Source organism: Leopardus geoffroyi, chromosome B2 (genome assembly GCF_018350155.1).
Source record: "Leopardus geoffroyi isolate Oge1 chromosome B2, O.geoffroyi_Oge1_pat1.0, whole genome shotgun sequence".
Lineage (NCBI taxonomy): Eukaryota > Metazoa > Chordata > Mammalia > Carnivora > Felidae > Leopardus > Leopardus geoffroyi.
In genome coordinates this window covers 42344379-42466274 of record NC_059332.1, presented here as the reverse complement: position 1 = coordinate 42466274, position 121896 = coordinate 42344379, and the positions used below count along the sequence as shown (strand labels likewise).

Below are 121896 nucleotides of genomic sequence, written 5' to 3'. Positions count from 1 at the left end.
TGCCATAAATATTTGTGGGACTGAACTGAATTTATATCCTCTCCATATTACATCAACCAAGTGGAGTACAACTCCTTTTTCTGCCAGCATTTGGAAAATTCCTGGGGATGCTTCCAAATAAGTAAAGTTGCCCCTGTTGGGCCTTAAACCTTGTCATTGAACTCTTTCTAAAATGCTTTGGATATTTTCTTGATTTGTTACCAAAATACAGCAAACATACTGTAACCTTTCCTTGATGTCCTGGGTGTATGCGCTGGCTTGTGAGTTTGGCTGCTCTAAGAGTGAGATTTAAAATGGCTTAAACAGGGGCGCCTGGGTGGCTCAGTCGGTTAAGCGTCTGACTTCGGCTCAGGTCATGATCTCGCGGTTCAGAGAGTTGGAGCCCCACATCAGGCTCTGTGCTGACAGTGTGGAGTCTGCTTGGGATTCTGTCTCTCTCCCTCCCTCTCTGCTCCTACCCCGCTCATTCTCTCTCTCTCTCTCTATAAATAAATAGATGAATAAATAAATAGATAAATAAATAAACTTAAAAAAATGGATTAAACGGAAAAGTTGCTTCTCTTGCCTGGAACAACACGGGAATGACTAGCACAGGGCGCCCATGTCGACTCCGTAGGATCAGAGTGAAGCTGTTTTCATCCCTTGCTGTTATCCCTGGGGGTTTCCCTTGCCCCTAAGACTGCATCCCAGCCGGTGGACAGGAAAAGGCAGAGGGCAGAGCTTGTGTGACCAGGCACATCTCACTTCTCCGAGTCCAGGGACCACTCGACCATGCTTAGCGGTAAGAGAGACTCAGCAGCTGCAGTCCGTGGAAAATTTGGGGGTCCTATTACCAAGAGAGAGAAAATGGGAACTTGAACGCTGGGGAGAGCTTACAGCGTCTGCCACAGACGCTGTAACTATCCTGTGCTTTGGTGGTTCCCGCAAGGACCCAGGAACTCTCCCTGGGACTATCCTGTGGATATATCCCAGGAACTATCCTGTGCTTTGGTGGTTCCCGCAAGGACAGCTGAAATGTGCAGGACTGACTCCCAGCAAGGGCCCAGACCGCTCAGGTTTGTGGGTTCTTCTCCTCCATCACCGCGAGGCCATCTCTTGCTGTTAGGAATATGCTCGCTTCTAGCGGCCCCACTTCCTAAAGTGCCCAACGCCGGAAAACCAACTTCCGGAGCTTTTTAGGATGACACATTTTAAACGCACGCAAGAGGGCATGCAAATACACGCTCAGACAGGAAGTCAGGAGAGGTGGTTAACAAGATAGGTTCGGCAACCAGGCGGCCTAGGTTCAAATTCCCTCTCCGTCACGAACTGTCCTGTATATCCTTGAGCAAGTTACTTAACCTCTCTCAGTTTCTTCATCCGTAAAATGGGAATAATAATAGCAATTTATCTCATTGGGTTGGAAGGATTAACTAAGTTACTACATATAAAGCATGTTCCCTGGTACATTGTAGGCACGCAATTTTTCATGTTTATTTACTTTTTAATTAAAAAAAATTTTTTAACATTTATTCCTTTTTTGAGACACAGAGAGACAGTGTGAGTGGGAGAAGGACAGAGAGAGAGGGAGACACAGAATCTGAAGCAGGCTCCAGGCTCTGAGCTGTCAGCACAGAGCCCGATGTGGGGCTCAAACCCACAAGCTGTGATATCACAACCTGAGCTGAAGGTCGGATGCTCAACCGACTAAGCCACCCAGGCGCCCCAGGAAAGCAATTATTATTAATATAAATAAGTTAGATTCCACAGGCTCTGAGTGAGGGTGGGAAAGACCCTCCCTTGAACTGAGTTTTTGAGCTTTATGGCAGGACTTGTCACTGCTCAGGGGACCACTTTCCTCACTCCCACACTCTGGGCTGTGTCCCAGACAGTTAAAGCTGCTAGAAGCCAGAGAAATGGCGTGTCAATGGAGACAGGAATCAATTCGAATTTTGATATGTTTTATCTCACTCGCATCCTGATGCATTTTTAATAGCATCTCAAAGACAACGGAGTAAGCTGATAGCAAATGAAAATTGCATTAATGTTAGGATTCCTAATTCTGTGTTTAGCTTTCCATTCTCCAGACATCCTTACAGACAGAGGCCCCATTTCCAGAAGGGATAATGGAAGTCTGTGTTCTAATCTATTCAGTACTTTTTGCGGAAGGGCTTCTCATCAGAAGTCTCTAGACCAAAGCCAGAGTGACTCTCTCCATTCCTAAAAGCTCAAACGACAAGAAGGGAGCCACAGGGAAATAAGATACCCTTGACAAGTGGGCAGATTTGATTCCCAGGAACCATAAACATCACATAATGTCTGCTTCTGTAGCGTGTGCTCTGAAAGACACTATTTTGCATCCCCCAAACTCCATGAAGGCCAGGGCCTGCCCAAATATCTTTGTGAAAGGAGAAGGATGTGATGACAAACATACCTGTAGAATAAACAAACAAAATTAAAAAAAAAAAAAGTGAAGAGAAATAAAATCAGTGTCAAAATAACAGCAGAGCCACATGCATGACATTTGTTAAGACACAGAGTCGGTCTGTCACGGTGTAGTGCCAGCCTTTGACTGAAATTATGATTAGTTGGGAAATACCAAAGTCTTAAAGTCTTCCATTTTCATGCGTTCCAAGGAACTGGAGAGCACCGTCTCATGTCATTCGACATTCTCTCTTTTTACACTTTATTTATTTAATTTATTCACGTACATAGGTTGCAAAATCGAAAACTATAAAAGGTGGGGTGCCTGGGTGGCTCAGTCACTTAAGCGACCGACTTCAGCCCGGGCCATGATCTCATGGCTTTGGGAGTTCGAGCCCCGCATCAGCTCTCTGCTGTCAGAGCAGAGACAACTTCAGATCCTCGGTCTCCCTCTCTCTCTGCCCCTCCCCCACTAGCATATGTGTGTGTGTATGTGTGTGTGCGCGTGCGCGCGTGTGCTCTCTGTCTCAAAAATAAAAAACAAAACAAAACTATAAAAAGGAAAGACTCGCTCCCACTGCTTCCCCATCCAGTCAGGTCCTACCTCCACTCCATCCCAACAGAAGCTACTCTTACGTCCTGTGTATCCCCTTCCAGAACTGTACAAGCAAATATGTGTGTGTTTTCTCTCCATCCCTTTGTGCACGGTAACAGCATACACTCACTCGGTTCTTTTCACTCTCGGAGCTATTTTCACAGCATTACAGAAAGCACTTCTATACCATTTTTTTAATAATTTTTTTTAACGTGGGGCGCCTGGGTGGCGCAGTCGGTTAAGCGTCTGACTTCGGCCAGGTCACGATCTCGCGGTCCGTGAGTTCAAGCCCCGCGTCGGGCTCTGGGCTGATGGCTCAGAGCCTGGAGCCTGTTTCCGATTCTGTGTCTCCCTCTCTCTCTGCCCCTCCCCCGTTCATGCTCTGTCTCTCTCTGTCCCAAAAATAAATAAACGTTGAAAAAAAAAAATTAAAAAAAAAAAATAATAATAATTTTTTTTAACGTTTATTTATTTTTGAGACAGAGAGAGAGACAGAGCATGAACGGGGGAGGGGCAGAGAGAGAGGGAGACACAGAATCGGAAGCAGGCTCCAGGCTCTGAGCCATCAGCCCAGAGCCCGACGCGGGGCTTGAACTCAGGGACCGCGAGATCGTGACCTGAGCTGAAGTCGGACGCTTAACCGACTGAGCCACCCAGGCGCCCCTATACCATTTTTTTTTTAAGTAAATTTTAACCCCAACATAAGGCTTGAGCTCACAACCCCAGGATCAAGAGCCACATGCTCTACCAACTGAGCTAGCCAGGAGCCTCCAGAATTTCTGTCTTCCAGGTTCTCTCAAGGAAAGAAAACACACTACACAGCACCCCTGGCCTTGGTCAACACTGATAAGAGAATAGATTCTTTTTTTTTTTTAATTAACTCATATTTATTTATTTATTTATGAGAGAGCGCTAGCAGAGAAGAGGGGCAGAGGGAGAAAGGGAGAGAATCTTAAGCAGGCTCTGTGCTCAGCACAGACCCCAACGCAGGGCTCGACCCCAGGGCCGTGGGATCATAACCTGAGCTGAAATCAAGAGTGGGACGTTCCGGGGCGCCTGGGTGGCTCAGTCGGTTAAGCGTCCGACTTCAGCCAGGTCACGATCTCACGGTCCGTGAGTTCGAGTCCCACGTCGGGCTCTGGGCTGATGGCTCAGAGCCTGGAGCCTGTTTCCGATTCTGTGTCTCCCTCTCTCTCTGCCCCTCCCCCGTTCATGCTCTGTCTCTCTCTGTCCCAAAAATAAATAAACGTTAAAAAAAAAAAAAGACTGGGACGTTCCTTTTTGGGGAAGACACGGTCACAGCTACAACGGAGCTTTGGAGGCCCTGCTTCTGCTCCTGACTCACCGCTGTTTGCTCTCACCAAGGACCAAGTTGGTCAGGAAGCCGCACCTGCAGTCATGGGTTTTAAGGACACCGGGAAGATAGCCATGGCGCCAGGGGTGGCGATTCACCGAATTAAAATTACTCTAACCAGCCTCAACATAAAATCTTTGGAGAAGGTATATGCGGACTTGATCAGAGATGTATGGGCAAGTCAAACCCACAGCTGAGCAACAAAGCGGGGCTCATCAACATGCTCTCTGTGTATTGTTTTTTTTTCAACGTTTTTATTTTTTTTTTTTATTTTTGGGACAGAGAGAGACAGAGCATGAACAGGGTAGGGGCAGAGAGAGAGGGGGACACAGAATCAGAAACAGGCTCCAGGCTCTGAGCCATCAGCCCAGAGCCCGACGCGGGGCTCGAACTCACGGACCGGGAGATCGTGACCTGGCTGAAGTCGGACGCTTAACCGACTGCGCCACCCAGGCGCCCCTCTGTGTATTGTTAACATGAAAACCACAATCCCAAAATGGTGTCGCTTAGGTTAAGGCCCCAAGTCAGTAAACCAAGACTCAACTACCTTAACTGCAATTTCAACCCCCCAGAAATGTGACCTTTAACCAGTCAACACAGTAATTTCTGGGGCAGCAGTAGGAAATTCACTGAGAGACCCCTTCTCTTCCCTTTAGAAGGGCAACCTTGCCTAAAACAATGGATTCTTCCTTTATTCTGCTCCCTGTCTACCTTTAAAAACATTTCCTTTTCTGTAGTCCTTTGGAGCTCCCCTCTACTTGCTAGATGAATCAATTCATGAATCAGTTAATCAAGCCGATTAGATCTTTAGAATTTACTCAGTTGAATTTTTGTTATTCAACAACATCTTGGGGCACCTGGGTGGCTCAGTCAGTTGACCGTCCAACTTGGCTCAGGTCATGATCTCACAGTTCATGAGTTCGAGCCCCAGGCTTTACACTGATAGCTGGGAGCCTGTTTGGGATTCTCTGTCTCCCTCTCTCTCTCTCTGCCCCTCCCTACTCATTCTCTCTTTCAAAAATGACTAAACATGGGGTGCCTGAGTGGCTTAGTCAGTTAAGCATCCAACTTCGGCTCAGGTCATGATCTCATGGTTCGTGAGTTCAAACCCCATGTTGGACTCTTTGCTGACATCTTGGAGCCTGGGGCCTGTTTCAGATTCTGTCTCTCTCTCTCTCTCTCTCTCTCTGCCCCTTCCCCCACTCACACTATCTCTCTCTCTCTCTCTCTCTCTTTCTCTCTCTCAAAAATAAATAAACAACCAAAAAAAAAAAGAATAAACATTAAAAAAAAAAAATCTTACCCCTTCTTCCAGCCTGTAATGCCCCCAATTTCGAATCCAAGAGACCACCAAGGAGCCGATAAACGCACGAGGGTTTATTTGCAAGCTCGAGCTTGGGCCCACGTATACCCGACACAGCGGAGCAGGGACTTGGACCCCTAGGTTAAGAGGCATAGCAGTTTTATAGGGGCCGGTGGCCAATGAGATTGTAACACACACAGAAAGTTGCATAGTCATGTCAGTCCACACGCAGGTAGCCAATTGAATTACAATTTACCCTATAGTAACTGTTTGAACTAGCCTATCACTCTGGTCAGAATTGGCGCGCAAGTTTGGAGGGCAAAAGGCGGGGTTTAAGAACTGGCGTGCGGGGGGCGCCTGGGTGGCGCAGTCGGTTAAGCGTCCGACTTCAGCCAGGTCACGATCTCGCGGTCCGGGAGTTCGAGCCCCGCGTCAGGCTCTGGGCTGATGGCTCAGAGCCTGGAGCCTGTTTCCGATTCTGTGTCTCCCTCTCTCTCTGCCCCTCCCCCGTTCATGCTGTGTCTCTCTCTGTCCCCAAAATAAATAAACGTTGAAAAAAAAAAATTTAAAAAAAAAAAAAAAAAGAACTGGCGTGCGGGGCGCCTGGGTGGCGCAGTCGGTTAAGCGTCCGACTTCAGCCAGGTCGCGATCTCGCGGTCCGTGAGTTCGAGCCCCGCGTCAGGCTCTGGGCTGATGGCTCAGAGCCTGGAGTTTGTTTCCGATTCTGTGTCTCCCTCTCTCTCTGACCCTCCCCCGTTCATGCTCTGTCTCTCTCTGTCCCAAAAATAAATAAACGTTGAAAAATAAAATTTTTAAAAAAAAAAAGAACTGGCGTGCAAGTTTGGCAAGCAAAAGGCAGGGTTTACATTCCTTGGCGGTTAGGGGTTCCGTATTCCTATATGAGCCAGTTTCCAATAAGGGTGTGCTCAGCGGCTTGACTAGGGTGGGGGTTATACATGAGATGGTGGGTGTAGCACAAAATGGAGTTAGTCTTGCTCTGCTTGTCCAGGGGGTAGGGGATTTTGTGAAATTCCTTGGGTCCCACAAGCCCCTCACAGTACCCGAGTATCTCAGGCCCACGACTGAAAGGTAGCTTCCCACACAACACAACCTCATCATTCACAACCACACTTAAATGAAGCTACTCAATCTTCAGCTGTTTAACAATATACGTGCTCTTCTGAAGTTAGAAAAAATTTAATGAATACTACTTTTTACTAATCAGTAAGTTATGATGCCCTATTAACACATGGCCTACACGCTTTGTGTCTGTTTCTATGCTGTCTAAAACAAAGATCTCTAAATTCATCCTATTTCTGATGCATTTCACAATATGTTACAAACATCAGAAGACTTTACCCCTAAACAGTTCAGCCTGCATATCATCAACTAGACTCAACATTGGTGTAGTGTAGTTTTGTGTGTGTGTGTGTGTGTGTGTGTGTGTGTGTTTTAATTATACACAGTGAAATGTTTTGACACGAGTCTTGACAAACACCTATGATACCTCCTCGGTTAGCGAAGATCGTGATGTACAATTTTCTATCTGCCAGTCAGGTAAAGTCTGCTTTGTTAGGGGCTGCAGCTGAGATGGCAAGAGAAAATCCCATCAGACTCAACATTACTGACAAGTGGATACTTGATTTTGCTCAAACCAAAGATGCATTGTAGGAATAGAATACACAGAAAAATGCCACTTTCCAAAGCATCAAAAATGGTTCCATGTACCAGCTGGGACCAGGGCAGGTGAGAGGCATGAAAAACTCACAGGATTAAAATCCAAACAGAATTCATAGAGACCATAAACTCTGAAAAGGGTCTGAATTAAATCGTCTGGGTACTCTACTGGCTATCTATCTCTATGATCACCTTTTCTTCTTTCTTAGCACCTCCAGTCCGTCAACCATGGGTTACTTCCTGTACCTCTGACACTTGCTACAGGTGGCATGCAAAGGTGTGGTTAGGAAGTCATGGATGGGGCGCCTGGGTGACTCAGCTAAGTATCTGACTTCAGCCTAGGTCATGATCTCAACATTCCCAAGTTCCAGCCCTGTGTCAGGCTCTGTGCTGACAGTTCAGGCCTGGAGGCTGCCCCAGATTCTGTGTCTCCTTCTGTGTCTCCACTCCTTCCCCATTCACACTCTGTCTCTCTTTCTCAAAAAATAAATAAACTCTTAATAAAAAGGAGGAGGAGGAGAAGAAGTCATGGAAAACACCCATGGGATAATTGGCTTAAGATGCCACACCTAATCCATCGGGTCACGTGAGGAAAAAATCTGTTAACAGAAGAAAATGTAGTGTCTGGAAGGGAGAAGACCAAGGGTCAAAAAAACGTAAGTGTGGGTCTCCAGCCCTGTCCAGGGGAGAGTGTGCTAACTCCAACCAAGGCAAACATTCCAGTTGGATGCAGGCCTGCATCTAACCACCCTGAGTAACGTCAGCCACTAAGCCGCCGTCCCACTAATTCCCCTTGCCATGTTGCTCTGCCCTTTAAGGAGGCTTCTGAAGATATTTGTTGCTCAAGCCCACGGGAGAGAAAATGCAGTGACCATCTGCCCCAAGCGTCTGATCCGCTTGGCAGTTCCAGGTCTCTCACTCCTGGTTTGTTAGTAATCTAGCAGTGGGCTAGCAGGATCTGGGCACACATGAGACCCTCAGATGTTTTAATCTCTGGATTTGCAATTCTGAGAGCCAAACTCTGAGCCCTGGTACTGTCATGCCATTTGGAAATCTTGCACAAGTGGCCGGCTGCGTTTCACGAGCTCACATTGCTATCTTGGCTCTCTCTCCCTTTAAGTGCCAAAGACAACAGGAAAACCAGTAAGCGATATATGTAATCTCTTTACCTAAGGAAATTCAAAGGTGGATTGTAATCACCCTCCTTCTTTCCCACTCTCCATACCTGGTCCCCCTTTTCTTTAATTTTTAATTTTTGTTGAAATCCAAGTTAGTTAATATACAGTGTAATAATGGTCTCAGGAGTAGATTTAGTGATTCATGGCTTACATATGACACCCAGGGCTCATCCCAACAAGTGCCCTCCTGAAGGCCCATCACCCATGTAGCCCATCCCCCCACCCAACACTGATCCAGCAACCTTCAGTTTGTTTTCCGTATTTAAGGTTTTCTTATGGTTTGCCTTCCTGTTTTTACCTTATTTTTCCTTCCCTTCCCCTATGTCCATCTGTTTTGTTTCTTAAATTCCACATAGGAGTGAAATCATATATATGTCTTTCTCTGATGGACTTCTATGCTTAGAATAATACGTTCTAGTTACATCCACATTGTTGCAAATGGTAAGATTTCATTCTTTTTGATTGCCAAGTGCTATTCCATTGTATATATACACCATATCTTCTTTATCCATTCATCAGTCAATGGACATTTGACTCTTTCCATAATTTGGCTATTGTTGATGGTGCTGCTATAAACATTAGGGTGCATGTGCCCCTTCAAATCAGCATTTTTGTATCCTTTGGATAAAAACCTAGTAGTGCAATTGCTGGGTCATAAGCTAGGTCTATTTTTAACTTTTTGAAGAACCTCCATACTTTTCTCCAGAGTGGCTGCACCAGTTTGCATTCCCACCAACAATGAAACAGGGTTCCTCTTTCTCCACATCGCCAACATCTCTTGTTTCCTGAGTTGTTAATTTTAGTCATTCTGACAGGTACGAGGTGGTGTCTCACTGTGGTTTTGATTTGTATTTCCCTGATGATGAGTGATGTTGAGATCTTTTCATGTATCTGTTAGCCATCTGGATGTCTTCTTTGGAAGAATGTTCATGTCTTTTGCCCATTTCTTCACTGGATTATTTGTTTTATGAGTGTTGAGTTTGGTAAGTTCTTTATAGATTTTGGATGCTAACCCTTTATCCAATATGTCATTTGTAAATGTCTTCTCCCATTCTGTCGGTTGCCTTTTAATTTTGCTGATTGTTTCCTTTGCAGTGCAGAAGCTTCTTATCTTGATGAGGTCCCAATAGTTCATTTTTGCTTTTGTTTCCCTTGCCTCCAGAGACATGTCTAGTAAGACATTACTGTGGCCAAGATAAAAGAAGTCGTTGCCTGCTTTCTCCTCTAGGATTTTGATGGTTTTCTGTCTGACATTTAGGTCTTTCATCCATTTGGGTTTATTTTTGCGTATGGTGTAAGAAAGTGGTCCAGGTTCGTTCTTCTGCATGTCGCTGTCCAGTTTTCCCAACACAATTTGCTGAAGAGACTGTCTTTATTCCATTGGATATCCTTTCCTGCTTTGTCGAAGATTAGTTGGCTATATGTTTGTGGGTCATTTCTGGGTTCTCTGTTCTGTTCCACTGATCTATGTGTCTGTTTTTGTGACAGTACCATACTGTCTTATTATTTACAACTTTGCAACACAGCTTGAAGTCTGGCATTGTGATGCCTCCACCTTTGGTTTTCTCCTTCTACATTACTTTGGCTATTCAGGGCCTTTTCTGGTTCCATACAAATTTTAGAATTGTTTGTTCTAGCTCTGTGAAGAATGCTGGTGTTGTTTTGATAGGGATTGACTTGAACGTATAAATTGCTTTGGGTAGTATAGACCTTTTAAAAATATTTGTTCTTCCAATCTATGAGCATGGGATGTTTTTCCATTTCTTTGTGTCTTCTTCAATTTCTTTCATAAGCGTTCTATAGTTTTCAGCGTACAGATATTTTACCTCTTTGGTTAGGTTTATTCCTAGGTATTCTATGGTTTTTTGGTGCAATTGTAAGTGGTATCAATTCCTTGATTTCTCTTTCTGTTGCTTCGTTATTGGTACATAGAAATGCAACTGATTTCTGTATGTTGATTTTATATCCTGTGACTTTGCTGAATTCATGTATCAGTCCTAGCGGTTTTTTGGTGGAGTCTTTCAGGTTTTCCACGTCAAGTATGATGCCATCTGTGAAGAGTGAAAGTTTGACTTCTTCCTTGAAGATTTAGATGCCTTTTATTTCTTTTTGTTATCTGATTGCTGAGGCTAATGGTGGTAAGAGTGGACATCCTTGTGGTGTTCCTGACCATAGGGGGAAGCTCTCAGTTTTTCCGCATTAAGAATGATAATAGGGGCGCCTGGGTGGCGCAGTCGGTTAAGCGTCCGACTTCAGCCAGGTCACGATCTCGCGGTCCGGGAGTTCGAGCCCCGCGTCAGGCTCTGGGCTGATGGCTCAGAGCCTGGAGCCTGTTTCCGATTCTGTGTCTCCCTCTCTCTCTGCCCCTCCCCCGTTCATGCTCTGTCTCTCTCTGTCCCAAAAATAAACGTTGAAAAAAAAAATTAAAAAAAAAAAAAAGAATGATGATAGCTGTGGGTCTTTCATATATGACTTTTATGGTCTTGAGGTATGTTCTTTCTATCGCTATTTTCTTTTTTTTTTTTTTTTTTTTTTTTTTTTTTTTTTCAACGTTTGTTTATTTTTGGGACAGAGAGAGACAGAGCATGAACGGGGGAGGGGCAGAGAGAGAGGGAGACACAGAATCGGAAACAGGCTCCAGGCTCTGAGCCATCAGCCCAGAGCCCGACGCGGGGCTCGAACTCACGGACGGCGAGATCATGACCTGGCTGAAGTCGGACGCTTAACCGACTGCGCCACCCAGGCGCCCCACTATCGCTATTTTCTTAAGGGTTTTTATCAAGAAAGGATGCTGTATTTTGTCAAATGCTTTTCTGCATCTATTAAGAGGGTCATGTGGTTCTTATCCTTTCTTTTATTAATGTGATGTATCATGTTGATTGATTTGCAGATATTGGACCACCCCTGCAGCCCAGGAATAAGTCCCCCTTGATCATGATGAATAATTCTTTAATGTATTGTTGGATTTGATTTGCGAGTATCTTGTTAAGAATTTTTGCGTCCATGTTCATCAGGGAAAATCATACCTGGTCCCTCTGACCCTTTTACTCTTTCCTGTCCCACCCCAGCACAAATGTGCCTCCAGCATCCTAATTCCAGGCCAGTTAGCCCTCCTCAGTTTCCCCCTGAGGCCTCTAAATTGCTGGAGGGGTCCCCTCAGCCTTTCAGGTCCCCATCCGCTAAAGGACTCTCACTCCTTCCCAGCATACCTTGCACAATACAAATAAAAACTTCCCCCCAAAAAAGATTGTGAAAATTTCAAACACAAAGAACAATTGAATGAATTATACAGTAAGCACTCATATACTCACCACTTAGATTCTACAATTGTTAACATTTGTCTGTATTTGCCCTATCCCCTTATCACACATCTATCCCCTCCATCAATGAATCCATTCTATTTTTGGTGCAATTCAGAGTAAGTTGCAAATAGCAGGACACTCCATTCCTCAACACTCTGGCGTGCTTATGATCAACTACACTCTATTTGTTTAGCTCTTTTAAAAAGCACTTTCCACCCTCTTTACTCTTGTTATCAAAAATAGTTCAACTTTTCTTGCATGCTCAGTGTTGTGTTTTTTTTTTTTTTTAATGTTTATTTATTTTTGAGACAGAGACAGAGCATGAACGGGGGAGGGTCAGAGAGAGCGGGAGACCAAGGATCGGAAGCAGGCTCCAGGCTCTGAGCTGTCAGCCCAGAGCCCGACGCGGGGCTCGAACTCACGGACCGCGAGTTCATGACCTGAGCCGAAGTCGGAAGCTCAACCGACTGAGCCACCCAGGCGCCCCAGTGTTGTGTTTTTTAATCATACACTGTGTGCTCACTTCAGTAGCATATGTACTAAAACTAAAACAATACAGAGAATAGCATGGCCTCTGCACAAGGATTACATGCAAATTTGAGAAGTGTTCCCTAGATTTTTTTTTTTTTTTTTTTTTTTTTATTATTACATACTGGGGCACCTGGGTGGCTCAGTCAGTTAAGTGTCCAACTTCGGCTCAGGTCATGATCTCACAGTTCACGAACCCAAGCCCCACATCGGGCTCTGTGCTGACAGCTCAGAGCCTGGAGCCTGCTTTGGATTCTGTGCCTCCCTCTCTCTCTCTCTCTGCCCCTCTCCTGCTCCCACTCTGTCTCTCAAAAAATAAAGAAGTGTTAAAAAAATGTTTTTAAATAAAAATAAAAAATAAATGTTTAAAAAAAAGTAAAAAATAAAACATTTCTATTGTCCCAAAATAAAACTCCATATGCATAAAGTAGTAACTCCGTATTCTCCCCTTTCTCTTCGCCTGGTTGCCTTCAATCTAGCTGGCCGTATGGATTTGCCTACTGTGAACACTCCATATAAACAGAATCATACAATACGTGGCCTTTTGTGCTTGGCTTCTTTCAATTAGCATAATGTTTTCCAGGATAATCCACATGGTAGCATGTATCTGTACTTCCTTTTAAGGCAGTCATATTCCATTGTATGTATATCCCACACTTTGTCTCTCCATTTTTCCACTGATGAGCATTTGCATTGTTTTCACCTTTTGGCTCTTGTGAATAGCGTTGCCTGTCCCATTATTCTTGAGTGTTTGCTCTACAGCAGCAATTAACAAGCATTTTGGTTTCAGGGTCCCTTTACATCCCTAAAAAGTATTGGAGATCCCCAAAGAGTTTTTATGGAAGAGATATAGAAGTATGCAGATTTATGAAATTAAACTGAAAAATGTTTAAAGATTTAAATATTTTTATGTTAACATAACATGTTTTTATGAAAAATATATTTTAAAAAATCAGTGAGAAGAGAGGCATTGTTTTCTGTTTTTGCAAATCTCTTTAATGCCTGGCTTAATAAAAGACAGATGGATACTCATACTGACTTTGACATTCAATCTGTTGTGATAGGCTGTTTGGGTTGGCATATATGAAGAAAATGCAACCTTACTGACATATGTTGTTGGAAAAACGAGGACCTCGCAGGCCTCCTGAATGGTTTTGGGGATTCCCCCAAAGTCTTTCCATCACCCACTTTAAGAACTGCTGCTCTAAGGATTTCAATATATATCCTTAACTATTCAGAGTCCACCTAGACTGAATATTATTCTACTTCATAAAAACTTTACAACCATATAGGTCCACAACCACGCCCCCTCCTTTATGTTATAACCATATGTGTGACATACATACACAACAAAAAGGACAGGAGTAAGGGGCACTTGGGTGGTTCTGTTGGTTAAACGTCTGACTTTGGCTCAGGTCATGATCTTACGGGTTTGTGGGTTCGAGTCCCGTGTCGGGCTCTGTGCTGACAGCTCGGGGCCTGAAGCCTGCTTCAGATTCTGTGTCTCCCTCTCTCTCTCTCTCTCTCTCTCTCTCTCTGCCCCTCCCCCACTTGCGCTCTGTCTCCCTCTCAAAAAGAAATAAACATTAAAAAAAAAAAAAAAAAAAAGGAGGGGCGCCTGGATGGCTCAGTCGGTTGAGCGTCCAACTTCGGCTCAGGTCATGATCTCACAGTTCGTGGGTTTGAGCCCCGCGTCAGGCTCTGTGCTGACAGCTCAGAGCCTGGAGCCTGTTTCGGATTCTGTGTCTCCCTCTCTCTCGGCCCCTCCCCTCTTCACGCTCTGTCTCTGTCTCAAGAATAAATAAACATTAGAAAACATTTAAAAAAAAAAAAAAGGGAAAGGAGCAATAAACAGAATGATACAATTACAAAATTATTTTGCTTTAGACAGATGTTTTTTAAATAAATTGAGGAAAAAAGGTAGCCTTTTATAGAGAATAAATGAAAAAGAGATGATAGAATGTGAATGTCACCATGTTGCACTCTCCAATGAATTAACAGGTAGAGACAGTATGTATATGTGGCTGCTAAGATCATAGAAAGATAACCAGACATCAGCATGGTTAAAGAGCACCCTCTACCATGTAGACTCTCGCCAAAGGGATTCGAACCTGTATCTGATTAAGTTTCTAGATCCAGGTGCTAATTTGATTGAAATAAGAGAGGGCAGAAGAACATGTTGAATGTGAGTTGAACATTGAATATGAAGTCAGCAAAAACAGACTGTGAAAAAGTCCACACACTGTAAGGAAAAGAAGGAAATTAAGAGGGAATCCACAGATAAAAAGACTTAAAATGCATTTTCAGTAAGGTTTTTAGAATACATCTAAAGGGACACCTGGATGGCTCAGTTGGCTAAGCCTACGACTCTTGTTTTCACTTCAGTTCATGGTCTCAGTCATGATCCCATGGTTCCTGAGCTCAAGGGCTCTGCACTGACAGTGCACTGACAAGGGCTTCTGTCTCTCTCCCCCTCCCCCCAGCTCGCTCGCTCTCTCTCTCTGTCTCTCTCTCTGTCTCGATAAAATACATCTAAGGATGTATATTTGGGTGATAAAACTATAAAGACACCCAAAATTGTGATAACTATTAAAGTCAGGGTAGTGGCCAGCTTTGGAAGGAGGAAAATGGCTGGGTAGGTCCAGGTAGAGTGCCTGGGATTGATGCAAAGTTCTATTTTGCAGTCAGGGTGGTGGACACAAAGATGTCTGCCTTCTGATAATAATTAAGCTATTCATTTGGTTTGGTTGACTTTTCTAAGTCTGTGTTTTATTATGTGATTTAGAAAGAAAAAAAAAAAGATTAAAAACAAAACAAACCTCTTACACAGGAGTTGGCCATTTTTTTTCCCAAAGGGCCAGATAGAAAGTATTTCAGATTTTCCTGGCCAAGAGGCAACTCGAGAATATTACGTTCGTACTTATAACCATTTAAAATGGGACAATTAAAAAAAAAAAAATGCCTAAAGACAAACCCAGGCATTGCAACACTGAGGGTCCACTAAATCGCTGAATTCTGGATCCCAGGAGGCTCCCATCCCTGGAGTCCCAGGACCTGCGTCCCCATGCCCTTTCCCGGCTCCCGTGGGCGCCGCCCCCCTCCCATCCCCCCACCGCTGGTCCCCTCAACCTCCGCGTCTCTTAGCAACAGGCAGACGCAGCAGTCACTCTCAGGTGGACGCAGGCTGAAGAGCATGAGAGCGAGCACGCATGCGCAGGGGAGCTCCGGGCTCCACCAAGCTGCTCCGAGAGGAAGGGGAGATCCTAGAAGCACCCAAGCCCTAGGACCCCGCCCCAAGCAAAAGTCTGTGTCCCAACTCTTCCCACAAGTCCTCTCCCACACTCTTGTCGCTCAAAGTATGGTCTGGGAGGCAAGGGGCAGCAACAGCATCACCTAGGAGCCTGCTAGAAAGACAGAATTGCGAGCTTACCCAGACCTACTGAGTCCGTGTCGGCAGGTTTAACAAGATCCCGGTAAATCCCTATGCATATAGACATTTGACTAGCGTTGCTTTCACAATCCAGACAGGGCAAAGCCGTAAACAAATACATCAAACTGGGAATACCTCTTACAGGTTGAACTTTTAACCTTGACACTAAAAGATGGCTTTTATGATGAGGAAGTTCCCAAAGCTGACTTCCCTATGCTCAGTAAGGGTAAAAATTCCCTTGTGTCTCCTCTGACCATCAGTCCAGGACAGAATGCATCACTGACCTCAGGTTCCTGCTCTCAAAGCCAAGGGGGAAATCAGGAGGAACAATTTCCATTCCCAGAGTAAGGGCAGGCATTGCTTCTCATGAACAAGGTGAAAAGAGAACGCTCAAAGAATGGGTGCCTTGGGCCTGCCAAGATAAGTAAGTCAAACAACACAAGGGCAATCCCAAACCCAGGGAAGGCAGCACCCAAACCCAGCTGAACAGCTCCTAGTAAACAGACTCAGTTTACATTTTATTTTTTATTTATTGACTTATTTATTGTTAAACTTGTTAATGTTTATTTATTTTCGAGAGACAGAGCATGAGCCGGGGAAGGGCAGAGAGGGAGGGAGACACAGAATCCAAAGCAGGCTCCAGGCTCTGAGCTGTCAGCACAGAGCCTGACGCGGGGTTCGAACCCACAAGCCATGAGATCATGACTTGAACCAAAGTCATACACTTGATCGACTGAGCCACCCAGGCGCCCCTCAGTTTGCATTTTAAACCCCAAAATGAAATTCTTACAAATACTAAGATGGATGATGAGTACTCCTGAGAGAAGTTCCCAGGTCAGTAACTTCTCAGTCTGGTGAGTTCTCCCCAGATATATCTGTCTTGGGAAACTGCAGACCTTAAGTTTCACTTCCTCATCAGAGGACAGTGGCAAATCAGAACAGACACATCACAATTCTAAAAGAACCACTTTGCTTCACAGGGGGGGAGACAGATTTACCAGAGAATACCACACTTAAACAAAAGAAAATGACCATTTTTTTTTTAATTTTTTTTTTCAACGTTTATTTATTTTTGGGACAGAGAGAGACAGAGCATGAACGGGGGAGGGGCAGAGAGAGAGGGAGACACAGAATCGGAAACAGGCTCCAGGCTCTGAGCCATCAGCCCAGAGCCCGATGCGGGGCTCGAACTCACGGACCACGAGATCGTGACCTGGCTGAAGTCGGATGCTTAACCGACTGCGCCACCCAGGCGCCCCGAAAATGACCATTTTTTAATGGCAAGGACAAAACAGCAAGATAGAGGAAAAACCCTTCCTCCAACAGAAAACAACTCAAATAAAATGCATTTCTAAAAGTCCATGATACATGCTATAACATAGATGAAACTTGTCAACATTATGCTATGTGAAGTTACAAAAGATCATGTATTGTGTGATTCCATTTACATGAAATGTTCAGAATAGGCAAATCTACAGACAGAAAACAGATTAGTAGTTGCCTACCGCTGATGGGGGTGGTTAATAGCTAAAGGGCATGAGGTTTCTTTTGGAGGTGATGAAAATGTTCTGAAAGTAATTATGATTCACAGACGATGATTCCGTGAATGTACTGAAAGCCACCGACTTGTACACTTTAAATGGGTGAACTGTAGGGTATATGAATTATATTTCAATAAAGCTGTTTGAAAAACATAATCCATGGCTCCACACTAGATCCACATTAGTCTAAAAACATGGAGTTCCTACTATAATACAAAAACTTTCTGAGAAAAATCTGAAAGTGAAAGAAAGTTGTTGACGTCAGTACTGGTTAGAGGCCCCAGCTAGATTTCTCTAGCAAAACACTCCCATCCCAGTTTGGGGAAGAATTTCACAGTCTTGTCTCAAGATCATCAATCTCACAGAAATCCCCATCTGGCTTTGGGTTCCTGTTCCAAAAACGCTGGAAAAACCAAAACAGGCAAAACACACTTTCAAAACAACACTTTTAATTTACGTGGGCAAGGGGAGAAACAGAGGATCATGGGATAGATGCTATGCTCTGTCAGAATACAAAGTTGAGAATTCACCATTGCTATGGAAACTCGAGTCCAAAAAGACTACACATTTCCCAAGGAAACCATTTTTCAAAAGTCCCTAAATAACATAACTCATAAAGAATGACCAAAAGAGCCCATGTGGATGGCTGAGGCCTACTAGGTGGCCACACTGATTTCAGCTCTGCTGCTCCGCTTTAACCTTCATGAGTTCTCTTCTTCACCTGTTTAATTTCCCAGGCCAAGAGCAGAGGTTATCATGAGAAGCCCCATGAGGGCCCTGGCTGTACCCACAAGGGCCTGTGTTGGCATCATGGTCACAGCTGTCACCACGGAGAAAAAGACAGAAGCGGGAGGTGGAACAGGTACCTCTCTTACCCTAATGCAAAGCACACAAAACCCTAGGGCTTTGGGAAACTTAGAGAGAGAGAAATCTCTGCAGCTATTGGTCAACAGCTTCATCCTGCCCTGACAACCTGGATTCCCTCTAATCCCCAGGCAAATTAAAAGACCCAATGTTATTTAGCAATTAATAAGGAAGCAGATGCTATTTGCTCCTGTTCCAAGGGGCCTGCTTCAATCCCTAAGAACAAAACAGTCATTTCCAATGCCAAGGGCAAAGGGCATTGGCAAGTGCCTAGAACAGTGCCTGGCACATAGTTGATATTCAATATGTTTATTGAATGCTTCTTGAATGGATGCTGATACTACCTCCCTTGGCACTCTGCCTTCTTCCCTCAGCCTGGAAACACACACACACACACACACACACACACACACACACACACACGTGTGTGCGCGCGCACACACACGATGTTGAATCCAAGCCTGTTCACTGCAACTCCAGTTGTAACCTTGCAAAATTAATTAATAAACGTGACAATTACTACTATGATATAGATTTCTGGAGAGCACGGATTTTTATTAAAGGATTTTGTTGTGACTAATATACCTTAAGAGCCTAAAACAATGCCTGGCACTAGCAGCTTCTAAATGAATATTTGTTTAATGACGAATGAATTAAGGGCCTACTATGTGCCAGGCAGCTGTGCTAGCTAGGTCTACTGCTGACGTCCCCTTCCCAATCACTTCTACCCGAGCGGCAGAGGCTGCCTTGAGTCCTCCTACCGCCAGGGGCCGCTGTACAAAGAGCGCGGCTTCCTTTCCACGCCACCTTCTATCCCCGCGGCGCCCCTTGACCCCGTGAAGTTACTGCCCCGAGTTAAGATGGCGGCGTCGATGGCGGCTGCTGCTCGGCGACTGCGGCGGGCCTTTCGAAGGTCGCCTCTGTGGGGGGGCCTCAGCCGTCGGCCGTTCTCATCCGAGCCCCCTCCAGCCTCGGCCACGGCCGTTCGGGACGCCTTCCTGAGCTTCTTTCGGGACCGCCACGGCCACCGACTGGTGCCGTCCGCCTCCGTGCGGCCCCGCGGCGACCCTAGTTTGCTTTTCGTCAATGCGGGCATGAACCAGGTGGGGGCTGAGCCACCCTGAGCGGGGGCGGAGTTTGTGATTTTTTTCCGGGGAGAAAGGCGCTGCGGGATTGGGCAAAAGAAGGGAGGGGCGGAGCTCTTGGCTTTGGAGGAAAGGGCCGTTTGTTGTTAGGCTAAGTCGTTGGGGGCACAAGTTAGGGCTTGGGGAGGGCCCGACCTCGGAGCTTGGGTTGGGATTTAGTTTTAGGTCCAAGAATGGAGAGTGTGGAGTTCTCTGGGGGCAGACTGGTGGGGGAAGTCTGGCTTCATTTATTCATGCTGTAAATAAAGGTAACTAATTCGTTAAATAAACGTTTGTTGAGCACATTTTATGTGCTAGACTGTATTCTCTAAGCTTTTGACTTTGAGCACCACTTACCCTCTCTAGATTTGTCTTCACCTGTAAAATGAGCAAGGAGGGGGGAATCGGTTAACCGTAGAGACTTTTTTTTTAAGTTTATTTTTATTTTGAGAGAGATAGAGCAAGTGGGGAGGGTCAGAGAGAGAGGGAGACAGAATCCCAAGCAGGCTTGGGGCGCCTGGGTGGCTCAGTCGGTTAAGTGGCCGACTTCGGCTCAGGTCATGATCTCGCAGCCCCGCGTCGGGCTCTGTGCTCACAGCTCAGAGCCTGGAGCCGGCTTCACATTCTGTGTCTCCTTCTCTCTCTGCCCCTTCCCTGCTCATGCTGTGTCTCTCTGTCTCAAAAATAAATAAACATTAAAAAAAAAATTAAAAAAAAAAAAAAGAATCCCAAGCAGGCTCCATGCTGTCAGCACAGAGGCTGATGCAGGGCTTGAACTCACAAACCGTGAGATCATGACCTGAGCTAAAATCAAGAGTCAGAAGCTTAGCCGACTGAGCCACCCAAGCACCCCAAACGTAGAGGCTATTAAATGCTGAGTTTGTGAGGCATGCCCAGTGCCCTGTGGTCTTGGTTTTATACTGAAGTTATTGGGTGTGGTTTAAAGAAGCTGACATGAAGGATGAAGCCATTCAGTGCCCTGTTTCCCGCCACCAACATAGTCCTCCTTTTACGTTGCCTAATTTACTAGCAGAGTATCTCTGTTTCCTGATTTATTTACCTCTTGTCTGCTCCACACACATCAGAGATGGGTGCCTCCAGGCTTCCAGATTGCCCCTTAGCCAAGACCACACCACACTCTCAGGGGCACAGTCAGCCTTCACTCTGAACACCCCACTCCCCACTTCTCCCGTCTACGGAGGGAGTGAGAACTGGGATCTTCGTGTGTTTCCAGTTCAAGCCAATCTTCCTGGGCACCGTGGATCCACGAAGCGAAATGGCAGGCTTCCGACGTGTGGCCAACAGCCAGAAATGTGTGAGGGCTGGAGGACGCCACAACGACCTGGAGGATGTGGGCCGAGACCTTTCCCATCACACCTTCTTTGAGATGCTTGGCAATTGGGCTTTTGGGGGTGAATATTTTAAGGTGAGTCTCCAGGAAGCCCTAGAGTTAGAAAAAAGGTCAGTGGTCAACCAAGAAGGGGCTCAAGAGGAGTCCTGTCTCCACTCCTAAGCCCTGCTTGGACAGGGCTCATACTACACAGGAAGGCAAAGTGCTAGATGAACAAGTATGATGAGACTGTGTCTCACTTCCCTAATTGGATTGTAAGTGTGAGGGCCAGGACTGTGCCTCCTGCCTAATGGCTGGTTGGTAATTGTTGAATGAATAAATGGTCAGACAAATACTAAAATGCAGGAGTTAGAAATCATCCCAGGTTAGGGTGGAAAGACAACTTCATGGAGAGAGTGGGACTTGAAGGAAAGGATCTAAAGGAGGGGTGAAGTTTTCTGGACAGGAAAAAAACTCAAACAGAAATGGTCATGGTTTGTTCTGGAAACAAGGAGGGCAGTGGAATTTTGTGTTAAGCTGAGGGCTGAACTCATGTGGCTTGATTGGTGCTTCAGCGGGGCCCTCTTCTCACCATTTTCCTCCTCCCACCCCATGTGGGTTTCCCCTGCAGGAGGAGGCATGCCGCATGGCCTGGGAACTGCTGACTCAGGTCTACAGGATCCCTGAAGACAGGCTCTGGGTCTCCTACTTTGGTGGTGACCCCAAGGCAGGGCTGGACCCAGACCTGGAGAGCAGGGACATCTGGCTCAGCTTAGGGTAAGTCTGCCTCTGCCCCTTGTGTCCACTTCCAGAGGGCAAGAGGACTGGCAAATGGAGAGTACCAGCATCAGTCATCAGAGTCTTAGCATCTGCTCCCAGAACAGATTGGGGTCAGCCCTGTTTCTCCTCTTGCTGAGCTTGGTGGAGAGGCTCTCATGGCAGAGAGGGTTCTGGCTTCCAGGTTTGTCTGTCTCCCTACCACCCGCCTGGCTTTCTTGTCAGGGTGTGTGCCAGTCATGTGCTTTCCTTTGGACCACAAGAGAACTTCTGGGAAATGGGGAACACTGGCCCCTGTGGGCCCTGCACGGAGATCCACTATGACCTGGCTGGGAGAGGGGGAGCCCCCCAGCTGGTGGAGCTATGGAATCTGGTCTTCATTCAACACAACAGGTAATGGGGTGCTGAAGCAGAAGGAAAATCCCTGGCCAGAAGTGGGCAAGGTGGCATTCAGGAGACTTTGATCCATTTCTTATTAAAAAAAAAAAAAACATCTAAATGGTGTTTACTGTGTGCCAGGTACATTTCTAAACACTTTTCAGGTAATAACTGATTTAACCCTAGTCTTTGCTCGTAACACTTTCAACTAGTCACTGCTGTCCACCGGCTTCTGTTCTCTCATCACTGGATGGCACGGAGCCTGGTGGTCTCTAAGATTTTCTCCCAGCCTTGACATGTCTCTTTCTCAGGGCAAAGCATTCTGTCCCAGAAAGGGGATGTGTGGGTCCAGGCAAGGGCCCAAGCAGGGGTGAGGGTGGAGATCACCCTTTATGACAGTGTACAGGACCCAAGGCCATCACTGTCTGCCTTTGTGGGAGAGGGGTGGATACTGCCTTCTGGTTCCTCCCACTGTCAGCCCCTCCTCGTTCCTCCGCTGCACTTGGGCATCTGCCTCACCCCAGTAATCCCATGTGGGGCCTCACCTTGCACACCTTCCCTGGCCAGAGAGGCAGATGGAAGCCTGCAGCCCCTGCCCCAGCGGCACGTGGACACGGGAATGGGCCTGGAAAGGCTGGTGGCCGTGCTGCAAGGCACGCGCTCCACTTACGACACTGATCTCTTCTCCCCGCTGCTTGACGCCATTCAGCAGGTGAGCCGGCCTCTTCCCTTCCAGAAGCTGGCGCTTTGTTGAGAACTCCGAGTATTCCTGCATGTGGAAACCTTGCCCAGCCAAGGATAGCAGGGTCAGACATGAGGCTGGGATTTGTATTTATTACCTGATATTGCTCCCAAATCCTTGCTTCCTTCGCATCTTCAAAAAATAGGTGTTTAGTGCCTACTTTGTGTGTAGTCCCTTGTGCTTAGTAGAAGAGATTACATTGTAGCCTAAGAGGTAAATAAGTAAGTGTATTAAAGAACAAGATGGCAGATTTGAACCAGATTGCAGATTGTGACCAGATAGTAAACGTGGATGATAGTAACTGTGGTGGGGGTACGGGGGACGGTGGAGAGGAATCTTAGATGAAGTGTTTGGGGAAGGCTCACCAAGGAGGTGATCTCTGAGCTGGAACCTGAGAGAGGAGGAGCCAGCCACAAGAAGCTCATTCCAGGCCGAGGGGATGGCAGGTACCAAGGCCCTGAGGCAGGAAAGGAACACAAAGGTGGCCTAGAGCTAGCCAGAGTAGAATCACCTGGGATGTAGCTGGAGAATGTGTGACTGCGCTTTTGCTGTGTAACAAAGCACCTAATACTTTGTAGTTTAAAATAACAACCATTTATTCAGCATATGAGTCTGTGAGCTAGCCATGGTGGCTGGGCTCTGTTGGGTCAACCTTTTGGTCTTCTATGAGTTCATTCATACACCTGTAGATAGCTGCTAGGCAGCTGTAGTTCAAGGACTGGCTGGCTGGCTGTTTGGGGCAACGGGGGTGACCAGGCTGTGTGTCTGTCAAGCAGCAGGCTAGCTTAGGGTTGTTCCCATCCCAAGGCAGCAAGGTTCCAAGGAGGAGAACAGAAGCACACCAGGTCTCTTGAGGCTTAGGCTCAGGACAGTATCCTTTCCACCTCATTCTGTTGGCCAAAGCAAGTTGCAAGGCTAGCCTAGGTTCAAGGGATAGAGAAATAGATTCTATCCTTGGATGGGAAGCTACTGTGGTCTCGTTGTAAAGTGGCAAGCACACTGAAGAGGGAAGGATTGTGGCCATTTTTGCAAACAATCTACCATAGAAAGGAAGGCAGAAGTCCAACCTTCTGGGCCCTTGAAGTCCAAAGTGGGGCTCTTATTATGCTAAGTGTAGTGAAAAGGGTTCTGCGTGGGGGAGGGGCATGATCTGATTGACACTTTTAAAGGCCCCTCTTGTTGCTGCTGGAAGGATGAGCTGGAGGGAGACCTAGGAGAAGCTAAGAAGCCAATTGGGAGGCTGTTCCCTAGTAAAGAGAGGAGACAGGAGGGCATGGTTGAGGCTGGTAGCTGTGGAAGTGGAGAAAAGTAATTGATTTGAAAGATCTCACAAAGGCAGGACAGGAGCAAAAGTCCCCAGTGACAGACTGGATGAGGAAGGGAAATAAAAACCAAGGCTCGCTCTCTAGTTTTTGACTTGAGCAGTGTGGTGAATGGCAGGACTGTTAATTGAGAAGAGGAAGCTTAGGGAAGAGACAGGTTTAGAGCTGGATGAATCAGCCATCTGCTTTGGAGCACTTACGCATAGGCACAGCTTACACCTCCCTCCCTGCCCCCCATAAAGGCTGGAGAAGTGGGTGTGGGCAGTGGAGTCAGGCCAGTGCAAATCTCAGATCTGCTCCTGATGCGTTATGTGGCCTCGTGCCACTTAGCTCCTCAGAGCCTCAGTTTCCTCTTTAAAGCGAGACTAGTAATACCTCCCAGAGCAGGACGTTTTGGATATTAGGCAACGCTTCGTTCAAGCACCCTCCCCGTTCTGATGGTAGAAATTCAGTAAATGATCACAGCTGTGATTGTTGTGAGTGCTGAATGTGGCCCTGGGAGGGCAGGGACTGACTCCCTTTTATGTTTGAAGCTTCTCCAACCAGGTCATTCCAGATGTGATCAGCTTTAGGGGTGAGGGCAGATGCTCTAGAGATGATGAAGGGCACCCCACCCGGACCACTTCAGGCAGGACCAGCAGCCATGTCTCCTTGTCTCTCACTCTCCAGGGTTGCGGGGTGCCCCCTTACTTGGGTCGGGTAGGAGCAGCAGACGAGGGGCTCACAGACATGGCATACCGCGTTGTGGCTGATCACATCCGCACACTCAGCGTCTGCATCGCCGACGGTGTCTGCCCCGGAATGTCGGGTGCCCCGTGAGTCTGGCAGGGGCTACACAGAGAGGCAGGGGCTGCGAGGGCGGGGGGGTGGGGGGTGTTGCAGGGGAGAGGTGGGTCAGGAGGAGTGGGGGAAGGGAGAGGGCTCTGAGATGAGAGCACCCACTCTGAACCTCGTCCTCCCCACTCTCCATACTGCTGACCAAGGGTTGCAGGCGGTTCTTATCTGGCTTCTGAACCCCTCTAGGTTGGTGCTTCGTCGGATCCTTCGTCGAGCTGTGCGGTTCTCTACAGAGGTGTTGCGGGCACCACCTGGCTTCCTAGGCAGCCTGGTGCCTGTAGTGGTGGAGACCCTGGTGAGGGCAGAACTTATTCTTCTGGGCTTCCCCAGGTGCTCAGGAAGCTTGCCACTGAGCCTAGACGGTGCTCTCCGCCTAGGCTCCCCACCCTAAATGGCCAGCCCCAGGTCTTGTCAGGCTGAGAGAGCCAAAACTGAATCCAAAAAGCAGGGAGCCCTCAGGAGGCCTCCCTGCCCTGGCTTCTGAGCCTCTGAGTTTGGGACCCCCTTCTGTCCGTATTCCCTGTTTGAGTCTGCCATCCATCAGCCAGAGCTGAGCTTCCAAGGCAGGTGTCCTCAGGGAGGTCCAGGGTGGGGAGGTTGCCGTTCACACCTTCTCAGCCCTCTGCCTCCCCCAGGGAGATGCTTATCCAGAACTGCGGAAGCACTCAGCCCAGGTACTGGCTTTGGATGGGGAGAGAGGGGTGGAGAGCGGCTCTCCCTTCCAGGAGGCTCAGCTCCAGTCCCACCCTGCCCCCTGTTCAGATAGTCAACCTGGTGTCAGAGGACGAGGCAGCCTTCCTGGCCTCCCTGCAGCGGGGTCGGCACATCATCGATCAGACCCTGAGGCGCCTGGGGCCTTCTGATTTGTTCCCTGGTGAGTGAGTGGTCTGGCCAAGGTGTGAGGGGCTCACTCAGGTGAACCAAGGCAGGAAGAGGACAGAGCTCTGAGGCAGGCGTGTGCCTAGCATGCAGACCCTCCTCCCCATGTCCCTCTCCCTGCACTGTCTCCAACACCCACATCTCTCTGTGGCGGGACACCACCCTCCTTCTCCCCACTTCCCCTCTGTCCAGCTGGCCCTGCCACCAGTCTCTGCTTTCCAAGGCCGGCTTCATCCCGAGAATGAGCTTCCCTTCTCCTCTGAGATGACAGATGACAAGGGAGTCTCCTGGGCTACCCTCGGCTCTGGCCTTTGAGCCTAAAGCCTGACCCCTCTCCTGGACCTACCGGGTGTAGGAAGAGGACACTTGTGCTTGGTACCCGGTGGCTGTTGTGTGGTTGGAAAAGCCCTGGCCCTTATTTCTCCCTCACTTCTTCCCCTTCAGTCTATCCTGCCCTCCCCTCTGAACACCCTTTGTCTTCCTTCCTCAAAGCTGAAGTGGCCTGGTCCTTATCGCTGTCTGGGAACCTGGGGCTCCCCCTGGACCTGGTAGAGCTGATGCTGGAGGAGAAGGGGGTGCAGCTGGACTCTGCTGGGCTGGCGCGGCTGGCCCAGGAGGAGGCCCAGGTACACGCTGGGGCACCCCTGCCCAGGCTTCTGTTGGGACAGTCCCTTTCCCAGCCCTGAGTTCCTGGGAGAGGAGCTGCAGCTATTGAGGGAAACAGGAGACAGGGTCTGTCCCCTCACCTCAGGCCCCACCCACAGCCTGTAGAGGAGAACTCTAATACAGTGGACTGAACAGAACCAGGAATGGGGAGAGGCCAGCACAGCCTCCTAGAGAGGGGAGCGGTGGGTGAAGGGGGCCTCATCCTGAGACCCTGCATGATGGATGGTTCACCAGCCAGCCCAGGGTCTCTAGCAGCCAGCCAAGCCCCGAGGGCTTATTCCAGAGGGGCTGCAGAGTCCACACAGCTGTGTGGCAGGGGCAGGGCTCTGTGGAGGCTCAGGTCCCACTGCACTGTCCGTGTACCCCTTCCCTATGCATGCGCCCATCCTGCAGCACCGGTCACGGCAGGCCGAGCCAGCTCAGGAGCGGGGACTGCAGCTGAATGTCCACGCACTGGGGGAGCTGCAGCGCCGAGGGGTGCCCCCAACTGACGACAGTCCCAAGTACAACTACTCTCTTCGACCCAGCGGGGGTTATGGTGAGAGGCTGGACTGAGGCTGGTGGCCACAAGCGTCCCTGGCGGTTTCTGGGAGGGACAGAGGGACATCTGTGAGGGCTGCTACCAGCCCTATACATTTCATGGGGGGCGGGGGTGGGGGGGTGGGGAGGGCGGCGAGGGGGTTATAGCCACCAGGGGTCACTGTGGCCCCTGAAAGTGCCCTTCCACCAGCTACATGCCCATTGGCTTCAAGTAAGGTACAGACCAACGGCCCAGGGCCCACACCCCTGCCCAGCACCGATAACCATTCTTCTTCCTGGCAGAGTTTGGCACCTGCGAGGCGCAGGTGCTCCAGCTGTATACAGAGGACGGGACAGCTGTGGCCTCTGTGGGGAAAGGCCAGCGTTGTGGCCTTCTCTTGGACAAAACCAACTTCTACGCTGAACAGGGGGGTCAGGCTTCAGACCGAGGCTACCTGGTGCGGGTGGGACAGGAGGTGAGCCCCCATACACAGACACACACACAAGTTAATTTCTGCAGAAGGCAGACCCGACCTGGGAAGGGAGCCAAGGGGAGGGAAAAGCTACAAGCAGTTGCTCCAGTGCCTTGGCCCCTGCCCTTCCCCAGGATGTACTGTTCCCAGTGCCCCGGGCCCAGGTCTGTGGAGGCTTCATCCTGCACGAGGCTGTGGCCCCTGAGGGCCTGGAGGTTGGGGACCAGGTGCAGCTACATGTAGATGAGGTAAGGCCCCAAGCCCTGATATTTAGAATATCCTGCAGCCTCTTGACTCTCCCTACCCCCCAGGATTCTGGGTGACAAAAGTGTTTCAGGCCTGGCGTCTAGGCTGCATGGAGAAGCACACGGCCACCCACCTGTTGAACTGGGCACTCCGGCAGACCCTGGGCCCCGGCACGGAGCAGCGAGGTTCCCATCTCAACCCCGAGCGGCTGCGCTTCGACGTGGCCACCCAGGTGAGGAAGACAAAGGCTTAAAAAGAGGTAGTTTGGTGGCTTGGGAGGGGAGGGGGGTGGTGGGAGGGGGAGTTTGGCCAGTCCAAGGACCTAGGCTCCCTGTCGCTCAGTCACTGTGAGGCCGTGAGGGACATCTTCATCTCGGCATCCTGCACCAGCGAGGGGTCAGGTTAGACAGCCTCTGAAGCCTCCGGCCACCCAGCTTCCTTGTTCCCGCTGTCACCCAAGACATTCTTGCTCAAGCAGAGCTGCCCTCCCTTCTCTGTCACCCTTCCTTCCTCGCACATCTAGCTCTGTCCTTGTACCTGCGTCTACCCCATCCTGTGTTTCTCTTCCATTAGGCTGACCCTTGTGGTGAGCTCCCTCGGTACAGAACAGCATTTTCTGTTACATCAATTTTTAGTGCCTGATGAGAGGCCTGCAATTCCCAACAGCATTCTAAGGAAAAGAACTGTCTACTCCACAAAGGTTGATTGAGCACCTGCTCGGTGCTAGCCACTGTTTGAGAACCGCAGGAGAGTCAGTGAACACGGACTGCTTCTTACTGCCTTGGTTACAGGCACGCAGCTGACTGCCTGTCGGTCTGTCCATTTCCCCCTACCCCACCAGGCTCCACTGACCCCAGAGCAGCTCCGGGCAGTGGAGGGCACGGTGCAGGAGGCCGTGGGGCAGGATGAGGCCGTGTACATGGAGGAGGTGGCCCTGGCACGCACCGCCCACGTCCCTGGCCTGCGCTCCCTGGATGAGGTGAGTTGGGGAGGCCCCTTGGTGAGACTGCCTGCCCCTCACGGGCTGGTGAACAGACTGGTCCCCTCTCCTCCTCAGGTATACCCAGACCCTGTGCGGGTGGTGTCAGTGGGGGTGCCCGTGGCTGAGGCGCTGGACCTCGCCTCCCAGGCTGCGCTGCAGACCTCTGTGGAGCTGTGCTGTGGGACGTGAGTCACTCCTTTCGGCCTGCCCCAGCCCGGGGCCTGAGATCCTCACCCTTCTTTGGTCTTTGGAGCCACCAGCCCCCGGGTTGGAGCTTAGGTTGCTCCTTTCTGTCCCACCATGCCCCTTGACTTCCTTCTCCCTCCCTCTGCCTACAGGCACCTGCTGCGCACAGGGGCTGTAGGGGACCTGGTCATCGTTGGGGAGCGCCAGCTCTCCAGGGGTACCACCCGCCTGCTGGCCGTCACCGGGGAGCAGGCCCAGCAGGTTGGCATGCCGGCAGGGTCCAGGAGGCCACCGGATTTGGACGGCGGGGGGGGTGGGGGGGTGGGGGGGGGGGGGGGGGGTGAAGGGAGCACACATGGCCGAAACTCTCAGGCCGGGGGATGCCCAGCAGCAGAACCAGTGTTCATACATGTGCGCTGCCAACAGCTGGCATCTGTTGTGATTATTTGGTGCCTTGACTGGGCCTGATTGTTCAGTATTTCTGTCTTGGCCCTGACTAGCAGTGGGTTGAGAGCCCCCCTGTCCTGGGGAGGTGACAGCAAGCCGAGCAGCCCTGAGAATCCCGTTCCCTCCTGGCAGGCCCGAGAGGTGGGCCAGGCTCTGGCCCAGGAGGTAGGAGCCGCGGCAGAACGGCTGAGTCGGGGCAGCCAGGATGTGGTGGAGGCTCAGCGACTATCCAAGGACATGGGACGACTCACTGATGTGAGGGTCACTGCTGCCGCAGAGCTGTTCCCCACTCTCTCCTGGCCCTCTTCCCCATGCCTCGGTCTCTCCCCCAATTCCTCTGGGACTCCTGCTGGCTTAGATATTTGTTGTTTGTCTGCAGGGTGGGATGTGGTGGGTGTGATCTCTTCCCTTGCTCTGCTGGCTCCTGGCTCCGAGACTGGGAGGGGCGCGGCTGATGTACTGTTTGTGGCCTTAGGCTGTGGACACTGCGGTGATGCCCCAGTGGCAGCGGCGGGAGCTGCAGGCCACACTGAAGGTGCTGCAGCGACGTGCCAACACTGCCATCCGGAAGCTAGAAACGGGGCAGGTGAGAGGAGGTTCGGCTGTACCCACGGGGGCAGGTACCCAGCACACTTGGCGAGGGGCAGAGGCACTCCAGCATGCACACGGAGAAGCTTCGCGACCTGGCACGGGGCCTGACGCAGAGGGTGGGGTGCAGCTCCTGTCTCTCCTGCCAGCTGGGTGCCATCACCAGGCCATTTCCCCCACTTCTTTCTCTGCCAAACCGTATCTGTCCTTCAACTCCCAAGTCTGGCTCAGACTCGCCCTCTAGGAAGCTGACTGACTTGATTACGCCTTTCAGCCCCCAGTGCCACTTGACCGTGGATCTGCCTTCCTCCCACCCCCTTTCGTCCATCTGTGCTCCAGCCTTAGTCCTTCACCTTCAGTGGCCTATTTGTAGGGGCCTGGAGCTGTGGTGAAAGGGACGAGGTGAGGGACGAGAGGAAGGACACAGGCCATTTGAGGCAGAGCCCCTGGCACCTCTCCTCCAAGCCAAAGACCTTTGCTGGCGGAGGGGATTTCTGGACGGGGGCTCGGTTCGGAAGTGGGGCCCGGCTGCCTTCCACCCTGATCCCCGTGCCGTCCTTCCTGCCCCGCAGGCTGCACAGAAAACCCAGGAGCTGCTGCGGCGGCATTCAGAGGGGCCCCTGATTGTGGACACAGTCTCCACTGAGTCCCTCTCCGTGAGTGTGGGGGCTGGGGGTGGCCCCAGGGTCTGGGGAGGGGAAGGTCCTGGCTGGGAGGTAGCTGGGAGTCCAGAGAGCTGTGGGCTCACTGTCTGCCCTTCCCTGCCCAGGTGCTGGTGAAGGTGGTGCGGCAGCTGTGTGAGCGGGCGCCTCGCACGTCTGTGCTACTGCTCAGCCCCCAGCCGCTGGGGCACGTGCTGTGTGCCTGTCAGGTGGCCCAGGTGAGGGAAGGAGGAGAGCAGCCCCACCCACCCATCCTGGTCCAGCTCTCCAGTTGCACACCTTTGATTCGTCCAAGGCTGGGTAGAGGTGATCTAGGAGGACACCCCAAGACAGGGACAGGGCCGTCTCCTCCCTAACCACAGCCCCCCACCAGAGAAGGCACCGTGGGGGTCCCTAATTATGACCATCCAGGCCACACATCCCTTGCAAACAAGTAGCAGACATTCAGTAACCTCCACACGCTTTCCCAGCCCCATGCTCTCCTGTCTCCTGACTAATCACTGTGATGCCACTCTCAAGGGGTAGATGGAGTGAGCGCTGGTGGGGAGGGCTGCTCTGCATCACTGCCCCTTCTCTCTTGGTTCCCAGGGTACCACACCAGCCTTCACAGCAGAGGCCTGGGCACTGGCGGTATGCAGCCACATGGGGGGCAAGGCCTGGGGCTCTCAAGTGGTGGCTCAGGGCACCGGAACGACGGCTGACCTGGAAGCTGCCCTCAGGACAGCCCGAGCCTATGCCCTCAACCAGCTCTGAGCCAGGCTCGCCAGGGACTCACATAGACTGGACAGACTGCCGACGGGCCAGTGCCAGGAACCCTTGAAGGAGCCAGCAGAACCTCCCCGGAGGCTGAAGCAAAGGACTAAAGACTGGAGACCAAGCAGCTGAGCCCTAGGGGGCTGCCTTGGGCCAGGCCCCGTGAGGACACGAGGAGTTGGGGTTCTGGAAGGCAGAAGTGGGCCCAGAGACACACCCCCACTGGATGAATGTGAAGCCATGGACTGTCTTGGCTGTGAGTGCTCAACAAGTATTTCACTGCAGCCAGGAAGTTCCAGAAGTTCTTCTGCTTAAAAAAGAACACCTTTCCCCTCCCAGCAACCTGGTAAGGGTGCTCTATCACCCGGCTGATCCCTCACACTGGATCGAACAGTCACCCATCATCCAAATCAGAACCATCCTCCTCACCACGGGTGTTCAACAGGTTTTCCATGCCAGCCTGGGCACCCACAAAGGCCTCGCTGGCCACCAAGATCCAGAACTGTCTTATGAAAGTCATTACAGCAGGGCACACCCTCTCTGGTGTCACTTGTGTCATTAACAGTGACTTCACATTTTAGCAAAGGCCCTGGTGATTTGTTGAGAAAATGCGCAGCAGGCCCTGGTCGGTTGCTGAGAATGTGGTGAGAGCCAAAGGGACAACTTCCTGCACTTGCGGAGCTTCTGTCTAGTAGTGAGATACACGATAAAGAGAAGGAAGAGGATGTAAGGCAGTGATGAGGTCTGCAGAGAAAGCGGGACAGGGATCAGGAGGGTGGGGGTGACTGCTGTTTCCCCCGGAGATGACATCTGAGGGGAGGGTATGAGCCACGAGGGTCTCTGAGGGAAGAGCGCTCCAGGCTGAGGACTTCAGCCAGTTCAGGGGCCCTGAGGGGGAGCTGAGCAGGGACCATGAGCTGGGAGAGTGGCAGGTGATGGGGTCTGTAGAGAGCAGGGGCCAGAGCACCTGAGCTGAAGCTGAGAACCAGCCGCTCAGAGCAGGAGGAAGCCCTGCTTCCCTAACAGAATGAATCCACTCAGGGCTAAGCCAGAGTTCTGCCTCTGTTCCCAAATCTCTGCTGCTGGATAAAGGAAAGGACCTCAGGGGGCCCATCTTCAAGTCAAAGGCTCCCTGGTGACTGAGTTCTAGGGCCATTTAGTTAAAATTATTAGCGCAGAGTGCTGCTTCCTGCATGATCTCTCATTCTAATTGCGGCCCTGGTGAGAGGGCTTGCAAAGGACCGGTTCCTGCCCGGGATTCCCGGATTCCGCTGAGCCCTGACCGCTTTCAGCCCTGCGGAGTGGCAAAGCTTTACCTTCGCATCTCGTAGCCACCCTTCGGCGGTGCTCACTGAAGACCCGGCTGTCTACGCGTGCACATCAGGGTGAGGGAGTCATGGCACGGTTTTATGATGGATTAACTGAGCTTCTAAGATGTTAACTTACCCATGGTAACACACTAGGAATCGCGACACCTGAAAGTCAAAGCTAAGCCACCTCCGTGTGAAACTTCCCACCATCCTGGTTGCCTTTCCCCTCCTGAAGGACAGTTTTTCTTACTAACCAGTCCCCTGAAGTTGGTCATTCATGCCCATCAGAAGCACCACATCCTGTCGCCCAGGGCTGCGGGGGCAGGGAGAGGGGGCGGGGTGGCGATATAAAGTTTAGGACTGCGCGAAGGAGCGCTGTGGAGACCTGGAACCTTACTGTCTGGTGCCTTCCAGTAACCCCTGCTGGCGCCCTTCCACCTCCACATCTTCCAGAAGAGACTGCTGGTGCGTTTCCCGAACTGTCTTTCCACTCGCCACCCCGCGCCCCTATTTTCACACAAAAGGGACCAAGAAGGAACAGCACTACGGTTCAGGAGCCCTGCCCCGGCCCCCACGCCTCATCTTCCCCCCAAGAAAAGCCCACCTATTCCTAAACATGTCCCCCAGATCCACAGAGCACGCCCCACTGCCAGAGCGCGCACTACCCACTGTGCACCGCCGAGACTCGGCGCGCGGGCGGGTGTTCTCGCGCACATGCGCACCAGCCCTCGGACCCGCCCCCTGGCGACGCGGGGCGTCCCTAACGACCGGCGCCGGCCGCGCGGGGGGGCCTGCAGGGAAGCGAGCACCCGGGCACCGAGAGTGGGTGAGGTGAGCCCCAGAAGAGAGGACGCTTAACCCCGGGTCTCCCTTATGGGGCTGAACTCTCAAGCCAACCCCCACTCCCACCCAGCTGAGGTTGGCTTGACTCCGGGCGGGTCTGTACCCGCAGGAAGCTCCCCACCCATTTGAAGCCTGACCCTTGCCCTCTCCGCTACAGTCACGGTCTGCGAGTAAGGGGGTGCGGGGGTGGGGGTGGGGCACCGCGAGAAGGAGGAAGGGGAAAGTGGGGCATCGGGCAGGCGGTGGAGGAGAGCAGTCCTGAGCTCCAGGCCGCAGTCGTCTCCGAAAGGTTGACCCCCATCCCAGCTCCTGCTGATTGCAGTCCCTCCTGCAGGTCCAGAAATTTCGGCACCTCCCTCCCTCCCTCCCACAGCATGGTTGGTTTCCCTTGGTTACCAAGGAGCTACCAGGGCCTCTGCACCCCAGGCAGGTTGGGGGAGGGACTCGCTGGCCTTTGGAGCTAAGCTCCCCTGCTGGGGTGTCTGAGCCCCAGGCAGGAGTGAGGGGTGGGGAGCGAATACTCTGGAGTCCTTTTTAAGACCACAGACCAAGTGGTCAGGAGTTGGGAGGAGGGCCAGGCCCGGGGATGTGAACAGTGTGCTGTCTCACTGGGGCCAACATCAAGCATGCTGGGCTGGGCTCTGTCAGAGAGACTGTTGTCCCTCTTTCGTGGTTTCACAGACTGGGAATTCCCAAGTGGGAATTTGGGAGTGATCAAACAGGGGCACAAAAGACATCAGGGGGAGTAAGACAAAGGGCCCATTCAGGGCCTGAGGATAGGTGCCAGGGGAGGGTTCTCCCTGGGGATCCTAAGGTGAAGGAGAAGCTAGCGGAGAAGGTCGAAGCACGGTGGGGGAGGCGGCTGGAGGGGGCGGGGTGTAGCCCATCAGGCCAAGCCAGCCCAGAGGGTTGTGTCCCTGGGCGTAGAGGTGCTTGGCGCCTCAGTCAAGAGGAAAGTAGGTGAGAACAAGGACCAGGGATGTGATGAGCAGGAAGGGGTGAGAGCTCCCCCCCAGTCTCTTCAACTTTCCCATTTGGGCAACGGGAAGAAGCCTCTGCCCACGGTGATTATATTTAACTGGGGACTTGAGAAGAATGGAGAAGGTCTGAGACCTCTGAGGAGGAAACATGCCCGAGGCTCAGACTCTGAATCCTACCTAGGTCTGTGACAAGGGCCCTTCACGAGCCATGGGGCAGGAGAGCAGAACTCCGCGGGATCTTCTGGGGTCCCCAGAAGGCCTCGTGCTGAAGGCCACAGGCGATGGCCCAGGTCTGTGGAAGGGCCCCGTGTCTGGCAGTGATTTAGGAGGTGAGGGAGCCTGGGCTGTTTAGGCCAGCCTCCAAAGGGTGACCCCGGGCTTCACGCTGGTGACATGACAAGAGATCATGAGCTGGAGAAAGCGGGACGCCCGCTGGAAAAGCGCCGTGAACAACCGAGTCTGGGCGACTTAGGAAGGAACCTAAGTCCTTAGGAAGGACCATTGTTGGTCTGTGCTTTTGTGCCTGGAAGTGACAGACAGCTTTGGACGGAGAGCAGCTCAAACCTTAGCGTCTCCACTTACTAGCTCCGTGACGCTTCGTAGGTTACTTACACTTTCCAAGCCTGTGTCCTCATTTGTGCAAGGAGATAATAGTGTAGTAATAACAATAATAATCCTCAATAGTAAATTTGAAGATTTGCTTTTTACGTTCATTTATTTTGAGAGACAGAGAGAGAGCATGAGCAAGGGAGGGGCAGAGAGAGAGGGAGAGAGAGATAATCGGGGCTGCACTGTCAGCACAGAGCCCGACATGGGGCTCTGTCTCACGAACCGTGAGATCATGACCTGAGCCTAAACCAAAAGTCGAACGTTTAACCAACTGAGCCACCCAGGCGCCCCTAAATTTAAAGACCTAATAAACATATGTAGGCAAGGCATGTAACATCTTCATCACAATATCTAACACATATTTTGAATGCTGGCTCTGGGCCCAGCATGACATGAAATGTCTCACCCACATTAGCTCTAATCTTCTGGATAATCCTAGGAAGTAGATCCCATTAATTACCATCCCCATTTTACAGATAAAGAAATAGGGGGCTTAGTGGGGTGAAATGACTTGCCCAAGGTCTCACAGATGCTAGGGGGCAGAGTGGAGATTGGCCCTAAGGTAACGTAATGCCTGAGTCCTTAGCCAGCTGCTTCCTGCTGGGAGAGCTTTGAGAGGCCCAAACTCAAGAAATCATAGCTGTGTGTAGGCAAGGATATAGTTCCCAGAACATTGACCACCAGGCGCAAGCCATCAAAAATGAGGATAAGCTGGCCAAGCTGGAGCATGTTGTCCCTTTATGTTGCTTGTGCCTGGGCGCATAGAGGGTGGACCCTAACACCTAACCCTCTGATTCTGGCCTGAGTGGGATTTCAGGACCCTGGACCCTGATAGTAAGGACACAGGGTAGGGACGTGGTTGGAAGAGGATTGGCCTTTCTGCAGGGACTGTGGTTCTGTGTTGGGTTAGGGTGATGCTGGCAAAACAGCCCAACAGGCCTGTAAGACAGGTGCCAGGAGATGAAAGGTCACTGGACATGTTCCCACTTTCCCCAGTCGAGCATAAGGTGTGCCTTAGATAGGGACACCAGGTGGTGGCACAAGAGGTGATCACCCCCTCGCCCCAACCTTCTCTCTGGAATGTCAGAAAAGATTCTTGCCCCGGAGAAGGATCAGACTCTTAAACATGCTTCCAGTCTTCAAACTCTGGGATTCTCTGTTTGCCCCGAAGCTTCCCAAGGGGGACAAGGCTCCAGAAAGGAAAGGAAAGTGACTGCCACTTCTGGGGCTGCCCTTCTTGGGCCCTTGGGAGCTGTCAGGATACCCCTGGGCCCCTAGCTAATGGGTGTCTATTCACCCCCCGGGCTTCCAGGAAAGATACCCGCAGCTGCAGACTGGTGACGCCTAGGCCAGACTAAGGTCACCCAGTGAGGTGACCTCAGGTCCCCTGACTTACTCTCCTGTGGGCCCCTCCCCGCCTTCCCCCCACTCAGTGGTGTGCCCTCCTGGCCCACCTTCCTAACTTGGCATTTTGGATCTGAAACTCGTTCACACGGAGATGTGGGGGATTGATAAGTAGGTCAAGTTGCTGATGCCTGGAGAGATGAGAGGTGAGGCTGGAGGCCAGGGGTGGTCAGGATAGGAAGAGGCCCCAGGAGTTAGATGCCGAGCCCTGTGTATAACAAACCTGGGGCCTCTGGCCCTGATTCTCAGACACCCCATCGAACCATTTCATCTCCTGATTTAGGATTTCTTTCCATTTCATTCACCAAATTGTGAGCCGACCCAAATGGTTGGGACCCTTTGGTCACAAAGGGGCAGAAACCGAACTCAGCTTTAGCAAAAGGGACCTGTTAGAAAGGCTGCCAAAGAGGTCTCAGAACCAGAGGAAGTGCGGTTCTGGGAGCCTCGGGGCCTCAGACTGGGGACTGAAGGTACCGGGTGCTCTGTCCACCTCTCATTCCTGCTGGTCTCTCCCGGGCTTCATCCCCTCCTGCAGCAGGCAGGTTTCCACGCGAAGGCGAATAGCCTCCAGCAGCGGGGGATCAGTAGCCTTCAAGGACATGCGTCCTTGGTCTACCTCCGCTGCTCCAACAAATCCCAAGAAGGACTCTGATTGGCTTGCATCAGGTGGCCACCCCTGAGCCAATCACCCTGGCCAATATGGGGCACTCCTATTGGCCAGCATCTCTTCTCAGAAGGGGGTGGGGCAGCTCAGAACACCAGCTACCTCCTGTAGAGCAGACCCACCACGGGCCAGGGATTAGGGAGCAAAAGGAGTTCCAGAACAGTCCCTGCACCTCAAGGAGCTCACAGTCTAGCGTGGGTGTGGGGAGAGGGTGATCAATCAGGCCACTGAAGTGACACCAGCACAAGGTCTGATAGAGGGAGAGGGTACTTGGGGGGTGGGGACCAGAAAGGATGGAAGGCTTCAGAAAGGAAGTGGTAGGGAAACTCAGGCTTGAAAGATTAAGGACGCTCCGTTCCCCAGGCTGAGACAGTGGGAAAGGTGTTCCAGGCAGAGAGAGAACCGCTGGAGCAAAGGCTGGGCAGCGTGAACTAGCCTGCAGAGCTCCAGATGCAAAGCGAGCTTATTTCCAACAACATATCTGGTCACGGAGGGCCTTCTCCACTGAGCTGAGGAAGCCGGGCTGTGGCCAGTGGGCAGTGGGCAGTGGCCAGCGAGTGGCGGTGGCAGCTGTGGGAAGGCTAGTGGTGAGGACCGCGCTGGCTGCCATCCCCAGGTGCTGGGCAGTTACCACCGGGATCCAGGCCGGCAGGGAGGCCCTGAGCTAAAGCAACAGCATTCAGGGAGGGGAGGGCCGCGGGGGTGGGAGGTAGAACTGGAGGGCGCCAACAGTAACCAGACATGGAGGGGCGGCGCCCCTGGCCAGGCAGGGAGCCAGGGGAAGGAGAGGCTTGGGGAAGGCTCTGAGTTCTCTGGGTGCAGACTCAGTTGGAGGGAGGTGAGAGGCAGCTGGTAGGCCTGAGTCTGGAACTCAGAGGAAAGGTAAGAGTTGCAACCATCCATAGGAGCCACGCAGGGTCGCAGGGAGGTGGGTAAGAGTGAGGGGAGTCTGCAATGGAGACCTCGAGAATGATCGGAGAGGCGGGAGGGGAGCCGAGAGAGTGGCGGCCTCACAGTGGGGGAGAAGGGCAGGCAGGGGTCAGGTGTACCGCCTGCCAGGGAGGATCCCTGCTTTCTATCATCTTTTTTTTTTTTTTTTTTTTTTTTAAGTTTGTATCTAAATTCCAATTCGCTAATATAGGATGGTTACCAGAGGGGAGGTGGATGGTTTACACAGGCGATGGGGAGCCAGGCGTGCACTGGCTGTGATGAGCACAGGGTGTGGTATGGAAGTGTCCCATCGCCACAGCGGGTACCTGAAGCTAATATTACACTGTGTTAATTAACCAGAATTGAAACGAAAACTTCTTCGATAAGAAAAGGGGCGCCTGGGTGGCTCAGTGAGTAGAGCATCCGACTCTTATTTTGGCTCAGGTCATGATCCCAGGGTCGTAGGATTGAGCCTCATGCTAAGCATGGAGCTCAAGATTCTCTCTCTCTCTCTCTCTCTCCCTCTGCCCCTCTCCCCTGCTTGTGTACTTCCTCTCTCTAAAAAAAAAAAAAAAAGAAGAAGAGGAAGAAAGAATCCTCTGTGTCTAGTCATCATTTGCTTCCCCCAAATATTTTTGTAATATCTACCTTTTCAAAAATCAATTAAGTGAATACGATCAACTCCTACCTTATTGTATGAGGTTAATGGTTTCAACATTTGCCTTACAAATGACACCAGCCCTGGTGGTTTGGAGGTTTCTAGGAAACATCACAGGACAAAAGGGGGTCTTCTTTTTTTTTTTTTTTTTAATTTTTTTTTTTCAACGTTTATTTTTTTTTTTTTGGGGACAGAGAGAGACAGAGCATGAACGGGGGAGGGGCAGAGAGAGAGGGAGACACAGAATCGGAAGCAGGCTCCAGGCTCTGAGCCATCAGCCCAGAGCCTGACGCGGGGCTCGAACTCCCGGACTGCGAGATCGTGACCTGGCTGAAGTCGGCCGCTTAACTGACTGCGCCACCCAGGCGCCCCAAAAGGGGGTCTTCTTGATACCAGCCCTGTACCTGGGGCACATGGAAGGATGCTTTGCCTCTTCCTTCTGAAGAGGTGGCTCAGGGCGCTGGAACCCACCTTGGGGTGGGTCCTGCAGTGTCACGCCCAGAGGTGGCTGCAGGCTCCAAACAGCAGCAAGAAAGATGAGGACCAGACTCAGGAAGAAATGTCAGGGCCTCAGACAGTGAGGCACCAGGCAGTGAAACCAGCGCCAGCCCAGCCCCAGGTGGGGTTTCCCCACATGTGGCCTCCCAGGAGGAAGGAGAGGGAACAGCCTACCTGGATGGTGAGGCCGGCAGTGTTGTGAGAAATACCTAGAGAGTCGGCTCCGGGGCAACACCGGCCAGAAACCCAGGCTCCCCCTGCCCAGCTGGATCCTGCTTTCTTGGGCCTGACCCGCAGGGTGTCTTGGGATTGCATCTGGGACCAAAGGGAATACGGAATGTTTTAGGCCAGAACTCCGGAGGGAACTTTTGGAGGGAGCCCCAGGAGCCCAGACGTGGAGCTGGAAGGAGCAGGGCTGGCCTGTTGTCTCTTTTCTCCTTGTCTGCCAGGCCCCTCCATCCTTTCCAGCCCCAAACACCACCACTGCCTCTCCCCTGGAGATAGGGAAGGACCTTATCCAAGGATACCGTCTCAGGTCGGCGCTCGAGAGGCAGGGTTCCCCTGTGTCCCCTGCCTAAGACCCTCCCCCTCCATAGTGTCTTCATCCTCCACACGCCAACCCCCCCAAGTACTCTTTTCAAATATTATCTCAGAGGAATCTCCACAACCGCCTGAATAAGGAAAATATCATTATCCTGTTTTACAGATAAGGAAATGGAAACTCAGGTTAAGTATGTTGGCCAAGGTCACACAGCAAGTCACTGGCAAAGCCAGAAATGCAAAGTCATCTGGCACCTCTAAGCAGCATCCCCTCCCAGCCACACCCTCTGAGGGGCTATTAGTCAAATGCACCAGCTGGTTATTCCGCAGATCTGGACACAATCTGTTTGTGAACTTGCATTTGATTTGCATAAGGATTTCACAAATACAAAGATACCTTTCCTATGCTGCCCCTTGCCTCCTTCTCTGTCTCTGTCTCTCTCTGTCTCTCTGTCTTTCTCTCTCTCTCTCTCTCTCTCTCTCTCTCTCTCTCTCTCTCACACACACACACACACACACACACACACACACATACAGCCAGGCTCTTCCTCCTCCTTGAGATGCCTGGTGGACTGGGGAGTACCATCTGGTCCCCTCCATCTGTCAAGGACACCTTTGCTGGTTCAGAGTGTTCCTTCCCACTGGCCACGACACAGTACACCCGAGTCAGGGAGCAAATCTGAAGGGAAACAGCCCGGAGGAGGAGCTAGGTGCGAGCAGCCCCATTTCCGCCTGCAGTCTCAGGGCGAGGCCACCTGCAGCAAGGAGGCAGGAATGGACAAACGCGGAGGAGGGTCCCCAGCCCCAGATCCATCCTCTGTCTTCTGTCTTCAGCCCCAGATTTAGCTGCCTTTTCGCCTCCCACGCCTTCCCCGCTGCCGTCTGGAAAGCCGGGAGGCTGGGAGAACTAGGAAGACTGGATCAGGAGGTTGGGGGTGGGGTGTGGAGCCAGAGTCCTCGCAGAAGAAGCAGGGAAGGTACTGGCACCCTGGACAGAGCACGGGTCTGGTTCCCCCTTCCTTCCTCTCAGCCTACACTATCCAAGACAGTAGCCAGTAGCCACGTGTGGCTCTTGAGCCATCAGATTTTGAAGGCTTAGTATGAAAAACACGTATATAAAATATCTCATTAGTAATTGTCATATCGATTACATATTCAGTGATAATATTTCGGACATATTGGGTTAAACATAAAATTAATTTCACCCATTTCTCTTTTTTTTACAAGTTTATTTATTTTTGAGAGAGAGAGAGAGAACAGAGAGGGGCAGAGTGACAGGGAGAGTGAGAACCCCAAGCAGGCTCTGCACTGCCAGAATGAAGCCTGACTCCAGGCTCGAACTCACGACCGTGAGATCATGACCTGAGCGGAAATCGAGAGTCAGATGCTTAACCGACTGAGCCACCCAGGTGCCGCTCTTTACTTTTTTAACGGGGATGCTAGAAAATTGCAAATAGTGTACGTGACTTGAATTTTGACCTGCGTTATATTTCTATTTGCCAGTACTGTTCCCAACCCCATCCCCCTGATCAGGCAGTTGCTTTTCTGTGAAATACTTAACCCCAGGAGCTGTGGGGGGTTTTTTCAATTTTTTTCTTAACGTTTATTTATTTTTGAGAGACAGAGACAGAGAATGAGCAGGGGAGGAACAGAGAGAAAGGGAGACACAGAATCTGAAGCAGGCTCCAGGCTCTGAGCTGTCAGCACAAAGCCTGACATGGGGCTCGAACCCACGCACCGTGAGATCATGACCTGAGCCGAAGTCAGTTGCTTAACTGACTGAGCCACCCAGGTGCCCCGGAGCTGTTTTGAACTAAACGGTTCTTTATTATACCTTGGTCTTTTGGCAATACACACCCCCACCCCTCACCCTCAGATGGACAGTATAATGTAGGGTTAAGAGTATGAACTTGAGGGGTGCTCGGTTGGCTCCATTGGTAGAACAGGCAACTCTTGATCTTGGGGTTATGAGTTTGAGCCCCACATTGGGTGTAGAGATTACTTAAAATAAAATCTTAGGGGGAAAAAAAGGGTATGAGGGCCCCTGGGTGGCTCAGTCAGTTGAGCATCTGACTTTGGCTCAGGTCATGATTTCATGGTTTGTGAGTTCGAGCCCCACATCAGGCTTGCTGCTATCAGTGCAGAGCCCTCTTCAGATCCTCTGTCTCCCTCTCTCTGCACAACCCACCCCCCTCCCCGGCTTGCACTCTCTCAAAAATAAATTAAAACAAAATTTTTTTAAGTATGAACTTGATAGACTGAGTTGAAATCCACCCTTGTTATTTATAAGCTGTGTGACATGAGGCAAGTCAATGAACCTCTCTGTTTCAGGTTCACAGCAGAAAACACAGGAAAAATATGAATGCCTATCCCCAAAAGGCTTTTGTGAGGATCAAATGAGTTAAGATGCCTAAAGAACTTTTTTAAAAAAGTGTCCAACATATATCAATTGCTTACAATTGTTGTGTAGGTATTATTATCCACAATGAGGGCCTGCTCCTTGCTGCAGACAGGATACTATGCCTCTTTGGATGCATTATTTTATTCACTTCTCCCCCTCCTCTTCCCAGTGACTGTTATCCTCACTTCACAGAGGAGCCACATGAGACTATAAGAGATTCAGTCACTCGCCCAGAGCCACATAGCTAGTCGGCGGGATTTGTGCCTGGTTCTGCTCTACTCCAGAGATGGACCCTTAAGAACCACTCTGTGCTGCCCTCTTGCGAAATGCCCACCGAGGTCCTCCAGAGTTAACACCTCTACCCCTCCCCTCCCTCCAGGTTCCCATGGGCATCGAGGGCCTGCCGGTCTGAGAGCCTCCCCATCACAAGGCCATCACCAAGGGGCCACCTGCGCCCACGCTGCCAATGCAGAGCATGCAGGCAACTCTAGGCACACCGACCTCGTCGGCCCTCAGCCGGTTCTCCACCTCCACCCAGGACAAGTCCTCCACTACAGGTCAGACCTCCAGCACAGGCCCACAGCCCTCAAGGCCCTCCATCATCCCACCCCCTAGCAAGTCCAAGGGCTGGAGTACTGGGGCCAGTGGAGGTCGCATGCGCAGGATCATCGCTGAGGATCCTGAGTGGTCGCTGGCCATCGTGCCCCTCCTCACAGAGCTCTGCATTCAGCACATTGTCGAGAACTTCCAGAGTGAGTCTGTCCCTGCAGTTGGGCGGGGAGGGAAAGGCTCCGAGCGGGGAGGGGTGGGTGGGGACCTCCTGGAGGCGAGGCCTGAGCGGCTGGGGCCTGGGGCAGCCCCTGCCCTCCCACACCATGTCCTCATCCCCCACTCAACACTGCCCTCCCTTCCCAGAGCCAGAGCGACCAGATTCCCACCCGCACTGTGCCCTCTGTGTCTATGCCGTCCCCTCACCTTTCCCACTCTCTCCAGCAAAACCCAGCCCGAACCATATCTACTGAACTCCTCCTCCAGAAAGCCCTCCCTGGTTGACTATCCTCCACACTCTCCTTCCACAGCGTGTATAGGTTCTTAGTTTGTTCTGTACTCGATGCTCTGTAAATGTTCATCCTTTTTAAAGATGAGTTGCCAGCCTCCCCTACTGGATGGGGAGCCTTCCGAGGACAGGGCCGTCATTCTATCTACAGCACCTATCGCCACCTGACCCACATACCATATATTCGCTGGACTCTTTTATTGTCTGCCTCCTCTCCTAAGAGGGAGTGGCTTCCTCTGTTCTGTTCACTCTTGTATCCTCAGCACTTAGAACAGCGTCTGGTGCACAAGACATGCTCAAAAAGTTTTTTGTTTTGAAATGAACGAATCAAATCATTTTGGAGTCTCTGAACTCAGGATTATCTCCTCCGTCAGACTAGGTGATCACTGAGGGCCAGTCCTGAGATTCTGGCTCAGACCAGGGCCTCCCAGAAACCAGATACTAAGGCATCCAGGCTCAGGCAGGGAACACCCCAAAGTCAAGGGCTGTGTCTCCTCCCTCAGACTGGGCATCCCTGATAGTAAAGGCTGTCTCCCTTCTCAGACTGGGGCTCCCCGAGGGCCGGGGAGGGTCTTCCGTTTCTTCAGGGCCCCCAGGTAGGCCCAGCCCCAGGGCACCGTGCAGTGGCGTCCCCCACACGGTGACTCCTGCTTCCCTTCCTGTCCCCAAAGACAACCCTATCCTGAAGCAGCTGCTTCCGGAGCACAAGCAGAAGGTCCTGGACCACTTGTCACCCGACCTGCCGCTGGCCGTGACCGCCAACCTGATCGACGACGAGAGCTACTGGCGCCGCTGCTGCACGCAGCGCTGGCCCGTGTGCCACGTGGCCAAGCACGGCGGCAGCTGGAAGCGCATGTTCTTCGAGCGGCACCTGGAGAACCTGCTAAAGCACTTCATCCCCAGCACCACGGACCCCGCGCTGATCCTCGACCTGCTGCCGCTCTGCAGGAACTATGTGCGCAGGCTCCGTGTGGATCAGTTCCTTCCGCCCATGAAGCTCCCGCCTCGACCCCGGAGCGGGGAACTGTCCGACTCCGGCAGCGAGGCAGAGGTGGAGGAACCCGCCATTGACCACTACCAACTGGGAGACCTGGTGGCCGGCCTGAACCATCTGGAGGAGCTGGACCTGGTGTACGGGGTCAAGGACTGCGGCATGAACTTCGAGTGGAACCTCTTCCTCTTCACCTATCGCGACTGCCACTCCCTGGCGGCCACCATCAAGGCATGCCACACCCTCAAGGTACCTCCGGGCCTTCCCCCACCTCCCATTCTCTGCGCCTCTTGGATTCCCTCTCCTCTCCCCGTGTTCCTCCTCCTCCCCCATCGCCATCCTCCCCCTCCCATTTCCTTCTCATTCGCCGACCAAGTGTCCTTTTATGCACCTGCACCAAGCTGCGTTCTGCGGATGCAGAGATGAGCAAGGCACAGTCCTCCCAGCTCACTGGCCATTTATTCATCCGGGGAACAGCTGCACCCCAGGCCCTGTCCTAGGTGCTAAAGATTCGACAGTGAGCAAAATTATGCATTTGTGCCCTCTGGAGCTAACAGTCTGGTGGGATAAAGGGCTCTAATCAGCAATCACGTAAACATACAATTACAACCAGGAGAGGATCGCTAGGTTTAGCAAATAAAAATACAGGACACCTAGTTAAATTTGAAATTCAAATACACAACGAATAATTTTTTAGTAAAGTAGGTCCCAAAATTCTGGTTGCAAGAGGGAGCCTGCCAAAAAGTCAGAGAAAGAGGGAAAGGGGGACGTGGCCTTGAGTCTCAGAGACAAGGGAGGGGTGTGTGTCAAGAAAAGGGGCAGGCAGCAATGGGGGGCGGGGATGACGATGAGGACCAGATTTAGCAGACTCGGAGGTCACAGAGCTGGAACTGTCAGTGGAGTGCTAGGAACAGGGGCCAGATCGGAGTGACTTACAGAGAGAGTGGGAAGTGAGGAAACCGGATGGCTGTGATCAGCTTTTTCAAGAACTTGGCTGTGAAGGGGGTGAAGGGGAAATTGGTAATAGATGAAAGGTTTGAGTGTTCCTAAAAAGAAACTTGCTTGCATTTAAAACCAATGTGGGGGGGGGGGGCGCGCCTGGGTGGCTCAGTCTGTTGGGCATCCGACTTCAGCTCAGGTCATGATCTCACACTCCGTGAGTTCAAGTCCCACCCACATCGGACTCTGTGCTGACAGCTCAGAGCCTGGAGCCTGCTTCGGATTCTGCGTCTTCCTCTCTCTCTGCCCCTCCCCTGCGCGCTCTCTCTCTCTCTCTCTCAAAAATAATGAATAAACATTTTTAAAAAATTTAAAAACAAAGAATTTCTAAAATAAAATAAAATGAAACCAATGTGGGGGCACCTGGGTGGCTCAATCCGTTAAGTGTCTGACTGTTGATTTCAGCTTAGGTCATGATCTCACCATTTGTGAGATCGAGCCCCGCGTCGGCGTCTGTGCTGAGCGTGGAGCCTAGTGGAGACTCTCTCTCTTTCTCTCTCTCTCTCTCTCTGCCCCTCCCCAACTCGTTCTCTCAAAATAAATAAATAAATAAATAAATAAATAAATAAATAAATAAACAAACAAACAAACAAACAAACAAACAAATAAATCCAATGTAAAGCTCTATCCAATAGCAAGAAAGCAGTTGAGAAAGCCACAGGTTCATTGACCAAGGGAGGTTCCTGAGAAGGCAAGACGAGTGGAGTCGAGGACCGAGTGGGACGGTTGGCTCTGGGCAGAGGAGAGAGTGGATATGGTGGGTAGCAGTGGATTTGTGTTTGGTATTAGGAAAGCGAAGGGTTCCCATTCAATGGCTGGGGAGGCAGGGGGAGACTTACCTGTAGAGTGGCCCCCTGAAGGGTGAGGAGGCTGGAGAAGGTTGACATCATTTTTACAGAGTATGAGAGAGTGTGTTGTCCGGAGAAACAGGGCTGAATTGGCACACGGCACGGAGGGTCGACTGGTGGCTCCAGCGATACGAATCAGTCCTGTCATGTGACATTTCCATCTTGGCAGCTGCTCGGGCACAGGTACGCAGAAACTATAGGCTCTAAGCTGGCTGAGAGGGATGTAGGGAATGCTGAGGACTGAAGGATGGGGAGAGCGTGAAGAGGCCTCAAGGAAGAGAGAGGGGCGGGAGGGACTGGTGAGAAGGGAAGGGTTAGGGCCCCCATCTCCAGTATTCCCAATGCTAGTCCAACCTCTTTCTTTCATCTTTTCCTTCCATTCCCCCATTTCCCGTCTCTCACCCTGGTTCTTACCCTGGCACCTCCTTCCAAGAGTTCCTCTCCTTGCCATGGTAGATCTTAGCCAGCTGAAGCGGGCACGGCGAGGGGCTGGGACATCAAACAGACCTGGATTCAAACCTGCCTCTGGGGCTTGATCACTGCGTGGTTCTGGGCAAATGACGCATCCACCCTAAGCTATCATTTTCTTCTTTTTTTTTTTTTTTTAACTTTTTTTTTAAATGTTTATTTATTTTTGAGAGAGAGAGAGAGAGAGAGAGAGAGTGAGTGAGACACAGTGTGAGTGGGGGAGGGGCCGAGAGAGAGGGAGACACAGAATCCGAAGCAGGCTCAAGACTCCGAGCTGTCGGCACAGAGCCCGACACGGGGCTCGAACTCACGAACCGTGAGATCATGACCTGAGCTGAAGTCGGACGCTTCATCAACGGAGCCACCGAGGCACCCCTTTAGTTTTCTATCTGTAACGTGGAAAGAACTCATGCCACCAGACTGGGATGCTGAGGGTTAGAGGTGATGGTCATGATACGCTCTACCAGCATGCACGGCACATGGTGATTTCTCCATAAATGGTCGGCTTTTTTGCTACTAACTGCCACCCATTCTGCATTGCTCTGCCATGCGGGGAGGCCTGCCCTGCCCAAGAGCCAGTGAGGGGGCCAACATCAGGTGGGCGGAACTTCAGCCCTCCCTGTGGCCCCCTCCTCTACCCACACAAGGTAGGTAAGCAGGCAGGCAGGCAGATTATCCCTAACTGCCAGCGGCTGCGTGCCCTCTACCTGCCCACAGATCTTCAGGCTGACCCGGAGCAAGGTGGATGACGACAAGGCACGCGTCCTCATTCGCAGCCTCCTGGATCACCCGGCCCTCGAAGAGCTGGACCTGTCACACAACCTCGTTGGGGACCGGGGCGCACGTGCCGCGGCCAAGCTGCTGAGCCACAGCCGTTTGCGAGTGCTCAACCTGGCCAACAACCGGGTGCACGCGCTTGGTGCCCAGTCGCTGGCTCACGCCCTAGCACACAACACCAACCTCATTTCCCTCAACCTGCGCCTCAACTGCATTGAGGATGAGGGCGGCCAGGCGCTCGCGCACGCCTTGCAGACCAACAGGTGCCTCACAACACTGCACCTCGGGGGCAATGAGCTGTCTGAGCCCACCGCCACCCTCCTCTCCCAGGTGCTCGCCGTCAACACCACGCTCACCAGCATCAACCTGTCCTGCAACCACATCGGGCTGGTAAGCTGCACCTTCTGGGGCAGGCGGGGCCCAGGAGAGGCCCTGGGGCCTCGGGGGGCTGGGTGTGGCCTCCGACTGCCTCGGGATGCTTCCGGGATAGTTGCTAAAACCACAGACTTTCCTCGGTTCTAATCCCAGCTCTGCCATTCACTGGGCTAAATTACTTCACCTTTTGGGGCCTCCGTGTCCTCATCTGTAAAATCGGGATAATAATTGTATCTACGAAGTGTTATTACTGGGAAGAGTAAATGAGTTATCCTTGTAAAGCAGGTAACATTGCAAAGCCCTGGCTAGGACATCAATATTGCTAGCTGTTACTATTACTCAGGGTTTTATCCTATGCTAGGCACTGATGTCCTTCAGTGTCCTTTTTTTTTTTTTTTTTTTAATTTTCTTTATTTATTTTTGAGAGATGGAGTATGAGTGAGGGAGGGGCAGAGAGAGGGGGAGACACAGAATCCGAAGCAGGCTCCAGGCTCTGAGCTGTCAGCACCAAGCCTGACCCGGGGCTCGAACCCAAAAACCGTGAGATCATGACCTGGGTTGAAGTCGGACACTTAAGCGACTGAGCCACCCAGGCGCCCCTGTTCTGCCTCATTTTCTAAAAATGCGTCCGTAACCCATTAAATTGACTTTGCAACACACTACTGGGTCACAACCATAGAAGTCTTTCACATAAAAGACCTCTACCAAACCTCGCCAGAAAAGCCTTGTTCACACACGGACTGTTTCCAGATGGGGTGCTTTTGGCTACACGTAATAGAAAGCTGAACCAGGAAATGGCTTAAACAAGAGGACTGTTGGGGGCGCCTGGGTGGCTCAGTCAGTTAAGCGTCTGGCTCTTGGTTTCAGCTCAGGTCATGATCTCATGGTTTGTGAGTTCAAGCCCCGCATCAGACTCTGGGCTGACAGTGTGGAGCCTGCTTGGGATACTCTCTCTCTCTCTCTCTCTCTCTCTCTCTCCCTTTCTCTCTCTGCCCCTCCCCTGCTTGCCCTCTCTCTCAAAATAAATAAATAAACTGAAAAACAACAAGAGGAACTTTATGTCCCATAATCAGAAGCCCCAGGGTAGGGGGTTCTGGAGTTGGTAAATTCACTGGCTTAGTGCCATTGTCTGCTCTGCCCATCCTGGCCACATGGCCATGTCCTGTCAGGTGCTTCTCTCATGGTCCCAGGATGGCTGCTGCACCTCACAAAGCATCATGCTCAGAGACAGAAAAAGGGAGAGCACCCCTCTTGTTCCTTTTTCAGAGCGAGAAGAACCTTCCAGAAGCCACTCCCTCCAAACTTCCTCCTCACATGTCATCAGCCAGATCTGTCTCGTATACCCATGGCTGGACCAGAGGAGTGGAATTACCATCATTGCCACAGAGCGATGTTTTTCAAACCATTAGGGTTGAAAAATCAATTTACTATGTCTTGAGCACCATTTTTTTTTACGGAAGAGAATGGAATAGGGTAGGATAACCTAGGACCGAACACAGTAATGTGGTGCACAAATAGGTTAACCATTGTTTTGTGAAACTCTTATCCTAGTCACATCTTTTTGTGTTTTTTTAATTTTTTTTTTTTTTAGTTTATTTATTTATTTTGAGAGAAAGAGAGCACAAGCAGGGGAGGGGCAGCAAGAGGGAGAGACAGAATCCCAAGCAGGCTCAGCACCATCAGCACAGAGCCTGATGCGGGGCTCAAACTCATGCACTGTGAGATCGTGACCTGGGCCGAGATCAAGAGTCGGACGTTTACCCGACTGCATCACCCAGGCACCACTCGTCACATCTTTATAGAGAGTGTGTAGGTGTGTGTGCGTGTGTGTGATCCTGGGTAGTAACATGAAATGACCCTTTCCCTGTACTCCTCTCTCAGGATGGCGGGAAGCAGCTCCTGGAAGGCATGTCAGACAACAGGACCCTCCTGGAGTTTGACTTGCGCCTGTCAGATGTAGCCCAGGAGAGCGAGTACCTCATTGGCCAGGCTCTCTGTGCCAACCGGGAAGCAGCCCGCCAGCGGGCCCCGAATCCCAGCCGCTTCATGTCACCAATCACGGCCAAGGGCCCTGAGAACCCTGCAGGATAAGATGGGGGACAGGGCTGGGGCAGTGGCTGGAGCTGGGTCACTGCCCCAGTCCCATCCTTCATTTCATGCCTCTGTCGTGCCTGCTGTAGAGTGCCACACTGGGCTAGAGGGAGGAGAAAGGGGGAGAGCACGGATATCCTTAGGGTGAGTGATCGAGGGTCATTTGGATAAAGATGTGAGGAAGAGGAGGGGTCTGGGATAGGGGGGGCGAAGGGGTATGAAGTGGGACCCATCCCCTATACCCAGGGAGAGGATATTACCAGACGCCCCGAAATGACCGACTTCTTCCAGGATTAGGGAAGGCAGAGAGGACTCTGAAGGCCTGTGCCAGCCCAGCCTGTCCCATGGAGGTCGCCCATCTCCCCGACCCTTCTCCCGACCATTTTCTTCTCTATTGAACAGATCCTTGACTTCTTGACCTTCAAACATGTCCAAGTGTGCACGCGCACAGTCTCTCTCTCTCTCTCTCTCTCTCTCACACACACACACACACACACATTATATTGTCTCTCTCCCCTGGCTACCACAGAGCTTTGCCTGGCTCTTCCACCCTCACCCCTGCAGATGCCACCTCCCTATTACTCGACCTGCCAAAGTGATCCCATTCTACAGGCCATGCCATCCACTAATACTACCCCCCCACACACACACCTCGGAAGGGGGAAACAGAGGTGACAGGAGGGGCTCAGACTCCCTGCCTCCCCTGCGAGCTTCTGCTGGAGGTGCCACACTGGGGAGGGAAGTCGGTGAGTCATCTGCAACTTTATTATCCACCAGTTTGATTTGTACAATCTTTGCGCTTGGAAATCCACGACAGAAAGGCCACAGTGTGATGCACCCAATTGACAGAGACCCGTCTTCTCCCTAGCCAGGCCCAGCCCACCCCGCAAGCCCTTGTCCCCGCGCACGTATGGAGCCTTCTGGGTGCCCTCCACAAGTCTGCGACACTCCATGGCTGCCCACAGGAGTCATGTCGACCCACGGGGCCACCAGAGAACCTGAGAGAGTCAGGCTGAGCCCCCATCTCCCATCCTCCTCCCGCCGAGGGGCCCAGAGCCTCCAGCCTCGTGGTCTTTCCAAAGGGTGGGCCATGGGCTGCAGCCACAGCCTAGGGGTGCCTGCGCGCTCCAGGGACTCCTTCCACCAAGCAGGCGCCAAGCCGAGCACCACAGGGGGCTTGGGAGTGACTGCACTTGTGTGCCTGTCTGGGCAACCTAGAGTCTGTTTGTGCCTGACACCCTCTGACAGTTCTGGAGTGCACACGTGTAGATGTGAGGGTGTGTGTGAGTGTGAGCGTGTGTGTGTGTGTGTGTGTGTGTGTGTGTGTGTACATAGCCACAGCTGCTAGCAGAGGTTCTAATTAGAGAAACAAGAACATTCAGTGTAAAGTTTAATTTTAGAGATTAATTAATTTTCTGGTTTTCGTTTTCCCTGGCAATCAATAAAGCTACCAAGAAAATAGACCAAAGAATTGGCTTCTCTCTAAGTCTGTGCGTGTGTGGGAGGTGAGGCTGTCTGCGTAAGAAGACCTAGGCAGAAATGGTCAATACAGGCAAAAATAATAATAGTGCCCCCCGCCCCCTCCCCCACTCCCCCCAGCTCAGGCTCTGTCTCAGGAACAGGCCTGAGGGAGAAGGAGCTGAGTTCCTTCCTCCTTGGAGCCGAGAAGTGGCCAGGCTGCCCAAGGGTATGACATCCAGGTGCCAAGGACTGGCGCCTGCGGCCACAGCTCCCACCACCTGTACCTCACAGATGTCTGTTCAGAGCAAAGAGGGGTGCTCCAACCTCCAGGCCCCCGAGGAGCACAGACTCAGGGCCCAGGCAGGTTCAGTGCTGGCAGGCAGGTGGCCCCTGCTGCCCAGGGAAACCTAGTGGACAGCTGTTCCCTCCTGCCCAAGCCTCCCCATCTCCTGCCTCCTCTGTCTTCCCACTCAGCCGTCGCTACAGCAAAGTAAAGCTCAACCCCAGTGGGCCACGGGCCGTGGTGTCCCCACAATCTGTACCTCCCAAGTCCCCCAGGGAGGGGGACAGAGGGAGCCAGAGGAGATGTTGCATAGGTGGAGGCCATGTCCTTGGCAGGTGTAGGCCTGGCTAGGCTGGAGGAAGATGGCAGAGGCTGAAGGAGGGGACGGAGGAGCTCTGACAGCTCGGGCAAAGCGAGGAGCATCAGGGGTGAGTGATGGCGGCCGCCCAAGGGTTATCCTCTCCAGCCTGAAATGTGACCTCAATCCCTGGGCACGAAGTCTGCTGGGAAAACTTTGGCAGGAGAGTTGGGAGGGCAGGGGGTTGTACGCAGACATGCACACAGAAGCACATCAGGGAGGGAGTGGTGGCGGAGAGGAGGTGTCACAGCTTTAGGGGAACAGGACGTGGGGCCAGCGCCCTTGGATGGTGGCAGGATGCCCCTCTGGGCCCCACTGCAGGGCTTCAGCTCATGGGATAGGGGAGGACAGAGGGCTTGGGCAAGATTTAGAGAATTCCTGCCTCTGACCCTGCCACTGGATTTGAGTTCATTTCTCCAGCTGGGGCTTGTGAGAACATCCTCAGTCCTACAGAGGTAATGTGTGGGGACAACCACCCTTTGCACCCCCCCCCAAGTCTGGGGAAGCAAGAGTTGCCCCAGACACCCCTTTCAGTCTCCCTCCACTGCCCTCTCCTCTTTGAATCCCACCTGCTTCGAGAGTTTGTCACCCAGGTCTGTCTCCCACTCTTCCCACCCACACACGTTGGCCAGCTTTAATGAACGCGCCTAGGGGGAGGGTATCCCACCCCCCAACCCCCCTCTCCCTGAAGGGAGAGCCCTCTCAGAACCCAGGTGAGGAGGCTGCTGCTGCCAGGGGGCTGCAGAGTTTAGAGAAAGGACTGAGGTACATGCCCTCCACATTATGCCTCCCTCCTCTCTGGGCAACTGCTCTTTAGGGCCAGAGAGCCGGAGGGGGGCGGGGGGAGTGACGTGTGCAGTGTGAGCACAGTCCCTCCAGGACCCACACTCCAGGGGCCCAGCGAGATAAACAGCAGTGAAGGGAGTGGCAGAAAGGAAACCCCGATGGTTGGGGCCAGCGCCAAGAAGAGGATAGCAACATTTGCACGGTTTTGAGATGGAGCATCGGGGCTGACATCTGGCCCCGGCTTCAGACCCACTGAATTCATTAGCTGGTTGGAAGCCAGCCCCGCTGTTCGCCAAACCACGGCGACCTCAGTAGAGAGAGGCCCTGGTGGGGCCAGGCAGCGATGGAAGGAAAGCCCCAATTTCCCTTCCCCACGCCTCTAAACCTCCCCAGCTGCACAGCGAGGGGCCTAACACTGGAGACGGGCCCCACGCGGTGCCACAGCACGGCCTCCACTAACAGTCAGAAGATCCGTTGAAAGGCTGGACGGGAAATCTCGAGTGTGCGTGTAGGGCGGGGAGGTGTCCCCTTAGGACAGGGACGGGGCTGGAAGAGCTGACCGGGCCGGGATTCTCCGGAGCCCCCCCTCCCCGATCCCCTCCCACCCATCGGTCTCTTTATGTACAGGGAAGGCGGGGGATCCGGACCCCATGGGGTCTGTCCCGCGCACCGTCGCCTCCCCGCTCCCCGCGCCGTGCCCAGCACAGCCTCGGTCACCATCATGACCCCCCTGCTACACGCAAGAAGCTCAGTCCCGCGAGGGGCAGGAGGGAGGGCGACGGGCTGCCCGGGGCCGGAGGTCACAGTGAGGTCTCTACGCAGGAGCCGTGGCGGTGCAGCGGCCGGTGGCTGTGGCCCAGACACCCCTCCTGCCGGTGCACGATGAGGACCGGGAAGTAGAGGGCGTCGTGGTAGGGCGGCGGCGGCCCGGCCTCCTCCTCGTCGTCGTCCTCGTCGTCCCCCATGCTGGCCTGGCTCGACAGCCGCGTCTGCTCGGTGGGGCAGCTCGCCTCGTTGACGCTCCCGCTCCGGCTGCGCCACAGGCAGCTGCGCCGGGAGCCGTAGAGGCGGCCGAGCGAGAAGCGGCTGCCCCCGCAGCCCGCCCCGCCTCCGGGCCCGGGCCCGGCCCGCGGGCTGGCGCAGATGCTGAGCGCGCTTCGCGAGAAGATGGACGAGCTGCTGACGGCGCGCTGGCAGTGCTCGCAGCTGCGCCGGTACGGGGCCACGCCCGCCGCGCCCGGGCCGCCCACCCCGCCGTAGCGGCATGTGGGCGCGTAGCCGCCGCCCGCCGCCCCCGCGCAGCGCGCCCCCAGCGCCGCCAGGTCCATGAGCACCGCCTCCGAGTAGCTGGGCACCAGCTGCTGGTTGGAGCGGATGTGCCACTCGAGCTCCGTGCTGTCCACCGTGTTGACCCGCGGCAGGCGGTGCGTGAGCGGCGGCAGCAGCTCGTCGCTGGGGCTCAGGCCGCCGCCCGCGCTGCTCGCCGAGCCGGGACCCTCCAGGCCGAAGAGCTTCTCCACGTGGTAGTGCGCGTAGGCCGTGCGGTACTCGGCCAGCACGCGCAGCGGCCACGACAGCGTGAGCAGCGCCGCGGCCCAGAAGGCGGACGAGCAGGCGTACCACGGCGGCCGGGCCGGGTCCGGGAAGGCCACCATGAACTCGCGGAAGTCCACGTTCTTGAGGTGCATGCCCTCGCGCGCCTCCATGTAGTCGTCCAGGCCCTCGTTCTCGGCGAAGAAGCGCGCGCGCTGGCACAGGTACGCGTTCTCGGCCTCCACGCTGGCGAAACTGAAGCACTTGGTGAAGCGCAGGCGCGTGGCCGGCGCGCCCTCCAGCCCCACCAGCGCCTTGGACACGTCGCGGACGCCGCAGCGCGCGTAGTCGAACTCGGCCTCCGCCACGTGCGTGTTGACGCGCTCATGGTAGACCTGCGGCGCCGGGGAGGGCGGCGGGAGTCGCCTCTGTCGGCTCATCCTCGTCCGCCCCATCGCCGCTCTTGCTGCCTGCTCAAACCCTAAGCCTGCCCTGCCTTCGAGCCCGCTTGGAGCCGGGTAAGATCTTATCATCTGCTTTATGGAGCAGCGCAGGCCCTCAACGTACTCAACTAGAGAGGAAGACGGGCCGGAGCTCAGACCTGCGGGTGTATTCTAGTTTGACTTAAGCTCTGCTTCGTCACAGGGTCAGGCGCTGGCCACGAACTGCCCCTCGGGCTTGCCTAACCTTTTTGCCGTCTCCCATGTCCCCCGCTGCCCCCTCATGACCCCACATGGCCTGCCCTTCCTGTTTACAGATGTGGTCCCTAACAGCCGGAACCGGCTTTGTCTCGGGGCTCCCTGTTCCCACCTTAGCTGTCACCCAGCCCCCTTCCTGATTCTCACAGGCCCCGGGTTTCTGTTTACCCATCCCAAAACTGAGACGGGGGTCACCCTTATCTGAGAAAACCTCTTCCTCCAGGGCTGGAATAATGCCTAATCCTGGAGGGTCCAGTAAGTGCTAATTGGCCCCCACTCCACCTCTCCACGAGGCCTCCCATGCCTACCTCCACCTTTTTGCCAGCAGACTCCCACCTCTGGGAGCCTTGAACTTGGCAAAGGGCCCCTGGCTTAAATCTAGCACTACCACTAAGAAGCTGCAGACCTTGGGCAAGTCATTGAGTTTAGGATTTCTTCCCTGTGAAAGAGGCCCTGGTAGCAGCCACCTCACTAAATGGGTGAGAGTATGCCGCGGGACAGTGCCTGTGAGGCCATCTCCAACCATTAAGCACTAAGCAGTATAGACCTTGGAGCCAGACTGCCTGGGTTCAGATCCCAGCTCCACCACATACTGTTTGACTTTGGCAAGGTACTAATCTCTCCAAGCCTCACTCTCCTCATCTGTAAAATGCGGATAGTAGTTACCTACCTCACAGGGTTGTTAGGAGGGTTAAATAAATCAATCTGGTATTTGTAATGTATGTAGGGCAGAGCCTTGCTGCTAGTGTTTGCCGTTATTATTATGGTTGCTATTGCAGCTCACTGCTGCCTGTGCTCCTCCCCCTGGGGACAGTCAGTCAGGGTCCCAGCACCCCCCTCCCCTCTGGACTGGCCTGCACTCCCCTCCAGCCCCTCACCTGGGTGGTGGTGTAGGCGTCTCCATTGCGGTATCGGGTGACCTGGCGGGTGCGGCGGACATAGTGGTAGCTGATGGCCTTCCACCAGATACAGGGCGTGGCCTGCTGCATGCGGCCCACACGCTCCCGCACACTGCTCACATCAACACGGTGCTGCAGCTCATGGCGGGCTTGGCAATGCCAACACTCCACCAGGTAGACGGCGTACAGCATGAGCAGGAAGGCCAGGGGGATGTAGACATAGCCGTTGGAGCAGGGGCTGTCGTGGTACATGAGGCTGTTGCCCTGGTAGGCGCTGCTGAAGGTGAGGCGGGTCACCGTGGTTACGTGGCACCAGGCCACGGCCCCCAGACAGCCGTACATGAGCAGCGAGAGCAGCAGGCACTTCCAGTGGGACTCACGGCAGAGGGACTTGGTGAAAGAGGGCTGGATGGGACGCTGCTGCTCAGGTGGGCAGGGGAAGGTCCAAGATGAGCAGGGCGTGAGACAGAGTGGCAGGACCCAGCACAGAGATGGATGGAGGGGTGGAAGCCAGCATCAGAGATGACAGGGACGTGGCAAGAAAAGGTAAGACCAAGATGGGAGCCGAGGACCAAAGATAAAAGCAGAAATGACCCAGAGTGAGCCATGGGGACAGGAAATGAGGACAAAATGCCAATACAGGGAAGTGTAGAGAGAGACACCCCAAAAGGCAGCGAGGGATCACAGCCAGAGATGGAGGGAGGAGGCCCAGGTGGCAGAGAAGACACAGATGGATAGGACGGTACCCAGAAAAACACAGTCCAAAGACAGACATAAAGATGGCAGTGAAACAGAAGGCGTGGTTGGGGAAGACAAGGGAGGACAGATAGGCATCAGGGAAGGCAGGTCCCCAGCCAGGACTCCTTCCAGGTGTTCCAGGAAAGTGGGGAGGGACCCACTGACATCACTTTCCCGCTTGACAGGTGAGGCCCTCGCTTCTTCCAGGTTCTTTGAGTCCTAGGTTCTGGAAGAGCCTGTCCTCTTTGACCCATCCACTTCCCTGTTCCTCACAGACAATTAGTCTCATACCTCCTTTGGGAGGGGGCAGAAAACCCTCAGTTCTGACTCCTTCCCCACATTCTGAACCCTAGGCCCCCTGTGAGTCCCCTTCCTGGACCCTAACATGCTTTTCCTGTTCTCAGATGGGAGGGAGAGGACTGGCATCTCTGAGTAGAAGGCAGTCCAGGAGGAGATATCCAGAAGGGCAGAGGCAAGTGGCTGGGGAAAGGGGATGTGGGACTGGGTGGGGAGTAGGGAGGAAGAGGTTTGCAGCCCAGCCATTTGTCAAAAGAAAATGATTCTTGGGGCTGGCTCTCTGGGGGCCTCTTGAAGCACTTGGCCCACTCTGTCCCATGGTTGCCCCAATGAGTTGTTTACGTGTCTAGACGGAGTGCTCCTGAGGGCAGGGTCTCAGTCTCTGCATCCTGGGTGCCGACCGTGGCACCCAGCACGCCGACCGTGGCACCCAGCACGCAGCAGCCACTTAATAGATGAGAATGGAGTTGGAATTCTGGTGGTGGGCTGTGCTTTCAACTCCTCCTCCCTGCTGTCCAGCTTTAGGAGCCCCTCCCCCCCCACACACACACCCTCCTACTAGATCCTGATTTCCTCCAATTCCCCAGGCCTAACCTGGAGGCTAGCCACGGGAAGGGAGAAGAGGGTGGAAAGGAAGGGCACAGTAACAGGCAGCAGTCCCTGGGCCTGGTGTGAAATGAGAGGAAAGATCTGGAAGTGCAGATAGGTAGGTGGGCTAGGAAATCGCACACAGCGTATCCAAACAAGATTAGGGTACAGGGTACCTTTCTGGGAGCCTTGTCCTTGGGGTGTGTACATATGTGCACCTTTGTGTGTCCACCTGAGTGTATCCCACTGAGAGCACATCTGAAAGGGTCTCTACCTGCAGGTCTGCCCCGTCCCATGTGCTTCTGCTCAAGTGCAGTGTGTATATATGTGTGTGCACGAGTGTGCCTGGGGGGGGGGGGGGGGTAGGGGAGGGGAGCAGTGCTACTGGTACCTTCCTCAGTCTCTTTGTCTCCAGGTTCAGAGGACTGAAGAGTAGGGCTCCAACTAGGGATATGCTTATTTCCAACACTCTGAAGGATTCCTGGACTCAGGGCCTCCCCCCACCCAGGAATGAGGGAGCTGCAGGGACGTTGGGAGAGAGGTGCACTCACTCCCAGTGACCCCGGGGGTAATCGCCTCTGTACACACTTGACCTTCTTAGGACCACAGCTCAGGTACCACCACCATTTCCTCTTCTGCCTCTGTAGCCCCTACAAGTCGCCCTTCCTGGCGTTCAAGATTGCATCCCCTTCGCGAAACAGGAATCCTGCCACCGTCCCCACCCCATTCTGCCCGGGGTCCGCGAGGCTCCGCCCCTAGGCCCCTCCCCCTGCCCGGGACCCCCGAGCCCCGCCCCCGGCGCAGCCCCTTCCCCGCCACCGTGGACAGCTCCGGCCACCGGTGGGGGCATCGGCGCGGGACTGCGGCTGCGGCGGCCGGCTCGGGGTGCGGGGCGCCGGCCGCGCTGCGGCGGAACCGGCGGGGGCCGCGCGCGGCGGGGGATGGGGGACCAGGCTACGGCCGCGCCCGGGGAAGGGGCGCCGCCTGTTCTCACCTCCTCTCGGGCGGGGCCCTCGTCCGCCGCCGCCGCCGCCGCCGCCGCCGTGGGCTCCTCCGGGACCCCGGGGCCGCCACCGCCGCCGCCGCCGCCGGCGCTCTCTCCCGCGGCCGAGCCAGGGGGGGACATGGCGTAGAGGGGGTGCGTCGAGCTCAGGGCTTCCCGGGGGGCTGTCGGGGGCCGAGGGCATCCTGCGCGGGCCCTGGGGAGGGGGCGGGAGGGGGCGGGGCCCTCGCTGCTCCCCACCCCCCGCCGGGGGGAGGGGGCCTGGAAAGGGCACCGGAGGGTAGGGGTCTAGGGGCTGGGGGTGGGGAGGCGGGCTGGGGGGCCGGGCCGGGGGGGCCGGGGCCGGGGGCGGGTGTCACCTTGAGGCCCTCGCGGCGCCGCTCCGCCTCCCGCCCGCTCCCGCCGCCGCCTTTTGTCTGAGCCGAGCTGGAGCCAGCGCGCCCCCCCTCTTCCTCCCAGCGCAGGAGCCCCGCCCCCGGCCCCCCAAACTCCGCCTTCCGCAAGCCTACCTAATAACCACCCCCCCAAAGAGGAGAAGCAACAGGGGCTCCCTGCACCCCTTCCCCACTCGCAGCCCTGCTCACAGCACCCGCTCCTCCCGCCCCATCCTGGGAAGATCTGTGCAGCAACACTTCTCTGTCCCTTCATCGTGGAGGGGGCGCCAGCGGTTCAGCCAACATCCCTCCCCATCCTTGGTTCCCGCAAGTTCCTGGGGCAGAGGGTGGGGAGAGGAAATTGAGCCTTGGAACCCTAGGGAAGATCCTTACTCCCAGTTGGGTGGTAACGGGTTAAGGCAGGAGCCAGCCTTCAGACGCCTGACCCAACTGAACAGAGATGGAATAGGGTAAGAATTGAAGCTAGATATGAGAAAGGACTAACAGAGGGCAGAGGGGAGGACATTGGAACCAGCCTTCCCAAAGCCATTTTCCTTCCTTAGAAGAACAGCCCCAAGGAAGAATGAAGTGTGTACATTACCCTAGGCTGGAGACCAGGAAACCTGAGTTCTAATTTTTAATCCTGGCTCTGCCATTGAGGGGTTGTGTGACCTTGTGCAAGTGCCTTCCGCTCTTCAAGCCACAGTTTCCTCATCTGTGCATCGAAAAAGTTAACTGGACAAGCTCTACGGCTTTGACCTTCTTCTGTGGGTGTAGGAGGCATAATCATACCCCAAGCTGGGCTGTGAGTAACCTACCCTTTCCTGCCATCTACCCACACTCCTCTTCTGTACTGCTTAGGACAGGCAAAAAGAAAACTGACATTCATTCATTAGGTCTCTACTGAGTACCCTGTTCAGATATTAGGTCTCTACTGAGTACTCTGTTCAGAAATGAAACATACAATATTCTACCCTCAAAGAATACAAAGTCTAATTGGGGATGGGGACCAATCATTATGATAAAATAGTATAATGGGGGGGGGGCACCTGGGTGGCTCAGTTGGTTGAGCATCCAACTCTTGATTTCGGCTCAGGTCGTGATCTCATGGTTGGTGAGTTTTCCCCCCACATCAGGTTCTGTGCTGACAGCGTGGAGCCTGCTTGGAATTCTCTCTGCCCCTTCCCTGCTGTCTCAAAATAAATAAATAAACATTTTTTAAAAAAGATTCTCTTTCTTCCTCCCTCTGCTCCTTCCCCGCCCCCACTTCCCCACACTCTCTAAAATAATTTTTTTTTAATCTTAAAAAAAATAGAATAGGGGTGCCTGAGTGGCACAGTCGGTTAAGTGTCTGACTCTGGATTTGGGCTCAGGTCATGATCTCCCTGTTTGTGGGTTCAAGCCCCCCATCAGGTTCTGTGCTGACAGCTCAGAGCCTGCTTGGGATTACCTCTCTCTCTCTCTCTCTCTCTCTCTCTCTCTCTCTCTCTCTGCCTCCCCGCCCTCCACTCACTGTCTCTCAAAAAGAATAAACATCAAAAAAGTAGTATAAAGGCTACGCATATTCAATCTGTGTGTGCACAGTCACTGTGGAATCCTACTGCTTGCCATGTGTTACATTAGAGTCTTTGACATATATATATTAACTGTTCCCCCATTTACCCACAAGAAACCAAGGTAGAGGGAGGGTAACTGACTTATTCAAGGTCACCTGCTGGTACTCACAGAACTAATCCTAGAATCCAGATCTTTCTCATTCCAAAGGCCATGCAGATGTTTGTGAGTAGGAAGTTAGTTTAAGGCAAAGCTTGGGATAATCTGGTCTTTGGGGATAGGGGACAAGCATACTGATCTGCTGGGATGGTCCTGCCCCTCATCTGAGGCAGGTTAGCCACTGCCTCCACCCCCACTCCTGGTCCTGCCTCCATGTTCCTACTCTTCTCTTTCCAGGCAAGGTGAAGGTAGATGGTCGGCTGTCTGCCTCTTGCTTCAGAACTATCCAGCCTGCACGAGCCTCCAGTAGTCAGTGAGTCCTTCCTCCCTACCCAAACAGAGGAAGGGTGTGGTCCTGAAGAGCCCTCTCACTTGGTGGCTCACTCCAGGGTCTCTCACTCATGCTTTGTGGGAAGTCCTGCCTCACATCTAACTCCAACCCCTCATCTTACCTCAGCCCATTCCATTTAGTTCAGTCCTCACTGCAGACAGAGTGCAGAGTTCCTAACCCTGCCCTTTCCCAACCCAGATGGGATCCTCACACTCTCCACTTAGTTGTTATAATCTTCCTCCTGTTCCCCACCCCTACTGCCTTCCCTTCTCCCCTTCAGGGGGCTTTGGAGGAGAGCTAGCCCAACTCCTTTTGGCCAACCCCAGAGCTCCCAAGATAAAAGCCCCCCAACAACTCCCCTTCTCCATTCACACACATAACCCTTCCTTGGAAGCTCGGGGGAAAGAGGGGTGAAGGGAGGGGGTGTGGAAGGAGCCATCTGACCAGCTGGTCACCATGGCAACCGGGCCTGTTTTCTGAAGATGAGCTTGACTGGGGTGGGTGGAGGCTGGGAGTGGGGCACTACAAAGGGAACCAGAAAAAAACGGCAGAGAGAGAAGAGGACTGGAGGGGCTGAGGAAGCAAAGTCAGGGCCCTGACCACGTTGAGGCCTGAGTCAGAGTCCTCATGTCATCTTGCCAAATGAAACTGTATGGTCCCTGTCCCCTTTCCTGAAGTGTCCCCCTAAGGGCTTCCTGTCAAAGTGCAGGCTAGGTGCTGGAAGCAGTGCGTGACTCAATGCTGCCCCCACGTGGCTAGAAAAGGGGCAGCTACACACCTGTTCTGGTTCAGAGCGAGACCCGGGACTGAATTGGGATAGGTTTTTCCTTAAATTCAGCCTCCGTATGAATGAAAGGAGCAGTCACTGCATCTTCCTGAGTTTCTGTGTCCTTGCCGAAGGTTCAGATGCCCCAATTCCTTAGACCTTCATAATAAAAGAAAGAAAGTTTCACTGAAAAATTTTTTCAAAGTTTTGGATTAGGGGCAGGAGAACCGTGCTCTGCCTTTTCTGACTGATTTTTGGCAGGTCAACTCACCCCTCTGGGTTTCAGCTTCCCAACTTTAAGATGGGGATGTGATCGTGCCAGATTTTGAGCCCAAGTCGTCCGGGTCTGGAGTTTATGACTGTATTTTTTGCTCCAGCCTTTGAGGAGGAGAGAGGAACATGTCAGGGGAGGAAGTTGAGAACATCTGAAATCACGCTGACCTCAAGGGAAGGAGATGCCTCAATTTCCTTGGGCTTTCCCCTCATGGCGTCTCACTGCCTCATGCTCAACACATCCTCTCCACTCTGGTCCTCCACGGGGAGGAAGAGCAGTGGGTCATCTCCTCCTGTCTGTCCATCCACTCTCTTCCCTTTACTCACTGTGCCCCCCTCCAAGCACACACACTAGGTACTTCTGTTCTCCCCAGCCCTCTTCCCTTTCCATTTCCAGGTCAGATGAAACCGTCCCTTCCCCTCACCCCACTGTGTAGTTGACCCCACTCCATGGCCCCACAGCACCCTGTGCTCACTCCTGTCTTAGCACAATCAGTCTGTATTGTAATTGTCAGGGAGATTTGTGAAGGCTAGGGCCATGGGACATTTTGGGGTGAGGTGGGGTTAGTGGTTGTTGGTTATTACTGTTACTATTGATACTTGCTTTTGCTTCCAGCAGAAAAACCAATGTCAGGGGCGCCTGGATGGCTCAGTCAGTTAAGCATCTGACTCTTGATTTCAGCTCAGGGCATGATCATTCTCTAAATAAATAAGCTTTAAAAATAAATTAAAAAAAAAAAAAAGAAATACCAGTGTCAGGCATATAGGAGAAGCCCCATACATGTCTGTCAGATAGATGGTTAAAATGCTGTTGCACGGAGGAGGGCAGTAGGAGAGCTGGTTAGTAGCTGTCTACACTCACTCCAGCTTCCTTCCACCAATGCTAGAGATGGAATAGGGAGATGTTCCCTTGGGGATGCTCTAAAGTCACTGCTGCCCTAGGTTTTGGCACTTGGGGTAGGGGATGAATCATGGGGCACTAGTTTGGGGCTCACTGTGTGGGTGGATTATGCCTACAACCTCCCTAGGCCCTTTAGACCCAGGGAAAGCAGGGACAGGGAAGGAGGAAAGATGTGCTGGCATTAGGGCTGTGGCTGTGGTGGGGACCTCAGCAGAGCATGGCCCAGCATGTCTGGGGCCTCCCCATCCTGGCCCCACCAGGAGGAACTAAACTTCCCTGCCTGCTGGGGGTAACCAGATGTTGTAACTACCCGGAGCCAGTGTTTCATCCCTGTGAAGAATGACCACTCTGCTTTTTTAGACAACAAACAAAAAACATGACCACTCTGCCTTTTTTTTTTTTTTTTTTTTTTTTTTTTTTTAGACAAGGTACTGCCTGGGAAAACCTACTTTCAAAAAAGAACAAAAATTAAAAATCCGTCCTCATGCCCAGTTCTATGTGATCTGGAAGTTTGACACAGGAGACCCTCTATCCAGGACCCAAAGGGAAAACTGCTTCTTTACAGACAATAGGTATCTTATCTTTCCCTACCCAAACTCCTGGGCACTGATAGATGAGAAAAACAGAGAAATTGAGAGAAATGGGCAGGAGATAGGAAGCAATGGCTCCCCGTCCCATCACCTACGTGCTTTCCCTGCAAGACGCTCAGCTCAGCCTGTGCAGACGGTTAATAAATATTCCTTTAAAAACAAACGAATGAATGAATGAATGGAAACAATGAATGAAGAAATGGAAGAAGGGAAGGAAGGAAAGAAAATGCATGGAATTAATGAATGAAAAAAAGAAGGACGGGGAGAAATGTGAATGGATGGAAGGATGGATGGGTGAATGAATGAATGAATGGGTGAATTAACGCACGAGTGACTCAGGACCGGGTAACCCCTGACTCGGAGCCAACGCAGAAGGCGGGGTAAGGGGGATTCCGGTGGGCGGGGCCTCGGTCCGGAAGCGTCTGTCGGGGGCGGGGCAGGAGGGGAGGGGCGAGAGAGCGCGTCCGACTGGGCAGTCCAGCTGCTCGGAGTAGCCGCTGCCTTGGAACCCGCCAGCGCTCCGAGCCTCGCCCGCGCTTCTCGCCGACCCCTCGGGCCCCCGCAGCCCGGGAAGAACGCCACTCCGGGCCGGGCGCCAGCTCCGCAAGGCGGACCTGCAACCCGGAAAGGCGGCGCGGCGGAGCCCGGAGCCGGATCCTGCTCGGACCTGGCCCCCGTGGGCCGGCACCGCGGGCATGTCGGAGGCGCGCAAGGGGCCGGACGAGACGGATGAGAGCCAGTACGACTCGGGCATCGAGTCTCTGCGTTCTCTGCGCTCCCTGCCCGAGCCCACCCCGGCCCCGGCCTCCGGACCTTCGGACAGTGGCGGCCCCCAGCCTTGGACCCATCCTCTGGGAACAGCCAAGGAGCCACAGGAGAAGGAAGATACAGATGGGGAGCGAGCTGACTCCACCTATGGCTCCTCGTCGCTCACTGAGTCCCTGCCCTTGTTGGGAGGCACGGAGACCGAGGACCCAGCCCCACGCTCTCCGCTCCCCGCAGCGGGAGCGCTGAGCCCTCAGCAGCTGGAAGCACTCACTTACATCTCGGAGGATGGAGACACGTGAGTCTGGGGTCTAAGCTGAGACAGGGACCCCTTCCAATCGATGCCAACTCTGGGCCTGCCAGGAGCCTCAACAGGCCGGGAACCCACTCTGTGAGGATCCCTCAAGACACCCGCGCTGGAAGGGGCCGTCCCCACTCTTCCAAACTCCAGACTTCACTCTTAGCCCACTTTTTAGCTCTGGTGGGGCCCAGACCAGAGGCCCCAGCATCATTTCTCTGCACTCCCTTTGGGAGGTGGGCAGAGCTGGTAGGGCCCTTACCAGACACCTGGAACCCAGCTAGCGGCTCGGAAAGCTACCAATAACCCACCCCTTGGAAGAGAAAATTCCCCTGACCAGTCCAGATTTTTAGGGTTTTTTTTTTTTCCTTGCTGGGGAAGAGGGTAGGTATCCTTGTTTGCTCAATATCTGGGATTCCCAGCCCCTGACCTCAGAATGCCCCGTCTCGGGGAACAAAAGATGCCAGTTACAGGTTGCCAGGAGGGGTCAGGAAGCTAAGGATGGAGGTGCTGGCAGGGTGCAGAGCTGAGGCTAGCCCTGAGGAAGAGGGGTGAGCCAGGCTGGAGCACTCTTGCCCCATCAGACAGACAGGCGGCTGGCTGCCCAGCTTACTTCCTTCTCTGCTGTGAAAGGGGAAGTGAGGGCTGGAGTCAGCTTTACCGGCACCCTCTACCTCCTGAGCCCTCCAAGTCCCCCTCACTGTCCTGTCTGACCCCTTTACTTTACCCTTCCTGCCCCAGGCCCAGGTGGAGCTTGGTGGGGACTGGGCTGGGGGGGGCAGGCAGTTGAAGTAAGAAGTAGTTTGGGTGGGAGGGACTGGCCAGTTGAGGATTTGTCCCTTAGGAAGAAGAAACACTGTCAAGAGAGGGGGTGGCTGGGATTTGTGGATGAGGAGCAGAGTGGAGTGGGCTGGGGTCCCAGACTGGGGATGCTGGAATGAATGGGGGTGGGGAGGGTAAAGGAGGCAGCAGGTGTCTGTCTTGACCTGCTTTTTGGAGGAGATGGGAGGGTCCTAATCCTGGGTGGCCTTTGACAAAGATAGCGTTTGGACCCAGGGAGTGGGAGAGGAATGACCTCAGGCCTTTTTGTATCCCGCCCAGATCACCAACCCTCAGGCCCAGAATCAAGAATTTGGGGGTTCCATGTGGAATACCTCTGGCTGACCTTTGACCTAGGGAGTGGTGACTTCTGGCACTGCCGTCCTTTGTCAGCCTCTCAGCAGAAGCCTTTACCCGGCTCTAGTTAAAGACAGGTGTCGTGTCTAGACTGTGGGGTTAGGGGCAGTGGAGAAGCGGTGTCAGGACTCCCCAGGAGGTCCTTAGAGAGGAGGGGGCACTGTCTTCCCTCAGAGGTGTCTGGCTTATAGGACTTAATGGAAGTGGGGAGAGGAAGTGGGAGGAGGGGAGACGGGGAGAGAGGGAGGTGGCTGCAGGAATGTGACCTAGAGAACAGGCCCTGGCCGAGGGGATTTCCAGAGCGGTTCCTCCCTCCCTCCCTCAGTCACTCTCTCCTGGGCCTCTCCTGCCGCCCCGCCACTGAGCCTGCCCCCCCTTCTGCCTGAGCAGCCCCCTCCCCAGCCCAGACAGGCCTTTACCCAAACTACCCCCCCAAGGCACTTCATGCCCCAAGGCAGCTGTCATGGCCTAGACCTTCCAGCTCTGGCTTTCATTTTCCCCACCTGATGTGGGGAAACCCCAGGACTGGAACTTCCCCTCCCAACTGCCCCCTCCCACCTGAGCAAGAGATTAAGGCTCTTTGGCCCCCAACAAACACACACTTTCTGCACTGCACAGACCTCCCCTTGGAAGTGTCCTCAGAGTCGAGGGCCTCTGGTCAGGCCCCACCCAGTCTGTGCTGTCTGAAGAGTGACCCTCTTGATCCCCCTGTGAAAGGGCAGCAGGACAGGATGCCGCGCTGTCTCCTCTTCCACGAGCTTCTGTGTTCTCTCCGTTGGAATGTGTACCACTGAGTTGCCCCGAGTGGGGGTGACCCCGCTCCTGCCCTTTCAGTCCTCCCTGTTGGGGTTGGCAGACGTGGGGAGCTCAGCCCCGGAAACCACCTCTGTGCTACCCCGGCAGCTTTCAGTTTGGCTTTGAGCTGCAGCCGGCCCGGTGGGGCCCTGGGGCCAGAGGGGAGTGGGGTGTGGGCAGGCTGAACAGGAAGGACCTTGTCCCATCAGCACCCTGCCCACGCTCCCACTCAGCCAAGGCCCCCCTGAAGGCCAGAGATGGGAACTTGGAACTCCCACCCGCCGGATCCTGGCTTCCCTCACCAACCTTCACTTCCTGGCCCAAACTCTCACTTCCTACACCGACCCTATGTGTGTCTTCTTAGAGATTGATGTGTTCTTCCTTCTAACCCCAGGACCCTAGCTCACTGTCTCTGGCCTGAGCCCTAACACTTAAACCCTGTTCCTGGTCTCCCTCTCCCAGGCTGGTCCACTTGGCGGTGATTCACGAGGCCCCAGCCGTGCTGCTCTGTTGCCTGGCTTTGCTGCCCCAGGAGGTCCTGGACATTCAGAACAACCTTTACCAGGTGGGTGGGGGGAGAGGCTGGGCTATGCCCAGATACCTATATCTGCCCCGACAGCCATTCCCAGCAGCCACACGAGGGTACTTGGGCTGCGCACTCAGGAAACCATATCCCAGACCCTGGGACAGAAGCTGATGCTACACGCAAGTAAGACACGCCTCTGCCCACAAGGTGCTGGAGCCTGGGCTAGGGGACTCCTGTCAACCCCTGATTTCATAGCATGGTGACCAGAGTTGTGACCCCAGCTGCTGTGGGACCCAGCGTCTGTGGGGAGCATTAATACAGGAGGCAGCATCTGCATGGAGCCTTAAAAGAGGAGTATGCCAGGTTGAGACTGCCTGCCTGGTGCCTCTGTCTTTCCTCCCTCCCGCCCGTCCTTGTCACTTGGCCCCCAAGGGCAACAGAGGTCTTCCCTGCCCCCAACTGTCCTTTCTCCAGGGGCTGAGGGGACCTCTAAGAAGAGCAGGGCCCCACTTTCCTCACCCTGCCTCCAGAACTGGGGTGGTAGGCAGTGACAGAGGGAAGGGTTTGGTCGCGTTTCCTTGGAAGACCAGGGCCATAGCCTTTATAAGCTGCCCTCAAAAAAGGTGCTGGCAGCTGGTAATTCCTGTGTCCACCCTAGCACGTCCCCAGAGGTGGGAGCATGCTACAGTAGCCCTGGACCCTTTGTGCCTACAGACAGCACTCCATCTGGCTGTACATCTGGACCAGCCGGGTGCAGTTCGGGCCCTGGTGCTGAAGGGGGCCAGTCGGGTGCTACAGGATAGACACGGTGACACGGCCCTGCATGTGGCCTGCCAGCGCCAGCACTTGGCCTGTGCCCGCTGCCTGCTGGAGGGGCGGCCAGAGCCGGGCCGAGGACCACCTCACTCCCTGGACCTCCAGCTGCAAAACTGGCAAGGTATGGGCAGCCTCAGGGCCTGTGGGATGAGGAGGGGACAAGAGATGGACCCCACTGTCAGGAAAAGGAGGTTCATAGCTTATCTGTCAATGCACCTCCAGTTTTAAGTCAGCAGGTACTCAGTACCTTTTTGCTGAAGGAACGAATGAACGAATGAATGAAAACTTGATTTAGAATTTAATGAGAGCCTACTGTGAGCTAAACAGAGAGCTAAACCTTGGCCTCAAGATATTTAGTTTAACAGAGATTAGACGAACTCGTTAATTCATGCAACAAAAATGTACTGGGGGCCTTCTGTGTGCCAGACATTATTCCAGGAGCTGGAGAGCGATTGAGGCAGACACTAAATATAAGAAGTGAGTTCTCTAGTAGGTTACCAAGCTGTAAGTGCTGTGGGAAAAGTAGAGCAGAGTGAGAACTAGAATGTGAGGGATGGGGCGGGTGTGATTTTTAAAGAGAGTGACCAGGGAAACCCTCAAGGAGCAGCAGCCTTTGAGCAGAGACTTGAAGGAGGTGAGGGATGTCACTTTGAATCAAGTTCTGTAGGCGGGGGTGGGGGTGGGGGGAGTGGTTCCACGCCAGAAAGCGGGTAGCAAGAAGGCTAGGGAAGCACAGGGCAGGACAGGGCCCCCCCCCCCCCCCCCCCGCCACCGGGGCGGGTGGGGGGGAGGGGTGGCTGGGGCCTGAGGATCCTGGAGAGCTCTGAAGAAGGTGGCTTTTGGATGGGGCTTCAAGGCAGGTAGAGTTAGAGATGGCGGGGGGGGGGGGGGGGGGGGGGGGGCGGGCGGGGAGAGGGGGAAGGGGGAGGGGAATGTGTGCTGGGGGAGGGCGCACCTATGTGGGGTGTCACTCAGCAACCTGACCCCTGAAGCATGAAAGTTTCAATAACATGACTCTGAAAAGGTGGAAACTTTGAGTTCCTTTCCCCTCAGACTTTTGAGGGGGTTTTTGGGTTTGTGTTTTAACACTCCTGTGATCAGAGGCATTGAGTGGGCAGTGAGTCCCTTGGGGCTGAGGGGTAGGGAGGTCCCTGAAGAGAGGGAGGGAGAGAGTTGGTGGATGCTGATTAGCAGCCCCCACCCTCACCCCATCCCAGGTCTGGCCTGTCTCCACATCGCCACCCTGCAGAGGAACCGGCCACTCATGGAACTGCTGCTGCAGAACGGAGCTGACATTGACACACAGGTGAGAGGGCCAATCAGGGCCCGGCCCAGGGCCTGCCCCACCGCCTGATCCAGCCCCAAGTCCCCTGCCTAGCCGTCAGCAGTGGTGGCACTCACCTCCTTATCCAGGGCCCAGGCCCAGCACGATTCTTCTCGAGGGCCTTGGCTGACATCCTTCTTCTCCTCCAGGAGGGCACCAGTGGGAAAACAGCCCTGCACCTGGCTGTGGAGACCCAGGAGCGGGGTCTGGTGCAGTTCCTGCTCCAGGCTGGCGCACGGGTAGACGCCCGCATGCTCAACGGGTGCACACCCCTGCACCTTGCGGCAGGTCGGGGCCTCAGCAGCATCTCATCCACTCTGTGCGAGGCAGGTGCCGACTCCCTGCTGCGGAACGTGGAAGACGAGACTCCCCAGGACCTGGCTGAGGATGTAAGAGGCATAGGCTCAGCTCTGCTCTCCAGGACCTCCCGCACCTAGAGCAGAGACAGGCACCATAATGGCTGAAAGGGCCAAAGAGTCAGGATCCCCGGGGGTAATCCACGACTCTGCCACTCACCAACTGTGGGACCTTGGGCAAGCCTCTGCCCCTCTGTTTTTTTAGTTGGTCAAGACCAGGGAGCCCAAACTTGGACTCTAACAGGAGCCCTGCAGCTACAGTGGATCGGTGAGACAGGATAGGTGTAAGGCAAGGTGACGGGGCCTGTGAGAGACCAGAGTCAATGCCCAAGGGTCACTCTGCTCAGCTTCAGCAGATAGTTGCAGAGGAAGAATGTGGGCCCAGTGTTGCCAGGTCTTGGAATTTTTTGAGGAAAGATGGAACCTAGATTTCCTGTAGTGTCTTTCCCATTTTAAAATGTTCAAAGTAAAAAATACTCTGGGGCTCCTGGCTGGCTCAGTCAGTAGAGCATACAACTCTTGATCTCAGGGTTGTGGGTTCAAGCCCCACACTGGGCCTTCAGCTTACTTAAAAAAATATTCAAAATGTTTCCTAAGTACCCCCCGCGCCCCTGCCCCCCACCCCCCACCAAAAAATTAAAAAAAAAAAAAAACAAAACCAGACACATGGGCTAGATCACCTCCAGGGTGGGAGCTCTGATATTCTGATATCTTAGAGAGTCAGGGCTTGCCTAAGGCTTCAGGGCTCTGCCTAGCCCAGAGGGGCTGCTGTGTTGGGGATTAGTGGGAAGATTTGTTCCCCAATGTCCTTGAGTTGTCATTTGGTGGAGGAAAAATGGTCCAATCTGTCTCCCCAGCTCCCTTCCTCCACTGCCGCTTTTTCCCCACGGGCCCTGATTTTGCTTCTCTCCATTCTCTTTCTCAGCCCTTGGCTCTTTTGCCCTTTGATGACCTGAAGATCTCTGGGAAGCCACTGCTGTGTGCCGACTGAAGCCAGGGCAGAGTCTGGGGCCCCGGAGACTCCACCTCTTCACATCCGGAAGCCGGAGCTACAGCTGCTGAAGTCTGGGCCCTGACAATGTGCCCTTCTGGTGTCCTGGGGACTGCTGAGGCCACAGCCTGGGGCCAGTACAGTCCTGAGCGGAGAGGAGGGATCACAAGTGAGAGAAGGCAAGTCTGGAAGGAAGACTTTCCCAGGTGGATGGAGATTCTTGAAGACTCCCAAAGCCCCAGGTATCCTGGGCAAAGCCTGTTTGCCTCCAGAAGATGCCAGGGGCTCTTGTTTCTACCCACGTTGGGTCAGCCTGAAACTGCCAATCAGTAGGAAGACATGGACTCTCCTGAGTGAGGAGAGAAACTGAAATCAGCAAGCAGGACCCTGAGGGGTTCCATCTCACTGCTGTTGAGGACTCTTAAAAACACTGTTGTGTAAAGACTTCACACAGAAGGCCCTGAACTGACCCTCTGGGGAAGGGGAAGTTTCCATAACATGACACTAAAACAGCAGAGACCTTTATAAAGATCCCCCCCCCCCCACAGTTGTTTTGCGCACTTGCATGTCTGCGTGCATTGGGGATTTTTAGATAGGCCTGCCTTGTGACCTTATGGTAGAGACAGAGAGAAGGAAATTGCCACTTGAACGGGGTAGGACTCTGCTAGGTAGGGAGTGCGTGTTGGGGGGGAGGGGGTACCATTCTCAGGCCTCTCTGTCCAGCACAAACCCTTGCCCTGAATGAGAAGACCCCCCCCCCCCCCGGGTGGGAGGCATCACCACTGCCCTGGAGGTGGCCATCTGGAGGACCCTGGAGAGAAAGGCCAGCCTGTAGAGGGTGGCTTTGTGTGTTTTCCCTTTCACTCCACACACGTTTGAAGTCCCTGTGAGGTGAATATGGCCAATATGGATACAGGGGGATAAACCAACGACACAATCTCTGGCCACTTGGATCTTACGGTCTAGTGAGTGAGACAGCCATTAAGATCACAAACGCCCAAATAAATATGTAATTACAAGCTGCAGTGGATTCTGTGAAGGGGGAAAAAAAGAGTGGGAAGGTGAACACGAGTTAGTGGAGGGCCACACTTTGGGCGGTCAGGGGAGGTCTGTGAGGCCTGTCATCTCCACCTGGACACGAGGACGAGTAAGGGATGTGGGGAGAGCGTTCAGGCGAAGGCCTTTGGTGAATTAGAGGAACGGAGAGCAGGCCAGTGGGACTCTGCAGAAGGTGGGTGAGTGGGCGAGGTAGACGGGCCAGGTCATGCCGAGCCTGAAGGTCTTGGGGAGTTGGGACAGAACTGCAGCCCACTGGGGAAAGGAAGGAGGTATCTTCCCGTCAGAAAACGGGGAAGGGGTGGCGCAAGAGGAAGTGCTTGGGACGCACAACGTCAATGTCCCTGTCCCAAGAGGGCAGGGGCACCACTACCTCCCGGGTTGGTTGTGTGGACTTAGGGCGACGACGAAGCGCGGTGCGGGTGTACGGCCTGGGGGCTCCCCGCCCTGGGCGGCCCAGCTCCCGGATACCGGGCCGCGTCTCCCTCCGGGCCGCGCGGGGGCGCTGTGGCCCGCCGGCGGCCCGGGGCGCTGCCTGGTCGCGGCGGGGGGCGGAGGGGCGGCCGCGGGGAGGGAGGCGGGAAGAGCGCGGCACTTCCGCTAGCCGCTCGCTCGCCGGCCGCTCCTGGAGGCGGCAGCGGGAGCGGAGGGAGCGCGCGGCCCGGGGACCGCATTCCCCGGCCCCCCTCCGCCCCACGCGGCCCGGACCATGGACGCCAGGTGGGGGGGCTAGGGGAGCGGCGGGCCCACGTGACCGAGCCCCCGGGCCACGTGACTGCCGCTGCTGGGCACGGAGGGGCCGGGTGGGGTCCCAGCTGCCCGGCTGCAGGCCCGCATAGCGGAGCCCGGGGCCGGCGGGGAGGGGGGGGGGGGGCGCGGCGTGGACTGGACTTGTCCTCCTTGCGAGGGTCCCGGAGTGTCGGGCGGAGGAGTTGGGAACCCTGGCGCTCCGGGATCCTGGAGGGCGGGGTGGGAGGAGGGGGCGCCGCCTGTAGCCCGAACGGCCGGCCAGCGCTGGAGGGAACAGAGGGAACCTGTGTGGCCAGAGGGGCGGGTCCGCCCCCGAGGAGGGAGGGAGCCCCGCCTGGCCCGCGCCGGCCCCCCCCCCCCCCCCCAGGAGAGAGAGAGGCTCTTTGTCCGGGCTGGGCTGCAGCTGAGGGGGGCGGGGAGACTCCGGGCCCTTCTCCAGGGTAGTCCCCTCTGGAGGGCCGAGTGGATGAGGAACGGCACCCTAATCCTTACGTCCGCTGTCCCCGCAGGTGGTGGGCAGTGGTGGTGCTGGCTGCGCTCCCCTCCCTGGGGGCAGGTGGGGAGACCCCCGAAGCCCCTCCAGAGTCATGGACGCAGCTGTGGTTTTTCCGCTTTTTGGTGAATGCTGCTGGCTATGCCAGCTTTATGGTACCTGGCTACCTGCTGGTGCAGTACTTCAAGCGGAAGAACTACCTGGAGACAGGTGTGTGTGCCGAAAGGGTGGGGAAGCGTGCCAGGTCCCTGTTACGAGTGCTGACCAGCAGTCCAGATTGGGATGTGGCTTGGGAAGGGAGGGAGGGATGCCTGCAGGCCTGACAGCAGGGCCGCTGGCTGCTCTGGGCAAGAGGAGGTGCTGGGGAGAATACTGGCTCTTGACCTTGTGCGCCTGTTTTTTTAGGCAGGGGTCTCTGCTTTCCCCTGGTGAAAACTTGTGTGTTTGGCCATGAGCCCAAGGCGTCTGACGAGGTTCCTCTGGCTTCCCGGACCGAGCCGGCAGAGACCACTCCCACTTGGCAGGCCCTGAAGCTGCTCTTCTGTGCCGCGGGGCTCCAGGTAGGTAGGCAGGCTCTGCCTCTCTTCCTGGGTTGGGCCCCAGGACAGGTACGGTGCGGAACCAAAGTTTTCACCCTGCCAGCCCCCGCGGTTTGCTGGCTGTGTGAACATGGCCCCCTCTTCCAGGGGGCGCATAGTACCACCATCTTAGAGGTGGTCGGGATAACCACTGTCTTGTCTTTCCCCCTGCCTCTTGCCCTCTTGTGTGATTTCTCCCGTGTCGGTACTACCCTTCCCGCTGCAGTGATGTCTCATATACTGCTAACCCCCTGATCAAAGTTTGGGGAAGCCACGCAGCCCTCCCCCCACTACTGCATGTGACAGGGAGCGAAGACACGGAGTTCTTGGCACTTTGGAGCGGGCACTACTAGCCCTACACGTGCCGCACAGGTGTCCAGTCTTATTCCCCGAATCCACTGAGGATAGACAGGAGGATACATGGGATGGAGTCTGCTTTAACGTACCCTCCTGTGGGGCAGACAGGGTCTGGGCATGCCTAAAGCCTCTGTCATCGTTTCACACACACTCGAACCTTCCGAGGTGAATCCAGGCTTTGGAGGGGAGAGGAAACTTCTGGTTATTACAGAGGGACCAACATACGTATGCTGTCCTTTGAATCACCTAGACCTTTTCTGAGGAAGAGGGAGGTCGAAATCTTTCGGGCCACCTTCTCCTCCTCTTACCTTCTCGGTCCTCGTTCCTCCCCGCCCCTCCCTCCAGGTGTCCTACCTGACTTGGGGAGTGCTGCAGGAGAGAGTGATGACCCGCAGCTATGGGGCTACTGCCACCTCGCCAGGTGAGCGCTTCACAGACTCCCAGTTCCTGGTGCTGATGAACCGGGTGCTGGCCCTGCTGGTGGCTGGCCTCTGCTGCATCCTCTGTAAGCAGCCCCGGCATGGGGCACCCATGTACCGGTACTCCTTTGCCAGCCTGTCAAACGTGCTCAGCAGCTGGTGTCAGTACGAAGCTCTCAAATTCGTCAGCTTTCCCACCCAGGTGCTGGCCAAGGCCTCTAAGGTGATCCCTGTCATGCTGATGGGAAAGCTGGTGTCTCGGCGCAGCTACGAACACTGGGAATACCTGACGGCCGGCCTCATCTCCATCGGGGTCAGCATGTTCCTGCTGTCCAGCGGACCGGAGCCCCGCAGCTCCCCGGCCACCACCCTGTCCGGCCTCATCCTGCTGGCAGGCTACATCGCCTTTGACAGCTTCACCTCAAACTGGCAGGATGCCCTGTTTGCCTATAAGATGTCTTCGGTGCAGATGATGTTTGGGGTCAATTTCTTCTCCTGCCTCTTCACGGTGGGCTCCCTGCTAGAGCAGGGGGCTCTCCTGGAGGGGACCCGCTTCATGGGGCGACACAGTGAATTTGCTGCGCATGCCCTTCTGCTCTCAGTCTGCTCTGCATGCGGCCAGCTCTTCATCTTCTACACCATCGGGCAGTTCGGGGCCGCCGTCTTCACCATCATCATGACCCTCCGCCAGGCCTTCGCCATCCTCCTCTCCTGCCTCCTCTACGGCCACACAGTCACTGTGGTGGGGGGTCTGGGGGTGGCTGTGGTCTTTGCTGCCCTCCTCCTCAGAGTCTATGCCCGGGGCCGACTAAAGCAACGGGGAAAGAAGGCTGTGCCTGTCGAGTCACCTGTGCAGAAAGTTTGAGGGGCCTGAGAGATGAAGTCCAACAAGAACCTCACCATACCAGTTTTCCTCTCCTACTGTAACTTTTGAGGCCGCTGGCTCAAGGTCAGAATGCAGGCTTTTAGTATCACAAACCAGCTCTGCAGGTTGGGGTTGAGTCCAGGAGTCAGCCTTCCCCTTTGCCTTAAGTCACCCGTCCTACAGTAGGGATTCTTCTGAGCCCCAAGGTGGAGGACCTTCCTCAGTGGGTGGGAGGGGCTTGCTGAGAAGGCAGAAGCACCTTCTAAGGCCCCTCTCAAAATTCCCTGAAGTCTTGCCCTGTGGGCTCTGCCACCAACACACCTGTGCTTGTCCCCTCCCTTGAATGGCCCACCCGTGCAGACTCCCTCCCAGAGACCTATGGAACTTACTCTGGTGAGAAAAGCACAAGTGTTGTAGGCTCCAAGTGCTGCTTTCCCGGGAGTCCCTGAAAGACGGTGCTGTGCTGGGGGAGAAGGACAGGAGGGCCCTACCCAGCACCACCACCCTCTGCTCCTGGATCCCCAGGCTCTGCTCCAAGAGCCCATTGCAGGTTTTGGTACTTTGGAAATGTTAACTTTTTGCTCTAATTTTATTTTATTAAATTAAATTGCTGCAATGGTCTGGAGTCCCGTGTTTTCGTTGACTGAAGTATGTGCTTTAGGAAGGGGACAGAGTATTACATGCTGGTTTGTGGCCACCCTTTAGAGTCAATGTTGGGGGACTTCAGAACTGCTAGATGGTTACAAGTGACTTTAGCTTTCAATGTACCAGAGTAACCGATCACCAGGATGAAAGTACAACTTGGAATAGGAAAGCAAAGGAGACTCAAAAGGCACCAGATCCACTTTACAAGGGAAAGCAGAACTGTATAAAACTGTATTTTCTTTATTTTGCATACTTTAACTTCAGAACAAAATAAACAAAAAACCACAGTACACATCCAAACCCCTCGTCAAATATAGGAAGGGATAGGCCTGAGGCCCTTGTATCCTGCCTCAGACAAAGACAGGAGGGGGAAAAAAAAACAAAACACTAGACATCAGCAGAAGGAACCAGGTGAACTGAGGCCACTCAGGGCTGCTGGGAAGCCATGGGGACACTATACAGAGGGCACAGGTCTGCAGGTAGAAACTAATCTACTTCTTCCATGCGGGACGCATCCTCATCACCCTCAAGGGGAGGGATCTCATCAGGAACAGCAGCACTGGGTTCCTCTGCAGTTACTTCATCTTCGTCAATACCTGTTAGGTAGGAAAGAACGCCACGTGAATGTCAATCTGAATACCATGAAGTCAAATCTGTCCCTCAGAGGCTAGTTTACCCAACTCCTAGCCACACTCTGGTGTAACAAAGATACTCACCCAGGCCTAGCTTGATCATGCGGTAGATTCGGTTGGAGTGGGTCTGGGGATCCTCCAGTGAGAAGCCAGAAGACAGCAGTGCAGTTTCAAACAGGAGCACCACCAGGTCCTTGACAGCCTTGTCATTCTTGTCCGCCTCTGCCTTCTGCCGTAGTGTCTCCACAATGGGGTGGTCAGGATTAATCTCCAGGTGCTTTTTGGCCATCATATAACCCATTGTAGAGTTGTCCCGAAGTGCCTGGGCTTTCATGATCCGCTCCATGTTGGCCGTCCAGCCGTAGGTGCTCGTCACAATGCAGCAGGGTGAAGACACTAGCCTGTTTGAGATGGTCACCTGTGGATAATGACAAAAACTTATGTTTACGTTAAATCTGATTACCATTTCCAAGCTAAGGTGATGGTATGTTAAGTTCTATTCTCAGAAGAAACACTTCGTCGTTCCCAAATATTTATAAAAATACCAACCTTAAACCTGCCTGGTAAAAGCAGTGAAAGGGGAAAGAAGCTCTGCACAAATTAGGCGACCGAAAACTACTAATTGTGTAGCACCACAAGATTCTGAGGCAAACAGCTCTAAAGCATTTACAAACTACATCCTAGTCCCAGAACTGCTTACCTTCTCAACCTTCTTATCCAGTATTTCTTTCATAAGTTTGCAGAGGTTCTCAAACTTGGCCTTGCTCTCTTCCATTTTCTTTTTCTCCTCTTCATCCTCAGGTAGCTCCAGGCCCTCCTTGGTAACGGAGACGAGACTCTTCCCATCAAACTCCTTGAGCTGCTGCACGCAGTACTCATCGATAGGCTCAGTCATATACACTACCTCGAAGCCCCGCTTCCGCACCCGCTCCACAAAAGCGGAGTTGGCAACCTGCTCTTTGCTCTCGCCTGCAGGGTTGAGAGAGACTCAGGGATCAGAATGCCGCCTACCAGTTCCCAGGTATTCCCAAATGTCCTCCCTATTTCCTTATACCCCCATGAGGCTTTGATCAGACCCAGGCTCCAACATACCAGTGATGTAATAGATGGACTTCTGGGTCTCCTTCATGCGAGAGACATACTCCGAAAGAGAAGTCATCTCATCTCCAGACTGGGAGGTGTGATAACGCAGCAGCTCAGAAAGACGGCGACGATTAGTGGAGTCCTCATGGATTCCAAGCTTCAAAGGTGGAAAGAAAACGATCTTACTTGTAAATAATCTGTTACTCTCTAGGTGAATGAAAAAACCCATCCATCTTAATTAAGTAAGCATTTGCTGCTTCCGTACCTTCAGGTTTTTAGAGAATGCCTCATAGAATTTCTTATAGTTCTCCTTGTCTTCTGCCAGTTCAGAGAAGAGCTCAAGGCACTTCTTTACGATGTTTTTGCGAATGACCTTCAAGATTTTGCTCTGCTGGAGCATTTCTCGGGAAATGTTTAGGGGCAAGTCCTCAGAGTCCACCACACCACGGATGAAATCTGCAATCAGGGAGAAAATGGGAATTAACGTAGACAGGGTCATCTAAGTTCAACAGGATCCACTTTTTTTTTTTTTTTCCAAAAAAAAAACAACAAAAAAAAACACCTCCATTTCCTGAGAGCACTATAGGATTTTACCCAACCAACTACATTCGGCCAAAAGGACACTCACTGAGATACTCCGGTATCAACTCATCACAGCTGTCCATGATAAACACACGGCGCACATAGAGCTTAATGTTGTTCTTTTTCTTCTTGTTCTCAAAAAGGTCAAAAGGAGCCCGACGGGGGATGAACAGCAATGCCCTGAATTCCAGCTGACCTTCCACAGAGAAGTGCTGAAAGAAATTCAAAGTAAGCCAGTAGTATATTTCAAGATACACCTTTAAGTCCCAACATCACATCATTCATTGAATTGTCTGGAACAGAGATCTTCCCTAAGCACTGATGACAGAACAGACATCACAGGACCTCTTTTGAAAAAATTAAACTCCTATGCCCCAAACTGATCCACAATGGTACTGCTATGTATAATCCTGGGCTTAATGAGTTAACAGTCCTATCAGGAACCTGCCGCAGAGACAAAGTGATGTCACTGAGATGTCCTTTCTTTACCCTAAAAGGGTCATCAACAAGTGAAAGGACATGGATCCATGGCATTCAGTTCCCACCACCAAACAGTTGGGCAAGTTCCATGGTCTACTACCAGCAACCCCGTTCTGCCTGCTCCTCCTATTCAATCAACATGCAAGGCTTCTCACCTTGACTGCCAAGTGGTCTTCCCAGTCATTCGTAAGGCTCTTGTAAAACTCTCCATATTCCTCCTGGGTGATGTCGTCAGGGTTTCTGGTCCAAATGGGCTTGGTCTTGTTCAGTTCTTCCTGATCAATGTATTTCTCCTTAATCTTCTTTGTTTTCTTCTTCTTGTCCTTCCCACTATCATCCTCCTCATCTGAGCCCACGTCTTCAATCTTGGGCTTCTCCTCATCATCTTTATCTTCCTCTTCTTTCTCACCTTTCTCCTCCTCTGCCTCATCATCACTGATTTCTTTCTCTCGTTCCTTCTCCAGCTGAAAGTACAAAAGACAGTAGTTCCAGACTTCAGAAACCAAAACCGGGGACTTTGGAACTCTCCGAAAGAGCAGGCATACACGTGAGGAGTACCAGTCCATACTCACATAAAGAGTGATGGGATAGCCTATGAACTGTGAGTGCTTCTTCACCACTTCTTTGACACGTCTCTCCTCTAAGTATTCTGTCTGGTCTTCTTTAAGATGGAGGATCACTTTGGTGCCCCGGCCAATGGGCTCACCTAGGAGTTAATCACAGAGTATAAAAAATGAAGCTAAATGCAGACCTGTCATCAACGACTCCACAGGTAACACCCTCAAGATCTCCATTACAGGTTTCCCCAGAATTCTAACCCAGACAACCTAATAGGAAAGCCGTCTTACCATGGTCTGCACGTACAGTGAAGGAGCCCCCAGCAGAAGACTCCCAGGCATACTGCTCATCATCGTTGTGCTTTGTGATAACAACCACTTTCTCTGCCACCAGATAAGCAGAATAAAAGCCAACACCAAATTGTCCAATCATGGAGATGTCTGCACCAGCCTGCCAGAAAATTTTACAAACAAGTTTAAAACAAATCAGCAAACCAAACGTCCACAAAAATGGATGGCGTGCACCTAACTGAAATACCACATACCTGGAGAGCCTCCATGAATGCTTTAGTGCCCGACTTGGCAATGGTCCCCAAATTATTTATGAGATCGGCTTTGGTCATGCCAATGCCTGTGTCCACTAGAGTCAGAGTGCGTTCCTGGGGGTTGGGGATGATGTCAATTTTGAGCTCTTTACCACTGTCCAACTTGGAAGGGTCTGTCAGGCTCTCATACCGAATCTTGTCCAAGGCCTGAAAACACAAATCTCATTTTTACAATTCTGCTTCCTAAAAGCCCAGCTCTTCGTCCAAAAGAAAACTACTTTTTATTCCCAAATAGCATCAATTTTGATTACCCACTCCCAAACTTGGCGTGTAAGAGCCACATACAGTTGGGGCACCTGACTCTTGATTTTGGCTCAGGTCATGATCTCAGTTTGTGGGTTCAAGCCCCGTGTGTTGGGCTCCATGCTGACCGCTCAGAGCCTGCTTGGGATTCTCCCTCTCTCTGCCCCTCCCTCACTCTCAAAATAAAACTTAGAACACAAAAAGAACCATTTACAGTTACAATAGCCCATCTATCCACAAAAACGTTTTTAGAATAGCAGCCCCACAAAATACCAAACCGCCCTTCTCTCTCTTCCGGAGTGCTGAAAACAAAAACCACAAATGAAGCTGCCCACAGCACTCACATCAGAAGCGTTACTGATCAACTCCCGAAGGAAAATTTCCTTGTTGGAATAAAAGGTATTGATGATGAGGGACATGAGTTGGGCAATTTCTGCCTGGAAGGCAAATGTCTCCACCTCCTCCTCTCCATGGTGCACTTCCTCAGGCATCTAAAATGAGAACAATCAAGAATTAGAAAAGAACCAGATGGCTCCACATTTAACACTTCAAGTTCACCCCGGTCACAGCGAAGACTCAAAGAGACTTAGTCCAAGCGGTTTTAATCCAGGTAATGAACATATTCCTCAAAAACCGTAGCGCCTTTTCTTTAAAGACTTCTCTTAGTGGGAATCCAACTTAGAAAGAAAAATAAGAAGCTGCTTCAACACAATACACAAGATCAAGCTTTTTGAAAAGGTATTTTGAAACCAAACTGCTCTTAACTGATCCGTGGGACCCCAAACCTCAGCATCACCTGGTAGGCTGTTCAAAATACAGATACTGGGCCCAACCCAGGAATAGGAATAACAACTCCAGGTAATCCAAACTCAGGTGAAGGAGAAAACCACCTACTACGCTTCCACCACCTTTTTTGTTACAAAATCCAATAGCCCAAGATGAGCGATTTCATGTTAAATGGCCAGTAATCCGGAATTGGCTCTCTTCAATTGAGAATCTCCCACATCAAAAGCTCACGTGGGATTGCTGCCTCACAGGATAGAAGATAACCCGAGAGACCGGTGAATACCCGCCCAAGACGCTAAGACAAAGAACGGATAAAGCACCCCTCAACACGTGTGGCCACAATATAGAACGAAACCAAACACAACTAAGATGGTGGCCGTAGACGACTGGGCAGACCCTCGTCACTGCCGGACATGCGTTGGCCAGGGCCACGCGAGGAGGGGGCGCCACCGCGCAGCCTCCCTTCGCCCCAGCATCCGGGCACCAGGGCGGGGCGCCGGGCTCCAGAAGCTTCCAGAACAATCTCAGCTCTCTGGGAGGGGCGGGGGAGGAAAGGGCCCATGAATCTTCCAGAGCCTGCCCCCTCCTCTCCCCTCCCCCTCACCGGGACTGCAGAAAAGCTCTGGAAAGAAAGAACGGCAGGCCAGAGCCGGCCGTAATCGTTCCTTGCCGAAGAACCTCACATAAAGGGATAGAAAGCCCTGGAAAAATGCGTCCCACAGAAGAGATGGCAAAGCCAGGCCAGCACCAGGCTGTGCTGAGTCACGTCCAGCGCGCACACCCACCACCCTTGGGGACCCTCCGGCGCCCCGTAGCCGCGTCCGGAAGTGGAGGGGCAAACATGGCAGCGTCCCGGGCCGGCGCGGACACCACGTGCAGCTGCCCACTACCCCAAGCCCACTCCGCGGCCCGCCTCCCCCCACGGCTAGTTGCCGTCTGAGGGAAACCCCGCACCAAAGCACGGATGAAAAAACTAGCCCAACTCTCGAGAGCCCTGTCCCATCCACACCCCCCAAAAATTCTGAGTTGACCTATCCCAAGACCGCTCCAACACGACAAAATCTAGGCTTTGAAAAGGAAACGATGGACGAAAGCAACACGTAAGGACAATCCAATCAGAAACACCTGAAAAAAACCAATGACCTTACCTTCAAGGAGAAGAGCTGTAAGCACGACAGACCACGGTGAGCAGGGACTAAGTCCGGCTCAAAATCCGCAACAAGGCTGCGCGGGGGTGACTCAAGAGAGCGGCTGTTCGCCCCCAGTGGCCCTATATACGGCGAAGCACAGACGAGCTGCCCGTCCCCGAATCCCTCCGCCTTAAAGGAGGATGCGGGTCAGCCCGGCACCTGCCGCTGCCCGCCCACCTTGACGTCATGGTCCAAAATAGGGGAGGGGGCGGGGAAGGGCGGAAGCAACCGGTCTCAGTCTCCGCCCTGAGAGCACGCGCAAGTACCGCTTTTCGTGGCCGCATCGCCGCACTGCCAAGGCTCGACCACCGTCCAAGAACTAGAGATTGAGAATGCTCACATGACATAAACGAGGGATCTAGTTGCAAGGATCCCACTGACCTCCCTATAAACCTCTAATACGGGCGCCTCCACACATAAGTGTCCTGGCCAAGAGGAACACCAAAAAACGTGGATAGAAAGGCCAACCACTCCGACCTCGACTCCCAGGTTCGACTTCCTTGCTAGAATCTGCCCTACACATGCCTACAGCCCAATAAGGGAAAAGGGCTTTCCTTAGGGACAGTGCAGAATTCGAGATCTAACTTCACGCAGCCCCGGGAGCCCGGTCCTCCCTCGGGAGGAGAAAGAGCCAGAGCTTTGCAGCGGGGCGTGGCTCCTGGTGGGGGGGAAGGGCGCCGGCTCGGGCTAGCAGTGGGACTCTTTGCCCGCGCCCGGCGGAAGGAGCGACGACGGCGGTACTGCGATTACTTCCAGCAGTTTCCAGACCCGCCTTGGCGGTACCGCCCCCACCCCGCCCCTTTCCTCCAGGCTCCGCCCCGCCCTCTGCGGCCTGGTCCTGTCTCTGCAGCTGCTTGTGTTACCCCCTAGGAATCGGCCGGGGTCCCCGGGGAGCTGGGGGTGGGCTGTCCCAATCCTATTTACCGTCTAAAGCCGCTGGCGGGACCCTATTATCCACCTGCCAGGCCCAGCTAGCTCGGCACTCCCTCGGGAGTGGGATGGAGCAAAAAGGGAGTGATTGACCTTCCCCCAATCCCTTCCCCATCAATCACATAGCACAGGGCTGTTGGGGCGGCTGTGCTGACGCGCCTTCAGCGAGCGGAGACTGGGGACGACTTGGCCACCGGGGGGACCCTCCCCCACTCCTGCAGTCGCCCACGTGTGTAGAACACAGAGACATGCGTCTCCCCAGCGTGAGCATATCGAGCTGTTTTCTCAATCTGGTTTCGTTTTTGGCCCTCTTCGCTCCTGCAGCTGCCAGACCGGAGGAGCAGAGGGTCTCCAGGGACCCCTGCAGGGTGGCAGGGACTCCTGGAGGGCGCTTGAAGACGCTTCCCAGAGAGCAGCCCGTTGAAGGCTGCCAGAAATTGTTCCTCTTCAGATGTGGCGCCAGAGCTCCCAAGCCGTTAGCCTGCCCAGGGAGCTGTGGGACGCCATACTTCGCTTGGCTCTACCCCTTTTGTGTGCCCTTCAGATGGAAAGCTGTCCTTGTCTATCCAAGGCCTCATCTTGGAATCCTGTTGGGCCCACAGCCCCTCCGGAAGAGAATGGCCACTTCCTGCTCTGTGACATTGTAGGTGTCCATCAACTGCTTTCTTGGCCCACTGTGTCCGCCACTGGAATGCTGGGGAGGGGTTCCTCCCCTACCTCACCCCCACCCCCAGCCCCACAGCCCTCCCTCATCAGCCCTGGTGCCCCAGCTTCCTTCCTTTGTATTTTCTTTATGTGTTGAATTCCGAAGAATAAAGGATCCTTGCTTTCCTCATCCTTGCCCCAGGCTTAGCACCACCCCAATTGTATTTTTCCTTGCTCTTCTTTCCTTCCTTGTGGTGTGTGAGAAGCCGGTGGCTGGGAGAAGTTAATGGGTTTGGGAAGGGGTGTGGGTGCTGCTCCCAGAAATGCCCCAGGATTCTCTGTTCCTGATCTAAATCTCAAACCAAGAGCGTCTTCCCTCAATATACCTTCTTTTCCTCTGGGCAGAAGGGCTCTAGCTAATGAAACATCTCCCTAGTTGACAAAAGGCATTCACACCATTTCACCATCCTGTGAAGAGGTAAAAGCGAGTCTCCACATTCTGTGAACTGGGGAAGCAAGGCTTCAATGAGGACAGTGAGCTCAGAGCCTTTGTTGCACTAACCCTTGCTCCCTGCTCCAGGAATGGAGTGGGGATGCTGTCTCCCCTACCAGGACCCAAGTCCAAAGCAGAGCAGAAATCACGTGCTGATCAGTATTAGGACCAGAGACTCCTCGCGGGTCTCCTAATGGGAAGATCTCAAATCTTGCACTAGCACAGAATTTCTGGAAGGCTTCTCTTCTGGAAGCCTTCTCCTACTCACTGACACTAACTTAAGCTCCCACAGGGAGTGCCTGGGGATGCAAAAATGCATAAACAAGACGGAGGTTTCAGTCCACAGGGCGCTGTGGCAGGCACCTCAGCCTGGGGAAGGGGCAGGCTTAGGGCCAAGGCTAGTCAGCGCATGACACAGGTCTATTCCCGGAAGAGGGAAAAGCATGGAAAGGCACAGCCCTGACAGAAGGACCAGAGCCTAGGAGCCCCTGAAGGAGGCAGAAGAGCTAAAAGTAGCCCTGCAGGCAGGGTTCAGGTCACAGAGGGCCACCAATGCCATGTTAAGATGCTCTGACCTTAACTTAGGGTGGAGGAAGCCATGGAGGCTGTCAAAGCTTAAAACCCTCTAGATTCCGGAGTCCTATTCCCAGGAGCACTTGCAATGCCTATTGCTTCCAAGATACCCTTTATTCCTGACCAGGTCTCAAAGACCCAGCCCAACCTTCTGTCGTTGGAGGGTAGCCAGTTGAAGCAAGAGTTGACCAGCTGTAGCCTGCAGCTGGTGGGACTGTTGCTTGCTTTTAGATGGCTTATGGGTGAGAATGGTTTTTACATTTTTTTAATTGTGGAAAAAATCAACAGAAAGATACTGTTTTGGCCTGTGAAAAGTACGTGAAATTCGGATGTGTTCATAAAGTTTTACTGAAACATAGCCACCCTTGTTTGCATGTTGTCTTTGGCTGCATTTATGCCGCAGTGGCAGAGTTGATGGTGTGGCAGAGACCATAGAGCATGCGAAGTCTAAAATATTTACTCTCTTACCTTTTACAGAGAAGACTTACAGACCCCTAATCTAGTTAAAGCGAAGTGGGGTCTTGGAGGATGCACAGAGACTTAGCTGCTGCTCAGAATAGGAATTCTCCCAATTAGGCTGTGCCACTGGCCTTTCAGGGGGATCAGGGAGGCCAGTGAGGGGAGCTAAGAGGCAGTAGATGAATCAAGCAACCAAAGGCATCGGGACATCAGAGGTTGTATAAGAGTGAGGGGTAGCTCTGGATCCTTAACTCCCAGAACAAACTGGCTTCCGGAATTCAGTGGCTGCCAGATGTGTCCTGTCAATTCTGGTTCTTCCCAGTTCCATGACGCTTATAATCTCTGAACTCCGGCGGGGGTGGGGGGGGGGGGGTGGGGAATACCCTAAACTGACATCCTCACAGGCCAATGGACCTGATGTTTAGAGATGTGGGACAATTGAGCCAGTCTGCATGACCAGCCTGGGCCCCACCTCTTTGCCTCAGTTTCCACATCCTGTTGGGACATGAGAAATCTCACAACTTTCACCCACTTGTTTGTTAGTACTATGCTTTTTGTTTGTTTGTTTTTGTTTTTTGTTTTTGATGCAATGGCAATGGAAAATTTCCTTCATTTTGTTTCCTGAAGAGTTTGAAAAGCAATTGACTTTTGTTTATTGGTCCTACAACTTGGTAAACTACCTTATTAATTCTTAATTTGTCTGTTGTTTTTTTTTATTTATTCATTTTGAGAGGGGGGAGGGACAGAGAGAGAGAGAGAGAGAGAGAGAGAGAGAGAACACCAAGCAGGCTCTGCACTGTCAGCACAGAACCCGACATGGGGCTTGAACTCATGATCCGTGAGATCATGACCTGAGCAGAAACCAAGAGCCAGAATCTTAACCGACTGAGCCACCCAGGCGCCCCTGTTTTTTGTTTTTTAAGTACAACCCTATCTATCATCTGAGAACAATGACAGTTTGGAATCTCCCTTTCTAATCCTTGTATCTCTTATTTCTTGTTATACTGCACCAGCTAAAACCTGCAAGACAATGATGAGTGGAAACAGTGATTCTGGGCATCCCTATCTCATTTCTGATCAGGAAAGGAATGCTTTTAATGTTTCACCATTGAGCACAATACTCTTTCTATTCCTAAGTTGTTACAACTTTTAATTGGAACAAGTATCTGAATTATTTTCCTGCATCTATTGAGACTATTGTTTAAAAAAATTCCCTTTGCATGGGGTGCCTGGGTGGCTCAGTTGGTTGGGTGTCTGATTCTTGATCTTAGCTCATGGTCTTGCAGTTTGTGGGTTCAAGACCCACCCTGAGCACACACGCCGGCAGTGTGGATTCTGCTTGGGGTTCCAATCTCTCTGACTCTCCCCTGCTCTCTCTCTCAAAATAAATAAATAAACTTTAAGAAAATTCCCTATGGGGTGGTGCCTGGGTGGCTCAGTCGGTTAAGCGTCTGACTCTTGATATGGGCTCAGGTCATGATCTCACGGGTTTGTGGGACTGAGCCCCGCTCGGGCTCTGTGCTGACAGTATGGAGCCTGCTTGGGATTCTCTCTTCTCCTTCTCTGCCCTTCCCCTTGCTTGCATTCCCTTGCTCTCTCTCAAGATAAATAAACACTTAAACATTTTTTAAAAAATTAAAAATTCCCTGTATTTGCATGTTTAATTAATTAACAGACTCAGTAATATTAAACAGAATTAGTCTATTTATTTAAAATTTTGATGAACTCACCTATAAAATAGCCTGAGTCTATTGTTTTCTGTATGGAAACATTTTTTTTTTTTGTAATGGACAAACTATTTTTTTTTAATGTTTATTTTTGAGAGAAAGAGAAACAGAGTAAGAGCAGGGGTGGGGCAGAGAGAGAGGGAGACACAGAATCTGAGGTGTCAGCACAAAGTCCGAAGTGGGGCTGGAACTCACAAACCACAAGATCATGACCTGAGCTGAAGTCAGACACTTAACCCACTAAGCCACCCTGGTGCCCCTGTATGGAGCCATTTTAACTAAGGACTCAACTTTTTTTTTTAAAGATTTTACTTTATTATTGTTTCTCTAAGATTTCATTTTGATGTAATCCCTGCACCCAATGTGAGGCTGGAACTCACGACCCTGAGATCAAGAGTCATATGCTACATTGACTAAGCCAGTGGCATCCCTCAATTTAAATGATATAGGACTATTCAGGTTTTCTACCTCTCTTTGAGTCAATTTTTCTGGATGTTTCTTGAAAGCTTTATTATGGCATACTCTTTTCTTTGATGATCTTTTCAATCTCTATTCTATCTAAAGTATGTCTTCTTTTTTATCCCTAAAATTGTTTCTCATGTCTTATCCCTTTTTTCTCATGATGAGTTTCACTAGAGATTTGTCTATTTTATTTATATTAATGTTCATATATTTGTTTTCTGCTTCTTCAGTTTCTTTACTTTCTTTCTTAAATTTCCACTAAATTTTTTATTATTTCTTTCTTTGGTTTGGTTTTGTTCTTTTTGTATTAACTTTAATATTTAGCACATTAAATTACAGACTTTCCCCTTTTTTGACATAAGAATTTAAGGCTACAGATTTATCTTCAAGTACCATTTTAGCTATATCCCATGTTTCTGTATATAGTATTTTTATTATAATTCAGTTTTAAGCATTTTCTGACTCCCCTTATGGTATCTTCATTGATCAGCTTAAAAGCATTTAACATACTCTTTTGCATTTGAGATTTCTTTTGAAATGTGGTTAATATGTGTAAAAGTCCCATGTATGCTTGAAAAAAATATATGTTATCTAGTTGTTGGATAAAAGTCTAAATATGTTAAATCTATTAAGTCAAGCCAGTTAATTGTGCTGCTCAAAGCAAACAAACAAACAAACAAAAACACTTGGAGACTCTACAGGACACAGTTTGGAGAAGGCAGAAGTCAAAAGTGGGGAGATCATACAAGGGTAGGGAAAAGGCAAGGTGTTCGCATTTTCCGAGGTAGAATGATGGAATATGGGGGCTGAAGGCACAGGAGGAAGACCACTCTGGATAGAAGGGGGTCAAGAATCTGTTTTAGGCATGGTATGGGGCACCAATGAGAGAATGTCCAGGAGACAGAGGCTGATTGATGGTTGAAGTCATGGGCAAGACCAAAATTTCTCAGGTGAGTGTGGTGAAAAAGGCCAGAAGTTATGATCTAAGCCAGTCTGAAATAGTAAATAGGGCATTTTTGGTAACCTACCCTATTAATACACATATGCATGTGTCTTGCCTCTCTGAGGGCCTAGTATTGGTGACCTGAGGGGTGTGACTGACTCCTGCCTATCTTTGTTAACCCCAAATTGTCTGTAGTCCTCCTGATGCCCACCAGGTGTCCCTTTTTGTCTTGGGTGTTGTTCAGTGTTCCCAGGTCCCTTTGAATAAGAGGGTAAAACTTGGGGTGCCTCGGTGGCTCAGTCGGTTAAGCATCGGTTAATCATCTCAGTTTGTAAGATCGAGCCCCTCGTCCAGCTCCATGCTGACAGTGCAGAGCCTGCTTGGGATTCTCTGCTTCTCTCTCTCTCTCTCTCTCTCTCTGCTACTCCTGGCCTTCCTCTCCCCCGCCCGCTGCTCAAGCGCGCGCGCGCGCGCGCACACACACACACACACACACACACACATTGTCTCTCTCTCTCAAAATAAATTACCATTAAAAAAAATAAAAAGGTGGGGCGCCTGGGTGGCGCAGTCGGTTAGGCGTCCGACTTCAGCCAGGTCACGATCTCGCGGTCCGTGAGTTCGAGCCCCGCATCAGGCTCTGGGCTGATGGCTCAGAGCCTGGAGCCTGTTTCCGATTCTGTGTCTCCCTCTCTCTCTGACCCTCCCCCGTTCATGCTCTGTCTCTCTCTGTCCCAAAAATGAATAAACGTTGAAAAAAAAAATTAAAAAAAAAAAAAAAATGAAAAGGTAAAACTTAACCCTGAATCAAGAGTAGATTTCAGGCCGGGGAAGGTGAGGGGGCGGGGTCCACCACAAACAACCCTGACCTACTTAACTGTTCTGGCTGCCACCTGTCCTGCCCCAGGCACAAGGCACTCTCCAAGAGGCAGTTCTCACCTGACTGGATTTCTGAGCCTGCACCAGGTCAGGGATTGGCAGGGCTGTGGTAGTGCGACTGGGTGATGAAGAACTCATAAACAGGAGAGACTGAGATGAGACACCAGGACTTTGCTGCTTTCACCTGGGGAGGGTTACATGGGAGTTCCAGATCCTAGGAGGCTTGGGATCCTTGGCGATGTGAAGAGAGAACTGTCTGGAAAATTTTTTTGAAGGCAGGGGAGAAAGGTATACCAGGCCTGCATTTTAGTGCCACACTATCACTGGAGGCCTGGCATGTCACCTCCTTCAATGTCTGGAAATTCTTCCGTCTCTCCATTCTGTCTGCATATCTGATACGCGGACAAGAGACAGAGATTTGCGTATACCCAGTGCTTTGGCGGTTTACAAAATATTTTTCCACCCTTTAACCATTTCAGCTTCGGAAACCATTCCAGCGTTTCTGGACTACAATGGGCACAGCAGTAGGCAGAACACGGGGTTATTGGGAGATGGTTAGGTGACTACACATCTAAGACGTGAGCGGAGTAGTGGGTGAAAGCAAGAGTTGTTACGATCTCCGAGTTTAATGGCCCAGAGAGAGGCAATGCCAAGTGTGACTACCTTTGCTTCACAGACGAGCAGCTTCGCGAAGAAAAATGCCTGGCTCAAGGTCACCCGGGCTTACCGGTCAGTGGAGCTGGCCTCAAGATGACCAATCTGGTCTCCCACCCGCCACGGTGCATGTGTGAAGGGCCGCAGGTCCAGGCAGCACGCGGAACGGGTGACATCACCGCGCCCCCCTCCCCCGCCCCTGGGCGGGGCTGAGCTGACTCCCGCTCCTGCGTTCCGCCCCCTGCGTCCGGTCCCGGTCCCGCCCCGGCCCAGCAGTTCTTGGGCCTTGCTAGGCGGGGGCCCATGGGGCGTTTCTCCCTGGGAATACCTAGTGTGGGGGAAAATGAGGTTCGGCTCACAAGGCTCCGGGGGCTGAAGGTGAGGCGAGGAACAGCGAGCCGCTTAGATGGGGGCGGGGAGCGAGCCATACTGAGGCTCGTCCTACTGTTTCTTGGTACCACGTGTCTCCAGGGTCCTCATATCTTGCATCCAGGTTCTCTCACAGACTCCCTAAATCACCTTAGCGAGTCCATACACACACACACACACACACATATATACACACACACACACACACACACACATATATATATATATATATATATATATATATATATATAGGTCACCCCGTCTTAGGAACAAAGATCTGGGCCCCGGGGGATGAGTGATTTGTCCTGGGTCACACAGGACAGGCAGGCCCTCTTTGGCAGGCCCAAGAATTCTAGGCTCTGAATCGGAACCAACCCCACGGAAAGCCACCCCCCGCCCTTTGTGGGGTCCTAGTGACTCATTTAGCATTTGCCCTGCAGTCTGGGGCCAGAATGCCAACCGGCTCATTGACGGAGCACCACGACTGCCAAGGCTATGGAGAGCTCTGGGCGAGCACCTCCTCTCTCAGAGGGGACCAGCGCAGGAAGCCTGGTCATTCGGAGATTAGCTAGAGGAGCCCAGCTAGGACACCTACCATTATGGGTTGGAGAGGGGAGACGTGGGTTGTGTTCACGTGAGGTGTCCATCTCTACACTCACTGCCAACTTGCCCGAGAAACCAGATGGGCCTCACTGCCAGCCTGGCCTCCCTGTGGGACCACAATGGCTGGCTGACTTCCCTCAGGCTGACACTCTTCCTGCATGTCAAGACTCAGGTTTCAGGCAGGGCCTGCTGCCCAGAGAACAGGGCTCTTCGAAGTGATTCTGCATTTCTCTGCTCATATCCATTCTGAATCATAAGCGTAGTTTAACATTCTGATTATTTGTCTTCCCAATAGCTGGAATTTTCCCTTCAACCCCTCACCCATGATACTCCCTCACCACGCTCTTTCCAGATTAACCTCAAAGAATAGATACACAGATATATTCTAGTTTGTCAGCTATACCAGAGGCTTGACTTCTATTTTTTAAGGATCGCCGCCGATTTTACTGGGGTTCTTCGCTTTTCCAGAGTTTAGAGACCCAATTCATCACAGGTTAAATAAAAGGGGAATTTCGATTTTGCAGTGGCAGCTACCCCAGGGTGGCCAGCAGCTAAATACAAACTGATACTTGAGGCAGAAAGGGCAGATGGAAGGAAGATGGTAATAAGCAAGTCCTGGGAGAGCCAGGGACACCTGGCTGATTCTCATGGTCAGCCCTTCCCCATCTCACAGGAAGCAAGTGCTAGAGGGAAAGTGGTGAAGTCTCATAGCAGAGGCCTGCCTCTCGAGGCGGTGGTGCCTTCAGAGCGCCTACTGCGGTCAGGAGCCATCACTGCAGAGGGCTAGGCGAGAGACCTGGGAGTTGTATTTTCTAACCCTCACCTCTCCAGTCTTCAGGTGAGGTCAGGAGAACGGAAACAAGTGAGACTGCAAATTCCTGGCATTTGCATTAGAAAACATGTTTTGAAAAAAATACTCTAGTGATTTGCTTCAACATCAATCTGAGTACAGAAGGAAGGAAAGTGAGATGATCTGAACGTTTTTTTCCTCCTTCAAATCATGGACGGGGTTGAGAGAAAACCACTTCACGCCCATCTCTATCCCATGAGCACAGGCAATGAAGTGAGTGCCACCGCACAGCTGAAGACAGGCATGTGAAGACTGCGTGGCAAGGGACAAGCAGATGCAGTGAAGGAAACAGCTTTTTTTTTTTTTTTTTTTTTTTTTAGGAAACAGCTTTTGAGGACCTCTGGGAGCCAAGGAAAGCACTTGTAGCTTGAAGAGTGAAAACATAAATAGAATGTGACCCTAACTTGAAAAACATGAATTCAATCGCTTCTCAGCCTTTTGGCTAAGATCAAGTGAAAAACACGAATTCTGTCTAGTAGCTGGAGTAAGTAAGGTAAGAGCATGACAGAAGTCAAGTCACAAAAGTTCCCAAAGCTCTGAGGTACAGAAGGGGAAGGAACTGCATGAACTGGCTGTCACTGCTGGCGGCGGTGGAGGACCAGGAAATGCTCAGCATGTTCCAGGGAGAGAGACTCACGTAACATTAAGTCTGGTTTGGGATCATTCTGTGGCCATGCATGGGATGGTCTGAAGGACACCTGGGCTGGAGTCCGGAGAGAGCAGGCAGAAGGTAGTGAAGAGACCCAGGGAAGAAACGCAGGGTTCTTGAGGGGCTGTTGGTGCCAGGGAAGGAGCGCAATAGGCCTCTCAGTCTGGGGTCCAATGGGGCGGTCAAGGACTGAGAGATGGGGTGCCTTGGTGGCTCACTCGGTTGAGTATCCAATTCTTGATTTTGGCTCAGGTCATGATCCCGGGTCATGGGATCAAGTCCCACATCAGGCTCTACGCTGAGCGTGAAGCCTGCTTGGGATTCTTTTTCTCCCTCTCGAATTAAAAAAAAAAAAAAAAAAAAAAGAACTGAGGGAGAAAAGAGGAAGAGTGCAGATTTATTTATTTATTTCAGCCTCTTTGCCAAAGGGCATTGCAAAGATGGGAGAATACTCAGGGAACCCCTGCTTTTGAATCGGATAGGAAAGGAATACCTTGTTTTCCACCAGCCTCAGATACATACTCTGGTTTGGCATGTACCCCTGGAATACATGGACTCTAGCTCTCCCTGTAATGATATACTTAACTATCCTATTAGAACTTCAAAGCTCATCAAATAGTCTTAAAAATGTGCTAAGAGCCCTTAATGAGGCCTGAAGCCTTCAATTAAATTAAACTGAGAAACAGAAGCCCTGACAGAGGTGCCAATTTGTAACTATCTGCCGGTCAGGGATTAGTGAACAGTCTGGACTATAGCCAGGGTCGGTAGGTGTGTGTGTGTGTGTGTGTGTGTCCACAGTAGCCAGAGCTCTGGCCCCACTTCCAGTCCAGAAGAGTAATTTTTAAGAAGGGGGACCCAGTGGTATGGCTCCCTCCACGGAGTGAGTCCCATACCATCCCACCCCTAGGTGAGTTTAAGAAAAGGGGAGGGCCCAGTTTTAATGCAAGGACACATAGGCCCCTTGTTCCCCAAGAAGACTTAGCTTTGATGTCAGGGCAGAGTGCCAGGTAGAGGAGAACCCTTGGGCTGCAGCCTCTTCTTGCCTGGAGGTGTGGGAGGGCAGCCAGGGGAGGGGATGTTAGTCAAGGGAGGAGTGCTGACCAGTTTTGCAGGTTCGTTCCTGAGGCTGGGTGGTGAGGACAGGTGGAAAAGGTGGCAGTGAAGACCAAAAAAAAAAAGGTGAAGCACTGGCTCTGTCCCCAGTCCTATGAAAGAAGGAACTGAGCAGCAAAGATAAATGGCCTTTCTCAGTCTCAGCCGGCAACCTGGACATCCCAGCTCCAGACTTGTCCCTTCTCCGTGGCCCCACCAGGGGGCACTGCAGCCTCTCTGAGGCTAAGAGGACCAACTGTTCCCCCCCGACCTTTGGACCCACGCCCAGCCCAGCGCTGGCAAGGCTCAGCTGGGTCATGCTCATCCCCCAGATTCGGGCTGCCATCCTGCTGCCCTCTCTAGGGCATGAAGCTGTGGCTGGAGGACACAGGGAGCCATGGAGAAAAAAAAAAAGTTTTATTTTATCAGAGAGCCTCTGAAGGCACCTGGTTTCTGTTGAATATAAAAAAAGGCATAAAATGGCAACTGTACAAGGTGCATGATGGGTAACAACAAGGCAGGGGGAGGAGGGGAGGGACACGGAGATGTGAGGGGAGGAGGCACATAGGGAGAAGGGGGATGGAAATGTCAGACTGGACTTTAGAACAGACAGTCCTGCCCCCTAGCCACCCCTGGTATAGGAAGATGAACACACACACACACACACACACACACACACACACACACACATATACTCTGAGCCCAGGAGTCTCTGCTTCCCCTGCTCCAGCAAGGATCAGTCAGAACCAAGGTGGGGGGGGGGGGCAGCCCTTGAGCAGATGCAGAGACTCTAAGGACTGTATCCCTTCCCTTGATTCTGACCCTCAGGCTCACAATGTCCCCACTGTCCATCCACAGAGGTTCCCTCCTCAGGGCCTGGACACCCGGGCCCAGAACAGGCCGTGAGAAAGAAGAAGCTGGCTAACTAGAAGAGAAAACCTCCAAACTCCTGCCCGTCCCTGAAGGAGAAGAAAGGGGGCAGGAGCAGGTGGCCACTGCAGTCCTTCTATCCATCCATGGTCACACAATTGACCGGAACAGGAAGGAGAAGACAGCCCCCAGTGCCAGGCCCAGAGACAGAAAGAAGGCCATGATGGCTCCAGCTGTCTCTGCCTCAGCCGGCTTCACTTTCCTAAAGGCAGGAGGGCAAGGCTTCCTTAGAATGGCCCCTACCCCAGCCCCACCCAGAGCCTCTGGGGTGGGGAGACTTGCCTGAGCACAGAATTCTGCTGCCAAGCATCTTACTTTCCCACCCCCAATGTCTTTTCCCTCTTGGGGGAATGTGTACTGGGGTCTGTCTCCCACCTACCCACGTCTCCACCTAGGTACCCCGGTGTCCCACCGCCCACCACCCACCACTACCCCTTCACCTACGTGCCTTACATGCCCCTCCAGGATCAGGGAGTCTCCTGTTGCCCTCTCTCCCTTCACTGAGCATCCACTGCTGCAGCTCTAGACCCTGCCTGATGCCACCAAGGTCCCCACTCACTTGGGCCCGAAGCACATGCAGAGACTGGCGAGGTAGCCATTGGAGAAGGCGAAGGCAGCCATGAAGATGATGAACCAGGCGTCGTGCTCGAAGACCACAGCCAGGTACCGGCGGGGCTGGACATTGCACAGCAGCAGCAGGGGCACAAACAATATCCGGGCCAGCACCAGGCTTGGCAGCCAGTGGCTGTCCTTCCCAGGCTGCGGAGGAGCAGGTGGTACCTCAGCCGGGGCTGGCCCACAGCCTCCACTGGGGGCCCCTTAGGATCTGGATTGAATCTGGTTACCCTTAGGGCATAGTGATTGGGAGGGAGCATGGTTGAGCCTTCTGGAGTGCTGGCAATGTTCTATATTTGACCTGGGTGGTGATTATTCAGCGATGCATGCAAGTTTACGTGTGTGTGTATTCATTAAGCTGTACGCTTAAGACCTGTACAACTTACTATACATAATGTCTTGGTTTAAAAAAAAAAAGCATGCTCCCCTTACCACCACACTATCTTGGTTCCCTTTCTGCATCTCAGGCTGGACTCTTCCCTCTCACAGGGGCTGGGTGCCACCTTCTACCACTTACCCATGTAAATATAGCTGTGAGGCTCCGGCCCAGCCAGTCGAAGACATTGAAAGTCAAGAAACAAGACACAGGAATGAAGTAGGCTCCTGGAAGAGGAAAAGTAGATTCAGGGATGGTTATTAGGTCCAGAGAGACAGATTTAGCCTCACTGGGGCTCAGTTTCCCCAGCTGCCCAGCTGTAAAACAGAGAAGATGCTTCCAGCCCAGGGAAGGGCAAATGGGCCAAGAAGAACCTAGTTGGGGAGACAACAGCCTAGGATCCCCCACTCCCTCACCCCCAATCCTGCTCCAGCTCCTGTCTGTCCCCATCCTGGGAACCCATGGTGTCCTCACCCCAGGCACCGTTGCCCGCAAGGCTGGATTGGACCTCAGCAGTCACAGCGGGAAACATCCCAATGGTGACCGTGAAGATGAAGCAGACGGAGAGAGCCGGGACTAAGATCTAGAGGAAAGGGACCCAGGCCCGTGTCTTTATGGCGTTGTGCATTCAAAGAACCCAGAATCCCCACCCCCTGACACACACACACACACACACACACACACACACACACACACACAGGAGAATCCAGGAGAGTGGCCAGTATCGGGTGGGAAAGGGAGCGGATGGACAGTGTGCAGGTCGGGAGGGGCAAAAGGAGAGAATGAGGGTAAAGGGCAGAGGGCAGAACACCCATGCCCCACATACGTTTCTGAGGATGGCTCGGATAGAGTGGCCTTGGTTGGTGGACTCAGAGTTGGGGGCTGGAACTCTGGACTCCTCTTTGTTTGCTTTTAGGTCCTCTCCTAGGGGGTGACAGGTTGTGGAAGCGTCAAATTATAGGTAGGACAGGACAAGAGGAGATGACACAAAAGGGGGTGGACACTCCTTACCAGTGCACAGCCATACCCTAACACCTAGCCCAGACCTCCTGTAAATCCCACAGCATGGGTCCAGCGGTCCTGACCTCTCCCAGGAGACTCAGGTCATGTTACAAGAAACTGAAACCGCTTCCCATTGCTCTCAGACATTCAAGGTCATCCGGAATCTCCACCCCCCCCCCCCACTTTATTTTTCCCAGTTTTTATTTCCCGTTGTTTTCCTCATCCCAGCCCTGGTGACATCTGGCCTCTGGCTTGTCACTGCCAGCAAATACAGTATACTCATTCTTGCCCTCTGTGCCCATGCTGCTCCCTCCAGGGCAGGCCACCCTCCACCCCAGCTTCTGTGGGCTATTCTGACCTTTACTAATGAGATCCAACTTGGTCTCCTGCTCTCCAGGCCCTTCAAGCTTGAGCTGCTGGTAGTAGCGGTAGAATTCCTACCAAGAGAGGGAGACAGTGGAGGTGGATTCAGTGGTGGAAGCTCCAGAATTCCTGCCTCGCCCAGGTCTGGGTCTCAGAACACCATTGGTCTGAAGCCCTGGACCCCCCACCCCAGACCCCAAATCTGGCTTTCTCCATTCGCTTACCAGTCGGGGCAGGCCTAGGTAACAGATGATGGCCAAAACGATAACCCCACAGGCTGTGATAAAATAGCCAAAGGCACTTTCTGACAGCTCCGAGCCACCTGGGTGGAGGGTGTGCAGAAATCAAAGACCAGCCCCACCCCTGTCCCTTTCCCCCAGCAACTAGGCCAACGGGCAGATAGTAGGAAGACTTACTGGCGATGGCGCAGATCATGGCCACCGAGGCGAAGAAGCCTGCCAGGCCCTGGCCACTCATGATGGGGGCAGTGTAGCTGGTGGGCAGGAGGCCAGCCAGACCAAACAGGCTGCCCTGCAGGATGGCACCGAATGCTGGGGGCACAAGGTGGGCATCAGCAGGGGAGGGGAGAGCAAGGTGGGACTTGCTTCCGCTGGAGGTGGCTGGGGCCCCGTAGGAACACAGGTCCCAGTGAGTCTTAACACCAAATGACCCTCTCTGCCCCTACTCCCAGCCCTGGTCCATGTCAGCTCTGGCCTCTTGAATCATTGACTACCCACGGCATCCATTTCCTCCAGCGGGAGGAATGGGCTCCTTCCTGGCTGACTGTGCTTCTGAAAGAAGGGTGGGGGGATCCAGGAAGATCTCTGCCCTAGGCCTGCTCCCAGCCCTGCTTACAGTTAATGAGCATGATCTTGATCATGGTGATGACGAAGAAGGGCACGGCATCCAGATGCACCTTTACCAGGACAGCAGTGATCAAGAACACCAACAGAATGGCTATCAGGCTGCCCAGGATCCGAACAGACTGGGGGATCCTAGGCCGAGGCAGCAGAGGGCCAAGAGGTGAGGCCGCGGGCTCAGCACAGGGAGAACAAGAGGCAGCAGGGGGTGGAGGGGGCTGGTCAGGCCAGGGGCCTGGACACTCACCTCTGATGCAGGAAAGAGTTAAGGCAGGTGAAAAACAGCAAGGGCAACATGGCACATAAGGTCATGACATTGTTGAAGAGGGCACTGAGATAATTCCGCTCTGGGGAGGGTACTGTGGGGGTGGCTGAGGGCTGGAAGTGCTTGCTGTTTTCAGCAGTGACCAAGGACATATTCTGGGTCTCGTCCAGGCGGTTTGTGAAATACTGTGTGGGTTGCAGAGAGAAGTGGTGAGACTTCTCTCCCGGGGCCCCCAAGAACAGATCCATGCCCTACATGCCCAGTGGACATGTCCCCCTGGAGCCCAGTCTCCCCAGTCTCACCCTAGTGGCTGTCATGAAAAAATTCCACGGGAGCAGCGTCCCCAGACCCAGCATGAAGAAGATAAGCCAGACGGCTTTGTACCTGAGGACAGGAGAGGAAAGAGGGGCCTAGTGACCCACTATTCCACCCTCCTTCGCAGGTCAAACTTAAGAGCTCCTCCCTCCCCAACGTTCAGTCTCTCCAACTGTCCCAGGGCGCAGGCATCTGTGCCCATGTGCACAAGTCCACCTATGGGTTTACATAGAAGGGGAAGTGTCCAAGGGTAGGGAAAAGGGCACAGATATGTCCACAGGGAGAGTAGGGTCAGGGACACAGGACTGAAAGGCATGGCCAACAGGACCTTGGTTCTCAGCCCCGAAGACTCGGGGGACCCTGCAGGCTTGGGAAACAGTGTGACCCACACATCCGGAGGTGGTTTTGGAAATCTTGCTGAAGGCTGGGGGTAGGCGGGTGAGGGAGAAAGCAAACAGCAAGTGTCTCCCACCCCCACTGGGCAGGCTGGAAGTGATTATGCTGTCTGGGTAGGGACTGTGTGGTTCCCCAAAGAGGATTCTGAGGTCAAGAAACTCCCAGACCATTCTGGAACTAGTGGGACAGGAGGGCGGGGTGACTTGGGGTGGCTGGGAAGCAAGGGAGCTGTTTTTTCCCTGGCCCAGACAAAACCAGCTTTGTAGGTCACACCACATAGGGTAGGCCAGGAGGTATCAGGCCACTGGACGTCATCTGGGCCCCAAATAGTAAATAAGTGCCGCCCTAGCTTCGGCCAGGGCATTGCCCCAAGCCCTACACTTCAGGGCCTGTCTGGGATGGCCAGCCTTCCCCAGGGAGCCCCGAACCCTCCTACTGTGGTTTCCAGATGTGTCTGTCATATCTTCCCCACAGCTAACGCCCGCTTTCTTCACAGAGATGGCAGGGACAAAGTCCAAGGCAGGGAAGAAACAGGTCCAGTTAGAGTACAGGGCCCGGCCTCACACAGGAAAGGCCTGGGTGAGTGCCCCAAGTGGGGAGGTCTGAGCCACTGCAAATGCAGCCTCCCTCCGCCCCCACTCCCTTTTATCCTCCGGACCTTGAAAAACACAGCTAAAAGGCTCGACTCAGAGGTCCCGAATGAAGGGAGAAGCTCCCAGACATGGTTGTGCAGAATTCATGGTCAGAGTGGGGCTGGGGGAGGGTGCCAATACATGGAGATGGGAGAGGGGTTCACAGAACTGCTACCAATGGTGAGACTCTGATAGGACAGGCAGCCTGGAAATGGAGGAGACAGGGACGGAACCAACCTGGGGCCTGTACTTACTATGTCTCCTTAAATTCCCTTCCATTCAAATAAACCCTACCTCAATTTTACAGGTGGGAACAGTCCCAGAGAGATTAAGCTAAGTACCTGAGGTCCCACAGCCAGAAGTGGCCTACTTCTGTGGCCTCTGGCACACGAGGGAGACCGGATTGGCAGCGGAGCGGGGATGAGGTTGGGGGGCCTGGGCTGAAGGAGTTTTGGACCACAGGCATGGCTTCATCGACTCTCTTGGGTCCTAGACTCCTTGGAGGGCTTAAACCGGGCTACAGCCTCTCCCCCCCGCAAATACGTATGCATGATCACCATTGTGGGTCTAACTGAAAGGAGCCTATAGGCTCCAGAGGCGGGGAAATGAGAGGAAGGTCAGTTCAAGGACCAGGGTGGGCCAGGGTCATCTGAGGCAGGGCCAGGCCCGAGGGAGAGGGCAGTTCTGCCAGATGTGCTCCGGAACTAGGGGTGCCGCCAATGACTTCCCCAGAGTGATGGGAGGAGGAGCTGGAAGCTGCTGGCTGGCTGGAGAGCAACAGTGGAAACACTGAGAGGCCAGGGAGGGGCTGCCGCCCACCCATCCTGGCCCTCCCCACAGGCCCCCCGGCTAAGACATGCATGGTCCCCACCCCTCGCGCAGGCCTGACTCATAGCTACTTTGCTGGAAGACCAGGCAGCAGTGGAAACCCCAAATTCCAAAGGACACCACACCCAGCCCCCTGGAGACCCATTTCCATTCCCCTGGATCCCCTGGCCCAGGTCCCCCAGTACCTGTCCTGAGGCTCGTGACCGGTTGTCATGGTGACGGTGTTCTCAGTTTTGCCTGGCCGATAGCTCCCTCCTCCTGGCGTCTGCTGGGGGCAGAAGCAGTGTGAGGCCACGTCTTGGCCCTGCTTCCCCATAGGCCTCTTTAGACTCTTGTGGGGTAGGCGGCAGGCAGGGTTCACAGAGCAGGCAAGCCGGAGAGTCCACAAGGACCCCCTCCTGGCCCTGCCCCTGAGGACTGCTCAATCTGACCCCTCTGACCAGCCCTGTCAGGCCCCCTGCCTGCTCAGGCTCTACCTGGCTCCCAGCCTGGCCACCGCTATTTTTATCCAGCAGCTGAAGCAGTTTGTAAGCTGGGAAACGGGAGAGTGGCGAGCAGGAGAGGAGGAGGAGGAAGTATGAGGGAGAGGGAGGGAAAGACTGGCAAAGAAGGCAAGGAAGAGGATGAGAGCAGTCAGGGACAACGACAACAGACAACAAACGATAATGGAAGGAGCGACAGGAGGAGGGAAGCAGGAGTCAAAGCAAAGAGGGCGAGGGGAGGGAAGGGGAGGAGGGAGGGCACAAAACAAACAGATACGCAGCAGCAGCAGCAAGAGCCACAGGGAAGAGGACAGAAGCCAGGCCAGAGACGCCTCCCCCGCACCAGGCCCCTCTCTGCAGGTCTGACCTTCACACCCTCTGGGGGAGCCCCTGCGCTCATAGCAGGAGTGGGCTCTGGAGGGCCTGCGCCCTGCTGGAGGCACCCCAGACTCCAGCCTCTCTGCTGGCAGCCCTTGAACCTTCCTTTCCAGTCACTGCCCAGGGGCTTCCTAGTTCCTGGCCAGTTTTCTAGGAAAATACTTCACCATGCATGTGGGGACACAGCCCTTCCCACAACCACCCTGGCCCCTCCCCGATGCGTCCTGTCCCCAGGGTTACCCCATCCCCCCTCGGTTCCTCTTTGACTCACTCCCAGGTCCCTATCCTCTTCCCCTTTCAGAGAGCAAACTTGAAAGGAAGACTGGGGGAGCAGGGACACAAGCCCGACTGACCACATTGTCCCAAAGCTCCTAGCCCACCCCCTCACGATCCCCCTCCCGCTTCCCGCTCGTACAGGGCAGGCGCCCTGGCACCAGATCAGACAGCTTTCCCTTTGGATGGCAAGGAAAGCCAGGCAGGCGTGTGCTGGCACATCCCCCACGTGCAGGCCCAGCTCTGGAGCCAGGTCTGCTGTTTGGAGTGAGGACCTGGGCCTGGGCTAGGGCGAGCACTCACCGGATGCCCAGACTTGCCAGCAGAAGGGTCAGAGCAGAGGGGGCCTGGGCAGTCCCTGGGAAGTGGTCCTAGCTCAGGCTCTGGCGGCAGGCCTTGTCCATGGGCGCCCCCTGGGTAAGGGTCCAAAGTGAAGAAAGTGGCACAGGGCATATGGGGAGAGAACCTCCCAGGCCTTGCTGTGGGAGTTCTGGTACCCTGGGCCCCATTCTGAGAAGCCTCTCACACACACACACAAAACCAGGAGATAAAAACTGCTCCTGTAGCTAGCTTGGGAGATAAGAAACCCAGCAGTCTAAGAGGGGAGCTGGGGGGGGGGGGGTGGGGAGAAATCCCAGGTACAGCCAGTTCCCAGCCTGAGACAGATACCGACAAACAGTTACTTCCAGGGACCCTGAAATCTTCAACCAGCTTTTCTATCCCTCCTGTTACTGCTCTCAACCCCTCCGTGGGTGAACTCCAGACTCTCCCAAGGCCTTCCTTAGCGCCCCAGCGCACCCCTGTGTTGTAGAACAGGGACAGGAGGAGCAGACCCACACACCTCCCAGATGGGAGGCAGAGGTCTTTTATTCATTTTCTCAACAAATATTTACTGAGGACCTCTGCATGCTCTCCAGGCACTGTTCTAGGCACTGGGGACAGAGCGGTGAACAACACTGTTCATGTTTCCAAGAGGGATGGGGGCAAGAGGGCTCCACCCTGGAGGGTGGGGAGAGAAGGCTCAGGACTCAGATTTTCTATTAGGTAGCAAGGAGGGGAACCCCCAGCTTCACACCTCAGCACACCCCATGCTCCACCCCCCCCACCCCCACAGGGAAGATTCCTGGCAGTAAAGAACTGGGAGATGGGGTGGAGAGAATAGAGTATCTCCCCTTTCTTAGTAAAATCTGCCTTAGGCTCAGAGAAGTATTCATTTCTGTCCTCTCCCCCCCAGCTGTGCTCCCATCCTGCCCACATCGTAACAGTCAGCTGGCCAGCCCAGGTGTTTTGTTCTTGCCTGCCTTTGCCCAGCAGCAACCAGGGATTTGACACCAGCTCAGCATCTGGTGTCCCTCCAGCCACGCCCTGGCCTGCCGGGATGGAGTTCTGAAAGCAGTCACCGAACTGAGCACGTCCCCTCCTTTTATACCTATTTCCGCCCCCCTCCAGACCCCCAGCGCCTCTCATGCACCCCAGCTTCCAGACACATCTTTGCAGTAGCATCATATTCTCTACTCCCATGGAGTTGCATATGGGGCCAGCCACCTGCCCTCACAACCACCCCTAAGCTAGCACTAATCTCTCTCCATTGAACAGATGGGGGAGGCTGAGGTTCAGAGCGGTTGAGTCACTTGCCTAAGGTCACAGAGCTAGTGAACAGGTGAGCTGGAATTCAAAGTCAATGTGCAGCTCATCCTAGCCTCCTTCTGGGGCCGGGAGGTAGGTATAAAAGCTGCTTCTCAGCTAGCCCTTTAAATTGGGACATGCGGGGAGGGGGGGTGGGTAGGTGCGGGCGGCATCTCCAGCCTGACAGGAGCCTCAGGTGTAAGGCAACCCCCCTCCAATTACACACACATCCTGGCACCGAGAGCTCAACAGGCAGAAGGACAAGTGGGAGGTTACCGCGAGGAGTGGGCAAAGGGGCCGCCCCAAGAAGGCTGAAGGGCAAGGCTGGGACCAGCCCTCACCCAGGCTGCTCTCCCCCCCCCGCGGACGGAAACCCGCGGTGTGTGTCCCTGTCCTTTCTAAGATAAGAAAGGGTCCTCTCAGGGAGTAAATAAGGACGTGCCCAGGAAGGGGAGGCCAGGAACATGAATTCGGCCAATAAAAGGCAGAGGTTAAAGAGACAGCTCCTTCACCTCCAAGGCACGCGCCCTGCCCTCATCCCCATTCCCACCCCCACCCCTCCCAACACAGTTACCGGCGCGGCTCCTCTCCTGTACCAACTAGACTGATCGAGATTACCCATCTACTCGCCCGCCCCTTGCGGAGGTCAGTTCGGCGACAGCCGGTTTCAGGCCCAGGAACCAGGCCGCCCACGCTCCGCTCGGGTCGCGATCTCCTCAGAGTCCCTGCGCGCCCTGGCCCTTGCGCGCCACGTGCAGCGCGGCTCCGCACGCTCCACGCCGGGGAAGCGGGGCCCCCACCCGGCGTCCCCTCCGCGCGCCGCGCAGCTGCCAGGCCCAGGCTCCCTGCCCCCGTGGCGGCGGGAAGAGACGCCTCCCGCCCCGGCGGTGCCCGGCTCCCCTCTATCCCGGGCCCCGGCCCGAGAAGCACCTGCTAGCTAGGAAGGAGTCCTACCGCGCCGAGATCCGCGCGCCCTCTCAGTAGCTTCCCGCGCCCGCGGCAGCGCATTGAAACCCGCCCTCCGCTGGGCCCGCCCCAGCCCACGTCCGCAGCCGCAGCCCGCCCCCCCCCTCCGCCCTCGCCGCCGCGGCCCCGCCCCAGCTCCCCCACCCCAGCAGCTCGGGACGTGAGCCTCGCCCCCCCCCCCCCCCCTTCTCGCCCAGCTACGCCCAGCCGGGGCTGCATGGCCCATACCTCGAGCTATTTCTGAAGATGGGACCTGTGGGCCCTGCTACACCAAACCCTGCCCCGTTATGAAGCACCCGAGGCCGGAGAATACAGCCCCACGCTGGGTACCCCTAGTCTCCTCCGCGCTGCTGCTCCAGAAAATCCTACAGAACCCGTCCGGACGCTCCTTGCAGCAAACCTTCGGCTCAACCCGTCCGGACGCCTTCACGTCCATACTCCATCCCAGATGTTCCGGTATAACTCCCCGAACCCCTCCCACGCCACTTTCTCCTACACTGCACTTTTTTCCTTTTCTGCGCGGGCCTCTTCCCTTCTCAGTGCCACTTTCTTCCTTTCCTTTGCTCCCCCAACCCCCATGCCGGAGGGATCCCTCTGCATAATCAGTATAATCAGTGACCTGAGTGGTGGGTTTTCCCACCTCTAACACACAGACCCGAACACCCACACACAAACACTATACCACCCTCAACTGTGATAAGAAGGGGGATGTGTGTCTCTGTGGGGGTTGCGGGGGAAGGGGTAGTGGCATAGATCTGTAGGCCCCTCGAGGTTCACTTTTTCTAAATCCAGAACTTTGGAAACGCTGAGGAACAGTTGGAGATGGTAAGAGAAAAAGCCCAGAATAGCCTTACATCCTGCGTGAATCCTATGGCACCGATACTGAGAGGCAGAGGCCAAGCCTTGCGGAGCCCCACATCCTCCACTGGCTGAGGAAGGGGGTGGGCATGCTGGGTGGTCAGTCCTTCTTGTACAGAACAAGAGGCGTATGTACAAGAGGGATAGGGGCAAGGCGGAACGATTCTCTCCCATTTTGCTGGTCAGTAAATTTGGAGGAAGGAGAATACGGCCCCTATAGCTGCCCTCAGTGCTGGAGGACAATCTGAAGGCTCGAGTAGTGTGAAGACAGAAAATCCAGTCCAGCATACCCCACCCTCCCCAACTACCCAAAAGACTCGTCTCCTGAAGAAGCTTTGGACACTAATTAACAATTAGCATACTACCATCATAAGAATAAGGTAGAGTCACCTTCTTGCCAGGGAACAGACTGGGCCCTGAGAGGAGGGGTAGCTTTTCTACTTAGGATCAGTGACCTGTCCCCAAACTACTCCAGAAGGAATGTTCTCAGCCTCCTGGCTCTGTGCCTCACAGAGACATAAGACACCATCATCCCCCAGCCTTAACCAAACAGAGGGCAGGAAGATGGGTAGGGTGGTATTTTTTTAGGCACTGCCCCACGGCTTGAGGGCAGCTTCATGTCTGGGTCTACCCACCCCCATTCCCATCCTGTGTTTGTCCAGTCTCTCGCTCTTCCTCTCCCAGCCCTCTTCTCCCCTCTTCCTTGGCCCCTGTCTCTCTCCCACCTTCATTTCCCATCTTTGGGCCTGTGGGGGTGGCAGGCCTTAGTGGTCAGACAGATCCTCCAGGCATGGCCAGGCTGGTAGCCAGTGGCCGGAGTTGTGTGCAGGGGGGCTGGAAGTGGAAAGAAACTGGAGGGAAGTGGTGAGGGTCCCAGGCCAGACAGTGGAAGGCTGTTTCCTCTCCCCACCCCTGCTGAGGCCTGGCCTGCTCACTAGATGGCAACAGCCAGGGCTGTTATTGCTGGAGAGAAGCCCATCTGGCAATCACTCTGCCTGGGCCCCCAGCCAGCATCCACGCCCCTTCGGAGCTACTTCCCTGGCCAGAGATGGTTGCTGGGTGCCAGGGCCCTCTGCTGGACATCCTCAGGGCCCCAACTCACACTGGTCAGTACTGGGAGTTTTTCTGGTCAGGCCCAGCCAGTCCTGTCGCCTTCTGCCCAGTCTTAGGGCTTTCTCCCTCCCTGAGTTCCCTCAGGTCACTGGCACAGAAGTAGGGTAGGAAGGGCTGAGTCAGCTGCACCCCCACCCCCACCCTATACTCCACTCTAGTTGAGACTGTCCGTAGCTCCAGACTCCATCCTCCCATTCCAGGCCCCAAGCCTGCCCCACCATCTCACACACAGCCCTCTTTTCCCCAGCCCTGTGTCCATCTGTGTTTGCTGGAAGTGTGTTTGCTTGGCTTGGCTATTTGTCACCAGCACCTGTCTCATGACTGCGTTCTCAGTTGTTGTTTGTGACTCTCTGTCCCTGCCCTTGTGGCAGGGTTGGGACTAGAGAGAGGCCAATGAGGCACTTGACTGCAAATTTTAAGGGGCTTGACTCCAAAAAAAATCAGGAATCAAGATAAATAATATTTTACTGTAGTCTTTAAAAAAATCAAAGTTAATGCAAAAAAATCTATGATGAACCAAACATCAACATTTAAAATACAGGAGCTCCTGGGTGGCTCAGTGGGTTAAGCGTCTACCTTCAGCTCAGGTCATGATCTCCTGGTTGGTGGGTTTGAGCCCTACCACTGGCTCTCTGCTGTCCGGGGGGAGCCCTCTTCAGATCCTCTGTACCCCTCTCTCTCTGCCCCTACCCCCCACAAAAAATAAATAAAAACTTAAACAAACATTTAAGATACAGAATCCAGCCCTCTCACTTCCCTCGCCTTCCTAGTGGGTGTGTGTACTCCAGGATGGGAACGAGGGTCAGGGTTTAAGATTTGAGGTTCATTAGGTCTGGGCTTGGTCGTCTCAGACTAATTTCTCGGGCCTCTCCCCCTACCCTTTGCTCTGGGCAGGTCTCTGACCTTGGGGGCATCTGTATTCGGTTAGGGCGGCAGGGGTGGGGAGGAAGAGTCATGGGGGTGGTGGGGAGGGTGGCCTTCCAAGTCTGATTAAAGGCTCCCCTGTACCGGAAACCGCAGATTCCGACACGGTTGATATCCCCCAACTAGGGCCGCACCAGAACCTGTCCCTGCCCTGGCGGCGCGGCGCGTGGGAACCGCGCAGACCCCGCCCCACTGCGCTGGAGGCCCGCCTCCGCTCCCCGCAGTCCTGCCGGTTGGGAGCCGGGGGGGGGGGGGGGGGGGGGAACGGAAATCCCCCGGCCGGGTCCCCCTCGTGGCCTCCTTACTTCGGGGCTGGGGCCGTGGCCGTAGCTCGCGGCCCGCGCCGGGTCACACCGGCCTCTTGCCGGGCGGGAGACGGGCTGCAACGGGCTACCCCGGCGGCTTACCGCCCCGCACTCCGCGGCCTGCTCCGTCCCTCCTCGCGCCGCGCCACTCCGCCACTCCGGGGCGAACGAGGCCGGCCGCAGGGAAGGCCGGGAGCAGGCGAGAGAAAAGGTGCCCGTGACCCCAGAGGGGAACGAGGTTAGGGGACCACGGGCTGAAGCCCCCTTCCCCCAGGTCGCCTTCCCGAGAGGGGCGAGCACGTGCTCTGATTTTGAGGCCGCCAAGAGGAAGCAGATGGTGCCGAGAGGGGTGGGGAGGCGGGGGTCTGGCGGAAGGTCCCGCGGGGCTGGAGTGGGGGCGCACAGCTCTGGCGTCACTTCTTCCCAGGGGCCGAACTTCAGCCTGGTGTGGGGACCGTATGGGGATCCTGAGAGGGGCCCGCATCCCTCACTATCTCCCCCCCCCCCCCCCGCCCCCAACCTAGAGCCTAAGACTCGCGGAGGGAGGGAGGGAGGGAGGACTGTTGCTTGGGAACAATAAGCAAATTACCCGGAGGCTGAAAGCAAATGAATCGGACACCTCTGATCTGACCCCTTAGGGGCTGCTCTTTGGGGAGGAGGAAATAATGAGGTGAATGCCCATGGTCACCTCCACCCCCAACCGCCCAGATCTCTTAAAAGGCACAGTGCCCCTCAGGGGAAGCATTTTTGCTCTGCTCCCCTGGGTGGCTGCCGGCAGGGCCCCTTAGCAAACAAATCTCCCTCTTCCCACGCCGCTAGGTGAGCAGTCTCGGACCTGGCCCGAGGAAGTTTTCCTTCTTACCTTGAGCTGGCCGGCCAGACCTCTAAATCGGACCCAGGACTGCTGGGTCACGGGGTGACATACTGAAGTTACGCAAGAGAAACGATCTCCAGGAGATGAGGACTGCAGGACAATGGAATAGGAAGCAAAAGGGAGCCGGGAGTGGTTTTCCCCCTCCCACCCCCTGGCCACCTTAGACTGTTTTTCAGTGTAGGAGCATGGGTGACGCAATTTTCAATGGTATCCCACGAATTCAAATGAGCAGATATTTATTGAGCACCTGCTGCGTGCTGGGCTTTGGGGCAAGACTGACCAAATCAAGGTTCTATTATTTGAAGGAAAATCCTGAGTCTGAAGGACGGACTGTCTGGGTTAAAATCTCCCCTCTCAGATAAGTTGTCAGTTATCCATGGGTGAGGACTGTCCTTCACTGGAACTCAGGTTCCCATTTGCCCAGGATGGGGGTGGGGGAGCAGAGTCACTCCCCTCATCCCCCTCCCTTCCCCTCCCAGCCCAGATGCGATTAGGAAAGGTGTCTTGGAAGGAGGAGTGCAGGGTCGCGTAAGATCAGTTTTCTGCTAGATGCTGGGTATCCTTCCAGTCATTCCTGTTGGGAGTCGGGAAGCATTCCTGGTCAGACCCGTCTTTGTGCTCAGTCCCCCACCGCGTCTTCTGCACAGTGGGTAGGCTGTGCTCAGTGGTGGTGCCAGCACTGTCTTGCTCCAAAAGAATGGCTTTTGATGACACAGCCAATATCAGGGATCGCAGCCTCATTTTGGGGGAGCTAGCCTCTCCCTCCTCTCCTGGCCAGCCACTCTGGAGACCTCCTCAGCGTCGGGCGGGCGGCTCTGGCTGAGGATGAACAACAGACAGCCCAGCAAAGCTTCTCGAACATCCTGTGAGCCCAGGCGGCGGGCCAGTCGGCGCAGGAGGGGCAGGAGGTGCCGGCGGGCCAGGCGGGTGGCAGGCAGCAGCAAGCGGGACATCAGGGTTCGAAGCAGCAGTGGGAGCAGTGGAGCAGGCATGGCTGGGTCAGCGACTGCGAAAGCAATCCAGACTCTAAGCTTGCCCCTTTCCTGCTCCCTCCTCACCTGGCAAAAACTGGGGTGGGCAGGTGTCCCCCCACTCCAGTTTATACCCTCATGCTCCCCCCACTTCAATTCCTGGGTCATTTTTGCTTTCCAGAAGCCCTTTCTCTTGGCAAGGTAGCTGGGGCAGGAAGGTTCTTACCACAGTGCAGATGGAGACACTGAACCAAGGCAAGAGCAAAACTGAGGCTAGGACCCACAATTTGCCCTTCCCAGTCTCCAGGGGCTCCTCTAGTTCCCTAGACACCCCCCCCCCCCAGTCAGTTCCACCCCTCCTCAAGCACATCCTCAGTCTCAACCCAGCAGGAGTTCTTCCCTAGGCAATGTAAATTTTCCTCCGAGGCCCCTTGATCCACCCAGACCTGACACTTCCTACCTTCCCAACCCCACCGGGCAGCAGCTCTCACCAGTCAGAACTGTTGCTCAGAATCAGTCTCTGGCTGAATTTGCCTGCAGGGGCACAGCCTCCCTGGACCCTACACGGCGGCCCCACCCAGTTCAGCCCCACCCTAGGACCGCTTGCCTGGGTGGGGGGATTAACGAAGAGACAGCTGTGTTCTGGCACCTGGTATGTTGAGGGCAGGGGGCAGCTGGCTCGGAAGAAGTACAAGGAGCACATGCAGGAATTTTTCCTGCTGGGTGTAGACTTCAGAGTTGGAACCCAGACTGTAGTTTCTAAGGGTGTGACTGTCCGCGCATTGATTTTTCTGGTCTTTAGTCCCCTCCACTGTTGTCTCGGTAACTGGGAGTACCTGGAATGGAACGATGTAAGAGACCCATTTGCCCAAACCTCAGAAGTGGGAAGGCTGCAGCCCAGACACGCCAGGCATGCTATAGCAGGGAGTGACCGAAACAGGGAGAACAGGACGGCAGGACGTGGGCAAGCACCGGGGGGCAGAGGAGTGAGGTCACAGTCCATCTGACAGTTGGACACAGCTCGGTGTCACTCCCACCCACTTTAGGACCCTCTTCACTCACTTTTGCCCAAGATGAAATGAAGTTTCATGAGCTAGCGAAATACAGAGACAACCTGGGTTTGTTTTGTTTTTGAATACCACATCCTCCTACTTCATAAAATGGATATACGTTTTGCCTTTCTGGACCCAGAAGAGATAATGGCCATGAAAGCATTTTGTAAACTTCACAGCTTTGGGAACAGTTATCGTCATTCCATCACCAGCCTCCATTAGCATCATCACCATCTCTAAAACCACCGAAGGCCAAGGCTGTGAAGAAAGAAAACCTAAACGTCAGAAAGGCCCTCCCACTTCTGCCTGGAGGAAGCAGGGAGAGGAGCTCGAGTTCAGATTTATGGTTCAGTCTTTCTCTCCTTCCAGTTGCTGCCTGAGGAGATGTGCTGGTCATGTGTCATCCTTGGGCCATGGGCCGACACATGTGCCAATCCTGTGAGCTCATGACCTCACTCACTTCTTACTGCCATTATCTGGAGGCTGCTTTTAGACGAACAGGCTTGAGCAATGGAATGCAGAAAGAGCCACAGTGAGGGGCACCTGGGTGGCTCAGTCGGTCAAGCATCCGACTCCTGGTCAAGTCACGGTCTCATGGTTGGTGAGTTCGAGCCCCACGTGGGGCTCCACACTGAGCGTGCAGAGCCTGCTTGAGATTCTTTCCTTCTCTCTCTGCACCCCTCCCTGCCCCAAATAAATAAATAAACTTAAAACAAAAGGGCCACAGCGACCACTTGGCTGAATACAGACAGGTCTATCAGGCCACCCACCCTGAAATATCCATAGGCCCTAACTGACCCATAACAACTAGGCACAGGTACCAAAACAGGGAAAACTCCTTGTCACCATACCTCCTCACTTTCCCTCCTTAAAAGCGGCCCCCTCCCACTGCCTTGCTGTAGATAGCCCCTCCTCTGCTGTCCAGCCAGATGCTCCCTTGCGGTGTGTTCACTAAACTTCTCTCCCCTTCCTTCTGCCTCAGGTGAGTTATTTCACTGCCTGCACCACCGGCTTCCACCCAATCATCACTCCACATTTGGGGGCCTCCGTCTGATCAAGAGACACCCCATTTAGGCACCACACACTCTGCAGGAGAGCTATTATAACCATTGTACAGATGAAGAAACCGAGGTTCAGAGTGGTTCACTTAGCCAGAGTCCTACCACAGATCTCCCCCCAAACCTGCCCCTCCTTCAGGCTTGCCCCATCCCTGTAAGTGACAAATGCAACTTTCTAGTTCTTCTGGCCGAAATCTTGGACGTTATCTTGACTTCTCTCTTCCCGTCACAGTTCACTACCCATATTAGTAAATTCTGGCACCTCTACTTTCAAAATATTCAGAATCTCACCACCTCTCACTGATGTCACCATGACTACCCTTATCTGAGCATTCATCATTTCTCACCTGAATTACTGCAGTTGCCTCCTAACTGGTGGTTCCTGCTTCTCTTTTCCACACAGTGACCAGGAAGATTTTTAGGAAATATGGCTCAGGGGTGCGTGGGTGGCCCAGTTGGTTAAGCATCCAACTCTTGATCTCAGCTTAGGTCTTGATCTCAGGGTCATGGGTTCAAGCCCCGCATGGGCTTTGCGCTGTTTTAAGTACATTTGTGCTCGAAACGAAGCAAAAAAACCCCCATAAATCAGATCCTGTCTTCTTTCTGCACAAACAGTCCAGTGGCTCCCATCTCAGAGTTAAAGCCAAAGGCTTTAATCGCAACCTACAAAGCCTTGGGTGGTCTGACCTCACCTAACTTCCTGACTCAACTTCTATCCTTGTTTCTCTCATTCTGCTCCAGCCACACTGGCCTCCTTGCTGCTCCTTAACTGTGCCAGATATGGTTCTGCCTCAGGCCCTTTGCACCCACTCTTCTCCTTCCCACAAGGCTCTTTCTCCAGGTATCCACATGGGGCTCTAGCTCACTTCTTTCAAGTTTTTGCCCATATGGCACCTATCCATCCTGTTTAAAATTACACCCCTTTCATCCCATCTCCTCTGTCCCCTCTCTATCCAAATCTCTGTTTTACTTGTCTCCACAGCAAATCATTTTCTGACCTGCTATATATTTTATTTTACTTCCTTATCTTACTGATTATCTGCTGCCCCCCACCCCCACCCCAGAGAACGTAGGGACTTACATCTGTTTTGTCTGCTGGTGGTCCCCAGTGCTTGGCAATAAACTTTCAATGTGAAGAATGAATCAGTGAAGGTTCTGTGATGGGTCCCAAACTCAGATCTGCTTGTCCAGAGCCTGTGCTGCTGAGCCCCAGAGCTCCTTTGATCTGCATACACTCTTAGGATGTGAGACCCTGTTTGCCATGGAAGCTGGAGAGAGCCTTTCAGAGAGGCGAACCAATCACATGAACCCAAGGGAAAGGAGTCAGACCTGATGGCTTCCTCTGGGAACCTTCGAAGTATGCAATTTTGAGGGAACCATGAGTCCCAACCAAGCACTGACCCGCATAAGCAGAAATTGATGACCTCAAGTAAGTCACACTTCCCCTCCAACCTCAGTTGCTACAGCTGTGAGATCCTTGGACCTTGGACCTGGAGTCAGATGCCTGTCCCATCCCATCCCTGTCCCATCCCTCATCCTTGTCTTCGTCCCTTCCCCTATCTCCCCGCTCCCTTCTCCGCAACCCCCCCCCCCCCCAGCATAGTGAGGGACTCTTGGACCTAGACCAGTGAGGCAAGTAAAGGAAACAGGATGTTGTCTCTGGTAACAATGGGGAACCTGGGGGGGGGGGCGGTGAAAAGGGAGGTGGGGGAGGGGCAGCAGCTGCCAGGACCTGGGTCTAGTCTTAGTTTACTCTCTACTCCCTAACCCCCTGGGATTAACTCCCCTGTCCACCTCCTTCCCACCTTCACCTGGATTAATCCTTCCCTATGCCCATCAGCCTGCCCCAGACATTTTCTCCAAGGCAGAAAAGCAGGGGCGCTGCTAAGGATTTCCTCAGCCTTTCCTGGAAAGATAACCATCCTCTCTGGCAACGGAGCTACCACAGAGCAATTCTTCCCAGTTCCTGATTTAGCCTTGTGTAATGGATCCTGCCTGCACCACCCTCACCTCTGCCCCCCACCCTCTGCTGTTGGGAAGAGGCCAGAAACTTTGAGGAAACTGGCCAAACCTCCTGTTCCTTAAAGTCAATTAAAAAAAACAAAACAGGATCTGAGGGCCAACTTGTGAAGTTTGTGACCCCTGGAGTCTTCCTCCCTGGTCTTCTTCCCAGAGCCTCAGGGGTCTCTAGCATGCTTTTGGGTAATTGGGGCCATTCGTGTCAACCACAAGCACCGAAGTGCCAGTGACCGTGTGCCAGGCCTGTGTCAGTTGCCGCTGAGGACACGGGACAGATCCACGGAGAGTCAGCAGATAGTGTGAGACAAGCATCTGGGTAGACCGGGCGGGAGGGGGGGGGGGGCGGTGAGAGTTGCAATATAGTTAGTTTTTTTTTTTAAGTAACCTCTACACCCAACATGGGGCTTGAACTCACAACCCCGAGATCAAGAGTCTCACGCTTCACCGACTGAGCCAGCCAGGCACCCCATATAGCTAATGGGTTCTTGGGAGACCAGGGACCGCGGGGCCTTCCGTTCTTCCCACCCCTTTCCGCTTGTCCCCATGCAGGGGTCCACAGCACTCCACTACATGACCTCCTCTGCCATGGCCTGCACAGAGAGGTGAAGAATGGATTTACATGCTGGCTCTGGGACCCTCTGTCAGGGCCTCCGGGGACGTCTGAGCGGACTGTGCACTGCACAAGTGGGGATGGGGATAACACCGTCTGGAGCTGTGCTGTGTGGTGGCCCCCTTCTCTAACACGGGAATTGTCACCACTCCTGCCTCTGACAGGATGGAGACATGGGAGAACATGGTCCAGAACTGGCTCTAGAAAGTGTCCAGTAAACAAGAGTTTCCTTCCTTTCATCATTTGGGTTTTACCTCCCAGTACACCCTATGTCTGAGGCCAGGGCAGCTGGCTGCTTCTCGAAGGTCTGCTAGGGGGCACCCTGATGTTCACGACCAGCCACTGAGAGTGGGTGCTGGGCCTCAGTGAAAGCTTGAAATATCGACGGAGTTTTCAAGTCTCCTTCGGGCCCCGGCCCCTGGCTCTGTCATCTTTCACTGTCCTGTTGCCCCTCTGGGGGATCAGCACTGGCCTGGAGCCTCCCCATTCGTGGGAAGTTGAAGGCAGTGCCCACCCCCAAACAGGTGTTCTGAAGAGAAGCCAGGGGCGCCTCATCAAGGGCAGGGGTGCTGAGGGTGCAGGTGCTGAAGAGCAGGTGTGGAGGCCAGTCAGGGGCGGGGAGTGTCGGGGTTGGTGGGGGGGGGAAGGGCAGAGCACCAGCCTGGCACTGGGAGTTCAGCCCTGTTACCTAGCACAGCTCCTCTTGGCTTGTGACAATAGTCACTCAACCGTCTGAGTGGGGCCGTTGTGAGGATCTGAGGCCTGGGAGAAAGTTTCGGGTACTTGCAACACCACTGAGGTAAGAGATTATGCACCTGGGAGGGGACAGTCCCACGACCCATGACCCATGACCACCGTCCGTTCTTCTGCCCACCAGTTCCAGGCCAGGATAGGCTCATGACCAGGCAGCCAGGTAGGAGGACACATACCAGACATGCTTATCAGGCATGGAGAAATGGGTCAGGGAGTTGAGCGTTGCCGGAAAGAGTAGAGCTGACAGGTGGGACCCTACCCTATCCGCAAGAACAGTTGCTGTGGCCAGGGGGAAGGCGGCCCAGAGAGGAGCCTGTACAGAATGCGGCCCATTGTCCCCGCCGAAACAACTGTCACTCTCCCCAGACTCAGCTGACAGGACCTAAGGTGGGGGGAGTGAGCTGCACCCCTCTGGTAACGCCTCGCAGGGAAGTCAGCTGTTGGCACAGGACAGCTGCTCCCTGGGCAGCAGGAAGGAGGGGTGGGCACCAAGAGGCAGGAGTAGGAGGTAGGGAAGGACATGCCTGGCATATTTGATGGGTGGAGGGACAGCAGCAAAACCCACAAACCCCAGGCATAAGTCTAACAAAGACTGAGTGAGACCCTAACGGTGAAAGCAAACACCATTTTTACAGAGGGACCAAAAAAAGAAGACCTGAACATACGGATTAACGTGCCCGGTAACAATGGTCAGGAGAGCATCAGGTTATACAAATGTTAGTTCTCCCCCAGATTAATCTGGAAATTCAGTGTGATTCCAATTAAGATCCCAACAGTGTTGGTTGCTTCCCTTTCTGGAATTGAGTAAGCTGATCAAAAAATGTATATGGAAGGGGCGCCTGGGGGGCTCAGTCTCTGAAGCATCTGACTTCAGCTCAGGTCATGATCTCACAGTTTATGGGCTTGAGCCCACGTCGGGCTTTGTGCTGACAGCTCGGAGCCTGGAGCCTGCTTCGGATTCTGTGTCTCCCCCTGTCGCTGCTTCTCCCCCCGCTTGCACTCTGTCTCAGTCTCTCAAAAATGAATAAAAGTTAAAAAAAAATTTTTTCTTAAATGCATGTGGAAGAAAAAAGGACCAAGGAGAAAAAGAAGAAAGGATAGCAATCTGGCCCTACAGATACTACTCTGGCCAATCTAATAATATGGGAATTAAAACGGTGTGGCAAAATGCAAACATAGACACAGTAGCTAAGGAACAGAATAGAGAATTTAGAAACAGACCCCAGAGTATATGGGGCAGAGGGGGAGTTTCTGCTCAGAGGAGACGGGACAGGGTTGGAGCCCAGGGTCGGAAATGGGGCTGGGACAGTTGGCCCTCCGTGAGGGAAAGATAAGTGTTGACCTGTCGGTGTACCAACTACAGAAATATATCCCAGTAGCATCAGAGATCTGAATGTGGAAAGTAAAACTATATAATATAGGAGCTGATCTTTAGGAATTTGGGATAGTAGACGTTTATTTGTGTCACAGATTTGTATAAACTTTTTGTGTTATCTTCACAATTATACAAAAGTAGAGATAATAGTATGACGAACTCCCACGTATCAGTCACCCAGCTTCAATAATAATTCAAAAACTTTCAATTAACACAAGACACTCACAACAAAATGACAAGACCGTCCCTCCCAGACTGGGAGAAGACATTTGCAACCCACCTACCTGGAAACGATTTGGTATCCATCATAAACAAAATACTTTTATAATCAATAAGAAAACAGCACCAACAACAAGGAAACAGCAATAACGACAAGGAAAATGAACAAAGGTCATGAGCAGGTCATTTCCTGGAAAGGAGACACAAGTGACCCATACGTGTGAAAAGTTACTTATCTACACCAGCATAGGGGGAACTGCAAACGGTATCTGAAAGGGTTACCGTTCTGCATCTCTGAGAAGTAGATGAAGAGAAAGCTAATAGGCACATTTTATTTTATTTATTTTTTATTAAAAAAATTTTTTAAATGTTTATTTATTTTTGAGAAAGAGAGAGAGAGAGACAGAGACAGAGCGCGAGTCGGGGAGGGCAGAGGGAGAGGGAGACACAGAATCCGAAGCAGAATCCAGGCTCCGAGCTGTCATCGCAGAGCCCGACGAGGGGCTCGGACCCACGAACTGCGAGATCATGACCTGAACTGAAGTCGGATGCTCAACCGGCTGAGCCACCCAGGCGCCCTGGCACCATCATTTTAGAAGGCACTTTGGCAATATCTGGTGAAGCTGGAAACGCACATTTCCCTGGAATCCAGCTGTCCTACTTCCAGGTGGAACTCTAGAGAAACGTCCACAAATGTGCACAGGGAGATGTGTGCAAGGATATCTGTTGATGCTTTTTGCAACAACAACAACAAAACACACAGAAACAACCAATGTCCACCAACAGGAGAACAGAAAAGTCAACTTTGGAGCACCTGGCTGGCTGGCCCAGTCAGTGGAACATGGGACTCTTGATCTTGGGGTTATGAGTTCGTGCCCCACATCGGGTGTAGAGATTACCTAAAATCTTTCAGGGGCCCTGGGGTGGCTCAAGAGCTGGATGCTCTTGCTTTCCTCTCGGGTCACGATCTCACAGTTTGTGAGATTGAGCCCCATGTCTGGCTCTGCACACGTGGCGTGGAGCCTATTTGGGATTCTCTCTCTCCCTCTCTCTCTGCCCCTACGCCCCTCTCTCTTTCTCTCTCTAAAAAAAAAAAAATAAAAAATAAAAAAATAAAAAAAATAAAATCTCTTTTTTTATATTTATTTTATTTTGGGGGGGCAGAGAGAGAGGGAGACACAGAATCCAAAGCAGGCTCCAGGGTCTGAGTTGTCAACCCAGAGCCTGACGCGGGGCTCGAACCCATGAACCTTGAGATCGTGACCTGAGCTGAAGTCCGACGCTTAACCAACTGAGCCACCCAGGTGCCCGAAATCTTTGTTTTTTTTTAAAAAAAGAAAAGAAAAATCACCTTCATCATAAAATGGAATACCATACAACAGATACAATGAGTGCACTAACTCTCATGTATCAACAGGGATAAGTGTCAAAACATGATGTTGAATAAGATAAAGCCAAGTGGAAAAATGTTATGAGTCAAATTATATAATTTATGTAAAAATTTTATTTTATTTTATTTTAAATGTTTATGTATTTTGAGAGAGAGAGAAATAGAGCAGGGGAGGGGTCAGAGAGAAAGGGACACACACACACAATCCCAAGCAGGCTCCACGATGTCAGTGCGGAACCTGATGTGGGGCTCGATCCCATGAACCGTGAGATCATCACCTGAGCCAAAATAAACTGACTGAGCCACCCAGGTGCCCCTATGTAAAAATTTTAAATATATGAGCATTAGTATATATTTTTGTAGATACATACCTATGTAAAAATATAGAAGCAGGGGCGCCTGGGTGGCTCAGTCGGTTAAGCGTCTGACTTTGGCTCAGGTCATGATCTCACAGTTCATGAGTTCAAGCCCCACGTCGGGCTCTGAGCTGACTGCTCAGAGCCTGGAGCCTGCTTCACATTCTGTGTCTCCCTCTCTCTCTGCCCCTTCCCTGCTCATGCTGTGTCTCTCTCTGTCTCAAAAATAAATAAACATTAAAAAAAAATTTAAAAATATAGGAGCATCTGGGTGGCTCAGTGGGTTAAGTGTCTGACTTCTGCTCAGGTCATGATCTCACGGCTGGTGAGTTCAAGCCCCACGTTGGGCTCTATGCTGACAGCTCAGAGCCTGGAGCTTGCTTTGGATTCTGTCTCTCTCTCTCTCTCTCCTGTCTTGTGTCCTATCTCTCTGTGTCTCAAAAATAAATAAGTGTTAAAAAATTAAAAAAAAAAAAAGATGTACCATGAGATTAATGTTTCGTGCTTGCTGACAGAACATCCACTCTACAGTAGCTGGATCAAGGAGTCCTTTTACCTTTCAAGTCTTATTGTTTAAGAAATACAGACGTAGGGGCGCCTGGTGACTCAGTCAATTGAGCATCTGACTTCGGCTCAGGTCATGATCTCAAGGTTTGTGAGTTCGAGCCCACATCAGGCTCACACACTCACAGGGTGTGGCTTGCTTGGGATTCTCTCTCTCTATCATAATAAAGAAATAAACTTAAAAAAAAAAATAGAGAAATACAGGTATGCCTGGGTGGTTCCGTCAGTTAAGCGTCCGACTCTTGATGTTGGCTCGGGTCATGATCTCATGGATCATGAGATCAAGCCCCAAGCCAGGCTCTGTGCTGACAGCATGAAGCCTGCTTGGGATTCTCTTTCTCCCTCTCTCTCTCTGCCCCTTTTCTGTGTGCGTGCTCTCTCTCTCTCTGTCTCTATCAAAATAAATAAATAAATATTAAAAAAAGGAACATCTGTGATTCATGGGAAGAGGTCAAAATATTAACAGTAATAGCTGCTTGCTTCACAGGCACATTTGCTAAAGTTGGAACAGTACAGAGATTAACACGGCCCCTGGGAAGGATGATATGTGAAATCTTGAAGAAAAAAAATCAACATTAATAGAAGTTAGGAAGAATTAAAAAAAAAAGTTTTATTTTATTTTAGACACACACACACACACACACACACACACACACACACACACACAGTGTGAGCGGGGGAGGGGCAGAGAGAGAGGGAGACACAGAATCTGAAGCAAGCTCCAGGCTCTGAGCTGTCCACACAGAGCTTGATGTGGGGCTCGAACTCACGGACCGTGAGATCATGACCTGAGCTGAAGTTGGACACTTAACTGACTGAGCCACCTGGGTGCCCTGAAGTTTGGAAGGATTTGATTCCAACCCTCGTGGAGGACTTTGAGGGGTTCGAGACTTCAGAGAGGAGGAAGTAGCTGTGGATGTGGTGGAAAGAACAAGAGAACTAGAATCAGAAGTGGAGCCTGAAGACGGGACCAAATTGCTACAAGCTCATGTCAGAACATGAACAAATGAGGAGCTGCTTCTGATGGATGAGCACAGAAAGTGTTTTTTTTTTTAAGTTTATTTATATTTGTGAGGGAGAGAGAGAGAGAGAGAGTGAGTGGGGGAGGAGCAGAGAGAGAGGGAGAGAGAGAATCCAAAGCAGGCTCCACATTGTCAGCACAGAGCCCGACGTGGGGCTTGAACTCAGGAACCATGAGATCATGACCTGAGCCAAAGCCAGACATTTAACCAACTCAGCCACCCGGGCGCCCCTGAAGAAAGTGGTTTCTTGAGACAGAAGCTGCTCCTGGTGGAGAGGCTGTGAAGACTGATGAACTGACAACAGAAGTTTTAGAATTTTATGTAAATATAATTGATAAAGCCACGGCAGGATGTGAGAGGACCGACTCCAGTTTTGAAAGAAGCTCTACCACGGGGAAAATGCTATCACACAGCAGCAAATGCTGCAATCATTCGTGAAAGGAAGAGTCAATGGATGTGGCAAACTTGACCGTTGTCTTATTTTAAGAAACTGCCACAGCCACCATAACCCTCAAGCCTCCAGCACCCTGACCAGTCAGCAGCCGACAGCAAGGAAGCAGGACCCTCCACCGGCAGAAAGATTGATTTGCTGAAAGCTCAGATGAAGGTTAGCATTTCTTTTTAGCAATAAATTAGTTTTTTTAAATTTTTTAAAACATTTATTCATTTTTGAGAGACAAAGAGAGACAGAGCATGAGTGGGGAAAGGGCAGAGGGAGGGAGACACAGAATCCGAAGCAGGCTCCGGGCTCCAAGCTGTCAGCACAGAGCCTGACGTGGGGCTTGAACTCACGGACCGCTAGATCGTCACCTGAGCCGAAGTCAGATGCTCAACCGACTGAGCCACCCAGGCGCCCCAGCAATAAATTAGTTTTAAAAAAAAATTTTTTTTCCAACGTTTATTTATTTTTTTGGGGACAGAGAGAGACAGAGCACGAACGGGGGAGGGGCAGAGAGAGAGGGAGACACAGAATCGGAAACAGGCTCCAGGCTCTGAGCCATTAGCCCAGAGCCTGACGCGGGGCTCGAACTCATGGACCGCGAGATCGTGACCTGGCTGAAGTCGGACGCTTAACTGACTGCGCCACCCAGGCGCCCCAATAAATTAGTTTTTAATTAAGATATGCACATTGTAGGGTGCCTGGGTGGCTATGTTGGTTAAGCGTCCGACTCTTGGTTTTGGCTCAGGTCCTGATCTCACCGTTTGTGTGTTTGAGCCCCACATCGGGCTCTGCGATGACAGTGCAGAGCCTGCTTGGGATTCTCTCTCTCTCTCTCTCTCTCTCTCTCTCTCTCTCTCTCTTTCTCTCTCTCTCTCTCTCTCAATAAATAAATAAATAAATAAATAAATAAATAAACTTCATTTTTTAAAATAAAAAGATTGTCTTTTTAGACATAATGCTATTGCACACTTATGAGACTACAGTATAGTGCAAACCTAACTTTTATATGCACTGGGAAACCAAAAAATTCATTTCACTCACTTTATTGCAATACTTGCTTTGTTGTAGTGTTTGGAACTGAACCCACACTATCTCTAAGGTACGCCTGAGTTGGTCTCTCCAACCTCTTAGGCTTTTTCTCTGGATTTCCCTAACTCTCTTCACCTTTCTCTCCCTCTTTTTTTAAGTTTATTTATTTATTTTGAGAGAGACAGATAGAGCGTGAGCAGGGGAGAGGCAGAAAGAGAGGGAGAGGGGGAGAATCCCAAGCAGGGTCTGTCGGCAGAGGCCGACATGGGGTTCGAACCCATGAAACTGTGAGATCATGACCTGAGATGAAATCAAGAGTCGGAAGTTTAACCAAAGGAACCACCCAGGCCCCCAGCATTTTTTTTCCTCTCTTTCTCTCCCTGCCTCCCCACAAGTTTCTGGACCCCAAGAAGTAAAGGCAGTGTGGGCTGGCAGCAGGGAGCATGGTGCTGGGAGTGCCTCTTGCTTCTGGCTGTTCTCCGGGGGTCCTTCTTTCTACACTCAGTCTCTCCTTGGGTGTCCAGAAATGGCCCCTTTCTGCCCTCCCTTCCTTCTCTGGCTCCCTTAGGCAGGAATTGGTGCTTTGTGCCAGAGATGAGGCTGGCATCAGGGACGCAGCAATAGGACAGGCACAGGAGACAGGTCAGGGGAACCCAACAACGTGGAGGTGACCTTGCCACGCCCCCCCATGGCATTCCAGGGGAGCAAAGCCTGTGCCCTGAGCCACAGACCCACAGGGCCACCAGACCTCTCTTTATCTCCTCCTGTCCTCTGTGAATCCAAGAGGAGAGCCCCACCCACTTCCTTCCTCTCCCTTGCACCCACCTCTCTCAGTGAGGGAATTCTGAAAATATGAGGGAAGGCACTGGAAACCCAGCCTAAAGGTTCTTGGAAGACCTGGAAGGCTGGGTGTGGGGAATGCACATCTCCAATACCACTGAAGGTAAATCCATGTGAGTTATGGCAAAATAGATGTAGTTAAACTCTGTGTCATTCAACCGAAGGGTTGATTCTGTTTGAATCTGATAAGACAAATGTCAAGGAACAGAAAATATGGGCATGGGTTCTTTTGTAAAGAGCTACATTTTAAACACGTTTCCATCCTGGAGATAGATAAATAGATATCTACACAAAAATCCACCTACAGAATTCCCATTAGAGTTAGAATCATTCCAGGAGAGGATGGTTGTGTGATTGGGTCAGTTTTATTCGAAGAGGGCAGCTTTGAGACCAAGTGATACTAATATATATTATTTAATAGGGACACAATATGGGGTGGTGGTGAAGCAAATAGGCTCCGCTCAGGGTTCGAATCCCAGCCCTTCTGCCTCCATTGTGGAATCTTAGGCAAATAAGTCATTAACGGCTCTGGGCCTCAGTTTACCTTTCTGTGAAATGGAGCCAATTTAGAATGAAAAGGCTTTTACTACTGGTTAGATATTAGAACAGCGCCTGGTATAGAGAACACGCTCAGTGAATGGTAGCACTCTTGTTTTTTTAATAATGTACCCACATCTCATATTCATTGGTCCTTATAATTTTCCCTGGAGTGTTCTCTTCCCTAGACAGATGAAAAAAACTGAGGTTCAGCGAGGACCTCGGTGACAGTCGGAAGAGCGTGCGGGGAAGACAGTCGAGGTAGAGAAGCTTGCACCTCAGACCCAGGAGGGTTCTAATTCCCCGCACGGCCAGGTTGGCCCCACAAGAGGCGTCCTTGGTGGAGAGCTTTGGACGTTGGAAATAGGGAGTGAGCACGTTAGCTAGGACACCCATTCGTTTCCCTCCTCAACAAACATAGTGTTCCTGAGAAGGCACTTGAAATACCTTGAAATAAGTCA

At 53.0% G+C, this 121896-nt stretch overlaps 8 protein-coding genes, 1 long non-coding RNA gene and 2 other non-coding genes across 29 annotated transcripts; 7 read left to right on the top strand and 4 right to left on the bottom strand.

Annotated features, from left to right (window-relative positions):
* Positions 1-12327: 12327 nt before the first annotated feature.
* Positions 12328-12431, top strand: LOC123610017. The gene has a single exon (XR_006718055.1). It is a non-coding gene; the product is annotated as a U6 spliceosomal RNA (small nuclear RNA).
* Positions 12432-18798: 6367 nt separating this feature from the next.
* On the top strand, positions 18799-31625 carry AARS2 (alanyl-tRNA synthetase 2, mitochondrial). 4 transcript variants are annotated; one of them, XM_045498416.1, is made up of 22 exons: positions 18801-19278; positions 20534-20725; positions 21261-21406; positions 21632-21799; positions 22352-22496; positions 24518-24663; positions 24872-24980; positions 25321-25359; positions 25448-25559; positions 26057-26190; positions 26624-26768; positions 27053-27225; positions 27357-27470; positions 27560-27700; positions 28310-28447; positions 28526-28635; positions 28789-28897; positions 29216-29338; positions 29559-29669; positions 30244-30327; positions 30441-30551; positions 30922-31625. In XM_045498416.1, exons 1-22 carry the CDS (start codon positions 19036-19038, stop codon positions 31084-31086), a joined length of 2958 nt encoding a protein of 985 aa, XP_045354372.1. In that variant the 5' UTR covers positions 18801-19035; the 3' UTR covers positions 31087-31625. The 4 variants fall into 4 exon arrangements, with proteins under 4 accessions (XP_045354373.1, XP_045354374.1, XP_045354372.1 ...); XM_045498419.1 differs by lacking the exon at positions 18801-19278 and adding an exon at positions 19363-19568; XM_045498417.1 differs by lacking the exon at positions 30441-30551 and having other exon boundaries at positions 18799-19278.
* A 128-nt stretch (positions 31626-31753) lies between these two features.
* TCTE1 (t-complex-associated-testis-expressed 1) lies at positions 31754-49529 on the top strand. Of its 2 annotated transcripts, none has more exons than XM_045498423.1 (5): positions 31754-33222; positions 42303-42675; positions 43652-44220; positions 47004-47453; positions 49320-49529. In XM_045498423.1, exons 2-5 carry the CDS (start codon positions 42390-42392, stop codon positions 49527-49529), a joined length of 1515 nt encoding a protein of 504 aa, XP_045354379.1. In that variant the 5' UTR covers positions 31754-33222; positions 42303-42389. The 2 variants fall into 2 exon arrangements, with proteins under 2 accessions (XP_045354379.1, XP_045354378.1); XM_045498422.1 differs by having other exon boundaries at positions 31754-33227.
* A 743-nt stretch (positions 49530-50272) lies between these two features.
* Positions 50273-58410, bottom strand: TMEM151B (transmembrane protein 151B). The gene is made up of 3 exons (XM_045498420.1): positions 58165-58410; positions 55527-55967; positions 50273-54345 (listed from the first exon to the last, which is right to left on the bottom strand). Exons 1-3 carry the CDS (start codon positions 58294-58296, stop codon positions 53218-53220), a joined length of 1701 nt encoding a protein of 566 aa, XP_045354376.1. The 5' UTR covers positions 58297-58410; the 3' UTR covers positions 50273-53217.
* Positions 58411-63562: 5152 nt separating this feature from the next.
* NFKBIE (NFKB inhibitor epsilon) lies at positions 63563-71187 on the top strand. The gene is made up of 6 exons (XM_045498415.1): positions 63563-64184; positions 66618-66720; positions 67396-67618; positions 68715-68803; positions 68971-69210; positions 70103-71187. Exons 1-6 carry the CDS (start codon positions 63817-63819, stop codon positions 70166-70168), a joined length of 1089 nt encoding a protein of 362 aa, XP_045354371.1. The 5' UTR covers positions 63563-63816; the 3' UTR covers positions 70169-71187.
* Positions 71188-71781: 594 nt separating this feature from the next.
* On the top strand, positions 71782-75302 carry SLC35B2 (solute carrier family 35 member B2). 3 transcript variants are annotated; one of them, XM_045498413.1, is made up of 4 exons: positions 71782-71944; positions 72484-72677; positions 72873-73027; positions 73748-75302. In XM_045498413.1, exons 1-4 carry the CDS (start codon positions 71934-71936, stop codon positions 74684-74686), a joined length of 1299 nt encoding a protein of 432 aa, XP_045354369.1. In that variant the 5' UTR covers positions 71782-71933; the 3' UTR covers positions 74687-75302. The 3 variants fall into 3 exon arrangements, with proteins under 3 accessions (XP_045354369.1, XP_045354367.1, XP_045354370.1); XM_045498411.1 differs by lacking the exon at positions 72484-72677 and having other exon boundaries at positions 71809-71944; XM_045498414.1 differs by lacking the exons at positions 71782-71944; positions 72873-73027 and having other exon boundaries at positions 72597-72677.
* Positions 75303-75551: 249 nt separating this feature from the next.
* On the bottom strand, positions 75552-81626 carry HSP90AB1 (heat shock protein 90 alpha family class B member 1). Of its 2 annotated transcripts, none has more exons than XM_045498409.1 (12): positions 81448-81626; positions 79858-80004; positions 79211-79417; positions 78957-79116; positions 78681-78814; positions 78264-78572; positions 77675-77840; positions 77312-77502; positions 77056-77203; positions 76664-76932; positions 76048-76381; positions 75552-75927 (listed from the first exon to the last, which is right to left on the bottom strand). In XM_045498409.1, the coding sequence occupies exons 2-12, from the start codon at positions 80002-80004 to the stop codon at positions 75818-75820; spliced, it is 2175 nt and encodes a 724-aa protein (XP_045354365.1). In that variant the 5' UTR covers positions 81448-81626; the 3' UTR covers positions 75552-75817. The 2 variants fall into 2 exon arrangements, with proteins under 2 accessions (XP_045354365.1, XP_045354366.1); XM_045498410.1 differs by lacking the exon at positions 81448-81626 and adding an exon at positions 80904-81086.
* Positions 81627-88165: 6539 nt separating this feature from the next.
* On the top strand, positions 88166-91509 carry LOC123608440. The gene is made up of 3 exons (XR_006717235.1): positions 88166-88270; positions 88511-88687; positions 91397-91509. It is a non-coding gene; the product is annotated as an uncharacterized LOC123608440 (long non-coding RNA).
* A 1711-nt stretch (positions 91510-93220) lies between these two features.
* On the bottom strand, positions 93221-103445 carry SLC29A1 (solute carrier family 29 member 1 (Augustine blood group)). 10 transcript variants are annotated; one of them, XM_045498400.1, is made up of 14 exons: positions 103353-103445; positions 100836-100945; positions 99585-99664; positions 97531-97612; positions 97211-97413; positions 96959-97098; positions 96520-96654; positions 96328-96425; positions 96099-96177; positions 95565-95662; positions 95213-95321; positions 94880-94965; positions 94307-94506; positions 93221-93949 (listed from the first exon to the last, which is right to left on the bottom strand). In XM_045498400.1, exons 3-14 carry the CDS (start codon positions 99611-99613, stop codon positions 93838-93840), a joined length of 1371 nt encoding a protein of 456 aa, XP_045354356.1. In that variant the 5' UTR covers positions 99614-99664; positions 100836-100945; positions 103353-103445; the 3' UTR covers positions 93221-93837. The 10 variants fall into 10 exon arrangements, with proteins under 10 accessions (XP_045354356.1, XP_045354355.1, XP_045354357.1 ...); XM_045498399.1 differs by lacking the exon at positions 103353-103445 and adding an exon at positions 103089-103217; XM_045498401.1 differs by lacking the exon at positions 103353-103445 and adding an exon at positions 103113-103172.
* Positions 103446-107417: 3972 nt separating this feature from the next.
* Positions 107418-111871, bottom strand: MYMX (myomixer, myoblast fusion factor). Of its 3 annotated transcripts, XM_045498407.1 has the most exons (3): positions 111361-111871; positions 108819-109005; positions 107418-108204 (listed from the first exon to the last, which is right to left on the bottom strand). In XM_045498407.1, the coding sequence occupies exon 3, from the start codon at positions 108188-108190 to the stop codon at positions 107936-107938; it is 255 nt and encodes an 84-aa protein (XP_045354363.1). In that variant the 5' UTR covers positions 108191-108204; positions 108819-109005; positions 111361-111871; the 3' UTR covers positions 107418-107935. The 3 variants fall into 3 exon arrangements, with proteins under 3 accessions (XP_045354363.1, XP_045354364.1, XP_045354362.1); XM_045498408.1 differs by lacking the exon at positions 108819-109005; XM_045498406.1 differs by lacking the exons at positions 108819-109005; positions 111361-111871 and adding an exon at positions 108661-108790.
* Positions 111872-118041: 6170 nt separating this feature from the next.
* On the top strand, positions 118042-118145 carry LOC123610047. Its single transcript, XR_006718074.1, has one exon. It is a non-coding gene; the product is annotated as a U6 spliceosomal RNA (small nuclear RNA).
* Positions 118146-121896: the final 3751 nt, after the last annotated feature.

Excerpts from the sequence above, each read along its gene's own strand:
- AARS2 (XM_045498416.1), top strand. The coding sequence starts at position 19,036 with ATGGCGGCGTCGATGGCGGCTGCTGCTCGGCGACTGCGGCGGGCCTTT. Across the intron at positions 24,664-24,871 it reads CCCGGAATGTCGGGTGCCCC|GTTGGTGCTTCGTCGGATCC; the intron begins GTGAGTCTGGCA and ends GAACCCCTCTAG. Across the intron at positions 27,226-27,356 it reads TGGTGCGGGTGGGACAGGAG|GATGTACTGTTCCCAGTGCC; the intron begins GTGAGCCCCCAT and ends GCCCTTCCCCAG.
- TCTE1 (XM_045498423.1), top strand. The coding sequence starts at position 42,390 with ATGCAGAGCATGCAGGCAACTCTAGGCACACCGACCTCGTCGGCCCTC. Across the intron at positions 44,221-47,003 it reads AGGCATGCCACACCCTCAAG|ATCTTCAGGCTGACCCGGAG; the intron begins GTACCTCCGGGC and ends ACCTGCCCACAG. Across the intron at positions 47,454-49,319 it reads CCTGCAACCACATCGGGCTG|GATGGCGGGAAGCAGCTCCT; the intron begins GTAAGCTGCACC and ends CTCCTCTCTCAG.
- TMEM151B (XM_045498420.1), bottom strand. The coding sequence starts at position 58,296 with ATGTCCCCCCCTGGCTCGGCCGCGGGAGAGAGCGCCGGCGGCGGCGGC. Across the intron at positions 55,968-58,164 it reads AGGGCCCCGCCCGAGAGGAG|CAGCGTCCCATCCAGCCCTC; the intron begins GTGAGAACAGGC and ends CCACCTGAGCAG. Across the intron at positions 54,346-55,526 it reads ACGCCTACACCACCACCCAG|GTCTACCATGAGCGCGTCAA; the intron begins GTGAGGGGCTGG and ends CCGGCGCCGCAG.
- NFKBIE (XM_045498415.1), top strand. The coding sequence starts at position 63,817 with ATGTCGGAGGCGCGCAAGGGGCCGGACGAGACGGATGAGAGCCAGTAC. Across the intron at positions 66,721-67,395 it reads TTCAGAACAACCTTTACCAG|ACAGCACTCCATCTGGCTGT; the intron begins GTGGGTGGGGGG and ends TTGTGCCTACAG. Across the intron at positions 69,211-70,102 it reads CCCAGGACCTGGCTGAGGAT|CCCTTGGCTCTTTTGCCCTT; the intron begins GTAAGAGGCATA and ends TCTCTTTCTCAG.
- SLC35B2 (XM_045498413.1), top strand. Across the intron at positions 72,678-72,872 it reads GAAGAACTACCTGGAGACAG|GCAGGGGTCTCTGCTTTCCC; the intron begins GTGTGTGTGCCG and ends CTGTTTTTTTAG. Across the intron at positions 73,028-73,747 it reads TCTGTGCCGCGGGGCTCCAG|GTGTCCTACCTGACTTGGGG; the intron begins GTAGGTAGGCAG and ends CCCTCCCTCCAG.
- HSP90AB1 (XM_045498409.1), bottom strand. The coding sequence starts at position 80,004 with ATGCCTGAGGAAGTGCACCATGGAGAGGAGGAGGTGGAGACATTTGCC. Across the intron at positions 78,573-78,680 it reads GCTATCCCATCACTCTTTAT|CTGGAGAAGGAACGAGAGAA; the intron begins GTGAGTATGGAC and ends TTGTACTTTCAG. Across the intron at positions 76,382-76,663 it reads TGGATAAGAAGGTTGAGAAG|GTGACCATCTCAAACAGGCT; the intron begins GTAAGCAGTTCT and ends CATTATCCACAG.
- SLC29A1 (XM_045498395.1), bottom strand. Across the intron at positions 96,655-96,958 it reads CAAGATCATGCTCATTAACT|CATTCGGTGCCATCCTGCAG; the intron begins GTAAGCAGGGCT and ends TTGTGCCCCCAG. Across the intron at positions 96,178-96,327 it reads ACCTAGGCCTGCCCCGACTG|GAATTCTACCGCTACTACCA; the intron begins GTAAGCGAATGG and ends CTCTCTTGGTAG.
- MYMX (XM_045498407.1), bottom strand. The coding sequence starts at position 108,190 with ATGCCTGCTCCACTGCTCCCACTGCTGCTTCGAACCCTGATGTCCCGC.